Source organism: Pagrus pagrus, assembly GCF_965226575.1.
Source record: "Pagrus pagrus genome assembly, chromosome: 2".
Lineage (NCBI taxonomy): Eukaryota > Metazoa > Chordata > Actinopteri > Spariformes > Sparidae > Pagrus > Pagrus pagrus.
Window position 1 is genome coordinate 34,495,108 of NC_140186.1, and position 144,179 is coordinate 34,639,286.

The 144,179-nt window shown below is 41.6% G+C and overlaps 7 protein-coding genes across 12 annotated transcripts in view; 5 read left to right on the top strand and 2 right to left on the bottom strand.

The window, feature by feature from the left end:
* Window positions 1-729, top strand: part of slc43a1b (solute carrier family 43 member 1b) — a 32,581-nt gene extending 31,852 nt beyond the window's left edge. For both annotated transcript variants that reach the window (XM_084364367.1, XM_084364368.1), the window contains one exon: window positions 1-729. This exon is cut by the window's left edge. The gene's annotated coding sequence lies outside the window, so the exon portion shown is untranslated.
* A 4,027-nt stretch (window positions 730-4,756) lies between these two features.
* zdhhc5a (zDHHC palmitoyltransferase 5a) lies at window positions 4,757-41,156 on the top strand. Its single transcript, XM_084380351.1, has 12 exons — window positions 4,757-5,254; window positions 13,888-16,046; window positions 21,351-21,472; window positions 22,062-22,219; window positions 24,890-25,062; window positions 26,015-26,117; window positions 26,390-26,481; window positions 27,989-28,115; window positions 29,320-29,428; window positions 29,589-29,698; window positions 31,953-33,091; window positions 36,731-41,156. Exons 2-12 carry the CDS (start codon window positions 15,883-15,885, stop codon window positions 36,963-36,965), a joined length of 2,532 nt encoding a protein of 843 aa, XP_084236477.1. The 5' UTR covers window positions 4,757-5,254; window positions 13,888-15,882; the 3' UTR covers window positions 36,966-41,156.
* Window positions 41,157-42,412: 1,256 nt separating this feature from the next.
* tmx2b (thioredoxin-related transmembrane protein 2b) lies at window positions 42,413-53,690 on the bottom strand. The gene is made up of 8 exons (XM_084380364.1): window positions 53,395-53,690; window positions 51,674-51,734; window positions 51,097-51,210; window positions 49,146-49,222; window positions 48,934-49,040; window positions 48,783-48,848; window positions 48,522-48,651; window positions 42,413-45,685 (listed from the first exon to the last, which is right to left on the bottom strand). The coding sequence occupies exons 1-8, from the start codon at window positions 53,581-53,583 to the stop codon at window positions 45,506-45,508; spliced, it is 924 nt and encodes a 307-aa protein (XP_084236490.1). The 5' UTR covers window positions 53,584-53,690; the 3' UTR covers window positions 42,413-45,505.
* Window positions 53,691-60,260: 6,570 nt separating this feature from the next.
* On the top strand, window positions 60,261-82,787 carry tesk1a (testis associated actin remodelling kinase 1a). The gene is made up of 10 exons (XM_084342979.1): window positions 60,261-61,112; window positions 69,000-69,121; window positions 69,439-69,487; window positions 70,738-70,884; window positions 71,481-71,563; window positions 71,791-71,878; window positions 75,460-75,543; window positions 76,658-76,744; window positions 77,040-77,133; window positions 80,035-82,787. The coding sequence occupies exons 1-10, from the start codon at window positions 60,915-60,917 to the stop codon at window positions 81,282-81,284; spliced, it is 2,202 nt and encodes a 733-aa protein (XP_084199105.1). The 5' UTR covers window positions 60,261-60,914; the 3' UTR covers window positions 81,285-82,787.
* Window positions 82,788-85,804: 3,017 nt separating this feature from the next.
* LOC311263959 (GTPase IMAP family member 8-like) lies at window positions 85,805-96,721 on the top strand. The gene is made up of 5 exons (XM_084364401.1): window positions 85,805-85,898; window positions 89,257-90,055; window positions 92,956-93,023; window positions 93,361-93,597; window positions 95,166-96,721. The coding sequence occupies exons 1-5, from the start codon at window positions 85,880-85,882 to the stop codon at window positions 96,278-96,280; spliced, it is 2,238 nt and encodes a 745-aa protein (XP_084220527.1). The 5' UTR covers window positions 85,805-85,879; the 3' UTR covers window positions 96,281-96,721.
* A 1,196-nt stretch (window positions 96,722-97,917) lies between these two features.
* On the top strand, window positions 97,918-109,415 carry LOC311266268 (adipose-secreted signaling protein-like). 3 transcript variants are annotated; one of them, XM_084368555.1, is made up of 7 exons: window positions 97,918-98,073; window positions 99,305-99,554; window positions 101,396-101,461; window positions 103,067-103,203; window positions 103,840-103,993; window positions 107,186-107,311; window positions 109,064-109,415. In XM_084368555.1, exons 3-7 carry the CDS (start codon window positions 101,443-101,445, stop codon window positions 109,162-109,164), a joined length of 537 nt encoding a protein of 178 aa, XP_084224681.1. In that variant the 5' UTR covers window positions 97,918-98,073; window positions 99,305-99,554; window positions 101,396-101,442; the 3' UTR covers window positions 109,165-109,415. The 3 variants fall into 3 exon arrangements, with proteins under 3 accessions (XP_084224681.1, XP_084224680.1, XP_084224682.1); XM_084368554.1 differs by lacking the exon at window positions 99,305-99,554; XM_084368556.1 differs by lacking the exons at window positions 97,918-98,073; window positions 99,305-99,554; window positions 101,396-101,461 and adding an exon at window positions 101,629-101,647.
* Window positions 109,416-121,510: 12,095 nt separating this feature from the next.
* The window catches only part of LOC311250260 (E3 ubiquitin-protein ligase TRIM21-like), a 26,004-nt gene continuing 3,335 nt past the window's right edge, over window positions 121,511-144,179 (bottom strand). For 2 of the 3 annotated variants that reach the window (XM_084341853.1, XM_084341855.1), the window contains exons 2-11: window positions 138,113-138,662; window positions 130,428-130,614; window positions 128,526-128,621; window positions 128,062-128,151; window positions 126,089-126,232; window positions 124,338-124,485; window positions 123,909-123,953; window positions 123,736-123,762; window positions 123,472-123,647; window positions 121,511-122,663 (exon numbers count right to left, since the gene is read on the bottom strand). In XM_084341853.1, coding sequence (XP_084197979.1) covers window positions 122,298-122,663; window positions 123,472-123,647; window positions 123,736-123,762; window positions 123,909-123,953; window positions 124,338-124,485; window positions 126,089-126,232; window positions 128,062-128,151; window positions 128,526-128,621; window positions 130,428-130,614; window positions 138,113-138,662 — 1,829 coding nt within the window. In that variant the 3' untranslated portion in view covers window positions 121,511-122,297. The remainder of the gene's footprint in view (window positions 122,664-123,471; window positions 123,648-123,735; window positions 123,763-123,908; window positions 123,954-124,337; window positions 124,486-126,088; window positions 126,233-128,061; window positions 128,152-128,525; window positions 128,622-130,427; window positions 130,615-138,112; window positions 138,663-144,179) is intronic. The other variant, XM_084341854.1, reaches the window with a different exon arrangement.

Consider the following 144,179-nt stretch of genomic DNA (forward strand, 5'->3'; position numbering starts at 1 on the left):
TGTTGAGAGAGCACAACACGACTTCTCGTAAAATCTGTACAGTGTCAAACGAAAAATGTGACAGTTGGTCAACTATAAGATTTATCCAGTGATTACACAATGATATGTAAGATAGTTGAAATGTGTGTTTGTGTGACATGATGTGCATGCTTTGAAAGTGCCATGGGTTGACCCCTACAAAGTACAATGTGCTGATGTTTAAGCGTCTTGATTTTAAGACAGGAAACGCACAAGTAAATAAAACCCCTTATTTGAAATAGTGTCTTTGACATGCACCTGCTCACCTGATAGCAACCTGTTGACAGAATATACAGCAGCACACCTTTTAATATAATGCAGTCCAATACAGGTATTCTGACAAAGTATATAGGAAATTGGACACAATTGGCTTCAGAAAGAAAGTTTTTATTTCATTGGATCGCGTTACAATGTGTAGGTGTTGCTTTTATTGTACCCATCTACTGCAGGTTATTATTTCATTGTTTATCTGTGGTAATTAAGGTCTGTTGGTCACAGCAGAATCAGCTGTCTCAAATGTAGGACGTATCAGATGTTTAACATCTTTGAATGACCAGGGAGAATATGATTTAAAAGAACTGTTCATTGTAAATAACTTTTCTCAAAAAAGGAAGATATATTTTCTGTTATTTGGTTTCTGACTTGATTTGAAACGGTACTTTGATTTGTTGTAGAGAAATGTAACAACTTAAAAACAATTAAAAACATTAAATGAAATGATTGTGTTTCTGTTCTTGTTCCTATATTTCACATTTAGAAATTTTAAGGAATTTAGGAATTTTACTTACCCCAAATACATTCCTTGCATTCGTCATAATGCAAAATTACAGCATGAGCTTGAGGGAATACAGATTCAATACTGGATGTTTTGTTGTTATGTATATTTGTCAAACTTCAGAGATTCTGATCTAGTTTTGACTGACATTCTTACGTTGCTATTGGTAAAAAAGTTTTTAAAAAATATTTGTTTTCTTCTAATCAATCAATCAATCAATCAATCAATCAATCAATCAATCAATCAATCAATCAATCAATCAAAGCTTTATTGTCATTTAGCTGTACCTACAAAAGCAGTGCAGCAAAAATGAGATTGTGTTTCTCTGGGATCCCAGACACGAACACAGTAAATACACACAATATATTACTACAATAATTTAAAACTAAAACTATGACTAAGGTTCATGAAGTGCAGTAGTGCGCATGCTCCAGTTCAGCAGTTCAGCAATCTAACAGCTTGTGGAAGGAAGCTGTTGATTAGTCTGTTTGTTCAGTGCCCTGCTCCTGCAGCGGCTTAGGAAGAGTTCTTGGACAGAGGGGAGGGAAACTCCGATGACCCTCTCAGCTCCTCTAACTATTCTCTGCAGGGCTTTTTTGTCTGACATACTGCAGCTGGAGTACCATGTTGAGATACAATATGTCAGAACGCTCTCCACCACACCACTATAGAAGGTCCTGAGGATGCTGATGGGGAGAGGCTTGTTTCAGCTTCCTCAGGAAGTACAGTCTCTGCTGGGCCCGTTTCGTGATCCCTGAGGTGTTCTTATTCCAGCTTAGGTCCTGCGGGATCTGCACTCCGAGGAACTTGATGTTCTCCACTCTCTCCACTGTGCGGTCACTGATGCTGAGAGGAGCATGCTCGGGCTGTGACCTCCGGAAGTTGATAATCATCTCCTTCAATTTGTCTGCATTGAGCACCAGATTATTTTCTCTGCACCAACCCTCTAGGTGTTTAACTTCTTCTCTGTACATTGATTCCTCATTTCTATGAATGAGTCCCACCACTGTGGTATCATCCGCAAACTTGATGATGTGGTCCCCTTGTGTCCGGATGCACAGTCGTGTTTTAGCAGTGTAAACAACAATGGACCGAGTACACAGCCTTGAGGAGATCCAGTGCTCAGCGTGATAGAGTTGGAGGTGTTATTTCCGACACAGACAGACTGAGGTCTCTCCGTCAGAAAGTCCCGGATCCAGAGACATGTGGCGGTGTTCAGGCCGAGTAGGAGGAGTTTCTCCATTAGTCTCTGAGGGATGATGGTATTAAATGCTGAGATGAAATCAATGTACAGGATTCTGGCGTAGGTGTCTTTCTGGTCCAGATGGGTGATGACTGAGTGCAAAGTGGTGGATATTGCATCCTCTGTGGAGCTGTTGGGATGATAAGCAAACTGCTGTGGGTCATGTGATGCAGGGAGGCTGGCTTTGATGTGTGGTTTGACAAGCCTCTCAAAACACTTCATCACAGTTGGTGTCAGTGCGACGGGGCGGTAGTCGTTCAGACAGGATACAACTGATTTCTTTGCTACTGGTATTATAGTGGATGTTTCTGGGCATCTGGGGACGATGGCCTGACTGAGGGAGATGTTGAAGATGTCAGTCAGGACATCTGCTAGCTCACCATCGCAGGTTCTGAGCACACGTCCCGGGATGTTATCCGTGCCTCCCGCTTTCCGTGGGTTGACCCTGGTTAGGGCCCTGCGTGTGTCTGCTGCGTTGATGGCTTGGGCTGGCCCAATAGATGGTAGAGAAGGACCAGCCCGACCTCTGGTTGTCAGGTTTGGTGCTTCAAAGCGTGCAAAGAAGTTGTTGAGCCTGTCTGGAAGAGAAGCATCATCGTCGTTGACCCCCTGCCTGGACTTGTAATCCGTCAGCGCTTGGACTCCCTGCCACATCCACCTGGTGTTTCCTGGTGTTTTGATCCAGAATATGTCTGATAAAAAGTTGCAAATGGCACAGGGGATGAGGCAGGGGTGAAACACAAGGAGAAATTCTGCATAAAGAGTGAAATTATGGATACTACAGGCTCAAGGGGCTTCGCCTTTGTTTTTCTGTTTCTCCTCTTGTGCAGCCCTACAGCCCCGCCACTGGCCATAGGTGAGTATGACAGCCAGGTGTGTCCAAGCTCTAAAATTTAAAAGTACTAAAAGTAGTAAAAATTAAAAGTACTCTCTCCTCTTTTCCCCTCCCCTCTCTGTAGTGTTGTGCATCAAGTAAAGTGCATTTCCCCTCCAGCTCCAGGCAGCAGTCAACATTACAGAACATAAACACCTGACAATGGAGTGAAGATAAATCCACTTTTTAATCCCCAAAGTTTGAAATGAATCTCTGAGCTTTCCTCTCGAGCAGAATCAGAAGTGACTCCAAGTGTTTATTCTCCAGAGGGTCTGGCTCTAATCCAGACTCTAGCCGGCTCTAAGCAGTGTGCAGCGGCTCTTGCCCTTAACACTGAACAATTACTGGCTTTAAATACAAAATGATTATTTCACAACACTATGAGAATCTCTTACCCTGGTTTTATTGCAGGTTTAAAATGCTTTTCCAAAATACTATGGCTTGCATGATTCTTTACTGTTGTGTGATTAAAATATGTCTTCCTCACAAACTGGCAAACAAAGACTAACTGGCCAAACAATCACTGACACAGAACGTTATATGTATTAGCTTATTGATTTACTGTCACAAAGTTGATATGTGTTTTCTAATATGTGTTTGGGCGGTTAAATGATTCTGAGATCATGACGGTTAGTGCTTCTGACCTAAAGCAGTCCCTCTACAACCACATCTAGCATCTGATCTTCACCCAGAGAGAAAGAGCCAGATACAGAATGTGGTCTGATGGTTAGGGAAATGGTCAGAACTTCCTATGTGAAGCCAACAGTGATGTTAATGAATTGGCCATGATGAAGGAGAGGATTGAAGATACAGCCAGAGGCCCTGCAGCACTTTTGGCACAACCTGTGTCTCTACCTCTCTTTCCTGGAGGCAGTAGTCAGGCTCCTCTTGCTGCTTCTCCACTATATTTATATGGCTATATTAGCAATGACGAGATCCCCTTCTAATGCCATGATGATTGTTATTATCATTATCATTATTATTATTATTATTATTATTATTATTATTATTAGACTTGACCCATCCTTTTAGCACTCAGATCTTTGCACAGGCACACATTGAAAAACAGTTTTCTTTGTTTGACCCCTATGGGAAATGGGTCATCACAAAATCATCCATTGTTTTGTTTTTTATGCCATGATTGCCCCTTTAGTTTAAGAGCCTTATGAACTCACATGCCAACTGCTAAGGGGCTTCAACACACACACACGCACGCACACACACACACACACACACACACACACACACACACACTTTATGGACCTACAGTGAGTCACAATCCATTTCCATATATGATGTCCTGGTGGCAGGATTTCAGATTAGTTTTTATTTTGGAGTGTGTGTGTGTGTGTGTGTGTGTTGGTGAGGAGCTTGGTTGTGTGGGTTTATCCACATAGCCCCTGCTGTCATTTTAATCTCCCCTTTGTGTAGCCCGAGTGTGTGTGTGTGTGTGTGTGTGTGTTTGTGTTATGTGGGCACTGAGGCACTTACAGTCTCGTGCACGTGCGCGCGCACACGCACGCAAACATACGTTAGTGTGTCAGTGTGTCACATGAGTGGATTAAAACCTCATGTCAGAGACAGCTTATGTGCCAACCATGCTTAGTGACAATAAACATATTACCATGGCTTTATTATCTATTGCATCTCAGTCAACACGCCCGGACAGTGTTCCTCTGTGCTGGGGAACACATTTAATCACGATTTAGTGCCATCATGACGTTCAGTGTGAAGGAGGTGGGGTCACGGCTGGAGAACCAATAGAATGCGCTTACAGCTTGACTGACACTGCTGTTGTCCAGTCAGTGCTGTTTTATTGCGACCATTCTGCTGTAAGACCCTGGCATCAGAGTTTTGTTGTACTGACAAATATGTCGGCCTCTGGGAATCTATTGGTCACCAATATTATGGATATATGAGGAGAGCATATGCTTTGGGATTATTATAACTTGGTTTTCTTCGTTTTTACTTCCGCATTGGCAGAGCGGCCTGCAGACAGATGCTATCTGTTTTAAAGAAGTTAAAAAACATCAGCTACCACCCCTAGCTTACAGTTAGTTAAGCTAAGTGATTGTAGTAAATTAGCGTCAGGCGTTACGGTGGCTGGCTAGCTAGCCAACCATTTAACGTTATGTGTAAATTAGCCCGGCGCTGGGATAGCTAGCCACCAAAGCAGCACGGCAATGATAGAGGCTGCTGGCATCGCCCAATAACTCGTATGGATGATAATGGATGTAACGAGCTGGCTCTATTGATTATAATCACGAGACGAAATAACACGACCAACACTGGCATATCCCATTCACCATCTTTGGACCCAGAACCTTTGTGAGACCCCTCACAGGTGAGGTGTTAGCCTGCTGCTAACGTTAGCCAAGGTTAACCATGAATAGCTAAAGGCTAGCTAATGTTACATGGAAAAGAAACTCATACAGTATGCTGGTCATACTAGTCATACCATTTATCGCCTGACTGTAGGACATTAACGTGTCTGTGTTTGGTATGGTGCTCGTTTTCTCTCTACCCTGTTTGATCATTTCCATTATCGTGCTACCGCTGTGACTCATTAACGTTATTCGTCTCCACCCTACTTTCATCTCATCACTGTGGACTCGCTGTATTCAGAATTGTAATGTTAGACAGCGTCAACGTTACACCGGAATAGAGCAGAAATCGTGGCTTTATTTTGCTCCAGGTCTGCAACTTAGCGTTAGTAACGTTATCGTTCTCATTATGCGTCCCCACCCCGGCTTCCCACAGTCCAATGTGGGCTGATATCTTTCAGCGGTGTGCACTGGACGTTGTGCCAAATTCAATTTCCTGAATTTGGTTGGAAACAGCTGTGCTGCTTATCGATAATCAAACCCAGAGACCAGTGCACGCCGATTTACAGAGTGGATCCACAAGGATCGACACAGGGGTTAGATATTGTGGTGAAACATGTACGTGTGCTTATCACAACCAGCACTCTACATGTTCACTGTAGTTTTGCGTGGCGTTTGTCCGTCTGGACAGAGGATGGTATATCATTGCCGAGCTGAATCGAGTCAACTGAGCTGTCAAACCAAGCCTGCTGGGCCTTGTGACTGAATCAGTCAGGGCTTGCCTGTCACCTACCTGGCTTATCTGTATCTATAATGCATTTTCTGCCTGCATTTGAGATATTCGTCAGCTTTCCCACTCTAAATAGTCAGTTTGCTCAACGCTTCCAAATTTGATTTAACTTGCAATCCAAAATTGGAGACTCGTGGTCAGGAAACAAGGCTGTTGGCATCTATGGCTAAAAGCCATCCTTTTGCCGATTTGGTGCATATTCCGAGGATCCACTGCTGTTGTGAGGCGCTGCCGTGACTGCAGCGGGCCATACACACCCAGGATTTGTGTGTGTGAGTGCTGGAGATGCTGTAGGCTTCTCTGGACATAAGAAGGTGCCATTGTGTCGGAGGATTTTCTAACATTTACAGCATAGGAGGGTAGAGACTCTGCCTGTAAGGATGCACAGTGGTTTAGATCAAGAGGATAATAAATCTGATGGAGAGGACCCTTGGTTGAATGAGGAAATAACCATTATTATTTAATCTTGATGGAGCTTGGAGAAGTGCAAATAAACCTGTGTAGGTTCAGATTTTCACTGCACTATAAATTTGAGTGAATTGAGAACATTAAATAAGGTGAACCATCTCACTCAGTGTGTAGTCCCTGAGTGTGATAGCCTGGGTTTTATTGAATGGTTTGCTTTCATAAATGCAATCCTAGATTTTTACAGCCTGTCAAAACAGATGTATCCCTTATCACACAGTGGTGTGGTAAGTATTGGGCATTGTGTCACTTGATGTTCCATTTGACAGAGTTGCATACCTTGATGCTGGCGTTGACATGTCATAATGGGGCCCTCTATGGCTGCCTGCCACTTAGTTTTCATGACAGGCTGCATGTGTATAGGGTAGTGTTGTCATGATATTGACATTTCTAACTTTGATACAATATATTGAAGTGTATCGATATGCGATACTATGAAGATACCACAGGGAAAAGAAATATAGCAAGGCTTGTGTACTGTGTTATAAGATCAACAGCATTTAAAGCATTGGGCGTGAGGAGGCTGGCCGATATTGGCACTGCAGCAGTGTGTGTGCAGACTTGCTGTCAGGGAGAAGATAGCGCGTGAAAGCACAGCTGCTGTAATACTATAATAAATAAAGTATAAAGTATATTAATGATAAATGAAAATGAGTATTGAAATGCTTTCAAATATTCAGTATTAATATTTATTGATATTTCTATAACATTAATGTAGGGATGGATAGTGTTAAGATTTTATCGATACTGCTACTCTCATTGGTTATTATCGGTTCGTTTTTTTATCTGTTTCCTGTATTCTTATTGGTAATCATTGTCAATAATACAAAAAAAAGTTAATGAATAAATATCTTATTCATAGTTTTAACTATGACTGTATTGTTTCTAGAGCAGCAACAGTAATAAAACTCTATAAAACTCTACAAAATCACTATAACAACAACATCAATATCTCAGTAGAAACAAGCCTACTCTCTACTATATAAACTATATAAAATTCCTTTAATCAAAATACTGAGTTAAGTTTAGAAAGAGTGAGGAACACAGATATCAGTCAGTATTGGTCCTCTTCTGTCTGCCTGCAGGTGCCGCTGGTAGAGGGACGAGGGGCTGCTTTGTGTCAGCTAGCAGCAAAGTTCACAGGAGTTTGCCAAATTATAAGATACCTGCACAGGACAAACTAAGCTAAACAGTTACTAAATACAGACAGCTACGTTGTTTGTAACATTTCGCCATTAGCCGAGCTAGCTCGCTGTGCTTGTGTAAAACAGCTGCAGTGGATGAGAGACAGACTTTATTGTCATCTATAGTTGTATAGTTGTGGCATAATAAAACACCATTAAAATGTTGAGGAAATAGATTATTACATTTATTTTAGAGTGATTTGTTTGTTTTGGTTCAAACCAAATGAAAAGGTATCTGTAAACTGTAAAAAGAGAATAGAAAAGTAAACAGGACACAGAAATTGGGGGAAAAAATGTCTTAGTCCAAGTTGTCTCAGTCTTTGCACTGAGGTCTTTGAGCCCTGAAGCTACTACTCCACCACCACCTGGCTACTGCTTGTATCTGGTTATTGTAATCTCTGTCAGAAGATTGGTAAAATGTACACTGATGTAAAGTGCCTGTAACTCCAAACTCAAAGTACTTTTACCTTGTTTTATTTTGAAAATTGACCAGATGCACTATCCCTTCTGCTGCCTGACTTCCTGTCTGGCTTTGCTCTGCTCTATGCAGCTTGACGCGGCTGCAGTCCGCTGCTGAGTCCGGTCCATCTATCCCCTCAGTCACAAATGCCTTGCTGGCAGAACCTTGCAAATATGTTGTACTAGTTAAACCAAGAGGTCATTGAAAATCCAAATTGATACTGGCAGGGGGAGAGCTAGTTAGCTGTTAGCAGCCAGTGAGTGGCAGAGTCCTGCATTGTGTGTGGCCATAGCACTTTAGTGGCACATAGAGAATCTGTCTCATGTGTTTTTCTGATCTGCTCTTTTTAATTGGACTGAGCAATATGGCCTTAAAATTAGGGCTGGGCGATATGGCCTCAAATCAATATCACGATATATTGAGCAACTCACCTCGATAACGAGCGCCCCCCCCCGACGCCTAAAAAAAAAAGGTAGTGTCACTTGTAAGCAAATAATAAATAATGTAATGAACAAAAATGTCAATAAAACACTGAAAAAAACTATTGCAAATAACACTGCCATGTGACAGGTGACAACTTTAAACTCTTTTAAACAAATAAGAGCACTGATGATTAAGAATAAGAGGGGCTTGAACAGGGCACTTCAAAAAGGAGCAGCAGACTTGGTATCCTGACCTGTTTACTCAGACTAGTGTTGTAGATGTGAATCTGACTCATGGTTGCATGTGATCACTCTACTCTACACACTAGTGTTTACTCCAGGTTCTTGCTAAGAAACACTAGCATGTTTACCATTTCAGGCTTCAGGCAGGATCTGAGGCATGTAACAATGTTTCCTCCAGAACTGAAAAAGCCACTTTTAAGATTCACCGTAGTTTCGTTTCCAGGTCAAACTCAAAGGTTTTTGAACAACTCACGTTAGCATTAGCAGTAGCAGTCCTGCCAGTCGTGATGCGTCGATCCCCGATCCCCGATGTAACATGGAGCTTTCTCCTTCATGTTACGCCGCACTCGGGGATTGACGCATCGCGACTGGCAGGACTGCTACTGCTAATGCTAACGTGAGTCTTTCAAAAACCTTCTTTTTAGCAAACTTTGTGTCCATAAACGATGTTCTCAATGCTCGTGTTCAGGTGAAGGGACCCTGGTGATACTACGAGCAAAGTTTCATGTTGTGTCGAGTCTTCTTAGTGTTTTAAAAATAGCGATTTTGATGCTACAGAAAAGTTGCCCCGTGCACCTCCATTGTAAATGAGTTTGACCTGGAAACGAAACTACGGTGAATCTTAAAAGTGGCTTTTTCGTCGTAATTATGCTTTTACACAAAGGTTTGACTCGTGTTCATTCACAAAATAAGCCGAGTTTGCATTTTGGCAACAGTTACACATGAATATACCAGTAGCCTACCCACACACACACAGCCAAACAAGACAAAAACGACTTTTTTCTTTTTTTTTTACACACCGAATATACCGACATGGGCAAAATGACATCGGTTATCGTCGTAAATTTCGGTATCGGTAAATTTTCGGTTTATCGCCCAGGCCTACTTAAAATTATATCATGATATACATCTCGATATTTTGAAATCTCCTCAACAGCACTTCATAGATGCTAGGACTGGGCAACAAAATCAATTATGACAATATTTTTTACCAAATACCTCAATTAGAGATGTTCCGATACCATTTTTTCCTTCCTGATACCAAGTCCGATACCTGGGCTTTGGGTATTGGCCGATCCCAGTGCGTGTCTTTTAACAGCAGTATATACTACCAACCCTGGATGGATGTGATATGATTGCTATCATTGTTGTGTGGCATACAACATTTCATTTATTATCTATTTTGACAGTCTGAAAAAAAAGAAGAAAAAAGAAATCTAGGAAGAAATAACAAGTGTAGCCACATTTTCAGTGGAAGATTTTTAAAACAGTAATGCAACAGCAACTGAAATAAATCTAGGAATAATTAATTCCCATAAAACTTACTCAGGGAACTGGTTTGCTCGCAGCACCGCACTTTGAAGGCCAAATGTTGACGGTGGTACTGTGTCCACCCTGTGTGCACACTCAGCAAAGACATGTGCACGTTGGAGGTCCAGGTCAGTAGTAAAGCTGATTGCCTGCACGTCTTTCAGCCTACATGAAACGTGTTTCCTCACTGTCTCATAAAGTTTGGGGAGAGCAGTTTTGCCGTGCTAGTTCACGTGATGCGTCTTCAAACGCTTTATGAGGTTGCTGCTGTTGAAATTGGCAACACTCATGCCACCCCTCCAAATTACAGCCCTGCATACTGAACATGTCGCTGTGATAATGGTGGGGTAATCCAGAGTCAAATATTGCCAAATAGCTGACATGTTGCTAGCTCCATCTGACTCATGTGAAGTATACTACTTCTTCGCTGCTCTAAAAACAGTAGTTGCCAGGGGCAGCACAGCGCAACTTCCTGTGTTGACTTTTAGAGCACCGAAGAAGAATTGATTTCCGGTGTGTAAGCAGAGCTGACAGAAGAAGATCTTCAAGCTCATGTGCTGGTCAGCATCTAAAGTAGAACATTACTGGTGATGTCAGTAGCCCCTTTTAGTTAGAAAATGTGGCACATTTGCAGCCAGGTAAAGGCTGCAATCTGCCGTCTTGTCCATGTGAAACGGAGGTGTAATATTCCTCCTTTTCAAAAAATCCGCCACTGGGGTAGGCTAAACATGTGATGTGACGTGAAGCACGAAGTTGGCCGTGAACAGTGACGAGTGATCTGGTTATTGACGATTCTCTCGGCTGTGATGGTTAGCATCTCCCGGATCTCAGCGGCTTTCCAGTTGCTCATCTTGACGTCCGCGGGTGAAGTGATGAACTTACTGCTGTGATCAGCTGTTTCCTGCTTTTAAAACTCCCAGCTGTGGGTCACACAACAGTGCACGTCATCGACACCTCCGTTCATGTCACGCAATTGCTGGCACATCGATGCCTTGGATTTACATAGCAATGGAGGTGGCAAAAAGTGTACCCTCCTAGGCGTCATATTGGCCGACCACAACAGACACCCAATATGCCGAGGTCTGTCTAAATTTGCGGACCTAGCCGCATAAAGGACAGCCAAATTGACGGGTTGCTGTCCAGTATAAAAAAGCTTAGAGCTAACTGGGAAGTAGCAGGGTCCTGTCTCTAAATTATGTGGTATTCGATCGGTGCATAGACTCACATACTCGATACCGAGACCTGCATTTTCTGCGGTATCGGCAGCATTTCGGATACTGGATATCGGAATCGGAACAACTCTAACCTCAATATTGATATTGTAACAATATTGTAGGGATGAAAATTGGTACTAATAAGGCACTGAGATTTTTTAGAAATTATCGTCAGTAATGTGGATATAATGGCTAATTGGATAATGGCAAGTATTAGAACAGTCTGCTAAGTTCAGAAAGTGACATCACTTAACTGCAATGCAGCCTTTAAAACCGGGAAAAGAAAACATTTATGCCATTTATGTCACAGTACAGTGAAATTCAAAATCTAAGATGGTAAAGTAATTATCTCGAAGATTTTCATGTAAATAAATGTCTGTTAAGTCACTAACTATCGCTGAATGAGGTAACACAATGATGATTGAGCCTGTGGCCCACTGATGAAAGCCCTTGCATTTGCTGTAATACCAAAGATGTACACTGGCTGTCAGCCTTCCTGGAAAATATCACAAACGGCGCACAGTTAGTGACGCGTTCACCCAGCAGTGGTTGGTCGGCCAGAGAGAGCAACATCACAGTTTTGTTTGTCCTGGTCTCTGCTAGCGTTGGGAGTAAACAGTTAACGGTACTGTTAACAGTCGTAGCCGAACAAACAAAGAAAAGACCAAAAACAGCGGACGATGAAACTTTTAAAAAAGGTGAAAATGGCTTTCATGTGGTGTTGTTATGGAGGCGTGGCAAAGCTGACAAATGACAACTGACTGACGTCACACAGGCGACACCAGATCTCTTGGAAGCAGTGAGGTCCAAAAATACACATGCAATTGGCGCTTCTGGAAATCTTGGAGATTGCCACTTTAAGTCTCATGTCACGATAACAATGTAATATCAATATATTGCCCATAACAAGCTTTATTAAAAAACAAAATCCATACTGGATAAACATTTACAAAAACTGGTCAGTTCCTTAATTTATTAGTCAGTTATTGTCTTTGAATAATTAAATTAATTCTCAAGAACAGATTATGTAATTGATTATTAATTGCGTCCGTACTAAAGACCCAGTTGTCTGAGCTTAGCTCATGTACCTAAGTGTAGGACACAAGATACAGTAATTGGGCTATAGACCTGCTGTCAGAGGAGATTATATTTATTTTCTTTGACTTTGTAGACTTTGAAAGGGCTGAAACACTAGCAGGAACATGAACACAGGTTGAGGCAGAGAGAAAGAGGGGGAGAGCAATTAATGCTGATGAATGGGGCAGCAATAATAGATTAAGTGTAGGATGACAGGCCCATCCATCATGCCTGGCCTGAACAGGTGCACTCATCTGATTATTGATTGAAAGGTTGAAGTCTTGAGTCCATAAAGTGAACAACTGTGTACAGGGACTTTGTCTCCCTGCCTGTCTTTGTCTCTGCAAACAGCTCTCTGGTTAAGCTGCTGAGCTGTGAGTGCTCTGTGATGAATCAAAGAGGGTGGAGAGTGGCAGCTTATTAGCTGTACTGAGATTTTGGTCCTGCAAAGCAAAGCAAAGCAAAGCAAAATAAAAACACTAAAGAAAATGTAAAAATTAAACTAAACACTAAAAATAACATTGGTTTAAATCAAATAAAACACACCATATCTACACTTTATATACATTTTCTGGTAAATGCTGCTAACACTTGAGAATGTGTTCTAACTGCAAACCAGTGTTCGAGTGGAGTTGAGCCGAGACCTCCCCTCTGCAGGTTATCTCGGCCCAGAGAGTGTGATTGCTGTGTTCACATGTGCCCAAACAACTGTGAATACACCTCAAGTTTCTGCTAGGACTGTTATCAAGCACTTGTGATTGTCAGGGTTTGTTTTCAGGTCTCAATTTGTATTGTGTTAATGAAAGTGAATGTAAATGTAGAAGTACTTCATCTCTGGAAAGATGGCTTTTGCGTAAAACTCATAAACTTATAACTACTACTAACTAGTATGTAGTATGTACCAATGTATTTGCAGTTGGTGCTACATGACCAGAGAAAACGGAGATAACGCACTGTGATATTCCCTTGTCTTCAAAAGGTAAAAAACTTACAAGAACCAGAATGCACTGCACCGGACCGGTAAACGCTGGGTGATGCTTGGGTTTGTCGTCTGTTTTGAAATGGGAAACAGTGAGGCGGCAGAGTGGTAACAAACAGTATGGTATTACAGCGAGAAAAACACTAAAATATGTTTCTGAAAACATTTTAAGAGAGAAATAGACAACAAATGGGGCCATGATTGATAGTTTATCAGCACTGCCTGGTTTTACAGTTTGATTGGTGAGATGTCCCTCACTTGATCCAAGAGAGGGAGAGAGAGAGAGACATTGTGATATACACTGGTTGAAAATCTGCAAAGTTCCTGTTTAAGTGAGTGGATGTGCAGCAGCTCAGAATGAAAACCATGTGTAGAACAGTGTCATACTTGGAAAAAAAAAGAAAATGTCATCACAAACCTTTTTATCATCCAAACTGTGTGGACCGTGTAGACAAAACTGGAGTATCTGTTCTTTAACCAACTCTTTCTTCCTCTTGTTACGTTGTAGGTGCAGAATCCTGATCAACCATCAGACTGGATTCTCTTGTTTTGTGACCCTGGACAACCAATTCAAATAGACAAAACAATCCATATCCCAATCAACGACACCACTGATGCATGGGGAAAATTGCTTTCAGCCTGGTTTCGAGGAGGATACTTCAAACCTGAAAAACCTCAAGACACAAATGGCCTGAGGAGTCTACATCTTTAACACAAAAGCAGTTTTTCTCATTTTTGTTCAGTTCTTTTTTTTTTCTGCTCTGGAGAGGCTGTATTCTTGAAGGGATTGTTGTGGGAGGGTGTTATCCAAGCCTCAGTGCTCTCTGCTGGGGAAGGAAGCAGTGGGAAGGCCCTGGAAGTCCCTGGAGAAGAGGGCAATTAAGAAAACGGCCTGTAGTTGGGAGGCCGGCGGTTACATAACTTACAGGCACGGTTGTCCACTAACACGGTGGAACAAGGAGACCAGTGGGTCTGAGTTGTTCTGTGTTGCTATCACTGGGTGAGATGAGATAATACCCCTATCTATACACGTGTAACCTCCAGTGCTCCAGATCAACACTGTAATTTTAGCTCTGTCTCAAAAATTTCAATTACAAGGATACTAATGGATGTTCTACTGGATTTGCCTTCAGATATTTTGGAAAGAACCACATCATCACTTCTTGCTTTTTGTCTTCCAATCACATCCCTGGTGCAGTTGGAAGGTGAGGTGGTTTAAGACAGCCACCAGCGGGGTTTAGGGATGCCCCGACACAGGAAAACCAGGCTACTCCACTGGCCCGCTTACAGACTGCTTTTTCTAATACGAGTCCTGGACTGAAAGCAAATTGTCTTGTTCTCCAACAGAGAGCAAAGTTGTCATTTTTTATATACAAGACTTTTTCTCACATTTCTACAGCTGCCCAGACATCTGCTTGCTGGCTGCTAAAAACTTTAAAGTGAAAAGGAAAATCCATTGACTTGCTAGCACAGACTTGGATACATCAAGCCCATTTCACATTTTAGGTGTTGGCCTGCAGTTTTTTGTTTTTTTTTAAGAAGAGAAAAGTCAAAGAAAATAGAAAGCCAAGTCAGATTATCAGATCTCTCCTTTCCATTTTCTCTTTCTTTCAGCCTCATTTCATTTCGTGCTGTTGTTCCATCTCTTAAGTCCATATCCTGTCAAAACAGGTCTACCTCTGCCAACTCTTGTACCTCACTGAACTCCCATTTATAGACCAATCAAATCAAACTGGACCAATTCACAGCAGGCGCAAGGTTCGACAGTTTAGCTGAGGTTTTTTATCTTTCAGAATTTGACTGGACAGTAGGGTCCAAATCCTTTTTTGTTTTTTTACAAGTAAATAACAGCCATGCAGTTTCAAACCGTGCTATTATCATGATTTTTACCAAGCATTTATTCACATCGCTATTCACCAAGCAGATTTCTTTTTTTAGACTCATTTTAATCTTGTGAAAACAGACCTGTGAAAATTGTAGTTTTCATTGGCTTGTATTTACAATTGATTAACATTTTAGGTAAAACGGAGTCAAATCGTATCTGCAGCTCTGTAAGTGATTGTCCAGAAACCTCTTCCTCTTTATAATCTGTGGCTTATTTGTTCATCCTCCCTTCCCACCTGGTTTTCTGGCTGACAGCAAAACAAGGCTTTTACTGCAGAGCAACTTGTAAGCCTCTTTTAATCTCTCTCTCTCTCTCTCTCTCACTCACACACACACACACACACACACACACACACAGAGTAGATGTGGATTGACCTAAGAAAACAAGCATTCGCTCCTCCTCCCATCTCAGTGTGGTGATGCAGAGTGTTTTCCTCTTTTCCATGTGAAAGCTCTTCTCAACTATCCCTCCATTTCTTTTTTCCTTTACATCAACTCATCATTTCTACCCTCAACAGACAAATCCACTAACATCTAAATAAACATTTAACTCTAATTGACATATTTCTTGGCATAGCATTGTCTGAACAGACAAACGCACCACCATACACAGGAAGTGATGCCAGGTGGCAGCAGTAAGAGTGGAGGGCGGGGTCCATCCTCATCACCCCTCCCCCACGCTGTGGTCCCGCCCAGCAGACCCCTGCGACCTTCCCGGTATGTCCCAGTGTCAGCGGCCACTTTCTTCCTCGTTGGTTCCACCACGCTCTTTTTCTGCTTCACGTAAGTGGCCACAGTGAATTGTTTCACATGCATACAGGCTTGTTTATAAGCTTTCATCTCGGGCCAAAAAAAAAAGTCACTAATATTTTGTTGGGCCGCCTTTAGCTTTGATTATGGCAATTACAGCATTGTTTTGATAAGCTTATGGAATCTCACAACATTTATTTCCGTCCAGCATTGCATTCATTTTTTTCCAAGATCTTGTATTTATGATGGGAAAGTTGGGGCGCTTCATAAAGTCTTCTCCAGCACATCCCAAAGATTCTCAGTGGGGTTCAGGTCTGGAATCTGTGGTGGCTGATCCATGTGTGAAAATTATGTCTCATGCTCCCTGAACCACTCTTTGACAGTTTGAGCCCGATGAATCATGGCATTGTCATCTTGGAATATGCCCGTGCCATCAGGGAAGGAAAAATCCATTGATGGAAAAACCTGGTCATTCAGTATATTCAGGTAGTCAGCTGACCTCATGTTTTGGGCACATAATGTAGACCTAGACCTGACCAACTGAATCAACCCCAGATCATAACAGTGCCCCCACAGGCTTGCATGGTAGGCACAAGTCATGGGTGCATCACTTCATCTGCCTCTCTTCTTACCCTGAAGGCTACACAGCTGTTTAGTCCCAGTCCCTGGGGTTCTCTTCACATTGTGCGTGTAGAAATGCTCTTACTTTCACTATTAAACATAACCGTGAGTTCTACTGTTGATTTTTTTACGATTTGACGTTACCAAACATTTAAGTGATCTCCAATCATGATCAGGCAAGATTTTTTTCCGACCACATTTCTTCCTTGGAGACGATGGTTCACCACTGTCCTTCCAGGTTTTAACAATGCGTTAGACACTTCTTAACCCAATTTTAGTAGTTTCAGTGATCTTCTTAGTTGTCTTCTTTGCTTGATGCAGGCAAATAATTTGACCCTTCTGAAACAGAGTGACATCTTTTCCACGACCACAGGATATGTCTTCTGACATGGTTGTTTAAGAAATGAGAAGCGACTCCCTGCATCAGCTAGGGTTAAAGGATAAGTACCGTTTTTTACAACCTGGACCTTATTTCTGGCAAAGCATATGGTCATTTACTCACCCAGATAACTTTGGTGTCATTCGGCGTCGTTCGGACGAAATTAGATCCAGTGTAGCGGCGATATATCCATATAATGGGAGAGACGGGGCAGCGACACACAGCCTCTATATAACGCATTATCTGCCACGAAACTAGTTAATTTCATCAATATTTTGTTATGAAATGCTAGCGCTATTCCCCTCTGAGTCCGGGCCCGTCCGTTATCAACATCCGGGGTCAAACTAGCAGTAGCAGCTACAGGTAAACAAGCCGCGCTGTCGCGGGTGCGCGCGCAGCTCAGAGACGACATCTTCCAGGTCAGAGGTAGTAGATCAGCCTACAGACCCCGGATGTTGACAATAGACGAGCCCGGACTCAGAGGCTAATAGCGCTAGCATTTCATAACAAAATATTGGTGAAATGAACTAGTTTCGTGGCAGATAATGCGTTATATAGAGGCTGTGTGTCGCTGCCCCGTCTCTCCCATTATATGGATATATCGCCGCTACACTGGATCTAATTTCGTCCGAATGACGCCGAATGACACCAAAGTTATCTGGGTGAGTAAATGACCATATGTTTTGCCAGAAATAAGGTCCAGGTTGTAAAAAACGGTACTTATCCTTTAAATAACTTGTTGCCAGCTGATACACATTAATCACTGCAGTAATTATCCAACGGAAGGGTCTTACCTATTTGCTTAGTTATATCCAGGTGGTGACTTTTTTTTTTTTCTGACCAGGCAGTATAGAGAAAAAAAAGAACACCACAAGCAGAAAAGCTTCTTGATCTGAATAAAAGAGGAAAACCCTCAGCTCTTTGCAGTATTTTAACATCTTTTAGCTCAGTGTTTTGGGTTTATGTCCTAAAACTGCCCTGTTTTGGTTCAGTGTCATAGCTTAGATTATTTCATCTAGCCAACAGAACAAACATTACACCTGCTAAGATGCAGACGAGTTATATCCATCCAGACTGGACAGCCTGGACAATTTTGTTGGTTAATGTGCTAAATAGTGGCCACTTTGTTACACAGATGTCAGTGGTAGTGTCTGTAATGTAAATTCTAGGATATAAAATAGTCATCTGTGGTTTTCTGTAGTGCTCTTAGTGATATTTGTTCTTAAATTGTACTGAAGTAGTACATCACATGACATGGTTAAGCAGTGTTTGAGTCAAAAAGTCATAGAGGCAGTTGTAAGAACAGTCATTTCCAATCATATCTTAAGATGTTTTGATTAAAAGAGAACTTACAATGAATGAGTTCTCATATAGTATTGAATCTTTGTCTCAGGGTTGTCGGGTGCACTTACACTCATGTTTTTTGTTTGCAGTTTCAGGCCCACTGTGTCCATTAAATGAATCTTGTTTTTTCTTACCGTAGATTTGGTGGATGTGCTGCTGCCATTGTTCAGACCATGTAGTCTTGTTGATGTTTATAGTGTTTGATAAAACCCTCCAAGCCTAATAAAAACTCCACTGGGAGGGTTATCCGTTCTGCGTTAGCCTCAGGAAAAAATCCCCAAATAAAGTCTTTTTGTTTGAATCACTGGAATTCCCTTGTATGACGTCTCGGGGCTCTTGCTGCCTACAGCAGGAAACAGGACACCTTTTCTGCAGTCCAGAAAAAGAGATGGGTTTATAATTTGGGAGTTTGAGTATGGCTGAAGAGCTTTTAAAAAACACAAGAATGTGGATTGAACGGAGTTAATTTTCACATGAAAACAGCGTTTTCTAAGTTATAAAGCTTCACTGTGTCTTTCAGCCTCATGAGTGTTTCCGTCAAGGTGTGTGTGTGTGTGTGTGTGTGTGTGTGTGTGTGTGTGTGTGTGTGTGTGTGTGTGTGTGTGTGTGTGTGTGTGTGTGTGTGTGTGTGTGTGTGTGTGTGTGTACGTGTGTACGTGTGTGTGTGTGTGTGGTCAATGTGGTGGGCAGTCAGCTCTGTGCTTCAGATTAGTGAGGAGAAAATAGGCCAACATCTGTCACCCTGACAAAAGCCCATCATCTAGTCTCTCACTGTTTCTTTCTTCCTGAGTCTGTTGGTGTTTGTATTCCAGCAGTCGCTCTCCCTCCTCTCTTATATTCTCACTTGTGATAACTATCTGAAAAATGAGGGAAGAAACAAATAAAGCTGTTGGAGACCATAAACCAGTAGTATTTTAATCCTAATCCTAACAGAAACCCTAATTAAATTTATTTTAATGTCTTGCATTTTTATTTGGAAAAAATAATCGGCGTGTTTTTGTTTGCGTAAAAAAATAAATAATAAAAATACTAAAACAAAACAACAAAAAAATAAATGTCAGCATACGGGGTAAGCCATTTATTTATCAGCCATTAAAAATCCCTGTTTTGGTAAAACTGAAAAGTTGGACGTTTTAGGAAACGCACTGTGTTGTCGAAGGTTAGCATGCTTAATGACTGCAAGTGAATACTGCCAGCAAAGTCAGAAGTTTCCATCATATTTTTCCACCAAATGTTCTTTCCTACAGCTCCAATGATCATATGAAGTGTGCAGATGCGTAGAAGCAAAACATCTGAATGGTTTGTTTGGCTGTTTTGTGGAGGTTGCCAGGTTGAAGCACCTCTGGATAGTAGTAACTTACTTTACTAGTAACTCATACCTAATAACTAGTAACTTTAGTAACTTACTTGCTAGCTAACAAGATGCAAAGTGCTAACTGGATAGATGGTAGTTGTTGGAAGGCACATTACCTAGCTTTTTTCCCTTTTTCATTTATTTGAGATAAGATTACAAAGTTCTGGAGCAACTGGTTAAATGCCTGGCCTTTGTGTTGTATGGTCCAGTAACTGAAAATCGTATTTAATCCCTCATGCATTAAGGTTGTGAGGCAGGTAATGGTTACCAAAATAAATTTGGGTTGGTATGTACTATATTAAAAAGCTTATTTAATTTATCTATATAAGTATATAATTGTAAACTGTAGTGCATCAGGCACATACACAAAATGCCTACAAAAATCCCACATGTACTATTTTGCAGTTGGAAATACTTACTACAGCACCAAATGTGTTTTAAATCCGCTATTGAAAATAGTCCCCAACAAATGCAATCATCCTGTTTGAATGACGTTTGATTAAAACCTGCAGTGGCCATCTGTTTTTGGAAATCTTCTGCAGCTCACTGTACATTTGTGAGCCATTTTCATACATTTGCCTCATCAGGAGGAACCAATTGACCACAGACAGAGTAGGGGAGTCAGAGTATTGAAAGATGGACTTCATTGTTAGTTTTGTTTTTTATGGGATTTGTTGGTGTTAATAAGAATGGAGAGAACCGCCTGCCCTATCCTGTAAAGGGTTTGACCATATACTGTATAGTAAATAGTGGATGGAGCAACTGTGAAATCACCCATTGGTTGGTAGACTGTCGCTTTAAAGCCTTTTGTTTGACATTATGGCCGTCATCACATTGTTGAGTCAGATGTGACGGTATTTGGACAAGAGAGTGGATTGGTGAAGAGTGCAGTTTGCTACGCTGCCGTCCTGATTTCATTTGACTGAGAACCTGGTCGATCACAAGGAAGCCAAGCCCTAAATCATCCCTGCTTTACTGTCTATTTTACTCTGAATGGAACCATCATTTACAAAATGAACATCATGTGTATTGGAAAAGGCTTGTTACCAATAATTGAGAGCATAAACTCATGAGGAAACTGTTTACTGAAGTCATAGATCAAGTGAGAAGAAGGGTCATTTTCTCATTAGCTTATATACAGTAATTCTTTTTTTGCAGTTAATGGAGTCTCCCCCTGCTGGCCATTAAACAAATGCAGGCTTAAAGCACTTGCACATTGACTTCACTTTGCAAACCAGGAAGCTCTGTCCACTAATTACACTGCCTATGGGCTTAACCAGTGATGCAGCTCACCTTGAAACATCGTACACTTTCACAGGTTTGAGCATACAGTATGTTGTGATAAGGGATAAATCCTGGCTTATGTAACATCAGCCAACTCCCATTTATCCACATAGGGAGAACAGAGTCCTGGATCTCTCTAACAGATGAAACCAATACCATACAAAGAAATTAAACAAACATGTTTCTCAGAATGTCATTGTTGTTTTATTTACAGTGATAGCAATTATCAGCTTGTAAGTGCGTGAACATGTGAGTTTGTCTTATTGGGACCACAAACTCAATTACATTACAACTGAACTGTATAAAGTGACAGAACCTTGGAGTGTAAGTACTGTCGTCTCTGTTCACGTTTCAGCTGCCCGTGGCTCTCGGAGCGATTCTCAGTAGCTGTGCCTATCTACAATGGAGTCATCTTCCTGTTTGTTTTGGCTAACTTCTGTATGGCCACATTCATGGACCCGGGCATCTTCCCTAGAGGTGAGTGCAGGAATGGTTGAATGTACTTTTTCGATTATGATGCTGTTTGCCTGTCATAAAATAGGCTGCTGGATTTTATAATGCTGTTGTTGCAAAAAGTCAAGTTTGCCTCCTGGTTTCATTTTCAAAGTGTGTACATTTCTTGTTATACATAAAGTAGATTCCAGGTTTATAGCCTTAAAAGTCTTCTTTCTATTTTAATAGCTTCAAAAAGATGAAAGACTTCTCCGCTTGGCTCAAACAGGCAGATTCTTGGTGGATCAGTGGGAGAGAAAGGGCAGGAGTTAACAATTCAGAATTAATTTGTTAAGATCTGCTTACATAGTCTCATTGTGGGGACTTTCTTTTCTTTTGGTGGCAAAATACAAGTAGGGATAATGTTAAATATTCAATTCTAGGGTGAAACGCTGGGTTAAGGTTAGGATTAGGGATAGGGATAGGGATAGGCGGTTAGGGTTAGAGTCTTGAGGAAATGAATGTAATGTGTCTCTATGTGTTCTAATGTCAGGGCTCAAATGTTCACTATGCTCAGTTTTAGTGTTGTGTGGTTGTGTGAACATGTGTGTTCCCATCTTTCCCATCTCTGCAGCCGAGGAGGACGAGGACAAGGAGGACGATTTCCGTGCTCCGCTCTACAAGACAGTAGAGATCAGAGGGATCCAGGTCAGGATGAAGTGGTGTTCAACCTGCCGCTTCTACAGGCCGCCACGGTGCTCCCACTGCTCTGTCTGTGACAACTGTGTAGAGGTGTGCTCCCGCTTACTCATTCACTGTTAACATAAAATAACATGATTCATGTTCGTAGTCATTGAATAAATTGAGTTTAAAGTAACTGCACACTTAAAGGATAACTACCGTTTTTTACAACCTGGACCTTTTTTCTAGCAAAATATATGATCATTTACTCACCAAGATAACTTTGGTGTCATTTGAAGTCGTTCGGACGAAATTAGATCCAGTGTAGCGCCGATATATCCATATAATGCGAGTGACGGGGCAGCGACACACAGCCTCTATATAACACATTATCTGCCACGAAACTAGTTCATTTCACCAATATTTTGTTACGATATGCTCGTGCTATTCCCCTCTGAGTCCGGGCTCGTCTGTTGTCAACATCCGGGGTCTGTAGGTTGATCTACTACCTCTGACCTGGAAGATGTCGTCTCTGAGCTGCGCGCGCACCCACGACAGCCGGCTTGTTTACCTGTAGCTGCTACTGCTAGTTTGACCCCGGATATCATATATTTTGCTAGAAAAAAGGTCCAGGTTGTAAAAAACGGTAGTTATCCTTTAAAGTAGACCCACATAAAACCTTGTAACCCAGTCCACTTTGCATACTGTTTGTTTGACAAAACAACACAGCTTGCAGTTTGTAACAAGAACGTTTGAATAGAAGTTGGATAGACTCAGGAGACTTAATTTTTTCCCAAATCACTTGAAGGAGATAGGAGAGGTGGGTGTGAGTTGCACATGCAAGTTACAAGAAAGTCTCAATTCAAAACCTTTAGTTTCCTTGCTACTAACAGGGAATCATTTTTAATATGACAGTGACCATGATGCATTATAAACATAAAGCAGGTCTTGACTGGATGGGGTTTTGCAAAGCTGAATCAATACTGGCAGTAAAGTGATTGTAACAGATTGGGCACACAATTCAAATTAATGGTCTATTAAAGGCACTTAAAACAGTAGAGAAACGTTCAACCTGTAACCACTGAGTCATGAGCACACAGCTGTATTAGTTAGTAACATGCCCACATAGTGGTTATATAGCCCAAATCAGTCCCCCAAATGTCTTTTACATTAACGATATGTATTCTCAATAAAACAGGAATGGGAGGAAATATTAATAATTATTAGGGCTGTCAAACAATTATAATATATAATTACTAATAATTGTGTGATTGTCTGTAGCTAACTCACGATTAATTGCAAATTAATCACACATTTTTTTATCTGTTCTAAATGTACCTTAAAGGGACATATTTTCAACATGGGAGTGGACAAATATGCTTCTTTATGCAAATGTATGTTTATTATTATTACAACAATCCAAAACAATGAAAAATACTGTCCAGAATATTCTCCAGAATAACCTCAAAGGTACTGCATGCTCAAAAAATATGCTGAAAGCATAACATGGCAAACTCAAGCCCAACAAGCAACAACAGATGGGCATACTGACCTGAACGTGACGTTCCTTAGTGAAACTAACACAATGTAGTGTCCAACTTTACACTTGTAAAGGTTAACTAAACAATGTTAATCGGCCTGCATGCTGTAGCCACACATTTAGCTATTGCTGTTGAAAGTTTGTCTCATGTAGAGTTGTCCAGGTGTCTCTGTTGCAAATGATCCAGCGTGGTCTGAGAGGGGGGAGGAGGCTCTCTGCATCAGCTGTGCGCTTGGCCAGCAAGTGGAATTTGAGACTGGACACACTCCGGTTGTAACTCACTTCACATCGTCATAAATGCAAATAACTCTGTTCTTGTGGAGAGAACCATCTGGCAGGACTTTGAGCTGAACTTGCCATTCAAAAGACACTTTAGAAACTTTTAGACACTACAGGGTCTTAACATGCCTTAATCGCGTGTCAAAAAACAGTACGGCATTTTAACGTGTTATCGCGTTAACTTTGATAGCCCTAATAATTATGTTTTCATTATTGTATACCTGAAACTAAGAATCATGTTTTTGTTCTTAGAATGAGCCTTTTGGATCGATAGAGGGAACAGGTTTGCCAAATTAAAAAAAATAATGCGATGAATCCCATAACTGAAGCCTAATCTACGCATCTAAGAAAAGAGTGAACAACGACAGTGATGTTATATTCCATTGGTTCAACATCAGACTCCATCATACTGGCTGCTGCTCTGTCTGATATGTACTGATATTGCGGGCAAATTTTCACCTTGACGAGAAACATCATCATGTTTTAATATCGCATCATTTATTTCGGAAAAACTTTTTATGAAAAGGGAAAACGTGTTTAGCATACTTCTAGTATTCTAGTTCAGCTACAGAAATAACTTGGAAGTTACGCCTATAATTCATGCAATGTATCATTTGGTTGGGACTAGGTGGCTGGAATATAGACGCCTTTATCTGAGCACTTGAAATGAACCTTTTGGAGACATGATTTCAGACTGTTGCACACAGTGAACCATTCAAAGACCAAAAACAGTCTGATAATGTCGGTAGGTTGGTAGGAGCTTAAGTCCTGATTCAAAACAAATTCCTTGTCAGCTGCTCTTGTTATCGAGCCACTTTACGTGGTTCGTAATATAAATGTAAATTGCAGATGCTCTACGATGATGTTAGGAATAGGAGAACATTTTCTGATATCTGTATCCATAATGCAGACACATGTACCAGTTTTTTTTATCACAGTGTCATTTAACCCTCATATTGTAGGACTTTGACCACCACTGTCCATGGGTGAACAACTGCATCGGCAGGAGGAACTACCGTTACTTCTTCCTCTTCCTCCTGTCTCTGACGGCTCACATCATGGCCGTGTTTGGCTTCGGCCTGCTCTTCATCCTCTACCATCGCCAGAATATCGACCGCCTGCACGCCATTGTCACGTATCCTTTAAGGACCTATTTCATATATGTAGTCCTATTTATTGTCGATTGCTAATAACGTTCATTTGCAGTGTTGTCCGTATTGACACTGACTGAGGTTGGCTTTAACAAATTGTTCTGGTTTTATCATGGATTTATTTCAGTGTGTTGGGTTAGAGGGTTACACTCAAAACTCTGACACAAGACATGAAACGTGTGTGTGTGTGTGTGTGTGTGTGTGTGTGTGTGTGTGTGTGTGTGTGTGTGTGTGTGTGTGTGTGTGTGTGTGTGTGTGTGTGTGTGTGTGTGTGTGTGTGTGTGTGTGTGTGTGTGTGTGTGTGTGTCACGTCAGTGATAGAGGGAGGGCAGGGAAAGGAAATGCAGCCAAACGAATACGCTGCGTTTTTAAATAACGTTTAAAAAAACAACAAAACCCGAAACGCAATATATGGCAGTCGTTGATGATTCTGTGGTGCACTGCACGAATTAGTCACTGTGTGGAAAACACTGGTCTTACACCACCAGCAGGCCAGGCAGTCTGTTTATACATGAGACATGTCAAAATCTAATGGGCACATTGCCATGAAATCTGTGGAGGTATTCTCTATGACAATTTTTCAAACTTTTTGTGCCCAAGGCAAACCAAAGGGCAATCCAAAATCTCAAGGCAAATAGTTATTCATATCCGTGCAAAATAGCCTCTATAATGTGTTATCTAATCACTCTGCACACGTTTATTTTTGGTTTTATATCTGAGTGTGTATTAGGAAACGAATGCGTAATATACTTGTTGTATAGTTGTGTATTGCAATTATAATCTTTGGTTGTAACAAAATCCCCAATGGCACACCTGGATTTGGCACTCATTGGCCAGTGTGCCACAGCACACCCACTACTCTGGGAGCCTTCATCAATCTGTTGAATCTGATCTCTTCTGTTCTCTTAAGATATTCCTTGACCCCTGTGCTCTCAGGCTGGCTGTAATGTGTGTTGCAGGCCTGTTCTTCATCCCTGTTGCTGGCCTCACTGGTTTCCACATAGTGCTTGTGGCCAGAGGCAGGACTACCAATGAACAGGTAGGAAACTCAGTAATTGAGAATATGTGCACCAGTGCCTGGTCAAATAACTGTTGAGTCCCAGAAATCCTGTAGTTGAAAATTGAAAATGTATAGTCGGACATCTTACAAATACTAGCATACTAGCAAGATGTCAGTGATGGTGGTCAGGAAGTGGTGACATATTTAACAACCTTTACTAATTTGAACATCCCCCCTCATCTTTGGAATGATGTTTGTGTCTTACTGCTCATTTACTATGTAACTCTGTATGCTGGTTTCTCTCTCTCCAGGTGACAGGGAAGTTCAGAGGAGGTGTTAATCCTTTCACCAATGGCTGTTGGAAGAATGTCTCTCATGTCCTCTGCAGCTCACAAGCACCAAGGTGCATTCTTTCCTTCTAATTTAACCCCCTATCTCTGGAATGGGCTCTTCATTAGCACTGCATAACCATAGAAATGTCTCCACCTGTAATCCATCAACATTCCTCTGAAACAAAACATTTCACATCCCATTTCCTCAGGATACACTGCACAACAAAATACACTGACATAAAACATCAGTGTGTGGATTTTGTGAGACTGTGCTGGGGGGACCCTCTATTCGGGGGGGTCTGGAGGCATTCTCCTACAGAATAAGATTTAGAATGTTTTAAAGTTAAATGTAACAATCTGGTGCCCTTTGAGAGCAAAAACAAGAGGCAAGATCTCTGAAGAACTTTGTGCTCTTGTAAACTTTTTGATACTTGGCAAATAAACTGATAATGTAACAAAGCAGTTTGCTCCATCTGTCGTTCTAAGAACAAGTACACCTATACAGAACAGAATGAGGTTTAAACCAGCCAATTTATTAAAAAGAATATTTTCTATAGAATCTTAGAAGATAAGTGAATATAAAAATAAATAAGAAAATATAAAATATAATATTGAAAAATAACACTGGGTTTAGGATCTGCTTCCTTGTAATTAGTCCAGTCCTAACAATATTATATAATTAGCTTTGGCTATACAATATTGAAGGAGCACTATGTAGTTTTGGAGAAGAAATTCAAAGTCAGAATTGTATTTTTTACAATATTAATGAGGCAATAATGCAAACTTTTTCCACAAGTGAATAAAGAAGCTGTTCTCAGAGGAAAAAAAAGTCCCCAGAACACTGTTTGGAGCTAGAAAGGAGGCAGAGTCCGCCGCATATAAACAAAGTTAAACAGTATGAAATTGTGTTGTCCTTTAAAGTCAGTTTGTTTATTCACTTTATTCATTTGGGCTGTGGTGGAAAATAGGATCTCTGTGTGAGGAGGTGGTATTGAGCTTTATAGAGAGAACACCACTGGGCCCAGGTGCGGCTCATAAGACAATGACAACCCTTCCTCCAACTCAGATCCTGCAACAGATAGAGGAGAGAGCAAAACAGGAACACCCAGTGGTGTGGAGGGGTCATCACAGTTATTAATGGTTGCATTTTTGTCAGGCACAAAGTCACAGAACACAGTCCTGAAAGCAGCTGGCAACACACGAACAGACCAAGAGATGCACTGAACAGCACGGTTAGCAAGACAGACACACTGAAGAGAGATGCAGTGCAAGCTAGCACATCAACTTAACAATACTGATGTTGCTGACATCAAACTTGTAGTGGAGAGAATATGAGCTTACCTGATTGCTGCTCCTGCAGTTCACTCTCATGGAATGTTCTCATGAATGTTTGTCAGAGATCTTATATGCTATGAGAAGTGTAAAAATATTTTTGCGAGAGTAACTGAGAATATTAGGAGTATTTGCAAGTATTAAAGTCTTGACTGCACTGATGATAAACAGCATGTTTGAGCACTCAGAAAGTGTGTCCTTATATTCAAAAGATGTGGACACTCACAGTCTCTGTGCTCTCTGCAGATATCTGGGCAGAAAGAAGTGTGTGCAGAGTGTGTGTGTGCAGCCTCCTTTTCTGCGACCTCAACTGACCGAGGCCCAGCTGGCTGCTAAGATCCTGGATAACGGCATACAGGGAGACCTGCACCGGGTAAGGACAAGAGGACGGGTGCTCATAAGGAAAAACTTTACTGAGGTGCTATAGATACTGTGTGTTATCATCCTGTTGGGTTTTAACATGAGTTAAAGAAAAAAATGATTAGTTTTCGACTGTTGGTACACATGTTGTGTAAAAGTGCTATGCCACTTATTCCAATCAGCACCTGGACAGTTTGCATATAGGCAGGTCCAGATGGCAACAAGAGGTTTAAAAGCTGTTTAAAATTCAAAAGTCAGATATCCTATAAGGCCACATCAGTAAACGCAACACAACTACTGTACATCATTCATCCCAGACAGTCTGTGATACTTCATAAGGAAGGATATAAAAACACTAGGCAGATCATTTGTTCATTCATTGTGTCCTGATGTCAGGAGGCAACATTATGTGTGAAGACCGACCAATACTTGGATTTTAAGGGCCAATACCAATGTTGGGTAGTAATAAATTCCAATATTGATATATTGGCTGATATACACACCTTTTTGCAAGGATCCCTGAAATGTGGTTATCAAACACACTGACATAAACACATATTACAGCTGACAGAGCTAATACCTCGCAGCAGAAACAAACACACAGCAGAACTGACATTTGTGTCCAGAGAGAACATGAGGTGTAAACTGCGGTTAAATGTGACAACACAGCAAGTTTACAGTCAGCAAATGTACTGACGTACTTTAGCTAAGTACATTTTGGAGGCAAAAGTACTTTGAGTTTGGAGTTGCAGACACTTCCTCACATCATTCTACCAAACTTCTGTCAATTGAAAGTAAGACTGTTAGACCGAAACAACTGACTGAGAATAGAATGTGTCCTGTTTATTTTTTCTTAAATCTGATTGATACAGCTTTCATTTTGTTTAAGGCTTACTGTTTCAAATCCATTGAAATAAATCTAATTATTTTCTCAGTATTTCAATTGTGTTTTTATTTTGCCACTGGACAGTAAAGTAAAGAAACACAATGCTGAGCTCTATTCTAAATCCTGATAGAAGCACCCTTAATTTTCATGTGTGGAAGTGTCTGTATTCATTTCTTCTGGTTTTACTGTCACTGGTCTGTGCATACTGTACATATGATAGATATAAAGTGACAACAAGACCAGCTTAACAGCATGGCTATATTTAAGTCAACTTAATGTTATCCTTATATTTCTTTCTCTGAGTGTTATCTGTCTTCTCTATTCTTTCCAGTCGAAGTCTAGTCTGGAGATGATGGAGAGTCAGTCATGTGACGCTGAACCTCCTCCTCCTCCGAAACCAGAGCTCCGCTACCCTGGAATCACTAGAGGAAACACAGAGGGTAATGTTGTCTGACTTCCTTCCACAGCTCAGAGACTTTCAACCAGCCACCTACATGCCAACTCTGTCACAACTTGTTGTTGTGAAGACTAAACATTATCTGATACTATGATGAGTTCACAGTGATGTTTTTCTTTTGGTCTCGTCCCACCCTCCTGCAGAGTGCAGTCTGCTGAACAAAGCCCCTCCCACTCCCACCATGTACAAATACAGGCCTACCTACAGCCCCGGAAAGAACCACACAGCGCTCACACATGCTTATGCTAACCAGGTAATGCACACAAACACACAGGAGTTACAGCCAGGTGATATGCAAGGACAATAACGCACAAGAAAAACAACAGCTGTACACTCATGTTTTTGTTTTGTTTTCTTTTAATTTCCTGTGGGCCATCTTGGTTTGGTTTCTCAGTGGCTTTCTGTTGATCAGTATCAGTAAGTGATTTTTCTGAAAGCATTTTTCCCCTCTTATCTTCACTGTGACTTTGTTTCCTGCCCCTTTCTGTTGGCTCTGGACGTGGGTGAAATACTATTTAAATCCATTTAAATGGTTAATGACTGGATTCATCTGTATTTGCATTACTGTTCTGACAGAATGAGTAATACAGGAGTACAATTTGTTTAGTTTAAATCAAATCTTTGTACCTGACTACATGTGGACTGGTAAAGATGGTTGGTTCTACTCAGTATTTGTGCCCATGTCTGGTCCATATCCTCCCACCTGTCAGCCCACATCCTCTGTATCACTGTTGTTTTGATTCTCCCTCATTTATCTTTAGTTTGATATACCAACTTCAATCTCTTTATTACTTTACTTTATTACTCCTTCCTCTTCATCCTTTCAATTTTGCCTTCAATTACTCTTTAATCTCTAATTTTGATGTTTCTTGCTTTTGTTACCTGAGTTGCTCTCATATAGAAAAACTATTTCCTGATGCCTCAGATAGAGGCTGACTGGGGAGATCAACGTGTTTCTCTCTTTTTCTGTGTTATGGGCTTTTGGAGACATAAGGAGGAAGTGTATATCAAGATTTCATCTCAGTAACAACACTTTTTTGTCATCGCTGCCTATAAGTGCTAACAAAATGAATTCTGTTAATTATTTCTGTTAAATTCAAGTTTGGACGATTGTTTTTTGTCTAATTTAACGGCAATATTATGTCTTCATTTGAATGAATGACTTGGGTGGCCTTGGCATCTACTTGTCAGGGGAGAGAAGAACTTTTTCTATATTTATTATTGTGCAGTTGGATTGTACTATTATGATCAGCAAAGCATTCATAGAACTGTTATTCATATGCTATTGCATTCTACGTTCTTTTGCTTGCTATAGTGACTTTTAAGCCCTCACATCACTATTGAACTAAAAATACTGCAGCAGAAGTTTGAACCTATTAAACATCTAATATGGAGAAAAGAAAACTTGGCATTTACCTATTTGAAAATGAAGACAAGCTTTTGTTCAAGAGACCTTCCTCACAGCAAATGTTTGACGAGGGTCTTAAGTTTACGGTGGCATCAAACAGAGAAGTCCACTTCACAACAGCTGTGCTCTCATGTTGGTGTGATGCTTGTTACATAGTGACAAGGCTGGTTAAACAGAGTGCAGGTAACATGTTCAATCTATACACAGAGGTCAAACACTACATTTGTCAAGGGCCAGAATTTTTCCAAGCAGACACTGTTGGGGGGCAGACTTTCAAATTAAAAAGAAGGAACCAGGCCTAATTAGCTTAATATGGTTTGATAGTTTTGCCTTCTTACAAAATTAATGCTATTTTTATGAGCATATATCAGTGTGAAAAAGACATAGGAAATCCATAATGATAAGTGGATACTTAACTAGAAGCTGCTGTCAGAGCAAGGAATGGATGGCCTGGACACCGGGCGGTTTGATGATGGGTCCACAGAGTAGAGACGTAAAGTGATAATTCGATTCTGTAAATGGGTGAACTATGCCACATTTTGAGATGGTTTGAAAAGTCATGCAAAATATTTTCTAATTGGTAAACCTATATTTCTCATGGCTTGTAGTTCCGTCTGTATTGTACAGTGCTGCTGGTACTTGTCAGTAGTTGTCAGGAAGATTCACAGATAAAATATGTCACAAAAATGAAGAATAAATGAATACAATTTGATATATTTGAATATCTATTTGAGTTGGACCTATGTGGGCAGAGCCTTCATTACTCCATGTTTGAGGTCTTCAGCCTTACTTCATCAAAGCATTGTGTGGAAGTATTCTCAAAGTAAGTGTATTGAATATCCCGAAGAATTGGCTATGAAGCAAAGACTGACAATCTCAGTACTGATGTGTACAGGGACTAGTTCCTGTCTGTCAAAGAAACACTGCCAACAGCAGCAGCTGAGGTGTCATGATGTCTAAGTGCAGCAGAAATGGTTCATGGTTAAACTCCAATGTCCCTCTTTACTCTTATTTGCTCAGCTTCTTGTTTCTTTTCCCTCCTTCTGCCCCCTCTCTCCTTCACCTGCTCTCCTCTTTCTCCTCCCTCTGCCCCCTCCAGTTAAGTCGAGGGGAGAGTGTTGGCAGTGCCAGGGACTCCTCCTCCTCCACCTCCTCCCTCCTCCAGGCCAGCCAGCAGCCTGGTTTCCGCTCCCAGCCCAGCCTGGACCGGAGGGACACTTCATCTGAGAGAGTGGGAGGGGGAGGAGGTGGGGAGAGGAGGGAGGGAGGAAGAGAACTGGGAGGAGGAGGTATCCCTGGCTACTCCCTTGGCGGACGCTCATACCCCTCCTTCTCTGACCCCACCGTCCTATCAGGAGTGGCGTCACGATCTTCCAGCTCCACGCACACTTCAGCAGGGGCTGCCCACGTCTCCGAGGCTACCACCACCTCAGCCAGCTTCAAGAGCTTAGCCAATCAGACAACCCCGCCTCACCACCCATCTCGTAACGGTAGCCTGTCATATGACAGCTTACTGGCAGGTGGTGACGATTTCGACAAAGGGGTAGTGGTGGACTCAGCAGCCCCTGAGGTTCCCTCTGGAAGACCCTGCACGCCGGCAGCAGGCGGCTACAGCTCCCCCTTTCTGTCGTCACAACAAAGAGTTGCTGAGATGCACTCCCAGTCCTCCCAGTCTCCCCATCACCACCACCGCTCCTCCCACCACCACCACCACCCCTTCCTCCATCGCTCCTCCTCCTCTACATCCTCCTCCCCACCTCCTCCTCCAGAGAAGGAGCGTCTGCTGAGCGAGCCCCACCCCGGCTCTCACCCCCCACTTGCCAATCAGGCCTCGGCTCCCCCCTCTTCCTCCGCTCCACCTCCCCCACATCATCACCACCACCACCATCACCACCACCACCACTCCCATCATCACCACCACTCCTCCTCATCTTCATCTACCTCCCGCCCTCCTCGCTTTGCTGTCCCTCACGCACCCCCCCACCATGCTTATCCTTACCGCACCCGCTCTACTGACACCCCTCTGGGCTCCTCTTCCACCTCCACAACCCACCCTCCCCGATCCCCGCACCCCCCACCTCTGGGAAAGTCCCTGTCTTACTCGAGTGCTGCCGCTGCTGAAATGCAGTACCGGCTGGTCCGAAAGGCCTCCGCGTCAGCTGGAGCAAATGCGGCGGGGGTAGGAGGAGGAGGAGGAGGAGGTGGAGGGATGGGAGGAGGAGGAATACAAGCGCCGAAGTGAGTATGAGTTTCGCCTTTTGTCAGGACAATTGGTTTGCTGCTAACCCTGAAAAAACCACCTGCCCGCCTGAAAACCTGACTACCTGATTGACTGCTCCTCCTGCTCCTCCTCCTCTTCCCCTCTCTCCTCTTCCTCCTGCCAGATTTCCTGTGAGTTCCTCCTTCTTTTCCCTTTGCTTGTCTTCCATTTGTCTGTGATGTTTCTCACGGTTTGCTGTTTCTGTGTCTGTTTGTTTGTTCTTTTCCTGTTCTTGCATTTTAACCACCTTCAGTTTGGTCTGGACATTATTTTGTATCAGCCTGCTACAGACAGATCTGTATCCCTATACTCTACATTAAATGTGGCCCACACAGAGGACAAAAATAACAGGTTTTCACCAGAAAAGTTGTCAGGCTTAGCAGCCAGCAGGTGGCAGGCAAGTCATGGGAACGTGGCTTGGGTCTTGAAATGCTGAAGCATAGAGAGGTGGAGTCACTTCTGCGGTGCCCCATGGGACCTGAGTGGGACATGGGGAAAAAATGAACAACAATAACAGAGCCAACATTTTTGCGTTGTAGTTTAGGTTCAGTTAAGCTCATTTTAGTCACAGTGCGGCACGGACAAGCTTTTGCATGTCGACAATCAGACTCTTTCATCCTCTGACATGCTGATGTGTGTGTTTCTGTCCTGTCCAACATCCCTGTTGCTTTTTCCATCCTGCCCCTCGTTTCTGTCACGTACAGTTAGTCCACAGCTGCATGGGTTTAGTTTTACTACTGTGGGTTTTTCTTGAGTGTGATTGTCACGTGTCATAGTTCAGAGCTTAACCAACTATTGCAGTAAAGAATAGTTCATTTCTCCAGCAGAGCAAACATTTTTGATTGACTATTAGTCTAATATGAATGTTCCAACCTTTATACTGAGATACAAGCTTTTTCACCAACAGCCAGGATTTACAGCTGCTGCAGCCTTGTTTGGGTCTGTGACATTCCATTGTTATGTTACTGTCATACAATATTTCTGTGTTGCACATTTCCACCATCACAGAAGCCACAGTCTGTAATTGGTGTAACATCACCCTTAAGTTCACAAATACGACTGTGGACGACAGTGATGGTCATCCCCTTGTAAAGAACATGTTCATCATGGAAGTCTTGAGTTCCAATGATTTCTACAGCTCTCATTTTTCTGTGATGAACGAGTGGAACACAAACTACTTTGTCACAAAAAACATTCTTCTGAAAATGTGACCAAATCTCTAAGAGTATACATACAGTAATTCTAATATTTGGTTAAATGTCTCTTGGTTATTTTCACCTCAGTTAGGTGCTTTTGATCTCCATCAACAAGCTTCTGGTCGTCCTCTGGATGAATTTTTAACCACTCCTCTTGACAGAATCGGTGAAGTTCAACTATATTTGTTTGCTTCCTGGCACAGACTTGTTTCTTCAGCACAGTCCACATGTTCTCGATGGGGTTCAAGTCAGGACTTTGGGAAGGTCATTCCAAAACCTCAGTTCTAGCCTGATTGATCTGTTCCTTTACCACTTTTGATGTATGTTTGGGATCATTGTCCTTCAACCAAGAGCCAGTCTTCTGCTGATAGTTTTAGGTTTTTCCTGAAGAATTTGGAGATATTCCTCCTTCTTCATTATTCCATTTACTTTCTTTAGAGCAGCAGATCCACTGGCAGCAGAACAACCCCCCAGCATAATACTACCAGCACCATGCTGGACAGTAGGTCTGGTGTTCTTGGGGTTAAAGGCCTCACCTTCTCTCCCCAGACATCTTGCTGCTCATTGTGGTCAAACAACTCAGTTTTAGTTTCATGTGACCACAGAGTTTTCCTCCAGAAGGTTTTTTCTTTGTCCATGTGATCATCAGCAAACTTCAGACGAGCTTTAAGGTGCTGCGTCTGGATCAAGAGCTTCCGTCTTCCACAGCAGCCTCTCAGCTCATGTTGATGTAAAACACACCTGCCTGTGGACACTGACACCTGTCCTCCAGCAGCTTCTAATTCATTGCAGACTTGTTTTTTGGTGGTTTTTGGTTGACTCTTGACCATCCTGACCAGTTTTCTCTCAGCAGCAGCTGATAGTTTGTGTTTTCTTGCTGATGGTGGCAGTGACACAACTGTGCCATGAGCTTTATACTTACAAACAGTTGTTTGTACAGTTGATCTTGGAACCTGTAACTGCTTTGAAATGGCTCCAGGTGACTTTCCTGACTTGTTCAAATCAATGATGTGCACTTTCAGATCAATGCTGAGCTCTTTAGACTTTCCCATTGTAGTGTTAGTGGCTGAGTCTAATGGGTGTATCAAACAAGCCCTATTAAAATGGGCCCAGAAAAGTAACCAGCTGTAATCAATCAGAATCACTCAGGAGAGGTTAAGAGGCCATGCTACACAGAACATTTCATTCACACAATGTTCTATAATCACCAGAAATGATCATTCAAGTGACATTCAAGTCACATTTTCAGAAGACCTGTAATAAATTAATTATTGAACCAAACTTTATGAAGGTTTTTGTGCCAAAGTAGTTTGTGTTCCACTCGTTCATCACAGAAAACTGAGAGCTGTAGAAATCATTGGAACTGAAGACTTCCATGATGAACATGTTCTTTACAAGTGGATGTAAACTTTTAACCACTACTGTACAGCCTATGATTCCATGTAGACTGACAGTTGTGGTGGGAAGTGAGCTGTACACCAACTGCAAATGGTGCTTTCACACCTAACTTGTTTGGTTCAGTTAAAATGAACGGTGTATTTGTCAGTTTAGTTTGGTTTGTCTGGGCTTATCTGAAAGCTGTCAGTCAAACACTGAACAGCTGTTTTAAGATGAATCATTTGAGGTGTAAAAGCAAACACAATACCCACAGCACTTTTGATAAAGGATAAGTGATTCCAGTCTGCTTTCTAAAGTTCAACTACTATTACAAACTCTAATCAGTCAGCTGTGTTGAGCTCGTATCTTCTTGGTGTACTTTGGCAGTTTATTAGTTTTTCTTTAAGTCCGTTTGAAGTGTGACATAGGCATCCCACAGTAATGTGCTCCATTGATTCATTATTTATATCATTAGACATTGATATATACAGAAAATATATTTTATTTTATTACAGAAAAAATTATGAATTATGATAATTAAACTCAAGGGCATGTCATACCTTTCTATAATACTTTGATGCTTTGGATGGTATGATGCTGAAACATGTTGCATTCTATGTGGTTTGAAAAGATCTTGAATTGAAATGTGTAAATCTTGCAGAAACCCTGCTTGTTGTTTGTCATTATTTATATCATGTGGTATTAATAATTATTTATTTCTTTATGACACCAGAGAACATTAATAACACACATGAAGCGTTTCAGTGCAGAATGACCTGCTGTCTGATGCCTCTTGGTTTGGTTTGCAAGAACTTAAAGGCAACAATGCATCAATTTATGTATTCTAGATCAAACCAACTGAACTGACCTGCAGGTGTGAAAGTGCCTGTAGTGCAGTTTGTTTCATGTGTTGTAGGAGTGACTCAGCTGTTAAAATCCTTACGGTTAATGTCTCTGAGATGTCCGTCTATTCTTCAGATGGACTCTGGGCTTCCTGTCCTGAACCGTCACACTCATTGTTTCTTTGTGTTCTTCCAAAATCAGGGATGAGCTCATCCAGATGAAACCTCTGTGTCGGACCAACGGCGGCCAGCCCTACCCCTCCACCTCCTCCTGCTCCGCCCCTTCCTCTCCCTCTCACCCAGTCAGCGTGTCTGCCCGGCCCGGAGTGGCCTATCCCAGCTCGGCATTGATGCAGAGTCCCGCTCATAGGCCTCAGGGTGGCGGGGTGAAGAAGGTAACGGGTGTCGGGGGCACCACCTATGAGATTTCTGTCTGAGTGGACACCTCCAGCTTGACGACCAATGAGACAAAGAGGAGATCCAGCTGTCTCTTTCTGCCATTGAGAGATTTGGATTTTTCATAAAACAAGAAACTACTGACACATTGTAGACGTGGACGTCTGAGGATGAGCTTAACTATTTTGTCGCGATCTCACTCCTCATTGGCTGAGGCACTGAACTGTACTCAACTGTCCTGCCTTCAGATACCCACCTTAATAACTACTGGTAAAGTGACAGTAAGACCTGGACTGATGTAAGCCAGGAGTTGGTGAAACTGGCCGATGAAAGACTATGTTTTTGGATCTGACGGGACCAAACAGGAACCAGGATTTGGCTCTTATTGTGGGTTTTATCCTCACAGTGGCTCAGTAGGTAGCACGAGTTACTAGCATGGTCAGGTCTGAGTGTTTAAGAATATACAAGTATAGTAGTGCAAGGCATTACCACTGCCAAGGTGAGGAGTTGAATCCCCACTGGGGCCACCAACGAGCTCTGGATAAGGTTTGACCACCGCAGGTTAATGAAGGCTCATATCAGCACTTTCTGACTGATGCTGCGTTTAGGTAAAAATTGGCATAGATGTTATCATATTTTAACATTTAACCAATCATGCTCACTTAAACACAAACTCCTTGATGATGGTGATGATGATGATAGTAATAATGAACCTGATCAAAAAGTAGAATCCATTCACATTGACGACCAGTTTAGTGTGAACTACATGTGCGATCAGTCATACACAAGTCATATCAGATGTAGTCAAAGACCTTTCTTGATACAAGTCAAGGCCCCAGTTAAAGGTCAGTTAAACCTAACGTTTAGTAACAGCATTCACCAAATGCAGTGTGGTGTGATTGCAATGGACCAAGAACACAGGTGGAGTCAGCGATGCAGCCCGGGCAGAATCCCTGTTACCTGTTGTCACTTTCCTCGAGGCCGTCGTCTGGGTCACAGCCTTCCAGTCAGTCATGGAAATGCACAACACGACCTGACAGGAGGTCAATAATCAAGCGATTAGTAGGATCTATTCAGAACTTGTGACAATCTACTAGTGGCTGGAAGGGACGTCACCCATGAACTTGCCGATCGATGTTGCTATGTGAATTGACTTGCCTTTTGATGTAGGGATGAAAAATGTGACGTTGAAAAAAAACAAAACAAAATGCTGATTCCCCGTTTGTGTGATTCATCTGTTGATTTATTCCTAGACGTGAATATGATTCCATGTTTGTACAGGATGATGTGATTTTAAATGTGGATTTCTTTTTTTAAAAAGTGGCGTTCATACTGGACTGCAGCATGCACTACTATTACTACTAGCCACTATAGGCCACTGTGTTTGGCTGTAGACCATGTTGTCTGTTTGAACAAACAGGAAGTGAGGAAACTAAAGTGAACAAGGAAATTATGTTTTGGCCTTTTGTTGTTAATGGGGTCCTTAAGACAAGGTAGATTTTTCTAGAAAACTAATTCCTTGAGCAATTGCCTTGAAAAATTCAAGTGTTTTTTTATGTCACCTATTTAATTTAAAATTGTTTTGTATGAATTTCTATGGAAATATAGCTATTGATAAATGAAGAGTTTTTAATATTGACTCAGAGGAGAGGTTGTGTTGTCAGTTTCAGAATCATCATAAAAAAGAGCCCTTCTGATTGGTTTTGATTGAAGCTGTTTCCTCTGACACAATCTGAGTTGCAATGTCCTAAATGTCCTTTTTCCCAAGATCACATCTGAAATGAAAAAAACAGGCCTGGAATCTGTCAAACCAGACGCGTTATGTACAAGATGATCAGAGTGCATCTTCAGTAATGACTTTAGTATTCAGCTTTAAAAGCTTGAGTATAATGCAGGGCCACAGTTAAGAGATTTTGTGATATATAGAGAAAAAATTTAATTTTATGAGAATAAAGTCACAATTTTACAAAAAAAGTCATCAAAACATTAACTCAAACATTTATGAGAACAAGAATCATATTCAGAAATGAAGCTAGAATGTTATGGCTAATATTTGAAAGGTCAAGTTATAAAAAGTCATGATGAGAATAAAGTATTAAAAGATAAAGGTTCAGGCCATCAAAATGTACGTCATCAGGTTGAGTCGATGCAATTACATATCCATGTTTAATCATCTCTTGGCTGCCCATTTCCACTAAACAGTTATTTTTCCTTGCAAAACATTCTGTGTTTACAGTGGGGTCCAAAAGTCTGAGACCACTAGTCAAAATACTTTTCGCATTTGTTTTGAATGCAGTAATGTTGTTTCATTACAAATGATAATCACAGCTTGACAATTTAAAAAGTTGAATCTTTGAAAAATGTCCATGAATATCAGAATAAGTCAGTACTTAGTTTGTCCCCCTTTGCTTTAATGACCGCATGTTCTCCCAGCATGATCTGACACTGTTCCACAAAGCTGCTTGTGATGTTACAGAGTGCTCTCTCAGTCTTCACTGCCCCCACAAATGTCCAATGGGGTCGAGGTCAGGTGACTGTGGAGGAACGTCCATGTCAGTCCGGAGGAGTCTGAAAACAGTCCCAGACTTCAATCTTCCTCTAACCCACCACCAGGTTTCACTGTGGCTTTTAAAACACTGTGGTATCGTTCTCTCTCCTGTCCGTCTGACACTAATCTGTCACTTGTATTCATCAGTAAATTGGATTTTTTTTCATCGTCCACTGTGAAATTTTGGTATTTCTTAGCCTTGTTTGTCCTTGTTTCCCTCCTGAGAAGTGGTTTAGAAACTGCTGCTCGTCCTCTGAGACTCTACAGGACAGCTTCTTCTGACAGGACGACTGCTGATTGGACTCTTGTGTTGATCATTTAGTCAATTCTGTATCTGTGATGAAGTTGCTCCTATATCTGTCAGTGAACTAAGCGTTATGTACTGATCTTCTGATGGTGTGATCACACTTTGGATACAACTGATCCAGTGTCTGTAAAGAGTGTTCCATGCACTGCCCCCGTAGAAACCTTTAGTCTCGCCATGATTTGACTATGAGAAAGACCCTTTCTGATTAGAATAACAATTTGACTGCTGACACCTTCATTTACTGTCTTAATCCTCAAACATTTGGATTATTTCCAGGTTTAAATGATGAATTTAAGAGATTTTTGAATGTGGTCTCAGAGTTTGGACCCCATGAATGAATGAATGAATGAAGGTGCTCGAAATGCAATTAAAAGAAGCTTACACAAACATACTTTTTTGCATTTTTTAATTAAACTTTAGTGTGCCAAGGGAAATGATCCTCGGGACAGATGAAAGATCTGGAGACGAGGCTCCTGGTCTGAGAAATAACAAAAGTTGCTACAGTCATGATGGTGTAGTGGACACTTGGAAAACAGAGCTCTAAGTCTTCCTTGCAAAAGATTTGACGTTGAAAAGACTGTCCGCTGTCTTTGGGGTTTGGTGCACCAGTTAAACTTTGATTGAGCTGTGCAGTGTCTGCTAAATCTAACCCATATTTGGTATTTCTCTCTGAGCCAAAACACTAAATGACTTGTCCCAGTCCTATCTAAGAAAGACAACATGCATTAAACAGCTGTTGGTGACAGTACTTTGTAACTACTGTATGTTATGGCTTTGTAATTAACAGATTCGCTGGCCTTAACATCTGTATGACTTAATACTTGAGTCTCTGGAGTGTCACCTTTAGGTTTCCATCAGTGTCCATGTTGTCTTAAACCAGTCTGGGTCACACAGAAAAACAACGACACAGGGCCACATAACTTGATGCTGCAAGCAGTTATGGTAACATAAATGAAGCACTATGAGAGAACTGAACAGGAAGTGAATCCTGTATGTGAATTCTGTTTCTGCTCAATGACATCACAAGAAAAAGTGTGTTTCATTTCAGCTTTGTCTTTTAATTGCTGCAATTTGAGCCCACTTCTTTGTTTGAGCAACATGGATGATGATGATGATGATGATGATGATGGTAGATGAAGACAGTGGGCTGTAGGTGTATGTTAGAAAGCACAGTTTTGGCTGACTTCTGTTCCAGTGTGTGATTAGCACAGGGCTGGGAAACACAAGTTCAAATCAAAGAAATGACAAAAATGTGTACTGTACAGCTAAGTGTGTGTGTGTGTGTGTGAGAGAGAGAGAGCGAGTGTGATTGAGGATGTGTGTGTGTGTGTGTGGTGCGGGGCTGGGGGGGTTGATAATAAATTTAAAACAAAGCGGTGGAATGTAGTCGTTCTTCTCACTTTAGATGGACCAGTATTTATGGAGCTCTTCTGGAATACTGACTGCTCAAAGTGCTGAAAAACTCAGTTTAATCTGCTGTGATCAGGTTTTGATGAATCCTGTGTGAAGAAAATCATGTTAATGTTGTAAAGGGACAGTATTATGTACTTGTGTGAGAAATCTCCAACATTTTTTAAAAATACCCACTGGAAAGTCCCAGAAATAATGGGGATCAGAGGTTGATATGCCCAGACATGACACCATTAGAAAGTCCCTAAAATCCCAGGCTAGGTAATACACAATAGAAACACGTCTCAGTAGGAGTGTTTTAAGAAAATAGGTGGAGACTCCTCGAGATCTCCAAGAGTATAAAACCAGGAGCTCTGAGAGCTCCAGTTCCAGGTCAGCGTGAGTGTATTGAGGTTGCTGTCTGGGAGAACACAGTAAAGTCTTTTGCAACAGACTCTGAACAGCTCCAGTGGGTTTCTTTGAGCATCTTAAATGACTGATTGACTGTGAAGAAGGAAATTATGGTAAAGTGATGGAGCAGGATCCAGGCTCTTCTGGCCCAATTTCTGGCCTTCTGAGACCCGACAGCACTTTACATTAGTCAAGTTTAACCATTCACACACACATTCATACACTGACGGCAAGGCAACTGTGACTGACAGAACTGTCTTGTCATTTTCTGTTAGTACAGTACATCATTCCTGACCCCCAACACATTAATGGTGTTAATATTAAAGAGTGCAACCTCCATGTACAATGTAATCCTTCCTTGTGAGGATGATATTGACACTGTTAGAACAGAGGGCAGCTATTGTTGTGGTTTCATTGTATTCCACTACACAGCATTAGGAAGTTTTTCAATTATTTAGATATCTTACATTGTATTAGGGGTTTCTGTTTTGCTTTTCCGGTCTCTCACTGTAAAAGACAACAGCCACCCAGCCACAGTCTGTTCACCCTGCTGCCGTCTGACTACAGATACAGAAGTATCTGCTGCTGTACCACCAGACTACAGAGCAGCTTCTTTCTCCAGGCTGTGAGGCTCCTGAACTCATCCTCAGCACTCCACCATGAATACTTTATTTGTCTTGTGTAGCATAAAGGGATTACAATTTACATGTTGTTGTGTTGTAGAACAGCACTAAAATTAACCTTGATAGATGCACTGAAAGTGTCAGAGGAAGACTGATGAGCAGCTCAGCAGAGACACAATTCTGTCTGAGGAAAGAATGCAGCAGAGATGCTTCATGTGCATGATGTTTTATTGCATGAATAACAAAAACAGGCTAGACAACTGCGATGTTTTCAGCAGACTTTTCCATTCATGTACAGCAGATATACATACAAGCCTTGGAGTGCAGCTCAAATGAAATGCAACATGACAAAAGGTCAAATCAATTTCAAAACAAGTGTACAATAAACAACAAAAACAGTTTTAGTCATAAAATCATGATTAAGGAACAAATTCACAGTCTGTTCAAAAAGCAAAGTCTGTACAGTTTGTGTGTGCATATGTTTACCAGTGTACTGCAATGGGCAAAAACTCAAATACTGATGAAGACTTATCAAGAATCAGAATAAAGCAGGAAACAGTGCTGGGAAATTCTATCAAATGCCTCAAAACTTATTTTATCTGATCCCAAAAGACCAGAAGAAGCAGCTCACCAGGAAACACAGCCTGTCTGACCATTAATAATGTAAAGGCAATGTATTAAACAAATATTAAAAATACATACATAACAAATGTGGATGTGTGGATGCCTCAGACAATCATGGAATGTGATGCTGTCTCATTAGGACCAGACCTCAGTTTGAAGCTGAAAACATGCTCTCAGTTCATTATCATGCTAATGACACATTTATCAAATAAAGTTGGTCCAGTACTCAGAAACAATGTGCAGGACAGGTGACAGGTGACATCATTTGTCGACTGGCTGACATGACATTAAAAACTGAGTGGAAATGCAAAACTGGTATTTAGCTTCCCTGATCACACAGTACGAGTCTCACAGATCCAGTTAATGACAGTCTCCTGTACCATTATCATGCTACTGTCTCATAATAGAACTATCTGTCAACACTGAGGAGGTCTGACAACACAAGTCAAACCACATCCAGTAAACCTACAGTGTGTTCAGCACTGTTATACAGTTTCTCAACCCCAGGCTCAAGACCCAGTTAGCATGAAATTGGGGTCATTGTTGATTTCTCACTTGATTATTTGTTTGACATCATCTGTAGTAAAAAAAAGATTGAAGCAATACTAATAGTTTTGGGTGAAGCAGTGATTTTAAATTAAACGTCAGGGTGCTAACATGCTCAAGATGACAATGACATCATGCTAATGTTTAGCAGATATTTAACATGTTGACCATCTTAGTTTAATGTTAGCATGCTAACATGCTAATTAGCACTAAACAGAAGAGTACAGCTGAGGCTGATGGGAATGTCATTAATTATTCAGTTATTTGGTCAAAAACAGAAGTATTCAAATTCAGATCTGATAATGGCACCACATGAAAAGTCTGGACCAAAACAACTTTGCCTCCAGCCACACTACAAATGAAACATATCACCATTCAATAGACCTTTTCTATTTTTATAAGAATTTCCAAAAGATAATAGACAAAACTAACTGTTGCAGAATTGCTTTGCTAGGAAACAGCTTGGGTCCAAAGTAACAGCAGCTGTTGCTATAAGCAGTGCTGCAACGAGATATGTATATGTATCTGACACTGTGAGATTGTATAAAGCCGGGCAGACACTGGACACACTGCATTCAACTTTACCCTGTAGTTCGCCGCCCTCGCCTACTTCTAGAATCAGGCATGATTTCTCCCAGTTGGGTTGTTGTATGACGTGCAGTTTGATGGGGCCATGACGGCTGTTTAACTGCCTGCACGATCAACGCTGTTCCACGACTACATGCTGCTACTTGTTACTTTGATCATGAAGGTGACACTACTCTACAGAGTATAAAGGCTACAATTTAGTAAAGAATTGAGTAGTTATAGTCTACAGTTTGGAGAATATAATAGCCCAGCTTAAAGAATCAATATTAAGACTCCTCCATGTTCAGGAGAACAGAATATGAAAAACTGCCATCTTTAAATTCATAGAATATTGAACAATTTGGGTGCCTGTCTGGCCAGAACAGGTTGACAAACTGTAAAATACAGAGTGCCAGAAGATGCTGAAGCTCAAGCACTGCTTGCTTTAGAAAAAAAATGGTTATTTTATTGGTAACAGACAAATTTAGGTAGTCAAAAAAATGCAGCCCAATTACTATAAGACCTGAAGGTGTTTCCAAGTAAGAAAGGTCTTGCAAGTTAGCTATGAAACCGTAGCATGAATGTAGGCAACATGACATGTTAGCACAAAAGCTGAGGACAGACAGGTTCATCTCTGTTGGAGAGGCAAAGACCGTGTAGACAAAACAATAAAATACAAAGGAGAGTTACAACCTGTAAAAAAAAATGCAATTAAATGAATGGAATGTTGGGTCGGAGAAGCTTGAATGACAGAGTTGAGGGTGGTCTGTCCACAACAGCACAAATTCACAGGGATGAACAGGAACGCTGTCCAACTATTATTAAACTTGAGGAACATCAGCGGACTCATGCTGACGTGTTGATGTGTCCCTCACTTCAACCAAAACCACAAACCTGAATGTACTGTTTAACACCACAAATTAATTGTATGTCAGAACAGCCAACCACTGCGCTGTAACTTAGTTTACATGAATATACAGTTAGTCATAGAGTTATTTAAAAAAAACTAGTATCACATTCACTGCTCCCTTACTGTTCATTAGTAGGAACTCAACTGCCTCTCCTCAATCAGCAGTCTTCACAGCTGTAACCATCAGAAATGTGTTCTGCTGACTTTAATAGCCATGTGAATGTGGCAGATCTGCACAACACATTTCCAGGCCTTACACTCATATACTGGACCAGGTCTTAACATGACGACCCCCCTTAAAAGCTGGTTTACTGTATCCCAGTTAGCTCCTTCTTTAAAGTGTACACTCATTCTATTAGTTCTCTAAAGAAGGGGAAACAGACAGAAGTCACTGCACCTCTGTCAAATTATTGGGTTTAAAGGAGGTTTGGTGTTAAATGGTGCTGGAGAAAGGCAGAAGTACTCTGGCAACTTAAATTCTCAGAAAAAAAAACAACAGGTCCACGCAAGGTTGGGGAGGGGATAGCATGATCCACAGCGAACACCAGTCCTGCTCACTCTGATTCACCAGTGAACAGACTGAACACTTTGAAGAGGAGAGGGAAGAAGAGCCACAAGTTCCGTCCAGAAGTCCCAGCTGAGTGATACAAACCATCTTATTTGTCCTTCTTGGATTCAGACTCGAGCCCCTGTTCATCGGCTCCCTGCTGCTCTAGCTCCTCCTCCTCGGGGACCGGTGGGAACTGTGATTGGCCGACCTTGTCTCCTTTGGTCTTGTTGAGCTTCTTGGATTTCTGGTAGAGTTCGTTCAGGTTGAACTCTCGGATGATGTTCTCCTGGTGGGGAGTAGCAGAGGCCGTGAGTTTATTTGAATTTGACAAAATTATTTGCTGTGGACTAAAGCAGAAAATAGAGCACGACCTATGTATCTATCAACTAATTTTATTGGTCAATATGGCCCTTCACTGGGCCAATCACAGACATATCATTATTGTGTGTATGTATGCTCCAATGTGAAAACGCTGCTTTCCAAACTATATGATGCAGAAAACGATGGTTGAGTTTTATTTTCAAATTGTGTCATCACATACTTTGTCCAGCAGAGCGCACTCCGACTCCATTATTAACACTCTCAGGGCTCTATCTAATGTACAGCACAAAGTGGTACACAAGGCAGCGCAAGTGCCACTACTTGTTTCAGACCGACACAGTTGTCATTTTCATGCCCAGCGCCCACGTTGTGTAAATAACAAATGTCCTTGCTCCCACCTGTGCACCCCTGGGCGGGTTGGTTTTAAAGTGAGGTGTGGTCAGGCGCACTGATGATGGATTGCTGTGTTGAGGCAGTGGAAAGCGACAGCACCATAGACCAACAAAAAGCTGGTCTAAAGTTAAAAGTCTGTTAACAGTCTGTTTTCTGATATTTAAAGGACACATTAGAGGCTCCTACACAGGCGGGTTCACACCGTTCATACACTCTGATTTTATGATTTGAGAGGCTGCTTTCAGTTATTTTAAACATTTCCATTCACAGTAATGTCGCTGTAATAAATATCATGGCACATTTAATCAGTGAAACTAAAAGCTGTAGTTTTAAACTCTCCAAGAGTCAGGAGTTTTAAATAATCAATAAAGTTGCACAAATGCGCATGTTAATGTAGAGAAACACATTGTTTCTGCTGCTGGAGGATCGCTGCAGGTCATTAATATTTTCCTCATTTGGAAAATAGGATGTATTTCACCCTCTCATCCCACCGTAATTGATCAGGATGATACTTTTTATGACCCGTCCCGCTTGATCCACGGACTGAGATCCGCACACACAGAGGGACGCAGCAACAGCGCTCCTCCTCCTCCTCCTCCTCCACCTTAGTTTAATATCAGTTTATTTTTTCATATGCAGTCAAACTGTTGTTGATGAACAGGTGGTTGTGAAACAGCAGGGCAGATCCCTTTCCCTTGGTGAAGACAAGTGCTACTGTGTAATATGTAATATGTGCCAGGTCCTGGTGTACCTGGCTCTTAAAGGGAATGGGAGACGACACTCAGATCGGTTTGATTTATGTTCCGCCCATAACTAATGACTAATTCATAGTTTAAATACAACCTCTTTGCGCCATGTGCCGCACTTTGTGCCCAGATTATCCACCATTTAACCAGCAAAATGGACTTGGACACGCCCTAAATGCACTGGCGCTTTAGACCGTCTAAATAGGGCCCTCAGACTCAGCAGGGCAAGTGGCATCAGTAGCACAGTGCGTCACAGCTGAGTGGAAATCAATAGTGGCAAAAATTCTCCTCCTGCTCACTTCCATTCTATTTGAGTGAAGGGGCTAATACTGTAAAACATTCTTATCCACTGACTAAGCTAATCTGCATCTCGGCTTTGCCTGAAGGTCAACATCGGCCAACTCTGACTGGTGAAGTAGCAGCCTCAACCAATAGCAAAGACGTGTGTGTTGACACTAACAGAATATAAGCCAGCACACTGAGGTCTGTGTGCCCACATTCAGCACCAAAAGGTGATGGTCCTTTGCCTGCATTCACATATGTATGACTGTGCCCTGACTCTACAATCCTCTGGTTTATCAGCTAAGTATCAGAACTGCAAGAATAACGCAGGCTGAATTGGTAGGTCCACCTCATACAGGATACATCTCATGGGTAGAGTAACAAACATGTAGTGCAGCAACAACAACTGCACATGTATTGAGGAAGTGGATCAGATGGTTGAGAGCAAAATGTTTTGTATCATTTCATGACTTTTTTTTGTCCTGTGGAAGCAAAGATTGTTCTGTGGCGGCCCATGTTGACTAATACCAGTGGAAATTGATAATATATTGTTAATATATAAACAACGCCATTTATGACAACTCACAATAATGAGGGTAAAAATATTATTGTAACAGTGTTTCCCACACATTAATTTATCTGTGGCGGTCTGCCACAATATCAACATTGGCACATATTGATTTTCTATTTTTGGAGCCGCGCATCCCGTTCTCACTCACTCAAGACAGCGCACCCGTCAGTGAATAGCATGATGTTATATACTCCGATACAGTGGATGGCGGTGTGGTTTTTAGTCCGCCGGTAAAACCAACGAAGAAGAGGAGGACTATATAACGGGTTAGACCGTAACTTCCTCTGCAGAGAAGACGGCTGGCCTCAACGTCGAGATCAAGCCACCACAAAGAGCTCCAGGCCTTGAAGACATGTTGTGGCCAAGCCGTGTAATTACATCGTCATGTGATGCTCTGGGGACTATTTCCCATGAACTAACATTGTGAAAGTCACGTCTGTAAAATGGTAATAAAAGCCACACAACCCCCGCGAAATCTGGTGAGTCTAGAAGAGCCACCCGATTACATTTCATCCCCATCCAAGTTAGCTCGGCACTAAACCGGAAGTTAGCTGACTCGGTCGGTGGAAGTCTCGAATGCGCATGCTCTATGGCACCCCAGCTGGACAGCCACCGCCACTTGTAGAGTCTGATTCTGTGGGAAACACCGATTGTAATATAGATCAAAGTGAAGCTGAATGTTATAAAGCTGTTCCTATTTCTAAATCAATATGGTTTGAATGATTACACTGAGGTTTGTTGTTTTTTGACTACATGAAGAATGTATTCTCTGGTTAGTCACAGATGTGGAGTGCACTGTCCAGTCTGACCTCAGTGAAGCTCCAGGACACAGCTCTACCCTTCTTGTCCACCTGGGGGCGTCGCATCACCTCCTTCCCTCCCTGAAACAAGACGAGGGAGGGAAGCTGCTTGGACAGTGGAGACGCGGACACCTTGTACCTACAGAACAAAGCCATTTGAGACAACGTGTTCACATTTCTAGTTAGTTCTTTCCAACAAAAAAAATCAGTTGAAGACAAGTTTTTTAGAATGACAGAGAATACAAAAACAAGAGAAATAAAATGTCTAACCTTTTGGAAACCTCTCCATAACGTCCTATGTCCACTTTGCCAAACTTGAGGCCAGCACAGTTATACCTGCAACACAAAACACAAGAGTAGCTGCAGTTAGTGCCACTGAGTTCACTTAATGTTTTTACTGAGTGGATGGACGGAGTCTTACTTGAGAGACAGATCAGCATAGACAGAAGCAAAGGACTGGCACTCTGGAGACCAGTTGGCAAAGAATTCAACGATCCACGTTACACGGCTGTCTCTGTCCAGCTCATCCTGCAAACGCACACACACAGTATTTATTTAAGATTAAAAACCAATTGTACTGATCCATTGATTAATGGACAACCTCTTGCTATAAATTCTACCACTTTTACTCACATCAATGGTTTTGTCACTGAAGTATTTGATGTACTCTGGTCCCATGTAGAGAGGAGGCTTACAGGTCATCAAAAACACTGAAACACACAAAGACCAACAGCAGAAAGGAGAGAAGATATCAAATATTAAAATTTTACATGTATCCACTGAGACACTACAGGACAGCCTTCTTCTGACAGGACGACTGCTGATTGGACTCTTGTGTTTATTTAGTCAAATATCTTTTTTAGTTAAATATTCTGTTTTTAATGCTTTTTAAAAATGCTTTGTGTGTTTTGCTAATGTTTCTTATTTGCTGTTTTTATTATATGTACAGCCCTTTGAGACATACTTTGTGATATTGGGCTATGATAAAGTTTGACTTTGACACATTCATTGATGGTTTCTGTCTATTAGGGTTGGGCGGTAATACGGTAATAAGGTATACCACGGGGTCTTAAAAAAAGCAACGGTATCAGTTTCAATACCATCATTAAAAAAAATGCTAACGAGAAGGGAGAGGCGGTAAATACTGACGAGGCAATTTGTAAATTGTGCAATAAGGAGATCTCCGAAACAACAACACAGCACGCCCTTTTCACACAGAGTCGCCGCATTATCACCGCAGCACGGTTCTCCAATTCTCCGTCACTGGTTGTTCACACAGAGCCGAGCAGCTCCGACATAAAAGACGAACCAGAGTATAATTCACACAGAAAGCCGGCTCCAACAGAGGCGTGATGGTACACGTCTTGATGGTGACGTGTGTTTTTTTTCAAGGTGTTTCCCCGGTGTTTACCTGTTAATTTAAACATGTAGCCTACACACTGACAGTTTACAAGCATATGATGCTGTTATAATGTGATTGAAATCCTGACCCACCAAACATCCTGGAAAGTGACAAAGTTAAGTTTTTCTCTGAATTACATAATCGCCATCAGTAAACTGGACGCTGTCTGACTATTTCACTCGTGGGGAGAGAGTGAAACTGAAAAATCACCGCGACAAACACTTGGTGAGTTAAAGTTTTCTGCAGGGGACAGACGCTGTTTTTCGGGCAGAAATGTGACGAAGAGTCGGTAGCACCGACAGGCTGACTGACACATTATTTTCCTCATATAAGTTACCAAAGACACGATCAGTTACTACGTTACTGTTGTTTGGTAATGTAACATTGCTTTGTGGGACATTTCTCTATATTTTGTTGAGTGAAGGACCTGTTTAGTTTAGTTTCTCCGCGCCGCCAGCTTATCTGTTCACACTGGTTCGGGTCGCCAATACTGCGCCTCTGATACCTCTGGAGGCGCATCAGAGGCGAGTGGCCCGAAAGTACCTGTGCGTCTGTGCCACAAGCTCACCATCGGAGCGGGTTTTCAGCACCGCAGGTAAAGTTGTCAGTCCACAACGCGCCCTGTTAAAGCTGGAAAAGGTGCTGCTCTTTGTTGTTATTAAAAGTTGTTCGGGCAGTGATTTAATTTAATTGATTTGTGTGCGCGAAAACTGTTCTGGATGTTTATGTTAATTTAATTCTGTTTGACTGTTGTATTTGCACTTTTTTATAAGCTGCTATTTGTAAAAGTTGTTAATATTGTGCATGTTATGTTGTTATTGTTTCAGTATTAGTGTTTGGTATTCAGTTTCTGAACGGTGTAGGCACAAGCCAACAGTTTGGTGACGCGTCTGAGCCTTACGTCATAATTTTTAATTAGTCACGGTAATACCGTATACCCTGGTAAAATAGGGAGGAGGTTTGACGGTATCAAAATTTGGATACTGCCCAACTCTACTGTCTATAAAATGGATTTGCTGACAACAAGAATAAAATACAGCATCACCAGACTTTTAGCCAACTCTGACAAACCAGACCCTGTTTTTTGACTTTTGGATTCATAAGACAGGAAACGGAAGAGTCAGCTGATGTTTGTGTATGTGTGTGTGTGTGTGTGTGTGTGTGTAGTAAAGTTGGACTGACCTATGCAGAGTGTCAGGTAGAGCAGTCCCATCCTGATGTCCAGTCTGAAGAACAGGATGACATTGGCCACTTTGCTGAACAGGATGATGTTGCCCACATGCTGCTCCACAGTTACTGACATGAACACATGAGATTTAAAATTAGCAGAAGATAATTGTTATTTTCTGAGCAGTGCTGTCTGCTGTGTTTGAGAGGAGACCGAATGACAATAACTGGTATTCAGTAAAATGTACTATTATAAAGCAGAAAACAAAGGAAGGAAATTCAGCTCATTGAATGCATTTCTTCAATAATTTAATTCAGTGGAAAAACATGAAACAATACAGTTTTCCACTTAAAAGCCAGATATTATAAAAGACGATGTGACATTGAATGACATGTACAGTCAAAGAAGAACTTTGGTCCTGTGCATTTGGTTTAATCTTACTTTTAACATTACATTTCCCAACTAACTTTATGTGGGTCATGGTTTGGGGATATACAATCATCATCCATAAATCAGATTATATAATGAAGTCCTCATATTCTGTTCAGGAAAAACATTGAGAACTAAACAGGAAAAAAGACATTTACTTACTCGCTCGTCTGTTCTTCATCATGACGATGGCACTGAGGAACATGAGGATCTCCACCTCTCTCTGTGAACACAAACATGACATAAATGTGGCCATCCATGTTTACCAGTCTGTTCATGCTGGTTTCATCAATCAAGACTTGTACCAACATGTTTTGATCCGAGATGTTGACAGACAACATTTAACATATCTCGTCAGTGTCGAGCTGAAAAACAAGGCAGATTGCTGGGATATGGACAGAGAGGAGTAACAACTTTGAGAGCATTTAGATCACAGTGGGACACCTTGATGTCGGACTATGTGGTCATTTTAAATATGATGCACATGGACGTCCAATAAACCCAGACCTGTGGACGCCTTTTGACATAATAGCTGTATAATGTGCCTGTAGAAGATAGAGGTTCTTGACTGCATATGAATTCTGTAGAGCCTGACCGATATATCAGTCGGCCTGTCACAGATTGTGATGTGAATGCACTGCAGAACTGACGGAATGACTAACAACAGATGTGTCTGATAGAAGTAAGCAGAGCGCCTTATTGCAGTGGTTCAGCACTAGGACAATCAGACCTCCTGAAAACTTTGGGACAGTCCTAAATTATGAGTTGAACTACAAGCAAATCCTCAAATCCTGTCCCAAAAATGTGTAGTAATAGATAATAAGAACAAGCCATAAGAGGAATGTGTGTATGCTGTGAGACTTGACTTGAAGGCAACAATGCCGAGGACTTGGTGACACAGTAAAACTGAAAAGTGCTGCTCTGGGCACATCTTTTATTTGGAAGTGCTGCCAAATTGTCATGAATAATTAATAACATAGGCCCAAACAAGCTGCTGCTGTCACCAGAATACAGAAAATTCTAAATTATAATGAGGGAGCCCTTCCATTGAATTATCAATTGATTTGAATGGAATAGTCGATCAATAGTTTTATCCCCCTCTTTAAGTAAATTTAACCTCTACAATATGTCTAATTATTCTACCTTCCGATGAGATTACAGGAATGCCTGGGTGCCCATTATGTCATGTCCTGCTCAATACAGGCACAATTCTGCCTTCTATATCACATAGTGCTCATCACCAATGTCACCACCTTACTTTGCTTTAAAGGGAACACTGTATATTATAATAAATATTTATGGAAAATAAGAAACAAATTAAGCGCCACCATAGTTTCACAAAATACCCCCCGCCCCGCCCCCAACAAGATTTTACATAGGGCCCCCCAAAAATGGAGAAACGGCCCTGAGTCAATACAGGCTCGGTTTAGGTTCGTATGAAACCTTGACTCGGTAACTTTCATGCATCGATTCTCCTTTTAATAATTAAAGTTAATGTCGTTAAAGGACGCCCGGAATTTTGCTCACGTTAGCAAGCTAAACCACTATACTGAATGGCGTTTCTGCATTTAAATATACGCTGATTTACAGACTCCATCTTAGCCGTATATAACATCATAGCTCAATTATTTGTAGTAAGTTATCAATTAAGTTTTGTGACTGGAATATATCTGCCAATAAGTAAAACAGTTTGAATTTCCAGTGACCGTAGTTTGTCCCGTCATTCTCTCCCTATAGCTAAGAGCAGCTAATGTCACCTGGCCCTTGCTGTCAGCCTGTCCAACGATCCTCACTGCGCTCCTCCACTGACCAGCTAGCTAACTATCGCTGGTAATACAGATTCTTGAAAAGCAATTTGTGACATTCTAGCAGTTTCCACGGACCCAGTCAAAGTCGCAGGAGTTGCCGTCCTCTCGCTGTGTAGCCAGATGGTCGCAGATGCCAGGCGTTTTGCGAACAGCTAGGAAGGCTATGGACATGAAGAGAGAAGCTACATAATACGGCTTCAGCAGCCACTTGTACACCTGCGGGAGGTGGTACAGGAAAGCGAATAACGGCGTTAGTAGAGCCATTTTCTATTTAGTTGTCTTGCCCCGACTTAAACACGAATTAAACCCCGAACAGGCCGAGGTACCCGGTGATGGAGCCGTTAGCTTAATGTGACCGCTCGACGCTGACATGAACGTAACCGGAGATACAGCTTCCGGTTTAGATGTTAAAATAAAATCATTTATGATTACATGTCGCTCACTGCGCGACCTTTTAAATGTATTTCATTGTACTGTAAAATGTATTTTTAGTCAGTAAAATATGTTTGAATTTTATTTTTTATAGGTCTATGTGGTCTTCACACCGACAAGGGCATTTTCTAACACATATTAACACGTAGTCTGCCTGCTTTAAACATGAAGGTAGAAGACCTAACTTCCTGTACAACTGCGGTTAACTCTTGGACGCTTGATTCAGCTCTGTAGTTTGCAGTCGGCAAAATTGTAAAGAAATCCTCATTTAAAGGGGCGGAGAGAAGAGCGGAGGTCAACCAGGACGAATGTGTTACAACAGGCGCTGATTGGTCAGGGCAGACAACACTGGTGATTGGTTCATTGCAGCATAATAAATACAAATGCCTGTCCCACTGGAAGGGTATTTCTTAATTTACATCAATGGCTGGTAGTGATGTGCGATACTGCAAGATTTGGTATTGATCCAATACCAAGTAAATACAGGGCCAGTATCGCTGATACTGATACCGATACTGATACTTTTTAATAATTAAGGTGGATGCATCATCAAATTGCTAAATCTGAATGAATTTTCATGACCATTAAGTGTTTTTGTGATTTTTCCTTTGGATTATTGATTAGTTAAAACCCAGGACAGAATTTGGGTAAAGTTATCATAATAAAAGTTTTTGTTCAGAAAAAATAGAACAGTAACAAAACAATTTTTCCCCATACATTGTCAAAGTCAAAGTGCACAAAATGATCACTCGAGAACAAATTAAAACAAATTCTTTTTTTCAGGTAGAGTGTTCAGAAACTACAATACAATAATTTAATAACATTTCTCACTTCATTGCACTTCTTTTCTGGATTTTTTTCTTAAATAGACAAAGTGTACACGATTATCACTCCACAACGAATGTAATAAAACATTTTACAAATTATACAGCTTGCCGTTGTTTCATTTTCGGCCTGAAAATACAGCCACACAGCTCCTCTTCCTCTCTGACATTCTTCTGCTCCGTCTCTGTGCTACTTGTGTGTGTGCAGCTGGCTGGGCCTGGCTGGCTGAGTCACGTGACAGTACGGTGGGTGGCTGTGGTTCAGGGGTAGAGCCAGCGTCTTGTTATCGGAAAGTCGCTGGTTCGATTACCCTGGTCTGGTCATGTCTAAGTGTCCCCTGGTCATGTCTAAGTGTCCTTGGGCAAGATACTGAACCCCAAACTGCTCCTGATGTGCTGGTCGGCATCTTATATGGCAGCCACCGCCATCAGTGTATGAATGTATGTATGAATTACTGTAAGTCGCTTTGGACAAAAGCATCTGCTAAATGTAATGGTACAACATCAAAACACAGGAGCGGCACTTAGACAGACAGCCAGCTTGCCAGCCCACCACTAATGGCTAGTAAACTAGGATGTATTAATTATTCACTTATTTGTCTACCAGTGCTTCGAGGTCCAGCATTTACTCAGGGGGGGATTTGTAAAAAAAAAAGGAAGAGGAAAATATTTGGCACCTTTTACCCACAACAAGAATTAGGCCTATGCAACTCACAGATAAACACGCGAGGAATGGAAAGTGAAAATGTTTTGTTATATTTGTAGAAACATTGCTGCAGCAACCAATAAATCAAATGCTGACAAATGAAAGAAAAGAATCCAGAATCTGTGGCTGTTGCAGGCCTCAAATAAGTTCATCTTATCACTGATTCAGCCTGCATGAAATGATTGGACAGGCTACCTGTCTCTTTTCTTACGTACCTGCCTGCCTGCCCATGTACTTCTTTGGATATGACCAGTCTTCCACAAGGCTACATGGATATAACAAACATAAAGCTATCAGTGAGCTAGTGCCACAAGAACGGCAGAGAAAGCGAAGCCAAAATGTCCCAATACTAACGTACAAGCTCGACAGTGGTGGAGTACCAACAATAACCATGTTCATTGTTTCCATGCATTATGATAATATGTTTTCTTACATGTGAGTGAGACATGAATTTGCCTAGTTAGATATGGTTTGCAATGACAACAATGTGCTGCATTCACAGTACACAGCCACTGAGTCTGCTGTTCAGTAGCTACCTAACTCAGTAGCACAAAGCACACGGCCTTGAGCCCAATAAAGGAGCTGCTACAGCAACAACACACTCCTTAAGCTGCTTACGCCCTTCTTTAGCGGCTAACGCACACCTTTAGCTTCTAACGTTAGCACAAAGCACACAGCCCCTGGGGCTAATAAAAGAGCTACTGCAGCAGCAACACTTGTCTTAGGCAACTAACGTTAGCAGTCATCGTTGGTGTAGTTGAGCAGTGCACATTCATGTATTTCAGAGGAGTAGCGATAAAGGGAAGAGGTGGAATTTTTTTTGGTCAGATACTTTCCAAATTTAGCTTGCTCTTGCTGGTTTCTACAGTCTCAACTTGAATTCATCTCATCAGAGCGAAGACAGAGTGGTTTGTATTAAACTGCAGCCTTTTTCACAGCAGACTTGATTTATCATAATAGGAAAAGTTCAGGTGTCACTAACATTAATTGTGTCGCTTTAATCAATGTGTCCCTGTAAACCACAAGAAGTGAGCCAACATTCATAAATCTAGGACTCTGAAACTAAAGCAGCTAAATGGAATTCAGCATCTCAAATTGTCTTCATTTATAGAAGAAGAAGAGAAGGAAAAGTTTAGTGCCCATTTTTTTTGTGGTTCACTGTGACTTTAGAAACTGTATGTTAGTAGGTAAAAGTAGGTCAAATGTTTTTTAGTGGACTGAGATAAACTACAGCGGTTCATTCCTCTGAACATGTGATTGTGAAACATATTGAGTCTGGATGCTGTGTAGTCAAGGTAATTATTTCCTGTCTGTAACGGTGTTGTGTAACTAGTGCTGCCTCCTCCTGTTTTTGTTGCTTTGTGGTTTATTCTCATAATGGTAAGGTGGTGGGAATTCGTTTAAAAAAAAAAACACTGAGAGCAAGCTGGGGGTAAGTTAACAAAAAACATTCTTTCTCAGTAACCTAAGTAGAATGTAGCCATGTGGAGAGCTTCAGTCATTTTTGCTGAGGTTTTCAGATATTGACTTGTAAAGCTCTACTGTCACCCCAGTATCTGTCATTGGACAGTGGGGTCAGATCAGTGTTGTCCTTTGAAGATTGGAGTAAAGAGTTTTTCTTTGGGCAGTTTTAACAGCAACACTCAAAGTTGTTGTTAAATGTCATATGTCTGTTTGAACATCTGACAGTACCACTGATCCAGTGACGTACAGCCCAGAACCAAAAATGAATCAGCTGAGGAAGGGGGCCTCATTGCAAATCTGTTCAAACCTCAGGTAAATCTACCTGCCCTGCAGCATTCCTCACATATCTCACATCATCTGTTTTTACCATTCAGGCCTAAACCTCCTCTATCATGGAGCACTGGTGCCTCCAAGAATCCTCCACCCCGGACAAACAGGACACCACAAAACTATGGAGGACTTCCATGAGCTCCTGCTTCCTTCCATTACACTAGATAAACAATTTAAACTGTTGTTGTCAAACAACACATCTTGTTATCTGATTTGAAGGCATTTCTGCCAGAACCGCCCCCCCCCCCCCCAAAAAAAAAAAACAGAAATGTAAGACGGGAGAAGATAGAAAACTCATTATATGAATTTTGATACATTAAGTCAAAAATTATGAAACGGTCAGACTCAGAATTCTTCAACTCCAACTGCCTCTCGTCTCAAAATGACTCACTTAGTCAAAGTCAAAATTATGACACAAATTATTAAAAAAATATATTTTGTAATAATTTTGAATGATCCACTTTATCAACCACTTCATTGTTGTTTATTTTTGTTTGTTTGTAGCTTTATTCCTCGTGGTAATACAGTAAGCTTCCACACACAGATGATGTCTTTACATATAATTGGAACAATATTATTTATGAAATGTGAGTAAGAAATTTACTTCAGCTGAAGTGGAAAATAGCTGAAGATTTCCCACCTGTTTGTATGGAGCAGAGAAATCTCTACTATTTACTTTGGAGTGACATCATCCCATGTGACTCATCAGGAGGCTGTGTTGATTTGGGTTGAATGAGCTCATCACCTGTACATTCATGGATTTGACAAAGAAGGTTGTTGTTGATGTTTTTGTTGTCGATGAATTTGAGCATGTACTAAAGTGGAGAAATCCACTAAAAAATCTTTAAATCTGATATCATAAGAGTAAAATCCAACACCACATAGTTATCAGTAAAAGGAATAAAAGAATCCTTTTGATTCAAACAGCATCTGTAAATACTTTCTTCATTTTAGATTTGATTTTTGATCTTTTCTGTGTGCACTTGTGACTGAACGATTATATCCATCTCCATGCTTGTGTTTATATAAATTGCAGGTGACATAAATATTTACTTTATTTCTTGTCGCTTTCTGTTTCTAAAAATGTCCATTTTTTTAATCATGGATCCTGAGTTTCAGTCACCTGTCACTTCTAAGTTATTATGTTCATAAAAGTGTAACTACATGATGCTCTCATCATGATCAGCATTATGGCATGTATACAAAGTGAGGTCATAAAAATGGGGATGTATTGCTCCTCCAGATGAAACCAAACTATGACATCATCCTCACTGTCAAACAACAGCGACCTCACGTTTAACCCTTGACTATTTTTTACAGAAAAAAATAAAATTGTTTATTGGGATTATTTGAATTGTGGTATTTTTCTCTGATATCCCTGCACTGTATCAAACATATTCAATATATTTTATGTGCTAAAGCTAGATGAGAATAATCATTTATCTGATTGTGCTGCAGCATTGTTCCATTGTTCAAAGAGAAGCTTGGCTACATCCATGCCTCACTCATTTTCTGTTGCTGCAGTGTATGCAGTGCTGTCCTGTGGGCCTGTGCACAGTTCCCTCATCACTTCCTCCAACGTGAACAGGAAAACCATGTCAGTAGCACACAGCAGGAGGAGGAAGAGGAGTGGGAGGAGGTAGAATCCTCATTTCACTTTCTATTTTCTTTTGAAATTATTTTGAAATCTATTTTTTGTTATTGCTATCATAACAGTGCTTTATTATCATTATTATTATTATTATTATTATGATCATATTTTTTAAAAATAGAATTCTTGTCATTAATGTATTTTTGGATCAAAATGTATGTCATTGTCAATGCTCGACTTCCGGCTCAGCAGCAGGTCTAGGATCCTTTTTAGTTGTAAATCTCTTGCCTGTCAACACTGCGGTTGGACAGAAACAACTGATCCCAGATCAGCTGTCAGGGCTTGACTCTGCCTTCTCATCTGCTCCAATCAGAGCCGCCCAGTCGGTCCTGGTGTATGTGTGCCAAGTGTCAATTGGTCTGAGTGAGGCAACAACACACAGGAAGTTCGGCTTGTCTTCGAAATAAGAGTCTTGTTGTGTCCGATAAATGAAAACGATGCTAAACTAGCCACTCCCAATAATCTGAAACGAATAACCAATTACAAAGAAAAAAAACACCTTATTTTTCTGATAAGTGTTCTTACAGCATGATAGAATTGACCGATATTAGTGTCCTTGTTCATAACATACTTGTTCATATTACAAAGTGTGTTTTGGTGCAGTAGTAGATGATAAAAACAGCATTGTTTCTTTACACAATTAACCACAATTGTAACTATTAACATAGATATGTTGCGAGTTGAAATTTCAAATAGCCATAATCCGATTTGGCAAATAAAATAATAAAATAAAATAAAGCGCAATGAAGTAAAATAATAATTTTGACTTGCACAAAAGCTTTTTCCTCAGATTTCTTGTTCAGATGCGTTTGTGGATTGAGTGGTTTTTTGTAATGTGGATAATCTTTACATTGACTTTTATTTAGACATTTCTAACAGGAAGTCGTGTGTGTCCCGGCCGCTAGCTTCACTCCGGGCTCTTTCATTATGGTAGTCGTCTGAACGAGCGGCTCGTGAAGCAGGAATCCAGACAGGATTATCAGCCGCAGACACCGCCGAGCTGCACAGCGATATTTCTGGCTCCAGTTCACCTCCAACTCTCGGACCGCACCGACATTTCCATCCGGACCGACGGGAGGTGGAAGGTAAGCCGTCGTCTCCTCCTCTCCTGCCGCTTGTCACTGACAGCTCCCGTTAACAGCAGCTCTGATTCTTTATTGGCCAGGAGAAATATTCTCTGCTTTATTTAGCGTCGGCTCAATTCATTTTTACATTACGCAGTTGTGAAAAAATAAATAAAATACGGTTGAGTGGGGCCTGTCATTATCTGTAAGCCCAACAGTCCGGCTGAGCTGTGCAGGTCCATGTTATCCAGTGGACGTTATGGCTTATCGCCCCTGCGGCTACTAGCCCCATGGCTACCGTAGTGTCCCCGGTGCAGGCGGACCGGGACGGACCGGGCTGCCTGCAGAGGACCGAATGAGCGCATGTGTGTCACGGTATTGCACAGTGTGATATGAGATGAGATGTATGACCACACCGCTTCCTGTGTGTTCTCTACAGCACTCTGGACACGGTGGCTGATAGCTGGTAGCTGACTGCTCGGCCCTCCTACCCGCTGCTGGTGCCGTGCAGCTGCAGCATCCATCACATTAACGGGATGACGGAGGGAACCGAGCCTCCTCACGTACCGGCACGGTGAGGCGACGTTCACGGGCTGCAGGAATTCTTACAACCCCTGTGGCAGCGTCTTGGAAATTTAAAGTGACTTCCCTTTTCATCAGTGAGACCTCTCCATCTGTCCTGGGACGTCAGAGCTCAGGGTGAACCACAAAGAAACACACCTGGAGCAGGTGGGGGCGAGTCTTTGGAAGCATGGATGGATGAATGTGCTGCACTCTGTAGCTCAGCTGAGTTAATGAGAGGATGCTGAACTCATGATAAAAGCGGCTCACTAAAGTGGCAGGCTAATGTAGATTTGATGTTTTCTGTAGTAACCCGAGGTCGACTGCAGCCTTCACACAGGTGGAGCCGGGAAAGCAGGTTAAGTCAGAGTTGCAGTGTTGTGTTAAACACATTTATCATCAGGTGCTCCATATAACCCACAGCAGAGGCTCTGATCATTATGACACCATGATGGTGGGAGCCACCATGACCTCGTGCCTCAGGACTATTGTGGTCTAACAGACGGTTTGGTTCCCCTGTGGGAGAGAACGGAGCCTCTATAGCGTGGTGGTCCACTAGCACCATGGACTACCACGCTGAGTGCTGTTTCTGTGATCCCGAGGACGGCCTAGATGAGCCACCACTCCACAGTATCCACGCACCCAACCGGATCCGGCCGTCCTCTTACCGAGCCCTGAGGAGCGCCGTGTCCAGTCTGGCCCGCATCGATGACTTCTTCTGTGAGAAGATCGGTTCAGGCTTCTTCTCTGAGGTCTTCAAGGTATGTGACCTCATCTACTGGTTATGATAGCTCTCTTATGATATGAAGCTCTCAGTGGTTGAAATAAACCTTTTGATCATCACTGGTCAAAATATCAAATGACAACAATCTAGTTACAGCACTGTTCATCCTAGCAGTGCTGTAACTAGAGCCTGGACATGATGGTGATGAAAACCATATGAAAACTTTGATTTATGGAGATCATAATCCAGAAAAAGATGCTTGGGGTCATTTATAATTATTAAATTCCCTGAAGCAAAGTTTACTCTCTCAGTGCACTGATGTCATTTTAGTGCTTGATAGCCAGATTTGAGGGCTCATTACAAAGAATGTGTGTGTATCAGCCGATGTATTGATATTATAATTAATTACTTCCTCATGTCATCATCAGCACTGGGCAGGCACCAGTCTCTGTCTGTCTGTAACACAGTAGTTAGAGGCATCATTACCATAAGTTTCATCAAAGTCTGATGATCATTAGCATCTGAGAACACATTTGCCATTTATAAACCCACCAAAGCCAGTTGACATGCAGTGTGAATCAGGGCCTCTGGGGCTCAGTTGTGGTTGGTCATGCAGCCTTTACCCACCAGCATCTAACAGCACAAAATATTGACCAACCTTGATCAGCAGACATATAATGTCCCAGGAGATATCCAACAATGGAAATGAAATATATACACACATAAATAATAAATAATATGCAGTCTATAATACACACCAGTATGAGGCTTTTATCTCTCATGAGCGATTTCTCTTCACCTTTTCCAGGCTTCTTTGGGATTACATTATAGAAAACACTGGACAAACAATCTCACCTGGACCTGGAGCAACACATCTCCACCAATGTCTTGCTCGCATTTCTTTCATTCTACACACTGCTTTTTTTATCTGACACCCCAGTGGGCAGGAAGGTGGTAATCTATATCTATACTAGTTCATGCCCCCCATCTGCATCACTTCCCCTGGAGTGGTGCAGCTCAATCCCATTAAGTAAAGCTACAGTATGGCTATAGTGAAGAGCCTTGTATCTGAGTGTTTCATTGCTGCTGCTTGTTGTCTTGTCTTGTTGTCCCTAGAGTAAGGCTGAGTTAATATAGCAAGAAGATATATGTTTTGGGCCCCAGGTTATTGCTGACAGTGGAAAGCCTCTGGAACAGCAGGTGGATGTTGTGTGATGTTGGGTAAAATCCGAAAATAATGATTAAAAATAATAGGCCTAATTGTCGTCGTCATCATCATAGAGAGAGGAACATCATCACTGGATGACTGGAAACACCAGGTGGAAACAGAACAGTGCAGGTAGAGACTGTGTGGACAGAAATGTCCGTGTTGCAGGGAGACACGTCTGCAGGTACAAGCATTCGTTGCTGTGAGTAGAAACGTCATGGAAATGTCATGGTGTGCCTGATGTAATCTTCAGGTTTACGACCCAGACGCACAAAGCCAACATCAAAGAACTTGTGGCAATGAAGGCTAAGTGTTACATAACCGCACGTTGCCTGTGTCTCCACCAAAAAGCTGCATGTGAACACTCCGCAAAGACTGCAGCTAACGGCCTACTAGCTCGTATATTCTTAGAGGAAATAACTCTCCATACCACCAGGTGGCAGTAGTCTGCATTCGTCTTTCAAAAAGGGAAATCGGAAGACTCAGAACTGGGCATATACAAGCTGTTAGTATGATAAAGCAGCATTTTTTGACATTACTCTTGCAAATATAGCTACTTCTAATCAAGAATATGTCTGATAAAAAGTGGCAAATGTCCCTGGTGAAGAGGAGAAGGCAAAAAAAATAAGTGGAAACCACACTGAATGGGTAAAATCATGGATACTACAGCAATCACAGTGATTTCCCTCACCAACAGGCTGAACCGAAGATTCTCCACACTCAATCTTCCTGGTGCCAACAGTATGGAACACATCACAGAAATGGCTAATGGCTGACTGTTGGCCTGGTGTGTCGGGCCTGTAGATATGTCATCATCAGCGCTGGTGGAAACATTTACAGAGTAACATTAAGTTTAGGCGCTGTCTGCTTCTTCCAGATGCAAACATTGAGAGAGACCATTCCAAAATTAACAGAAAGCAAATCTCAGTACACAATGATGTTACCATTTCTTGTCTGATATTTACTGGTATTGTAAATGAATGTAGTCCAGAGATCTGTTATATTTTCTTTCCGATGAGTGGTAACGTTAGCTACTGGCAGAGACATTTCCTTACTGAAATGTAAGATGCTGCTAGTTAGTGTGAAGGTGTGTGAATATCTGCTTGTAAGAATCAATCTAACTCAAGTGGATGGCTGAGTCAGTAACACAACTATAATGCCAGTGGCCAACGATATCGATATCTCTGAGCAACAGTGATGCATAATGCACAGGCCTTTACAGCACGGCATAAAGAACTGCGTCCTGATGGGTCCTGCCTGTAGCTTTTTAATGCATCATACTAGTGTTTATTTCATGCAAACTGTATACATATACAGCACATATGGTACATAACATTTGTCTGTTGCATCTGTGGCATGTTTGTCGTAAATGTAGATAATGGTGTGTGTGTGTGTTTGTTGGTGCATATTTTGTGTGTGTTTTTGCACAGACTAACAGACAGTTTTGACAGTGTGTGTGTGTGTGTTGCCTACTTGTGTGTGTGAGGTGACAGGCTGATTGGAGGACAGGTCCCACTTTCCAGACTAAGTAGATTACTCACACACACACTGTGTGTGTGTGTGCATGTGTGTGTGTGTGTGTGTGTGTGTGTGTGTGTGTACATCTTACTTTTTCCTCTGAGGTAATCTGTATGTACGTATTTAATACCCCATTCTAACATGCAGTCTATCCCAGAAATGTCCTGGAAACGGATCCTGCATGGTGTCATGTGTGAATGGAGCAGAAATTGATACTCAGGGACAAACTGTTGAACCAATTTCCCTCCTCAAGAACTGGTAACATTTTAGGGAAAATGCCTGTGTGGCTAAAGTGTGAACTAGAGGCCTAGATGTTTGACTCAAACTGTAAGTCACACAGTAGCTCTGGTAACGTCTGTTTTCTGGTGATTTTTGAGCTGTAGTTCTGCCGGTGAACACACCAACCTGTTTGGCCTCTCTCCCGGTCTTCTGCTGCTCCCGTCACTCATTGTCTAAAGCAGCTCTTCAATGCAAGGGTGTGCTGCCTCGCCACTGCTCCGCTGCCCGGCCTGTCTCTACCCAATGAGCCCAGAGACACAGCAGCCAAAGTGACTGCGTGTTTACCGGTGGGGCAGCTAAGGCTCACAGTCCGCTGTATCAGCTCCCCCACTGGCTCTTTGTTTTTACAAACCAGCTGCGAGAAAAACATAACGTCAACCCATTAACACCAGACAGCCACTGAGCATAACAAAAATGGTAACATGTCAGTTGAGGAAAGTTCAAGAAATATAGAGATATTTTATTTTTATATGAATACTTGTTTCTCTTTTCTGTTAAATTCTGACATATCGCATAATGATTATAGACCAATATCAGCGGAAAATATCGGCCAACCAGCACAAGCAGGAAATGTTCCTGAATGTAGCTCCATGTGTGAACAGTAAAAACCACTAGGTTATCCCAGTAATGTACAGGGAACTATGTGTGATGGAGGCTTTAAGTCTCACCTCCTGACCTCATAGTCAACACTCAATCCTCACGTAGCAGTCAGGACCATGTCCAGTAAAAACATGTAATGCAGTGGTTGGAGTTATTTGTTCAGGGTGAGGGTTTATGCAAAGTAGATTCCATGCCGCATTCCTGCACTCTTATCTGAAATAGCCAAAGTTTTACACACTCACACCCAGAGAGTGGTGCTTGATGAAGAATATGACTGTTATAGGCTTTAGGAACATCTCAAGCGTTTAAAAGTTTATTCAGTACCTCATATGATTTAAATTGTATGAATACTTCAGATAATATAGAAGTATTCATATAATTTAAAACATGAGAAGTGTTTTACCAGTTAAGTGCTTCAGAACGTCAGAGGAAGGTTGCAGAGGAAGCAATAAAATCCCAAATTACATATCCATATACAGTTTATATAAGAACAACACATGACACTGTATTGAAAAATCAGCTGTAAACATTCTTGAAAAAATAACTTATTTAAACACAATAAAGTTACAACATACATATGTAAAATACCTGACAAATACTGACTTTTATCTGTCATGCTGCTTCCTCCTGCCTCATCTCATCATCACTGGGCTGAATACTCAGAGCAAAATAAAACATTAAAATACACGCAGACAGAGGTGAAATCAAATCTTGCAAACTTGACAGTGGATTACTGAAGCACACAGTGGCATAGTCCTCCTCTATATACACAGTGATCAATTGATCAAATCCTATATAAGTTTACTCTCTAAATTTGACTTAAAGTGGAAACAGACGAAGTGACACCAGCTACCAACAACACAGGACAAAACATGAGGTAATTCAACAAGTGCACAATTAATCAAATTATAATCAAATTTTCAACATGCCAAAATGCAATATTCAATTTGCAAAATCTGCATTTTTTTGGTAAAGGAAAAATGGGTGTCACACAGCATTGCAGAGATGTCCGCACCTACCTAAGTCTTACTTTTTAATATTTTTTCAGCAAAAATGAAAATTGTAATGCAAAAATGATCATACCCACTAATATCCATCAGCACTACTTTCTCACTCTGCTGTTAGTGGGTTGTGCTTGAGTTTTCGGCCAGCGGAGCTGGTGCTGCAGATTGTGAGCCACAGTTGCCCCGGTGGTTGTGTCAACCACTTTGGCTGTCACAGCTGCAGTGTCTCCAGGCTTGTAGGTAGAGCAGACAGGCCGGGTGGCAGAGCAGCAGCAGCCAGAGCCAGCCTGTCCCCTCTACCTAATGAGCCCGGAGAACCTCCAGCAGCGAAGAGTGGCTCCCGAGGAAGTGTGACACCGAGAGGAGCAGCAGAAGCAGGGACAGAGGCTGGTAGGCCGCCGTATCACACCAGCTGGTCTTGTGAGAACCATAGTAAGGCCTCTGACACGCTCTTCTGTTGTTCTCAGTCACACATGTTGGTGCAACCGGACTACACACCTGATAAACGATTGGCCGATCGTGTGTCACTTGTAGCATGCTCCATTATCAAGGGATATGATAGGCTAAGCCAAGACCATGTTTGCTATGTGCTATCAAGTTGGTTGTATGTAACGTCCTTGATGCATACGAACATTTTATTGAACTATTTTGTTATTGCTATTGATGATGTGTCTATCGCCTGGTGGGAGAAAGAATAGCATGGTGATAGCAAGGTTTCCAGGGAACCAAAAACACCTATGGTGTCATTGCTCTATATCCATTACTGGTGCGATGTGTGAGATATTTTAAAACAAAAAACTTGTCTTCTGACAGTTTTATTTATTTTGATCTAATTTATTTGACAGAGTGGAGCAGCACAGCTCCTGATGAAATGACCTTTAGTCTATTTAAAATGTAACAATGGAATCATACCCATTCATTGACTCTTTTAGCACTCGTGCTTGTACTGGCCAGCGGCAGGAACATACCTGCTATTTTAGTTCATTTGCAGTGTGTCTTTGGCCTTGTCCTGTGGTTTAGGAGCAGAAATAACAATAATGATTATTTATAATAATTTAGGTGTGACTCATGTTTTGGGAACACCTCAATAAACTGTCTAGAGCTGGTGACATATTCTAATATTACTGCATTGTTCATAGAGCTCAAAAAGGAAAAAAAACTGATGCAGCATGTGTACATCCTCAACAGTGAGTGTGGAACTTCTGCCGGTAGACTGTGGGGTTGTCCGGCTCTGCAGGTTGATGATAGTGACTGAAGTAATCAGGCCATTTTGAACAGGCACTGCAGTCGTTACTGTTAAACTCAGCTGACTGATTTCCTGTTAACGCTGCTTTATGTGTGTGTATGTTCCCTACTGTACACTGCTGGGTGAGGCCTCAGTAATGGCCCAGTGGATTTGTGAAGATCAGGTGGAGTGATGGGAAATCCAGAAAGCCTATTAGTGCTACGCTATTATTACACACACACACACACACACACACACACACGCACACACACACACACACACACACACACACACACACACACGCACACACATGCACACACACACACACACACACACACACACACACACACACACACACACACACACAAACACAGACACAGATGTATGCACTTGCTGGATTTTGCAGGTCCAAATTACCAGTCCATGACCCATCCAGTCACGCATGACTGTAAACCCACTGTACCTGCATCTTCACTTGTTCATGAACTGTGACACTGTTATTCTCTATTGTACAGTATAAATGTGTAAACCCTTTTAACAAGTGAAAACCAGCATGGTGTTTCCAGACTTGGCAAATAGTCAAAAGAAATCAACAACAGCTGACCTACAACTTCACTGATGTCATTGTCAAATACATTAACATTGCCTATGGTTTTATAATAGGTATAAGCATATTTCCTTTTCTTTATTTTGTTTATTTATTGGAGATAAAAGCTCAAAGAGGGTTCGAAACCAAGCAAAACCTTCCAGCTGAAACTACGAGGGCTATCACCTCTTGTGATACAAAGTGTTATAGAGTCCAGCAGGGAAGTCTTTTTGTAGGCTAACCCAGAAGTTAGCATCGCCTTGGTTCCCTCGATAAAATTTTTATTTTGAAACATCGCTGAAAATAAGCTCTGTGACAAACACAAGTTATGATACTGACACGTTTTGTTCAGCAAGATAATCTCCACAGATGAAGACTATTTCTCCGACCGCAGACAACACTGTGGCCACATGTATTAAACGTCACCACCACTAAGCGTCTTACTACACAATTACTATACAGGTTTTCTGATCAATGTACAAGTTGTAAAGTCAGAGTTAGAATAGTTAGTAACTAAAGTGGACCTGTAAAGACGGACTAGTGAGTAGATGAGTCTCCGTGTTCGCTGTGATGATGTTTAATGTCCCCGACAACCTCTGTAGTCTCATTTAGACACTTGTTAGCAACCACTAACCGTTTTTAACACACGGAAGAGCTTTATAATTAAACACTGGGACATTTAATGATGGATTTTATGTGGTAGAACAAAACTAAATATAAATATGTTCAGCCTGTGGTAACCACAGATCATATTTCAGCAAATCACTGTAAATTTGGACAGCTAACTTTATGGGATCCACTTGCTGTACATGAAGCTGTGACTTAAAAACTGCCATTTGTGATCTGGTGTTTCAGGAGAAGTGAATCATATTTTTAGTGAAAAGTCTTTGAGCTGTGGCTCAGGAGGTAGAGTGGCCATCTACTAATCAGAAGGTCTGTGGCTTGATCCATAGTCTACATACATACCCAGTTTGCTCCTGGTGGCTCTTCTATCAGTGTGTGAGTGTGTGTGAATACTTATTGCTCCTGATGAGCAGGTGGAGCCTTGCACGGTTGCATGGTAGCCTCTGCCACCAGTGTATGAACGCATGTGTGAATTGGTGAATGATGACATGTGTTGTAAAGCACTTTAAGTGGTCAATAAGATGAGAAAAGGGCTCTATAAACACAGTCCATTTACCATCTCTGTCAAATAATCCTGCTTTTGCAAGATAAATGTAATGTACAATAAACCACATGTACTGTAGTCAGAGAGAACAGGTGATCTGTGAACACGTTTCTTGCTGTCCTGTATGTGTCATACAAAACCAAAGCTGAAATGACAACAGGAATCAAAAAGGTGTTCAGACAGGCTTGGTTGAACTGTATTTATCTTTGCTATGTCAGTTAGATAGCAGGTGAAGCTAACTGTATCCTCTGACTGTTCTGTGGTGGTGAAACACCACATCTCAGTCTCCCTCTGTGTGACTTACTTTCTCACTGTAAACCTTCTGATTGTTTTCCAGGTGCAGCATCGGATCACAGGGCAGGTGATGGCACTCAAAATGAACACGCTGGCTAGCAACAAAGCTAACATGCTGAGAGAAGTACAGCTCATGAACAGGCTTTGCCACCCCAACATACTCAGGTTGGTAATGTTATGTAATATAATATATAAGAACACACTCCAATGTAGAGGCTGACCCACTGTATGTGATACCTGTATTGCTGAGTCAGTGTAGATCAATATAATGTCTATGTATTAAAAACACAGACAGGATCAGGGTCAGGGTCAGGATCAGGCAGTGCTGTGCCCTCTGATATCAGAGACTGTGCACTGCTGGAAGTCAAAATGCTTTTCTAATTCAGCCTCTATCATTCAGTGTGATGATGGAGGTTTTTTCTCAGACACCTTAGGATGTCCAGTCAGTATTATTTAAATCATATTTCTTCACCTCTCCTCAGGTTTCTTGGCGTTTGTGTGCACGAAGGTCAACTCCACGCTCTGACTGAGGTAGAACCCTCCCTCTTCCTTTACTGTTGTCAGATTCTTGAAATGTCACAACTGTAGCATCTCTTTTTCTCATACTGTACATATGGTTGTATGCAAACAACACCACTGTGTTGGTGGTGTTTGTACATCTGTGGTTACACTGCCAGTAATGGATAAATAACTGAAACGCCACACAGCAAAATAACATGCTGAAATAGTTCAAATACAATCACAACTGCAGCTGTGTGTATCTGTGTTAAATGATGGTGTACCAGGCAGGCTATGATGTTTGCATGGTGTGCAGTGGTAACCATGGCTACCATTGAGGCATGGCTGAACATACCTGTCCTTGCCACTAGAGGACTGTCCTGAACAGCTTATCTCTCTCAGTATAACCAGTGAGCCTATGAGATCTGACATAGTCTCATTATAAACCATGAAGGGCATAAAAGTTCTGCACTGAAAATGTTACCAAAGTGAAAGGACGTAAGTATGATCAGGAAAATATGATTAAAGTATTAAAAGGAGAAGTAAGCAAAGCAGAAACTGTTTTGTACAGGACTGACTGCAATTGTTTTGTTTCATCCTGGATTAATCTACTGATTATTCTCTCCATTAATCCATGGATTGTTGGTTTGTAAAAATTCTAAAAATAGTAAGAAATGTCTCACAACTACCCAGGGTCCAAAGTGACACCTTCACAACCAATAGAACAAGAGTCAAAATGATTAAAAACAAATTAAAATTTCAAATTTGGCACATTTGTGAAGCTGGAACAACTAAATGTTTTTGCATGAAAAATGACTTACACCATTATCAAAATAGTCAACTCTTCAAAACATCCTGTGAGGTTTGGGTGTAAAATCTTCATCTGTAAAGTGACTTATAACTGAAGCTGTCAGATAATTATGGTCAATATGAAATACAATACTTACATCTAGGAAGTAGTGGAGTAGAAGTAAAAGAAGTACCATGAAAAGAAAGGAAAAGTACAAGTACCTCAAAATACAATACTTAAGTAGATGCAGTTCCACCACTGGATCACAGGACAGTAATATCCACACAAGAAGAATACAACAAACAATACATCATGGGCTAGATTAATAAACAAACCAAGGCTGACAAATCCACTGTTGAGCAAATCAGTGTCTCTTAGAGAGAGAAGAGAAGAACATTCAGTTCACAGAAGGTCTGTGTCTGGTGTGATTCAGCCTTCATAACATCTGCCTTCCCTTAATGTGCACTCTGTCTTTTGTCGTCCCTCTCTGCAGTATATAAATGGAGGTAACCTGGAGCAGCTGTTGGACAGTGATCTGTACCTGTCGTGGGGGGTCAGGATCCGTCTGTCTCTGGATATCGCCCGAGGGCTGCAGTACCTGCATAGCAAGGGCATATTTCACAGAGACCTCACATCCAAGGTACAGCATGCAGATACAAAGTGTGTGACAAAACACAGCTTTTTATTAGAAAATGTAGCAGTAAAAATTTGGAAACATTTTACAGTCTGCTGCCTGTACGAGAACATTGAAATGAAAATGTCAAAAACAAGTCTGTCTCTGTGTGCTGGAGTAAAGAAGGGAAAAAACAAAGGCAGCACTCTGCTGGTCTGGTTTAATGTGTTGGTCAGCCATCTCATTCTGTGTTTGGTGCCATGCTCCATTAACGGGCTCTGACTGACTGGAATGAAGTATTCATAAAAACACTTTACCTTCCTCTTGCAAAGCTGATTATTACTCATTCATTCAGTCCAGCAGCACAGTGGGGGTACCAAGGCAGGGGGCTCCACCAAAAAAGTTGAATCATGCACTGTCTACTGACCAACAGTTTAGAACAGAAGATTCATGTTACAGAGGCATTATAGATTACAACCTGAACAAATCAACCTAAACTATCTGCGTGGCTAGACTAGTGAGGGCAATGAGAACGTACTTTTTGCTCTATGTATATGATGTGTTTATACATTTCTAGTAGTTGTAGTTATTTGTAGATCTGACCTGACTGTTCACCTGTGCAGAACTGTCTGGTGCGCTGTGATAACGGCATGTTCACTGCTGTGGTGGGAGACTTCGGCCTGGCAGAGAAGATCCCTGATTACAGGTCAGTGGGGCAGAATCTAACATCTCTTCCTCTTCTGCGGTCTTATATAAAGTCCCTCATGAGAGAATTGTATCCAGCAGGAAAGTCTGTCATTCTAACTACACAGAGTCCATGGAATATAAAGAATGTTCAAGTTTAAATTATAGCAGTAGCTCACAGCAAATTCAGCCGAGTGTAGTGTCTCTGAATGAACACCTGACTTCAAGGGAAACCTGGTGTCTTTGCAGTGATGGTATGAAGCAGCCTCTGGCCATTGTAGGCTCCCCCTACTGGATGGCTCCTGAAGTTCTCAGAGGGGAGCTGTACGATGAGAAGGTAAACCTGCTTTATCTGCTACACTAATGGAGAACAGTACATAAAGCAACACTTTGTACTTTTTGACAGAAGGACTAACACACTTACTCCTACAGCTGTAAGGTAAAACAAGAACTAAACACACAATACTGTAGAATGATTGCCAAATGATCATGACATTGAAAGGGGCTCTATGTAAGATTTTGTAGAAATGTACAGTACAGACAAAAAGTTTGGACACACCTTCTCATTCAATGAGTTTCCTTTCTTTTCATGACTATTGACATTGTAGATTCACACTGAAGGCATCAAAACTATGAATTAACACATGTGGAAATATGTACTTAACAAAAAAGTGTAAAACAACTGAAAATACGCCTTATATTCTAGTTTCTTCAAAGTGGCCACCTTTTGCTCTGATTACTGCTTTGCACACACTCTGCATTCTCTTGATGAGCTTCAAGAGGTAGTCACCTGAAATGGTTTTCACTTCACAGGTGTGCCCTGTCAGGTTTAATAAGTGGGATTTCTTGCCTTATAAATGGGGTTGGGACCATCAGTTGTGTTGTGCAGAAGTCAGGTGGATACACAGCTGATAGTCCTACTGAATAAACTGTTAGAATGTGTATTATGGCAAGAAAAAAGCAGCTAAGTAAAGAAAAACGAGTGGCCATCATTACTTTAAGAAATGAAGGTCAGTCAGTCCGAAAAATTGGGAAAACTTTGAAAGTGTCCCCAAGTGCAGTCGCAAAAACCATCAAGCGCTACAAAGAAACTGGATCACATGAGGACCGCCCCAGGAAAGGAAGACCAAGAGTCACCTCTGCTGCGGAGGATAAGTTCATCCGAGTCACCAGCCTCAGAAATCGCAGGTTAACAGCAGCTCAGATTAGAGACCAGGTCAATGCCACACAGAGTTCTAGCAGCAGACACATCTCTAGAACAACTGTTAAGAGGAGACTGTGTGAATCAGGCCTTCATGGTAGAATAGCTGCTAGGAAACCACTGCTAAGGACAGGCAACAAGCAGAAGAGACTTGTTTGGGCTAAAGAACACAATGAATGGACATTAGACCAGTGGAAATCTGTGCTTTGGTCTGATGAGTCCAAATTTGAGATCTTTGGTTCCAACCACCGTGTCTTTGTGCGACGCAGAAAAGGTGAACGGATGGACTCTACATGCCTGGTTCCCACCGTGAAGCATGGAGGAGGAGGTGTGATGGTGTGGGGGTGCTTTGCTGGTGACACTGTTGGGGATTTATTCAAAATTGAAGGCATACTGAACCGGCATGGCTACCACAGCATCTTGCAGCGGGATGCTATTCCATCCGGTTTGCGTTTAGTTGGACCATCATTTATTTTTCAACAGGACAATGACCCCAAACACACCTCCAGGCTGTGTAAGGGCTATTTGACCAAGAAGGAGAGTGATGGGGTGCTGCGCCAGATGACCTGGCCTCCACAGTCACCGGACCTGAACCCAATCGAGATGGTTTGGGGTGAGCTGGACCGCAGAGTGAAGGCAAAAGGGCCAACAAGTGCTAAGCATCTCTGGGAACTCCTTCAAGACTGTTGGAAGACCATTTCAGGTGACTACCTCTTGAAGCTCATCAAGAGAATGCCAAGAGTGTGCGAAGCAGTAATCAAAGCAAAAGGTGGCTACTTTGAAGAACCTAGAATATAAGACATATTTTCAGTTGTTTCACACTTTTTTGTTAAGTATATAATTCCACATGTGTTAATTCATAGTTTTGATGCCTTCAGTGTGAATCTACAATTTTCATAGTCATGAAAATAAAGAAAACTCTTTGAATGAGAAGGTGTGTCCAAACTTTTGGTCTGTACTGTTGATGTATGAGTCACTTTTTAATGGGCCATATGTGAGTGGATTGTAACATGACGTGAAAAATCTTCCAGGCTCTCTCGGTTGCCGAAACAAGCCTGTGTAAGATTTTTTTTTTTTTTTTTTAGCCTTTGTATGGCTTTATTGTTAGGACAGCCTCAGAGATGACATGCAGCAGGGGGCCCAAGGCCATGGTACGCCCACTCTACCAACTGAGCTAATGGGCGCCCCTTGTTGTAGTTGTTTAATGCGTAGTACTGTGGACTTTTTCTGCAACAGTCCAAAGAATGTGACTTGAGAATGTTCTCGAATGCCTCATCTCAGTGCCTCTCTCCGCCCCACTAACAGAGAGCAACAGTAGCTAATGTTAGTTTAGAAAAGGAGTCTGCTAACATAGACATAGAAGTGCCACAGAGCGCCTTTAAGCAACTGATTCTAGGGAATTTTGGGAGATGCTCAAAGATAGACAGAAAGTTAGACATCGGTGATGAGGTAGACAAAGACAAAAAAGCTTTATTTTATAAGCAAACAAACACACAATCACAGTCTGACATACTGCTGTGTTAGCGGTGGACAGTAGGTCAGTTATTTTACACTTTTACCCACAAATTCTAAATTCTGTTTCAAAAATGCAGCACAGAAACACACAGAAAGTGTGTGTGTACTTATAGTTGCAATGAAGTGGCATTTGAAAGCATAGCAATTCATTATTATCATATATTATTGCTGGTTGTTGCAGGGCAATGGTTTTGGAGGTGATGCATTAATTAGTATCATCCAAAGAAATAAGAAGTTATGGATACAAAATCATCATTATGCAGTACAAGATTGTATAATGACATTTCTGTGTGTAATTGTCTAAGCAACACACTCACAAAACAAACTATACAGTCTAATAGATAAATAATTATCAGCATGAGTTCAGCAGTCTCAGCCTGGAGAAAGAAGCTGCTCTGTAGTCTGGTGGTACAGCAGCAGATACTTCTGTATCTTTGGGTGAACAGACTGTGTCTGGGTGGGTGTTGTCTTTTAGTATCTTTGGGCTCTGTGCAGACATCTCACTTCACTGATGTCACTGATGCTCTGTAGATGGTACCAGTGATGTTCTGGTGGTTTGAAGCACCCGCTGTAGAGCCTTCATGTCCTGGGCCGTGATGAACCATGCCAGTTTGTGATGTTTCCAGTCAGGAGGCTTTGCATGCTCCTCTTCAAAAGTTAGCAAATGTATTGCATTTTTAAATCATGTAAAGTCCAGTGTGTAGGATTTAGGGGCAGAAATGGAAATGTTTTCATTAGTGTATAATCACCTGAAACTAGGAATCGTGCTTTTTTTTTACCTTAGAATGAGCCTTTTATATCTACAGACAGAGCAGGTTCTCTTCCAAGGAGTCCACCATTTCTACAGTAGCCCAGAATGGACAAACCAAACACTGACTCTAGAGACTCTTCATCATGTTTTTAGTGGCCACTGTAGGGGAGAGTGAGATAAGGGATGCTCAGTACCACTAGATGCCACTAAATCCTACAAACTGGTCTCTTACCTTTTGTTTCAAAGTTTAAGTGAGCTTTGGTGAGATTTGGACGTAGTATCGGGCACTCACTACAAAACTGTTCGTACTGGTACCAATCTTCTGCTAAACATAAGGGTTGCAGCGTACTACTGTGTGAAATCTAGTTTGAGCCCTAACCTGTGTGTGCATGATCAGAGCTAACACCCAGGACAGAGCTGACATGAACACCCTCTCCTCTCCTCTGCTCAGGTGGATGTGTTTGCTTACGGCATTATCTTGTGTGAGATCATCGCCCGCATTGAAGCTGATCCTGACTTCTTACCCAGGACAGAGGTAGGACTCTGCAGTGCTCACTGTGTGTGTGTGTGTGTGTGTGTGTGTTTGTGTGTGTGTGATGTGTCTCACCCTCACTGACAGAAACATGTTGCTTTGTGGTGAAACAGTAATATATGTTCCAAACTGCTCTTTAGGACATGTTGAAAATAAAAACTTTGAAATAGAGGGTCATGGACGCGAGCTCCAGTTTGTTGATTCAGATTAAACTAGTCTTCAGTCTGCAGTGGGAGGACCTGAATAGCTCAACACTGAAGAGGAGTAAGCCTGTGCACATATTGTCTGTGTAAGGTGTCATTGTAATGTTAATAATACTGTTTCATGTAACATTTATTAATGGCCTCTATGATTATACATACTTAATATGCAATGATTTTTATTTAACATTCATACAGCCCTGATTCTAAAAAAGCTGGGATGCTATTTGAAACAAATAAAACAGAATGTGAAGATTTGCTAATCCTGTTTTACATATACTCAATAAAACAGTACAAGGACAATGCAGTTTTATGTTTGCCTTAAAAACTTAATTGATTTTTATAAATAGGGCTTGTGCTTAGGGCTTGTGTCCACATAGTGTTTTTTTCCTGAGCAGTAGTGTCTTTGTTACATTGTTTCTAATGAGGAGTGAGCGTCTGCGGCAGCCAATGTGCAGTGTTTTTCTCTCAGAGCCCCACAGTCCTGAGCATACCGCCAGTGCTTTTCTGAACACTAAAGAAAAACTCTATGTGGACACAGGCCCAAATTCAGAATACCTGTATGATGGCAGCAACACATTTCAAGGAAGTTAGGACTGCAGAGTGTGAAAGTTGTGGAATGCTCCAAAAAAACCTGTTTGGAACATTCCACAGGTAAACAGGTTCATTGGTAACAGGTGATAGTATCATGATTGGATATGAAAGGAGCGTCCTCAAAGGGCTCAGCCGTTCACTTAGGAACACTTTGTAACACTGTTGTCAATAAACAGCTTTTGTAAATGATTGCATTTTCAACATGGTTTATGTTTTGCATGAGTCCCAAGCTTTTTTGGAATCTGGGTTGTAACGCATCAACAGGTCAGTATTATTGAAACTAATTGAGACTGAAATAGTTGTGTGCCCGTGTGTGTGTGCAGAACTTTGGTCTGGACGTGGATGCATTTGAAAACATGGTTGGGGATTGTCCACGTTCATTCTTTAGCCTTGCTGTCACCTGCTGTAATGTAAGTACACACACAGACACACACACACACACACACACACACACACACACACACACACACACACACACACACACACACACACACACACACACACAGTGATTTGTCATAAGCTATGAATAAGATTGTGAAGCTGACTAATGTTTTCAGTTTTGTTTTCACCCATGTCTCACCCTATCATAGACTGATGGACCTCTCTGAGAGTGAACAAGTTCTGTAAATGAAAGACAAAGTTTTATTGATGTGATGATAAAATAACTGTATATGTGGATCTTTTTTTGATCTTTCTTGTTTTCAGATGATTGCAGAGAGGCGTCCTTCATTCTCGGACATTGTCTTCACATTGGAGGGTATGGATGGAGAAGAAGAGGGAGAGAAGCCCATTGCACTTGGTAAAAGGATCAAATTAATGATTGTTCTTAAAAGAGGCCTTCATTTAAAGTTAAAGACACATTTGTTACAGCACTGTTGATACGTGTGCTCACACAAGGCTACTGACTTTTTGCCTACACATGGAGAAATGAAAACACATGACTGCCACAACTGTCAGAGAAGGGTTTCCCCTCTCAGGTTTTCCCCCACAAGCCTACTTCAGGGCTGCAAATACTGAAACAAACTGAAACCATCTCCAAACCTCATTATCAGTACCACACAACTGAAATCATATTTCTCCTCTGCTTTTTTGACTTTAATGTAAATGGGTACAATCAGCATTCACTCCTGCGTCAAATGACTCTGCAGTAGTCACATAGTCGTAGTCAGTAGTTAACATCCGATTGTAAAGAACATGTATATCATGGGAGTCTTCAGTTCCAATGATTCTACAGCTCTCGTGTTTCTGTGATGGAATGAATGGATCACATACTAATTTGTCACAAAAACATTCATGAAGTTTGTTTCAGTAATGAATTTATTATAGGTCTTCTGCAAATGTGACCAAATCTGCTGGCTCAAGAGTATACATACAGTAATTATAATATTTGGTTGAATGTCTCTCAGCCATTTTCACCTCAGTTAGCCACTTTTGATAGCCATCCACAAGCTTCTGGTCATCCTCTAGATGAATTTTAACCTCTCTTGACAGAATGGTTGAAGTTCAACTGTATTAGTTTGCTTCCTGGCACAGACTTGTTTCTTTAGCTCAGTCCACATGTTCTGATGAGGTTCAAGTCATGACTGCGGGCCTAATGCAGGCCTAATGCAGCACCATTCTCTTAAATTTCTCTTATATTTTCTATTACTTTTTTGTCAAGAGAAAAAATAATGAGAAGTCACTCCAGCTGCACCAAACGTTCTAACCATCCAAATCTGCTCTAACCCAGGTGTGCTGAATGATGAATCCCACTTGATCGTAAATCCGAGGCGCCTGGCCGATTGTACTTAGCATAGGTAATATATAAGGGCAGGCGTTGTGCTGTGTGCAAATAGCAGAGGGATTGTTGAGATGCCAGAGGTAACCTTGACGTACAGTATAAACACAGTATCAGGCCACATCCAGCTCGCCTTCAGCCCAATTGTGCGCTCTACCACGGAGCGGGTGTTGTAAGAGCTCTCCTGTCTGGTCTGGGGGTTTACCAGGGGGGTCAACAGCCATGGAGTGAGGGCATAACCTTGGTCACCTATGTTACATTTTTTATGAAATTGAGTTTCATAAAAGTAAAACTGGATGGTGGTTTTATAATTACAAATCATTTACCAGTCAGCCACCCCTCTCCACCAGCTCCTTGAGCCGGATGCATCCCCACCAAACTATTCTGCAGCACAAAGGAGTCGTGTGCCCCCCTGGTCAAAGCGCCACGACATTCAGAGGGTGGCAGTTTGCATCTGATATTATTTGGACGTTAATAGAGCGATGCAGCTTTTGTTTGAGGAATGGGAATGGATCTGGAGAGGGTGCTTTGATCCATATATGTGGCCAGTCTACAGCACCAATGATACTTGGCGATACAGCAAAAAAAGCGTTGTTGATCTCTACCTGCTGGTTAGCAGTGTCTGGGAATGATATGTACTGGGGCACGAATGATATAAATCACTTTCAGTACTCTCAGAAGCGCACGGCTCAAAGAGGACTGTGAAAAGCCTGACCTGTCTCCTGTCTCTCTCTCTGAAATGATCCTGTGGCCAAAACTCTGAGTACTTGGAGGTGTGGAGGCACAGGGTTTGTGTTTCGCCTAAACTGAGGCTCCAGGTTAGTGCAGCAGAACAACCCCCCAGCATAATACTACCAGCACCATGCTGGACAGTAGGTCTGGTGTTCTTGGGGTTAAAGGCCTCACCTTCTCTCCTCCAGACATATTGCTGCTCATTGTGGTCAAACAACTCAGTTTTAGTTTCATGTGACCACAGAGTTTTCCTCCAGAAGGTTTTTTCTTTGTCCATGTGATCATCAGCAAACTTCAGACGAGCTTTAAGGTGCTGCGTCTGGATCAAGAGCTTCCGTCTTCCACAGCAGCCTCTCAGCTCATGTTGATGTAAAACACACCTGCCTGTGGACACTGACACCTGTCCTCCAGCAGCTTCTAATTCATTGCAGACTTGTTTTTTGGTGGTTTTTGGTTGACTCTTGACCATCCTGACCAGTTTTCTCTCAGCAGCAGCTGATAGTTTGTGTTTTCTTGCTGATGGTGGCAGTGACACAACTGTGCCATGAGCTTTATACTTCCAAACAGTTGTTTGTACAGCTGATCTTGGAACCTGTAACTGCTTTGAAATGGCTCCAGGTGACTTTCCTGACTTGTTCAAATGAATGATGTGCACTTTCAGATCAATGCTGAGCTCTTTAGACTTTCCCACTGTAGTGTTAGTGGCTGAGTCTAATGGGTGTATCAAACAAGCCCTATTAAAATGGGCCCAGAAAAGTAACCAGCTGTAATCAATCAGAATCACTCAGGAGAGGTTAAGAGGCCATGCTACACAGAACATTTCATTCACACAATGTTCTATAATCACCAGAAATGATTATTCAAGTGACATTCAAGTCACATTTCCAGAAGACCTGTAATAAATTAATTATTGAACCAAACTTCATGAAGGTTTTTGTGCCAAAGTAGTTTGTGTTCCACTTGTTCATCACAGAAAACTGAGAGCTGTAGAAATCATTGGAACTGAAGACTTCCATGATGAACATGTTCTTTCCAGTGGATGTAAACTTTTGACCACTACTGTATGTTAATTGATCATCCAATGCAGCACTATTGGCAGCATGTGCGGAACAGTTATTTGTATTTTCTGCCTTTTTCTGTCTGTCATGTTCTCATAATCTTGTTCATTTTCTCCCTCCTTCCTTTGTTCAGAGCCAGTGATGGTAGATGTAAGCCCACACCGGCGCTGCAGCTCTCCCTGTCACTTTAGTGACCACAGCCAGCAACGGCAAGGCTTGGCAAGGAGCCAGTCGGACATGTTACCACCGGCAACGCTGACCCCTCCTTTCCTCGGGACCCCTGCACGGGTCAACCCCTTCTCTCTCAGACAGGACCTGAATGGTGGGCGGTGTAAACTCTTAGACACACCCAGCAAGTCCGTTATCTCCCTGACCTTCACCCTTCCAGCGCTTCGCGATCCATGTGCCTCCCCCCACCTTCTCAGAGGGATGCCAGGGACGCGAGCATTGCCGAGGAGATGTCAGTCGCTTCCCTGTACCCCAGAGCTCAGCCGGACTTTGGCCTTGTCTAGAGACATGGAGGGGAAGGAGGAGGAGAAGGATGAGGACGTCAGAGTGGCGGCAGTTAAAGGAGAGAGAGGGGAAGATATGGAGGATGACGTGAGGAATAAGACAGGTGTGTTAGAAAAGGTGGATGAAAGGTTGCATGACAAGCATATGGAGGTAACTGAGAAGAGAGAGTTGTTGAAGGAGGAGGATGGGATGGGGGAGGATTCAGGTCTTCCTGTCGATCTGGAGATGGTGTCTCTGGAGCGGTTGGAGGAGGAGGAGGAGGAGGAGGAGGAGGAGGAGGAGTTTGTGTGCCTAACAGAACCCATGGACTGCACCAAGTCTCCAGAGGCTGCAGATAGAGTCTTGGACTCCACACCTATAAGACCCCTGCTCACCTCTACTTCCTCCTCCTTACGGACCAATGGATGGCGACTTCCCATCTCCAACGGACCACCCTCCTTGCCTCCTCTGCCACGACTGGACAACAACAACAGCTCAGCCCTTGTAATTGGCCAGCAGGTCCAGTGGGGTGGGGGAGGGCGGTCTAATGGTTACAACGGAGCCCAGGTCCTGTCCTCTGATCCTAACGGCACCTCTGAACAGGATGAGGTCATTTCCTGTCCAGGCTGTTGCCTGGTGGGTCTGAGTTTCCCCTCGGTGTGCCTCCGTGGCTCAGCATCCGTGTCTGCCCCCCGCCGAAGGGCTTCGTTACCACGGCAGCGACCCTACCGGAACCTCAACGGTCCCATAACTAGTGGCAGCGCTTCCTCGTCAACAACAGCCGCCACAGCAACCAAAGCTCTACTGTGCCGCAGTACAAACGGACTAGTCGTGGCTGGACCCTCAGTGCCGTGTGAGCCTGGCCGGTCCCTGCCAGAGGCCCAGACATAAGCTGGCTCAGAGGGGATTTGGTTTTGAACTTGTGATATCCACCAGCACTAAATGTCAGCAGACAAACACAGCAACACTAAATGTTGCTTTGCTAATACTGAGAACCCAACATTGACCCCAGCATCTGAGATGTGTTGTTAATTCTAGTAACAGCAAACTGTAGTAGTTAGTGATTAGAGCGCCACCTGGTGGGCTGGAGGATTAATCACAACAAATCACCGTGACAGTGAAGACATGGTGGTCTAACGTAGGACAGGCAGAAGACAGCTGAAACAGACAGGCTTCAGACAAAGTGGGCTGAGCTGGGCTATAAACTTAACACTGAACAGTCAGGGTCAACCTCACGTTACTGCCGCTGGAATGGTGCTGATCCACACAGAGCAGCTAGTCTGACTTACACTGATGCATGCTCCATCCATACTCCAAACCAAATCAAACTGAACTCAGTCTGCACTCATCTGTGCTGCCTTCATGTCTGGAGGCTCTTACGGTATAAAAAGTGTGTGGCTGCCTAAACAAGCTAAGTATACTTGGAATTTATTACCATAGTTATGGCCATCATTTCTATCAGTGATAATAACATTGTACTCAATTAACCCTCAAATTAATTGCTGGTATGTGTGAACACGGAGACATGATTCAAAAGTATGATGTGGCAAACATCCGTCACAGTTTACAGACAGACTTCCTGCTTCAATTTCAACCCTCTTCTTCTGTTTTGCATAGCAGCCCTGGCACTGCACTGCACTGTTAAGGCCAGGTCCTATATGGAGTGAAAATGACGGATGTGAATGGGGTTTACTACGGCCAGCCCGGTGTGGCTGCAGGTACATAAACGTAAGATAAAACACTGTTTTTGATTCTGTTTACTGATTAACAGTAGCTAAACCCTGGGAATATTTATAAAATTAATAAAGATGATTTACTTTGTACATTTTTATCGCAGTTGCCCTTAGTGTGTGTGTGTGCGTATGTGTGTGTGTGAGTGTGAGTGAGAGAGAGAGATACAGACTGATATCTGTTGCTAAAGGAAGGAACTTCCTCCGCTCGTCATGTAAATTCTTTATTTTTGCACACAGTTTGGAGCACCTTGCAGTAAGACACCAGGCTTTTACTAGACGGTGCTTTATTTAAATATGTGTTACTGGTGTTTTATGTGTGTGTGCTTCTGGCCCAACGAACTACAGAGCTCTCACCCTTTGACATCTACTCCCCCTCACATGTATCTTGTGTATTTACATATACATTTTGATTACACTGTTGTTGTAACTTAAAAAGTGGCATGTGAAACAGGTATGAATATTTATTGTACAGATCATTCCACACACTGTGTGTGTACAGTATGTGCTGCGAAAGGTAGAGTGATGGATACTAACAGGATACATTTTATCCTATCATTTCTGATGTTAAACCATGGTTCTTGCTTAATTTCTATTTTTGTTCTGTTCTTCCATACAGCTAGAAACCTGCGTGCAATAATCTGGTAATAAAAAACATGTTTGTGCATAACCCTCTGTGCTGTTTTTTATTTCTTCTTTTTAAATTGGGTAAGTAGCTGAAAGTGAAAAAGTAATGTTTAATTGAAAAAGGGCAGGTTTAAAGTTGCGAAGATTACAATTAAAATTATTCATTAAATACTTGCAGATGGAGGAGTTTATAAGTGCTCATGAATCAGTCTCAATTTAAAACTGGTAGTGACTGTAGTCCAGTGGTACGGCACAAACCCTGTTTACTGTGTTTCACCATTGTCGTATCTATGATATATTTATATTACATAGCCACAAATAGATTCATTATGTCGTCGGCATGCATCCTGTAAACAGCTGTGTTTAAAAAAGAAAAGAAGCCGAGTATTAAAAATGTGTGTTCTTTCATTTGCTTTCTAAACAAATGCAATGCATTTGTGCATACAATGGTGTATGATAGGTGGATAGTGATCAGTCCAATATATAGACATATATATAGATTTACATAATCTCTTTCTCCCCCTCCTCCCTGCCTGCGTGTGGAGGTCCAAACCTGATCCTACTCATCACATAGGCCTGGTGATATAAGGTGCTGCTGGTGCCAGTGGGCCCGATGGCAGCTTCCTCTTTGAAGAAGCGTGTTTTTGTTAATCAGTTTTGTGAATAGATATATCTTTTGTGTTTAAACTCCTACATTCAGCTCCCCGTTATTCTTTTACCCCCGGTAAACATTTTACTATGTTACTCCCCTCACTACAGAATTTCAAACAAATGTATTTTCACTTTCACTCTGTGGAGGGAGCAGTGTGCAGTACTCCCTGCAGTTTGAAAGAACTGCTGCCATTTCTTGTAAATGGTGGAGGGAGGGGTGAGCAGCAGCCGCAGTGTGGAGGCATGAATAATCCTGACTGAATATTAACTGTTGCCTGAACAAGAGTTCAGTACACAGCTGAACCTACATATGAAAGTGTTCCATTATAATAATACAATAATTAATATTTGGGTATGTTTAAATGGAGCGGTACTTTCAAGTGGATAAACAGAAACATAGTTATTTACAGGACACTTCCCAGGAAGTGATGAGGAAGTGTAAATTAAAGTGCATTACGACTAAAACAAGCTGGATAAGATGACTCTTGTCCCTGGCTGCTCAGACATTAACCATACGTTATGTACAGTGCTTTTGAAATGACTGTAAAGCAATTTCATAGCAATCCCTGCTGATTTACCCATAAATAATATTTGAGCTAGCCTTAGCTCACATGGCTATTGTTCACCTGGACACCCTAGCCAGACTAATCTATGATAAAAATTTAGAGCCAACCAACCAAATAATATTTTTCATCATTTTTGGCAAGTTTAATTCATTAATAGAATCTGTATACACATTACAAATAATAAAATGTTTTCAAAACAGAAAAAATACTTTGCTACAGTATCAGTTAGCGTAAATGTAATTTATTACTTATACCCCTGGGTGTTACCATGACAAGTTTCACCAGCGTTCTGACAAACACTGACACTTTGGGTTTCCCAACCTGTCAAAAACTGATGCATTTGGGTGGTGGTCGGTCTGACCAACAATCCCGGTGTGTCAGTATTTGACGAGCTGGGAAAAAGACTCAACAATCAACTTTTCTTACAAATAGGACCTTTAACCTTCACCTTATTCGTGAACTTATAGACAATACATATTTATAATCATAATAATCATTAGCTCTGCAGCAACTGTGATTTCTACTGTCATAGGGGCAGATATCACATACACCTTTTTCTCAGACATGAACTGTCAGTGATCTCTTCTAACCTCAGCTAACACCAGCTCTGCTACAAGATGATGTATTTCTTTGTGCACTGCAACTCCCACAGGAAACTGAAAGTAGTGTAGATCCGGCACCCGCATTAATCTTGGGACCAAAGACTGTCCCCATTGGAAATAGATCTTACAGAAGTTAGGATGAACCCCACTCTAGTCAAGAGCCCATTCATGAACCCAAATCAATATGTAGCACTAAGGTTGGTCACACTCAACAGCTCACTGTCTGGACACAACACTGTCACTTAACAGTATGTTCTGTTTATAGTACTACAGAACATTTCAAACAAATGTATTTTCACTTTCACTCTGTGGAGGGAGCAGTGTGCAGTACTCCCTGCAGTTTGAAAGAACTGCTGCCATTTCTTGTAAATGGTGGAGGGAGGGGTGAGCAGCAGCCGCAGTGTAGATATATCAGAAGGACCTGAATAGTGTTGAAGTGTTGAACCCACATATGAAAAATAAGCTTTTGGATTATAATATAGAAATAATTAATGCCTAAGTATGTTTAAATGGAGCTATATAGTGTTTTGTTTTTATGTTTAGTTGACTGATTATATAACTTTATAGAAGTTATAAATTCTGGTCATAAAAAATTTAACCCTGGTAATGGAAAAATCACAAATCAACACTTATCATTTATTTATTTTTTCTTTCTCCATTCTACCTTTTTCACTCGTGTACTTATCTGCTTCTGAACAAGTCAGATTGTGTCCTCCATACGGTTAAAGTACATTGAGGAAGGAACCCACCCAGCACATTCTAGGAAACTGTTTATGGATAAAAAACTTAAACAGGAAATCCTTACTGCATGACGTTATCATCCTCCACTGCAGTTAAAAATACAAAACAGACAGAGCAAATGCTCACTGAACTGTGACTGCCATTGCAGGTAACAATATTACATTTGTTACTATAAAAATCTTTGTGTGTGTATGTTTGTACCTATATGAATATATTTGTCTATATTCAGTTTTGGGTATTGTATGACTGATGACAGTAATATGTTAATTATAGCTGAACTGATGTCTCTGAGGCAATGAAATATAGAAAACAGTTGTAGTTCAAAGTCTGTTCCAAAGTCATCACAGATGACAGATAACAGATGGAGATAAATTGTGAAAATAGCTATACATGTCTGCACATTCCTATTTAGACACTAATAAACCCTGCTTGAACTGAACCAGCCAAGTTTCAGTTTCACTGCTCAAGTAGTTCTAGGTGTGGATTGCTGAATGGGGCCATCTGATGAAGAGGACAAGCAGCAGAAAGGCTCTGAACTGTGAACTGCACCTGCTCTCTGTCAGCCAAACATGACCAGCAAATACTACGGTAAGTCATGATGATATGTGCTCATGCTGTTAGTTACACTCTAATGTGTTATACATAGTATCCTTCAGCAACCCTAAAACCTCTCAGCTCACTGCTAACAATGTTCATGAATTGTATAAAGCCAGTCACAAGAATAACAGTGAATGTTGAAAAAATGTACTAATAACATATATTTCTGTTTTTTATGGCATTCAATCAGAACTATTTCAACGATGACAGTCTGGAGTGAAGGCAGATGGTTAGCTTTATTTGAAAGCTAAAGTTCAAGTTTAAAAGTTGTAAAGATAACATTAGAAGAGTATCAGTGGATAAAGTATGGATAAGATAACATATTGCTCACTGCCACACAAGGTAAATGCAACCTCATCTCTAGAATAAATGTTGGCAATGCACATTTCTGCAAACTAATGATATGTTGAACCTTTACAATTTATGTAGGTTTAATTTAAATGTTATGGTGTGACCACACTGAGCCGGTCTGGTTAGGTTTAGGCAACACAAAACGTTTGTTATAGGTTTGGAAAATGTCAATTTTTTTCTTTCTTAAAATGCCTGTTTTCATCTAAATTGTCCAGATTGTCTCCTGAAAAATATCCAGTGGTGTCACACTTACAAATGTTGGAGCGGAGGCTCGCTCTGCCGTCATTGGCTTGACAGCCTTGCTGCCTGGCTTAACTCCATCACCATCCCCTCTACCTTGTGATAATACAGTCTGGTCATAAATATATAATGTGAACATTATATGACACGTATTGTAGGAATGTCAATATGGTATATATGACACAAATGTAAACACATCAGTCATTTGCAGAATGGTTAAATGTCAACATTTTATTCTGGGGACTGAACTGTAGTACAACTATTGGTTTTTATGCAATAGGAAATGAACCATTGTTTAAAGGATAACTACCATTTTTTACAACCTGGACCTTATTTCTAGCAAAAAATATGATCATTTACTCACCCAGATAACTTTGGTGTCATTTGAAGTCGTTCGGACGACATTAGATCCAGTGTAGCGCCGCTATATCCATATAATGCGAGTGACGGGGCAGCGACACACAGCCTCTATATAACACATTATCTGCCACGAAACTAGTTCATTTCACCAATATTTTGTTAGGATACGCTAGTGCTATTCCCCTCTGAGTCCGGGCTCGTCTGTTATCAACATCTGGGGTCAAACTAGCAGTAGCAGCTACAGGTAAACAAGCCGGCTGCGCGCGCAGCTCAGAGACGACATCTTCCAGGTCAGAGGTAGTAGGTCAGCCTACAGACCCCGGATGTTGACAACAGACGAGCCCGGACTCAGAGGGGAATAGCACTAGCGTATCCTAACAAAATATTGGTGAAATGAACTAGTTTCGTGGCAGATAATGCTCATATAAGCCGCGCTTCGGTGCCCGGATCACTCGCATTATATGGATATACGCGGCGCTACACTGGATCTAATTTTGTCCAAACGACGCCAAATGACACCAAAGTTATCTGGGTGAGTAAAGCATCGTATTTTATGCTAGAAATAAGGTCCAGGTTGTAAAAAACGGTGGTTATCCTTTAAGTTGAGTTTAGTTAACTTAACTAATTGTTCCAATTCTAATAGCAGTTGCTGTAGTGGATTTGGATAGTGAACCACAAGGATGTGTCACTTTTTCTGAAAGGCCAATTTAAGAAATTGAGATTGCATTGAGTCAAAGACGCTACAAAAACGGGCATAATGATTTTGTATCAAACACGAGCTATAGTTTAGTTTTTGTGACTAACCAGCAAGATATTCCTTTTCTACACAGAAAAATACAACCGTATGTCGTCTGAATTCAAGTTTCTCTTTCACACATTATTCAAACTGGAGAGAAACTAAATCAAAGTCACCACAACAGTGTTGATTTGTCTTTCTACAACCACCTCTCGTTTGGTCCAAATAAATCCTCAGTTCACAGAGTAAGATGTGAAAATATTCCATTTTCACCCACTGCTGACTCTTTCTCTTTCCTCTCCTGTCCCCCATCTGCTGTGTCTTCTTGTCCCCAGAGTCATAGTCCTGGCCAGAGCTGCAGTAAATCGCCTTTGTACTGGATCCCCTATCTTCAAACTAGCATTCGTATGTCTCAGGGATAATTATGGAGCCCCCCTAGGGTCACATGGTAGAAAAACTGGATGTGGAAATCTGTGGGCACAGATTCGTAAACCACTTGAACGGATTCATAAACCGTGTGTGCAGATTTTGCCCTCTTCTCATTGATCAGCTGGAGGCACCATGGATACAAGCAACCCAGCACAGCTACTGACAGTCCTACCTTTCTACATGGAGTTTGGCTTGGATAGTGATCAATAATCAAAAAGATGGTGTCAAGTCTGTTTGACTTTTTATGAGCAAAATGCTCTGTTTAAGGAGGAGGAGGAGTGTGTCTCTATGTGCTTAATGTGGTCCTTGGATCTCTGTCCTCTGATCGGACAGGACAGGTCATAAGAACTATTATTCTGATCAATGGGGGATGAGGTGTGGCTGGGTGAAATACTTCATCCAAATACTTCATCAACATATTAATAACATAACCTGCAGCCATCCTCCAGCATCAGGGCCCATCTTTTTGCTGGCTGAAGTGGTGCACAGCGCAGCGCAAGTGTCGTTGCTAGTTTTAGACCAACGGTCTTAAAATGAGGTGAGATCAGGTGCTTTGCTGGTGCATCTCGGAGCAGCAGAGAGTGTTTGCAGTAATAAGATGGGCCCTTGATCTAAAGTCAATGTCGCAGTGATTTACCTGCTATATAGAGGGCAGCAAAACTAAAATCTGTAGGTATAAACAGGACAGTACAGAGGATACTCTCCGGAGGTAAATACGCGAATCGTCTCTCTTACGGTCCTCTTAAGTCCTAGACTGACTGAGTCATCATCTTTCTGGGGACACCCCAGTGTTTGTGTCAGTGTTTTGTTATCAGATGTGGGATTTCATTAGTTTTTTATTTGTTACATTTTCAGATACATTTTCAACACATGAATAGAAACATGATTAGAACCATATTACATTAAACATGAGTTTACCACTACAGTTTGTCAGAACTCACAAATTTTATCAGGGAGCCACTGAATTTCCTGGCACCCACTCAAATGACCACCTGTGGGTCCCTGGAACTCACTATATCAAAAACCTATCAATATCACTGAGCCCCAAAAAGCTGATCAGAACTTTTCTAATAGCCCTAAGCTGTAAATTAAAATATTTCACTATAGCTCCATGATGAATCATGGACCTAAAGTCTTGACTAGAGTTCTACACAGACTGTAAACACTTGCATGATGTTGATGCAGTTGAATCCAGATCCAGTCTTATCTAATGGTATTTATTCTCCCATACAGGACAGAATAATGTGGAGCTGAGGATGGTGATGGTGGGAAAGACTGGTAATGGGAAGAGTGCCACTGGAAACACCATTCTGGGACGACTGTGCTTTGAATCCAGGTTCAGTGCAGTGTCTATGACTGTGGACTGTTCTAAGGGCAAAGCTACGGTGGATGGGCAACAGGTTGCTGTGATTGACACCCCGGGCCTGTTTGACACCAGGTTTGGCATGGACAAAACAGCTAAAGATATATGCCAGTGCATCTCTTACGCCCTTCCTGGACCCCATGTATTCCTGGTGGTCATCAGGCTGGGCAGATACACTGATGAAGAAAAGCAGACGGTGCAAAGGACTCAAGAAATCTTTGGCCAGGCAGCAGACAAATACAGCATGGTTCTCTTTACTGGTGGGGACCTTCTGGAAGGCACCACTATCGAGGAGTTCTTGAATGAAAGCCCAGACCTGCAGCAACTTGTGTCCAGATGTAACGGCCAGTACCATGTCTTCAATAATAAGATAAAAGATCGCTCTCAGGTCAGTGAGCTGCTCCAAAAGATTAGTAATATAGTCCAGAGGAACGGAGGAAGCCACTACACCAACGAGATGTTCCAAGAGGCCGAGAGGGCAATCGAAGAGGAGAAACAACGCATCCTGAAAGAGAAAGAAGAACAAATACGGAGAGAAAGAGAGGAACTGGAGAGAAAAATTCAGAAAGAGCATCAAGAACAGCTGAGGAAAATTCAAGAGCAACGCCTGGCTGAGAGAGAGAGAGAGAGAATAAGGAGAGAGGAAGAAATGAGGAGGGAAAGGAGAAGGTGGGAATGGGAGAGGGAGATGGAAAGGATTAGGGAGAGGGAGGAAAGAGAAGCAGAGAGGAAGAGAGAGGAAGAGGAAAGACAAAGAATGATGGCAGATATGAGGAGACGTCTAGAGGAACAACGTGAAAGAGAACTAGAAGAGGAAAGAGAACAGTTGAGAAGGCAAGCACAAAGACAGGCTGAGAGTGATGATGACTGTACGATTCTCTGATTTGGTTTTCCTGTCTTTTCTCTGTGTGCCACTGTTCTGAAGTGAAGTAACCTAACTAGTTAATGTGTGAGAGGAAGAAACTTTAAGTACATGTACACTATGGCTACCATTGATAAGTTGACAAATGACTATGATTCACAGATATTAGATTAGTCATGAAACTTCAGACTAACACAGAAGGAATTTGTTCAACATGATAAACTTTGGTGCTAGGGACTACAGAATTTGGGGGAAAAGGTGCAGTATTTTAAGATGCATACATGAAATTATTAAATGATATTTCATATAAAAGCAGAATATATTAAATGTTTGTCTACTAGGAAAAGTCTGGTATCATCAGACTAATGTGCATTTGCAAATGAATCTGGCTACACCAGGAACTATTAGTTTAGTCATGAATTGCTACCGTCACAACAATCAATCTGGATTTGTAATCTGTCTTATTGATTTTACTGATTGTGTTATTGACTATATTAATAAAATATCTGTTCATGTCAAAATGTGTATATCTGACCACACAATGCAGTGAATAATATATATAGTATTTTGTATTCTTCAAGTGGACAAATATTGTGACGTATCGTTGGATGGTTGTGGTGCAATGTATTGATTATCGCAGAATCTATATTGTGATACTATCACTATCATGGGCAGCGTATCGTAAATTGTATCGTATCATGAGATACTCTTTGATTCCCATCCCTAATTCCGACTTGAAACCACTGAATAGAAATTCTGTTTTGCTGAGGACCAGTGTATAAAAACAACAAAATGTATAATCATCAGGACAAAACACAAAACAACTTTGCAAGGGCATGTGTGCATCAAAAAGCAAAACACAATAAAAGGCCAGTCCAGTCTTAAGGCCAGGAACTATTTTCAACAGGCACCTCTCAGGCAACTTTAGCTTTTTCGGAGTTCTATCTAAGACACAGAAAACTGAACACATCACACCAATTCTCTGGTCCAAGCACTATCACAAAACATAGTGCTGGTTCTCTGCATTTATCCCACCCGGAGGAGCAGTAGGCAGCCATCATACAGTACCCGGCACCAAGTTCAGATCTAAGCCAGGGCCTTGGTTAAAGACACTGACCAGAGAATTAACCTAATACACATGTTAATCCATACATACATACATACAAACAGTACAGCTGTTTGTAAATCCCTCAACATACATCTCTGACAGTCTTTAATCCAGGGGTCTCAAACTCAAATCAGCTTGGGGCCACTACAGGTATTGTCACCTTGTAGTAGTTACAACGTGCCACAAGAAGGTGCAATATATGTAAAAAAAATAAATAAATAAATAAAAAAATTCCATTACGAACATGATAACAAAAATGCAAACAGCAGTTTTGTATACATTTTTATATTACTTGTTAATAGTTTGTGCAAAAAATGTTTCATTTTGAAATCCACAATGAACGACTTCATCTGTGGATCGCACACTTATATATCTATTATGATTATAAAAATAATCACTATTTAGCTTTTTTTTTACATTAATAATAATATCATAATGATAGCTTTATTTATGTAGCACCTATCGTGTGAGAACATAGCTGCAAGTAGAAGCAATCGCCCATAATTGTCTTGGAAACTTTTGGGGGAAGTTTCCTGGCATATTATCATTAGGTTTTTTGCCCGTACTTGCACTGACAATTTGGTTGGGGGTCAAGTGAACCCCAAAGGGGGGATTATATCATATGAGAACATAGCTGGAGCAACATTTACATGAAGATCTGAATTTGGTGATCTCAGAAGTCATAACGATGGAAGAGGAGAACTACAAACAACCTGGGTGGCTGTGATCAACAGGGCCGTTATGTGGGCAGATATGTGGAGGATGCCCTAAGCAAGGCTAGCTTCCTGATCAGGGCGACATATGACACCCTTTCCAGTCCCCAAAGCCTACACCTCTGGTATGGCTCAGAGGAAACATTCAAACTCTGTAAATCTCAAAACCTGAGCCTGCAGCACATACTCTCTGGCTGCAAGGCAGCGTTGATGCAGGGTTGATATGGATTGCACAAAGACCAAGTCCTGCGCAAGCTAACAGAAAAGCTTCTGAAATATTTCATAATTTCTAATAATGTTATATCCTGAATTCTGTTTACTCAAATACAATCATTTAATTCATGTCAGATTTATTTATCTAATTTTTGCTCTTTTTAAGTTCCATATGATTCTCTGAGGATAAAAAAAACATTAGGTTTTATCTTATCAGTCAAAAGAAATGTTCATGTTCCAAAAATGACATTTCCGTATTCTATAGAAATGGGCTCTTACATGCTCATTAAAGCAAATTACTATGATTGATAAATAATTGGTTAACATATGTGACTTTTATCTTGGTGGATTACATTCAAATATATGAGTTAACCATCTTATAAATGAAACTGCATAAAACTGGATGAGTACCTTGAAAACTTTCAACGACACATTTTAAGATTAAGATTAAGATTGTATTTATTTATCCCACAACAGGGAAATTCACATGTTACAACAGCTCGAGTTGCAACAGTACAAGTAGAATCAGAAAAATATGCATAGAAATATTAAATATTAAATAGAAAATAAATAGAAAAACACAAGATATTTACAAAAAACAATAAGATAGTTTAAAAAAGCAAACAAGTGGGTGGAAAGTGACTAACAATGCCCTTCTGTCTTTATTTGATAGGAGGATAGCAGTGCACAGTGGAGTGCAGAACTTAAAAGAACTGCTGCCATTTCTTGGAAATACTAAGGGTAGGAACAGGAGGGGCAGCTTTATGGAGCTGCTTCGTGCAGCAGTGTCTGCTGTGCTGTTTCCTGTAAATGGTGAGAGAACTGAGAGCAAGGTTTGAGTTTTAGCTGTTATAAATGGTGGACACAGAAGATAAACTTCAGATAACAATGATCATAACTGTATGCACAGTTAATTATTGAGTTCTTGTCAGCAGTAAATACAGTTATACCCCATCTAATAAAAAGTCATTCTGTAAGTGAAACAACTGTGGCAGGTGGAGCCAGTTGCGGGTGTGGTTTGTTGCATAGGGCCATGTTAAAAGAGCTGCAGCAGACACACTCTAAACTCTCACTTCAGCTGCTGTGTCAACTCTGTACTCAGACCCAGACATGGAAGGCAACTTTTACAACCCGAATATGCCCGGCAACTTCAACAACCCGAATATGCCCGGCAACTTCAACAACCCGAATATGCCCGGCAACTTCAACAACCCGAATATGCCCGGCAACTTTTACAACCCGAATATGCCCGGCAACTTTTACAACCCGAATATGCCCGGCAACTTTCACAACCCGAACATGGCAAGCAATTTAGGTAAGTTTTTATGTAAGGGATGATGTAGCCTATAGTTCGGAGGTTGTTATGGAGAAATAAACTCCGACAGGTTCCTTGTCGCTGCTGAATCATTGTGGGTGATTATTTATTATTTAAAGTAGGCTACAGTTATTGACTTAGTATAACAGTGATCACTGCTGAAGCAAATTCTATTTGGCACGACTGTACCACTGTACCTGTGTATAGACCTGTGCTGAGTAGAACTGCAAAGACATGCTTATTATTTTGCAATTTTTAAATTTTTGCAACCTAACCTTTCATTCCAAAAATCATAATCTGACATTACATTCAGATTACTTTAGTCTGTTCACGAGATTTTTCAGGTAAATGTCAGGATTTGTTGGTCACTAGGAACAAGATATGGCACTTTTAAGTCAAATAAATGCCATTTTGTTTTAAAGAATCTGAGCCCTCTTTAGGTGTTAGTTTCAGAAAATGTGCTTTGAAATTGAGCTCAACCTTTTCACATTTGCTGGTCTACTGAGTGGTGTCACATAATGTGAGAAATTAAATAGTCTTCCATTCAGTAAGAAATATACTGTAAACACCAGATCAGGATGTGAGAACAAAAGGGAAGAAACCCCTTGGTGTAAGAGTCAGACGAGAGGCAATTGCCTCTCCTCTGAGGTGTTACAGGAAGATAGATGGTAGACGACATTTACATTCTAATGAAGTAGCAAAAGGGTCACCGTCCTGGGAAAGAGACGATCCACCAAACATCAAAAGGTCATTGTTCTGGAAAGAAATGTTGTAAACCCCCACTCTGTTTGTATTTAAGTCAGAAACATTTGGAAGACGAGAGAGAACACTTCAGGTCTTCTCTCCATGCTGCATGTATTAAAGAGATCTGATTCATGATACTGATTCTGAAGTTCTTCAGAGAATTAGCAACTCTCTACTTCAACAAGGAGAATTTCCCTTACAATTGACAAACAGTTATATTATTGTTAACTATTATTACTCTATTATTACACGGGTCTATTGAATGCTGCTCTCTCGGGCCGGCCTTGAGAGTGAAAGTGAAAACTTTACCGAGCAATCCTTGTCGCTGCTGAATCATTGTGGATGATTATTTATTATTTATTTCACTCGTAAGCCGTGTAATAAGCGGGATAATGTATAGTTAGTCGGTTGTTATGTAGAAATAAACCCCTTCAGGTTGTTCCATACAACCTGTCGGGGTTTATTTCTCCATAACAACCTCCGAACTATACATTATCCCTTACTTGTTTTCCTAAGGAAAAGGTAACTTAAAAAATGGAGAAATCTTCAGTTTAAAAAGACTGCAGCCATGTCCCACTATTGGTGATCTGAGCAGTATACTGAATGGATATCTGATCATGGAAAGAAAACAGTGCATGAATAAATCAGTTTGTCCCAAGTGACAGGTCTGAAAGAGAAATATAGTACATTTCCTTAGTCCAGACTCCCCTTTATGGCTCTCTCAAAGCAGCTGAATAGGCGTTTCTTTTCTCCCATGTTTGTAGACATTGCATTGAGTAGAATATACCTGATGAAGATTTGTTGTCACTCATTCTTCTACACAGGAAATAGCCGCACAAATAATGTGGAGCTGAGGATGGTGATGGTGGGGAAGACAGGAATTGGGAAGAGTGCCACTGGAAACACCATTCTGGGACGACAGTGCTTTGAATCCAAGTTCAGTGCAGCGTCTATGACTGTGGACTGTTCTAAGGGCAAAGCTACGGTGGATGGGCAACAGGTTGCTGTGATTGACACCCCGGGCCTGTTTGACACCAGGTTTGGCATGGACAAAACAGCTAAAGATATATGCCAGTGCATCTCTTATGTTGCTCCTGGACCCCATGTATTCCTGGTGGTCATCAGGCTGGGCAGATACACTGATGAAGAAAAGCAGACGGTGCAAAGGATTCAAGAAATCTTTGGCCAGGCAGCAGACAAATACAGCATGGTTCTCTTTACTGGTGGGGACCTTCTGGAAGGCACCACTATCGAGGAGTTCTTGAATGATAGCCCAGACCTGCAGCAACTTGTGTCCAGATGTAACGGCCAGTACCATGTCTTCAATAATAAGATAAAAGATCGCTCTCAGGTCAGTGAGCTGCTCCAAAAGATTAGAAATATAGTCCAGAGGAACGGAGGAAGCCACTACACCAACGAGATGTTCCAAGAGGCCGAGAGGGCAATCGAAGAGGAGAAACAACGCATCCTGAAAGAGAAAGAAGAACAAATACGGAGAGAAAGAGAGGAACTGGAGAGAAAAATTCAGGAAAAATATGAAAAGGAGGTGAACAAAATTCAGGAGCAACTCCTGGCTGAGAGAGAGAGGGAGAAGAAGGAGAGAGAGGAGGAGAGGAAGAGGGAGAAGGAGGAGATGAATGAGGAGAAAAGAAGAGAGAGGGAAGAGAGAGAAGCAGAGAGAAAGAGAGAGAGAGAGGAGAAAGAAAGGCAGATGACAGACATGGTGAATAGAATACAGGAACAGCATGAGAGAGAACTGAAAGAAGAAAGGACAAAGTTACAGTCCAGGTATGAGGATGAGGCCAGAGAGGAGGCTGAGGAGTTTAATCCATTGTATCCTCTGGTAAAAGCAGGTGAACTAGCAGTTGACGCTGGCAGGAAAGTAGTTGCAGGAGTTAAACAACTGGGAAGGGCAATTGGGAGCTTGTTCAAATTTTGATTGGCCATGGCAGTGTAACCACAGCAGAAGGTTCCAGAGGCTTCGGCACACAGGAACATATGAAAAACAAAGAAAATGCAATTCATTCACACAACTGTTTTTTTCATCAGAGTCAATGATAAAGCTGATTTTATTTGTTGAGGACCTCCTACAGGAGGTTAGTAAGGCTGAGTCACTTGTATCATGGACCCACATTTTCATCTAGGTGTCTTTTCCCTGCATTTGTCTCTTTCCTGAATATTGCAGAGGGCGTATTTAGTGTGTACGTGTTATTTTTGACAGTATAAAATGTTGCATATCATAAACATGTTAAGATTATATCATTACTCAATGAAATGATTCTTTTAATATTGTTTGGCTTTTCATTTAACCACTGCTCTTTGATTTTGCATTATTTTCAAGGGTTTTATTGATGATGCTGATTAATGATGATGTTCTTGTGTGCTGAACTGAACTTGAAATAAAGATTTGATGTTAAGACTAATCCTTTGTCAAAGTAATAATTAACTGTCAAAGGTCACATGCCAATACTCTCTCAGGAACTTAGAGTCATACACTAAAGTAGTTGTAGATAACACTCTTATTCATTTCACATTTTGAATGATAACCCAACAATATCAAACATATTTAATAAAATGCAGCTTTTTTCTTACAAGTTACCTGGATTAGGCCTGGAATGGCATCACCCCTCCCTCTCCACCCTGTATTGTTCCTACTCTTCATCCTGAGTTTGACACACTACTACACAACATCATTTAAGAAGCTATACAATTCTTTTGGAATTTATTTGGAGCGATAAAAGGCCCAGACTACCAACAATATTTATTTAGGCCCACTGGATGGTGGTCTGGGTCCTCTAAAATGTAAAGATAAATAGGCAGCTAAAGCTGATGTGCTGGCATACTGGCATCATGAACCACTCAATTCTGCCCCCTCTGGCTCAAACTGGAGCTTAGGACTTTACAACTATATGCCTCAGTGTCCAGCCTACACATCCTCCATCCACACTAAATCAGTAAGTCGTAGTTTTTTTTGTCAGAAATTCACAGAAGAAAAAAAGGTCCCTAATGTCCCAATAAACACCACTTTGCCATAACTATGCCTCTATCCTGGCATCAATCAATCAATCAATCAATCAATCAATCAATCAATCAATCAAAAAAATGTGTGTAAGGAAAAGACATACTGTAATTCTGCACCTTTCTACAAGCTCAGTGGATGTACTATTTTAACAAAAGAGAATTTCCCCATTGTGGGATTAGAAGGGAAATAAAAATAAAAAATAAAAAATGATTTGACTACATGGAAACATTGGTTATGGTGTTAATCACCTCTCACAGATCATGGTTCCATAAGGACAAGTCACTTGGCACAGCTGCCTCTGACCTCTGACCTCTGCTGGAAGCTTCTTCATTTAGGACATTCTGCTTTCCTCTCAGAGACTGGACAGTCAAACACGTGTCCTGAGCCGCAGAGGGAGCTGTCTCCCCGTCCATGGTGTCCCCCTGTCCTCCACACACACACACACACACACACACACACACACACACACATCAGCTGCTGGTTGGAGCGACGACGCGCGTGTGTGCAGTGAAGGCGCGTGCCCGCGCGCATGAAGCGCGATGCCATGAGTGAGCGTCCTGTGTGTCTGCACAGCGTCACAGCGTCGCAGCGTCCTGCTGGCAGCCTCCCAGGGACAGATGCGAGGACCCTGCTCACAAGTGAACGACGACGTGTCGCCACCGGTGTCGGCTCAGAAACACACTGACAGGTGCAGCACATCCACACGAGCGGTACGTAGCCTGCGCGACCGATTCCCTGCTGATGGGCTCCAGTGGCTGAAGGCGGGAGGGCTGCTGTGGCAGGCTGGACAGATGGGTGTGTGTCTGTGTTTTGTCCGGTGTGACAGTCCGCCCCTGCCTTCAGTGCTGTGGTACAAGGTGATGTGTACGGTAGATAGGGGAATGTGGTCGGTCCAGTTCTGTTCGTACAGTGGAGAGACAGGTACTGATCCACTGAGGGCAGGGGTGTTGCCTCTCTCTCAGTTCAGTCCACAAATGAGACATCATCCTCACCGAACTCAAAGCAAACTGTCTGTGGGCCCCTACTGTAACCGAAGTAAATCCAAAGTGTTGTAATCAACATTGTCTTCAAAAATACAGTTGACAGGGAACATGTCTCTCTGTTTCCTCTCTGTATTGACGGAGTGCAGACATCTGTACTGTATGATGCTGCATCTCAGTATTTCGGACAGGGTCACTGTAAGAGAATAAAACTAAAGGCACTATTTAAAGATTCTGTCAGGTAGCTTTATATCCAAAAACTGTACTCACAAAGAAAACTGAAACAGTTTTCCCATGTGGTATTTTCAAAATGTGAGGACAAAAAGGGGTTTTCAAGAGTGTAATGCAACTGTTTCTGCACATTACAATGTATCCTGTTTGATTTTAATATTTTCTTAGCAAAAAAATAATGTCTTTACCACAATTTACTAATGACACCTGCTAAATGTCGTTCAGTGCGACAACAGTAACAGCAACAAAGAATCCTTTGCCAGTATCCTTCTAACCAAGGTTTTACCCACACGTCAGCAAGACGTTTTTATAAGGAAGCAAATGTAATTTAAAAAACAATTATATTAAGTTGGTTCACATATTATTTTATATATTGTATAAAGTACAGGTGTTATTGTATATTGTTTCATTTTTACATAAACATATCTGTTACACTGAATGTTTTGTTCCCTTTATTGCAATGATTCTAGTATTTTAGTTTGGATCCATAAATGATTTTAGTAGTAGCAGGTTTGAAAACAAATGTTGTTTTTTTTATTTAAAAAATACAAAAGTCCATTCAAATAGTAAAATATATCAAACAGTGATCTTTACACAATAATGGTATTTACAGTTATTCACAACATATATTTATTTTTCTAAAAATCTAGCAATGAAAATATTTTTGGAATATGTCACTGAATGAAATGCAAATATGTAACATAAATCCCATTCACACTGCATTTTTCAGGTGGGAATATTGCACCAATATTCCGGCTCACCGGGAGGGACAGTTTTGTTCCGCCTCTGATCCGCTACCGGAGGTAGTGACGAGACAACGTGAGGGTGAGCCGGTAGCATGGGACAGGAGTGTGACGGTCTGATGGTGTGCACAGTCTGAAAGTGTGGGAAACATCCAACACCCACACCCACAAAACAAAGTTACAAGACCAAACAACAGTAATGTGGTAGCAGGTATTGTCTTCGGCAACTTATATGAGGTAATAATTCCAGAATTTATACGTGGAAGAGTCGCTGTCATCCTGTCTGTCCTACCGGCTCTTTGTCATCTCCCTACCTCAGCAGTGAGAGCGAGGCAGCTCCTGTGGTTTACTGATGGCGATAATGTCATGTTATTTATAGCAAGAACCTCTCTTTGTCACTTTCCACGATGCATGGTGGGTCAGGCTCTCAATCACAACACTTTGTACCAGCATAGATATGATTACAAGCAGTTTGCCAAAACAGTGTCAATCTACATAGTATTTATCTGCTGATCATTCAATATTGCAGGGAAATATATTAAAATAGAAATACATAGTTAAGGCCTCAGTATGCCTCAAACAAAAGAGATAGTCTGATGTGCCATCCAACCACTTACTCATTTCATAATCATAAATTATATCTGTTCCAAAGGGACACACAGGCAGGTCTTTAAACCTGCTGTCATAGCCTCCTCCTGAACGCACCCACCAAACTACCCCAACATTTTTCTTCAAAATGTCTCTGTCTTGAATGGCTCTGCCATCTTCACTCCACAAATTGTCCAAATGGTGCATACTTTAGGAGAGTCTCTCCTCAAGGGTGTTCATGGCATGACACTCTGCTTTACACACATCAAAAGTGATAGAAGTGTGAGGAATTAAAAAGACCAATTCTGTGGTTGGAAACAGGGATCCAGAGACTGTCAGGTGATCAACAGGGACTTTGTTTGAAGCTAACTTCCTTGCTAACACTACTGTGTTAGCAAGGAAGTGACTCAGGGTATGTCATGGCTTCCGTGATATTTAGAAGTGTCTTTAGTGCATATGTCCTATTTTCTAAATGGCAGATATACAGTATAGTTTTAGTTTTTTTTTTGAGAACCCAACCGATATACCGGTTAGCTGGTGTTGGCTAATCACAGATATATCCTGTCCGGGTCTATGTTGTCTGATACACACTGGTATGAAATCTTATTGATTTTAACATATAATGTGGAAAAAGATGCTTGAGGTCATTTATAATTAGTCCATTTCAAGGGATGTTTACTGTTGGTGCACTGATATCATTTTATACAATACATTTTATCTATTTATCTGTAAAATCCCGCCTCAATTTCGAAATCTTTGTTAAAAGATAACCACATTTATATAACCACATAACCACATTTGACAGGTCATTGCAAAGAAATTGTTCACGGGGCACTTGTCAGCTCAGTTGGTAGAGTGCGTGTCCCGTGTACAGAGGCTTTGTCCTCGCTGCAGCGGCCCAGGGTTTGAGTCTGACCTGCGGCCCTTTGCTGTGTGTCGTCCCCCCACTCTCTCATCCCATTTCTTGTCCCCACTCTCAGCTGCCCTATCAATAAAGGCCAAAAAATGTGTTTATATCTGCTGATAACTTGTTATCAGAATTTTTTTTCCTCCCTAATATCAGTAATGGCATCGGCTCAAAAATTTAGTATTTGTCAGGCTGTGATTCATTGTATGTTTTCATCAGGAGTGTTTGTGATGGAGGGGCAAGTGCTGCTTTTTTACTTAACTTACCAAGATTTATCCTGTCAGTCTGGGGATTGGACTGACAACCTTCTAGTTGCTAACTGGCTTCTCTAACAAAGCTGATCCTCAGCATCTTTTTCCTTATGGATAGAATAGATTAGACAGCAAAGTGTGGGACAGAGAAAGACATGTGCTCTGTACCTTTATGTCCTATAAAGCCCAGGACAGAAGAGACATCTCAAACGTGAAGACTTTTTTTATTTAATAATTTATGCAACACAAAGCCGACATTGTCAGACCTAACAAGTTTGAACATATAACACAGTGCTGTCTCTGTTTCCCTCTGTGTCATTGTCTGTCCTCAGGAGGTCAGTGATGACATCAAGACTTCCTAGGTCCTAACCACATTACCATGGCAACAGGGAGAAAAGGTATGTTTGGCAGTTGATGTGTGTGTTGCGTGTGCATGTGTGTGCTTGGGTGTGTGTGTGTGTGAGTAGGTGCTACTGTTGACTGGCTGTATTTTGGCCTTTATACAGTTATGTCTGGCTGTTATCACCAGGGGGCAGTGTGTATCCAGGAGTCTGGTAAACTGTGGAGAAATGCTTCCAAAATGGGTCAGTGACATACACAGGGGAGTACAGTGCAAAACATTATAAGACATTCTCACTTTTCTGACAGCTCCCCTCCTTTGTAGTTTAGACATTGACATAGCCATGCACTGACAATGAACATTTGTATGAGATATGATTCAGTTTTTATGACCTGGGTGTAATTTGTGTTTTAACTTTGTCATTACTTGAGGCTTTGTGTTGACCAATAACACCACAAGAGTGTCAGAGGGCACACTGTACTTTACTATATTGGACTTCCACCACTGGGCAACAGCTGCTTTAAAAATGTTCTAATGCTGTTTCAGCTCCCAATATTTCTACAACCTTACAAAACGTTTTCAGCTCACTTGTTACGTTTAGAAATTCAACAGTTTGCAGTGAAAATTCAGAGATGCATGTCTCCTAATAAAACCATGGAATGTGTTTTTAATGTCCAACTCATCTGCCTTCATCACTACATTACATGTCTGTGCTGCTTTTGAATGTGAATCTCCTACTTCAGCACTCAGTCGGTTGCAATCACTTTAGATGTTTGTTGCATTAGACCTGTTACAGTTGTGTTGTCCAAAAGGCATAGTGTCAGCTTATCAAGATGTTTTATCTAATCTTTCCAATCTTTGTTTGCATCTTCAGTTTATTGCTTTAAAATTCAAGATATAATATGTATAATATGGACAGCACTAAAGGACAGCACTCCCATCAAACTGTTTATTCTTGCCATATAAGACGACCTTCTTCAGCGTGTATTCTAGCAAAATCACAGTAAAAAGACAGAAGTGTAATAATTAAAGGTTATCCAAAACTGCACAACAGGTATACCCCAATAGGGGGAGCTGTATCCTTTTGAAGGAGAGCAAAGGACCACGCAGGGTCTCATACAAACAAAACAAAACCTCACAACAGAAGAGCACCTAACTGTATCACAGAAACAGCAGGACTAGAGAATCCACCAGTTTACTCAAGGTAACGTTTCAGGACTAAACCTAACATGACGACAAATCAGCAAGTGTGACTGTTTAATGGTGTGTTCACCTCCAGCCATGCATACTTGCACAAGTTTGACCACATGGGATCATTTGTGATTGTTAAGCACTCCTGAGAGTGTCTATTCGCCCCAAACAGTCAGACTGCTTTACTTCTTTTAATCCCAAAAGTAAAACAGTAATCTCTGAGCCCCTCTTGCGTCTGTAAATGGCTCTGGATCAGAGTTTATTCCTCCAGAAGGTCTGGCTCTGCAGCCGACTCTCTTTTCCAGAGCTTGTATTAAAAACATTCTGTTCTGTTTTTGCTTTGTTGCAGCTTTGTGTGTCATATACACACATTTTTACATTTAACCATCATAATTCACCATATTTCCATTATTGGTACTGATACCTTGATTGCTAGATGATTTAAAACCTGTGTTTGTCTGTCTGTTACCAGGCTCCACCTCCAAGGCAGGTGGGGTGCGTTTCCCTGATGACGATGAGCCCCCCGGCTCTCCAACACGGAGAGACGACCATTCAAACCTCTCTACTCTCATTGCTATCCTAGAAAAGGATGGCAGCTACTTGGTCAAGGTGTGTGCCTGTGGATGGACAAAGAACCCAGAGGGGTCACAAGAATGATCGGGGATCAGCAAGAACTGTAGCAGTGTGAATATTCACAGCAAATCTCACAGCACCCTGACCTGTAGGTGTTAGATGTACTGGTGTTGACCACAGTGGTGGACAAACAGCTCAGCCAATATCAGCACACAGGAAACACAGAGGTTAAATAGCCCTCAAGCTTTACCTTTAACCACTGTGTCACTTCTCTGCATGGAAGGAGCCTTCAGATATTTCACTAAAATAGAAGTAGCAACGTCACAGTGTTGAAATACTCTTTAATCAGCATTAAAAATACGTTGGTTATCAGTTATATATATATAAATATATATATAAAATGCTATATATACATATACATTATTGTATTGTAATTATTCTTTAATGTTGCAGCTGGATAGCTTAACCTATGCTAATATATCATAATTTACTGAATGATTTATATTTTGTTAATAATTTAAATCTGTAAAGTTACTAATAATTAAGGTTATTATTATTATTATTATTATTGATGAAAATATAACAACAGCTACACCCCCTCTTCATTCCCCTCCTTGTTTTCCCGACTTTGTCCATTACTCTTTGTCTCTACTCTATCGTACCTCTCTTCAGGCTGGTTTCCTGAAGAGCCACCACTGTTATGAAATTGTCTTCACTGTCCCTGATGTCCCCACACTGGGCAAAGAGCTCTCCTGTCTTCCTTCCTCTTCTCCAACCAGGAGGTCCTCCAGCCTCCGGGTCCATCGTATTAACTCCACAATGGAGGGTGAGTTCAAACAATGCAAACAAACAAGTGCATTTCCATAACTATAACTATTGGTCCCTTACTTCATTATTGAAACAGACCGACACAGTTGTCATTTTCATGCCCAGCGCCCACGTTGTGTAAATACTTGCTCCCACCTGTGCACCCCTGGGAGGGTTCATACACTCTGATTTTATGATTTGAGAGGCTGCTTTCAGTTATTTTAAACATTTCCATTCACAGTCATGGCACTGTAATAAATATCATGGCACATTTAGTCAGTGAAACCAAAAGCTGAAGTTTTAAACTCTCCAAAGGAAACAAAATTAAACATTTATCTTCTAAAATAAATATGAATCTCAGGATTTATCAGGACAGCTGCTTCACTCCAAACTATTTTACTGTATGAATCCGGACTGTGTGTGACCTGTTGATGTGTAGAAGAACACAGAACATTAATTGACATGAAATACTAACCGATCCTGTCAGGAGTTTCAAATTATCAGTGAAGGTTATCAGCTGTTCCTCGTGCGCAAATGCGCATGTTAATGTTCAGATACACATATTGTTTCTCGAGGATCGATGCAGGTAATGTCATTCATATTTTCCTCATTAAGGACGTATTTCACATGAACGTAGACGCCTGATCCAGGGAATGAGATCCACGCACACACAGAGGGATGCACAGTAGCGCTCCTAGTCCTCAGTATAATATCAGTTTATTTTTTCATATGCAGTCAAACAGAGTTGTTGATGGGACAGGTGATTGTGAAACGGCAGAGGCAGAGGATCCAGCAGCAGAGGATCACATCCCTGTCCCTAAGTAGAGACCAGTGTCAGGACCTGGCGCTCTCAAAGGGAGTAGGAGATGACACTCTGATGGGTACACACCCATAACTAATTCAGAGTATAAATACAACCCCTTGCATGACGTGCACTGCACTTTACCGGATTATCTGCTGTTTAACTAGCAAAATGGACTTGGACCTATACACACCTGCGCCATGTGCTTAAGACAAAGTGCCATAGACCCTTTGAATTTCAAACATCCTGTGTATATTATAGTGCCACCTTAGTGTGTGTTTCTTTCATCATTCTATCATTGGCAACATCATATCCCATGGATCTTTTGTTCTAGTACAACAGCAGTTATCCATTTCAGTCTCTCAGGAAGGTGAACCAATGTCTGTATGAGACCACCCTCTGCGTTACAGAGGATAGTGGAGCAGAGCTGAGGTAGGACTTTAAGCATCTTTGGAACACTGGCCAGAGAGTCAATGAAGCCTTCAAATCAATTATGTACCATGCAGCTCAGGGACTGACACTGCTTTGATTTACAGCTGAGTGAGCAAATTCCCGCACAGCAAAATCATGTTTCAAAGTGCATTTGAAGCACAAGTACAAAATAGACTGCACTGTCAATGTCAGCACTGTGTGTGTCTGATGATTATCCACAGTGAATGAAGAAAGCAACTGTCACTTTCTCATCCTACAGTATCTCTTCTTATTTATCTGTCTGTAGGTACAAAAGTAACTGTTCATGTTGTTTCTTTTTTATTTTATTTAATATTGTAATTATTATTAGCATGATGAGGCTTCAAACAGCCACCCCGTTTATACCTTCATCACTTCCCTCGCTCCTCTCCCTCGACATCAAAACAAAGTTATTGGCTTGATAAGACTCATGCAACTGAATTTATGAGATAGTGTAAATAAATACAACGATCAGGCATAACATTATGACCACCTGCCTAATATTGTGAAGGTTCCCCTTGTGCAGCCAAAACAGCTCTGATCTGTCAAGACATGGACTTAAAGGAATAGTTCACTCTAGAACGAAATTCAGTCATTATCGACTCACCCTCATGCTGATGAGAAGTCCGGTGTAGTTTTTTATTCCTCAAAGGAATAAAAAACCCGCGGGGTACCCTCCTGCAGCAAAAATCCATATAACGGGTGTCAATGGTGCCTGAAACGAAAAGGTCCATAAAACTACACAAACACTTTGTAATATTCCTCCATACTGCTCATCCGCTGCAATCCAAGTGTCCTGAAGTGGCCACATCCAGAGTTTACTCGAAACAACGTCATGTAGTACATTTTTCTAGCCTTAACAGTCACTATGCTATATCTGCCTGGAGGCACGCTCCGCGTTCACGCGAGTCTCCCTCCCGCCCGCTTGCACTATGGAAGCCGTAGTCCGAAGCCGAAGTCCTCGCACATTTTTCTTTTTTCTTTCAAAGTTTCAAATCACTAGTGCAGGCAGATCCCTCTTGTGTTTGTGTGTTGCACTGTCGCTCACAGCTGGAAGTAAATACCGGTGTGTATCTATCACGAGTTCTGTTGATCTTGTCCGGCGCAGCTTCCGTAGTGCGAGCGGGTTTGAGGGAGACTCGCGTGAACGTGGAGCGTGCCTCCAGGCAGATATAGCATAGTGACTGTTTAGGCTATAAAAATGTACTAAATGACGTAGTTTCGAGTAAACTCTGGATGTCGCCACTTCAGGACACTTGGATCGCAGCGGATGAGCAGTATGGAGGAATATTACAAAGTTTTTGTGTAGTTTTATGGACCTTTTCGTCTCAGGCACCATTGTTATATGGATTTTTGCTGCAGGAGGGTACCCCCGCGGGTCTCCAGCTGCACTTTGAGGAATAAGAAACTACACCGGACGTCTCATCAGCATGAGGGTGAGTCGATAATGACTGAATTTTGTTCTAGAGTGAACTATTCCTTAAAGACCTCTAAGGGTGTCCGGTGGTGTCTGGCACCAGGGCGTTTTATAGTGGCTCCTCTGGGTCCTGTACGTTGGGGGGTGGGGTCTCCATGGATCAGACCTGCTCCAGCACATCTTGCAGATGCTCGATCAGATTGGGATCTGGGGAATTTGGAGGCCCGGTCAACACCTTGGGCCCTTTATTGTGTTCCTCGAGCTGTTCCTGAGCAGTGTTTGTGGTGTGTCAGGGCACATTGTCCTGCTGGGGGGCCACTGCCATCAGGTAGTGTCGTTGTGATGAGGGGGTGTACTTGGTCCACAACAGTGTTTGGATGGGTGGTGCGTGTCAAGTGGCAGCAGCCAAGGTTTCCCAGCAGAACATCGCATTGTGATGAGATGATCAATGTTATTCACGTCACCTGTCAGTGGTTTTAATGTTGTGGCTGATCGGTGTATATATGTAGAGATTGACAAACCCTCTCCCTCCCCCTCTGTAGGAGGAGTAAAAGTAACCTGTGAGTACAGGACTCACCAGGAGGGGGTGCTGCAGGAGGAGATCACTCTGATAACCAGGGGGAGGAAGAACAGTAGTCTGAAGATCAGACTGCAGGCCAGGGTCATTGGTATGTGCTAATACACAGACACACACACACACACACACACACACACACACACACACTGAATTTCTTACTCATTCAGAGTAGATTGTTAGTACAGTGTGTCGTGTGTTCACCAGTCAACTTCTGAATGCCACTGCCAGATTAACTTCACAAACATTGTTTTTTCCAAAGATATGTGTGTGATTTTTATTTTGTGAGATCTTTCTGAAGCTGTTTCACCACCAACCACAATTCAGTCAGAGACACTTCAAGGAAATGATCATTTATAGTAAATGGTTCTGCAGTTTGTTTTTGTGAATTAGATGAAGCTCTCAAAGAATCAAAGCTGCTCTGAGGATTCTGGTGAAAGACCTAATCTGCCCTAATAAACACATTCTGTGAATGAAAATGAAGTCTGAAAATAGTCTGACTCACCGGATGTAGACTGTTGGTATAAAGCCTGTCATAGGCCACCTATTTCAGGCGGCAATCCCTCTTCCTGCCACTATCTGTGTGTAACTAGTTTTTTTGCTACATGAAACAACAACCAGCAGGCCAGCAGGGTCACACTAACACTAACCTGGTCGCTAACATTACAAACCTAAACAAGCTAGCAGCTCTTTACGTTTCTTTTGTGGGGGTTTTGCCATATAAATGCCATGGTTCACCTCCACACGTGCAAAACAAGTTTCCCCCTACACTATTCTGCAGGCAGGGATACTGTCGATGCATCCTGGGTATAAAGCTGCCCAAGATGATTATGATTAGTCTAAAGATTTGAATACATGACAAAGCATTTTCCTGGCAGAATGATAATTAGTGCAGCCAGACCTTTCTCTTCAGCCCTGACAGAGTAAAACACCAATTATGTGAGGTGGAGCTTGGGGTGGCGATGGAAGCAGAGTGATGGATCATTTTCACAGAAGACATGATGACATGTCAAAGTGGAAATAGCACAGGTGTAAATGATAAAATGAATGATGAATTCCCTTTAGCTGCCTCAGTTTCAGGCTCCTTGTGCCTGATGGCTCACTGTCACACCGTTATTGCCACTCCCTCTTACAAACAGGCTGGACATGGAGAGCCTTGCAAATTTGCATTAATGAATCATTAATTTGCATTAATGAATCAGTAATGAATCTATGCTCTATTTGATTAAACAATTTCCTGTTTAATTAAATAGAGCTCCTGTGTGTCCTTTAAGCATTGCATTGTGTTACAGATGCACCGAGCAACATCACACTCAAAACCCACACATATGCAGCACGCACTACACACTTAAAACCTGACTAGAATTTGTATTTGGTATGGAATGGGACACAGGTACTGCTGAAATACGGTAATAGCTCCTCTAACTGTAAATAAAAGTAAAGCAGTTCAAGTAAGATCTCAGAAAAATCAACTAGAGACCAGCATGTGATGGGATCATACAGGTCTTCTGTCAATGCTGATAATCACTGTAGGACTGGCATACTAAATTAAAATCCTCCTTTTGTGAAGATAGGACCAGCAGATCAGTGGCATATGAGAACGGGTCAGTCACAGGGCATGTCCTGGTTGTTTACTGTTTTTTTTTTTAATCCATCGATGCAGATGAACAATAACTCATAGGACCCGCATTTTGATCACAAAATTCAGCTGCAATTGATGATTCTATGAGAATGAGCCTGACACCTGACAAGTGTAATGCCAGGAGTGAACAGCAAACTGATGAACAATAATCTGTCTGCACTTCTCTATCCCCCTCACACTCGTCCCCTCCCTCCCTCTGCCCAGACCCACATCACGGGACGCCCATGCTGCTTGAGGGGGTGAGATGCCTGGGTGCTCAGAAAGATGCCTACACAAAGCACAGCAGCGACCGTAAGAGGATATGATAAAAAGATACACACAAATAATGTGTATCTGCACAACAGTGCTGTTCACTGACTGGGTCAGGGCCCAGAGTGGTAGTATGAAAACACTAGATTGTGTTTCATCCAAAACTGCTTTATTTGACTGGAGTCAGTGATACTATGGTTTGCTAGTGTTATATTCCAAAATACACTACCAGTCAAAAGTTTGGTTTTCAATGTTTTTTCTTTATTTGTATTATTTTCTACTGAAGACATCCCAACTATGAACGAACACATGGAATTATGTAGTAAACAACAAAGTGTTGAAAGAACCAGAATATGATTTATATTTTATATTCTTCAGAGTAGCCACCTTTTGCTTTGATGACAGCTTTGTACACTTCTGCCATTCTCTCAATCAGATTCATGAGGTAGTCACCTGGAATGGTTTTCCAACAGTCTTGAAGGAGCTCAGAGGTGCTGAGCACTTATCGGCTGCTTTGCCTTCACTCTGCGGTCCAACTCATCCCAAACCATCTCAGTTGGGTTTAGGTTGGGTGATTGTGGAGGCCAGGTCATCTGACGCAGCACTCCATCACTCTCCTTCTTGGTCAGATGGTCATTACAAAGCCTGGAGGTGTGTTTGGGCTCATTGTCCTGTTGAAAAACAAATGATGGTCCCACTAAGCGCAAACCAGATGGGATGGCATGTCGCTGCAGAATGCTGTGGTAGCCATGCTGGTTAACTGTGCCTTGAATTTTGAAAAGGTCACCAACAGTGTCATTAGCAAAGCATCACACCTCCTCCTCCATGCTTCATGGTGGGAACCACACATGTAGAAACCATCCACTCGCCTTTTCTGCGTCCCACAATGACACGGTGGATGGAACCAAAAATCTCAAATTTGGACTCATCAGACCAAAGTACAGATTTCCACTGTTCTAATGTCAAATCCTTGTGTTTCTGGCCCAAGCACTTCTCTTCTTCTTGTTCTTCTTGTTCTTCCTCAGTAGTGGCTTCTTTGCAGCAATTCGACCATGAAGGCCTGATTCACGCAGTCTCCTCTGAACAGTTGATGTTGAGATGGGTCTGCTACTTGAACTCTGTGAAGCATTTATGTGGGCTCTAATCTGAGGTGCTGTTGATTTGTGGTTTCTGAGTCTGGTGACTCTAATGAACTTATCCTCTGCAGAGGTAACTCTTGGTCTTCCTTTCCTGGGGCGGTCCTCATGAGAGCCAGTTTCATCATGTGTTTGATGGTTTTCACGACTGCACTTGAGGATACATTCAAAGTTCTGGATATTTTCCGGATTGACTGACCTTCATGTCTTAAAGTAATGATGGACTGTTGTTCCTCTTTACTTAGCTGAGGTGTTCCTACCATAATATGGATTAGAACAGTAGTCAAATAGGGCTATTCACTGTATTGAACTGTGTACCAACACTAGCTCTGCACAACACAACTGATGGTCTCAAACACATTAAGAAGGCAAGAAATTACACAAATTAACTCTTGACAAGGCGCAGCTGTTAATTAAAACCATTCCAGGTGACTACCTCATGAATCTGACTGAGAGAATGGCAGAAGTGTGCAAAGCTGTCATCAAAGCAAAAGGTGGCTACTTTGAAGAATATAAAATATAAAACATATTCTGGTTTGTTCAACACTTTTTTGTTTACTACATACTTCCATATGTGTTCCTTCATAGTTTGGATGTCTTCAGTATTGATCTACAATGTAGAAAATAATACAAGTAAAAACATTGAATGAGAAGGTGTGTCCAAACTTTAGGTAGTTTATATGTTGGAAAATAACAGGTCAGTCAAATAATGAAATAAAAATGGATGCTTTTTCAAAAGACTCAAAAGTCTAGAGCCATATAAAAATAGTTGCTTGACAGTGAGTCTTGCTAACAAGACAGCTTGAAAACCACCAGGTTGCAGCTGTGGATGTCAACTGCTGTTTAATTTAGATAGCCACGAAGCCTCCGTTGATGGAGTACAGTAAACCAGCACTCAACGCTTATACCAGCTCACACACGCACACACACACACACGCACGCACACACACACACACACACGCACACACACACACACAAAGCCACTGCTTGTTATGATCAGCAACAAACATGTAGTAATGGACTTTAAAGTCACAGCAGCCAACCAAGGAAAGTTTTTGACTTTTGACTCATACTGTCCTGTTGCTTTACTTGAATTTCCCTCAGCATAAATAAAGTATCTATCTATCTATCTATCTATCTATCTATCTATGTCCACCACCTACCATAAAGAACACTGTTCAAAGCATAGTACAGTGAATTGATTGTGGTTCACATTAAAATAAAGTAGACTTGCATAATGGCAATCGTAATAATTAATGTCATTCCTCTGTTAACTTTAAAGGCATCAAAAACAGAACCTGCTGGAGTATCTTGCATGTTTTAGCTCTTCTCTTAATTTGACTGCATATCTCAATATAGAATTAGATTAACTGATCAGGATTTGTGCAGGATTACACACATTTACTGCTGTCCTTGTAGTTTTACCCTGGCAGCGTTGGCACTGTTTGCAGCTTTCTGAACAGACACACTTTACTGTAGGAGCTGGACTATTCCTGTATTTCCTGTAGCCATAAGTATAAAAAGATGACATTATGAGGATTTCCCATATAACCACACTGTTGTATTTTTAACTGTAGCCAGCAATTAAAACTGCATTGCGTTGCAAAGTATTATATGGCACGATACTATTAGAATATGTTTAAATATGTTGGCATCCTAAAAAGCAGAATTGTTGTGCAATACATCCTTAACGGAAAATTCTGGTATTTTTAAACCTGGGCCCTATATTCACATGTTCTGGTGTGTAAATTATTCATAATTACCAAACGTTTTGGAATCGGTCCAGTAGATCGCCTCAGCTGAAAGGCTGCAAAGTAATCCTTTGGGCCTTATCCAGGCGTCAAGTGTTTTTTTATCACTGAAGGCTGTGGTTGTTATTCAACACTACAGAAATGATTCCCACAGACAAAGAGCTTTTTGTTGAAGTGGCAAAAACAAGCACTTTTTGTGAGTTGCCCCAATGTTACAGCCATTGCTGCCAGCTGAGGCAATCTACGGGACCAATTTCAAACTTTTGGGAGGTATGAATCATTTAACGCACCAAAGCCTGTAAATACCTATATTTACTATAGGATTAAAAATACTGGAAATCCCCTTTAGGACCATGAAGTCTGTTTTTTTTTTTTTCCATTTGTGGTGCAGAACACAATCTGAACTGGAAAAAAAAAACTGTCTTTGATTGAACAAGAAATGCTGTTCTTCTTCTTCTTCTTCTTCTTTTTCTTCTTCTTATTATTATCCATGTTACAATGAATCATTTCTATGTATGTATGTATGTATCATTGTCTGTTTTGGAAATTTTATCTGCCTTAAGCATGTTCTCTGTTGACATCAGTGTAGCCTTCTTCATGTGTATTATGAGACTTTACATTAGCAAATGATATGTCATTTCTAGTCTGAGTTGCTGTAAACGTACTGGTAATGCTGAAACACAAAAAGAGATTGGGGAGTTTTTCTCTTCTATTTGCATGATTGATACTGTATCTCATGAAATGTAACCAAATTGACTATCTTGATTCCAGGTGAATGACAGACCTGTGTGACAGCAGAAATGTGTCAAATCTTTGTTTGTTTGTTACCACACTATATTTATTGACTTCAGTAAAAGGTAGCTTCGGCCTCACTTGTTACAGTTACTTATTACAGGAATAGCAAGTTTTTGGTAAATTGTCTGATTTGAACTAAGATAACCAGGGTACTCCTGGTAGATTATCAGCCCCATGAAAACATTTTAGCATACCCTCCATTTAGTAATTGAGTCTATGCTAACCCTTTAGCACACAGTACATTAAAGTGATAGTTGGGTCTTGGTGTATGGATGTTGTTCGGTTGAGGGATTGTAGTGCCAAAGGAACAGGCTGTCTGACAGCAATGTAAAAATAACAAAAATGTTCAAGAGCGTACACTTCAACAACTACACATATTTTTTAGGTTACTAGATCCCATTTCACAGTTTCACTGGAAATACTTAGTAGTTCCGTAGGTGTCCATTTATCAGAATTAATCGACACCCTGCAGCTAATCAGAATTGAGTTTTCACTCAGACCATGGTGTAAAAATAATACCATCACCTTTGAACATCAGTGATTTTGAAAAATGTTGCTTAGTTGAGGCTAGTATGCCTCAGTAACACTTCCTCATACCAGTGACCTATTACTTAACATGACTATTAGTGTTGGAATGGCCTGTGATCTACCAAAGTCTCACTAATGACCAAACATGTTGATTCTGAATTTATTTTCTGTTCATTAAAACATTGTTGATCGTGGATGTGTGACCTGCAGTGTGTGTTCATATGTGGAGCTTCATTGTCTGAATTGTGACCTGCCACCACAGTGTGTGTTCTTATGCGCTTCTGTCTATCAGGACTGTACCATTTTCAGCTGAATGTAAATAAAGTATTACCTCACATGTACGCTGTACAAGGTAATGCACTTTTCTGTTTATTTGAAATCATACTACATATGTGTCTCTCTGATCCTCCCTGTGAATGTTTTGGACATGATATATGGGTAAAAAAAAAGTACATTTACTGCTTTAAATTTAGCGCTGCCCTTTAAGTCTGTTTCTTTCAGCTTATGATCACATAGACTCTGATGTTGATGAAGGTTCTCTGTCATCCAGGTCATGGTTAATCTAGGTGCTGTATCATAGGCAACTGGACTTGTTTCAGATTCTGTAAGACGTTTCCACTCTCATCCAAGAGGCTTCTTCAGCTCTAACTAACTGGAGGGAAGTTGCAGGCTTTTAAACTCTGTGTGGGAGTGTCCTTACAGAGTTGTTAAGGACACATGAGAGCTCTGAGTTTCAGAGTCGTTAGGGCCACTTGTGGGTCGTTGACCCAACCGACCTTCATGTGGGATGTTAGGGCTAGGTGAGCCCAGGTGTGAATGGTTGTTAAGCTGTCTGGGGAGAGAACTCAGTACAGCATTGTAGGTGGGTGATAGGTAATGTCTTAGGCCACCCCGCTGTTCAAAGACGGTTGTTCCAGATGGACATAGAGGGATTCTGTTACTCCTCTTTCAAACCATCTTAAAAGCCTACTCCCCTCCTGTTAGTTAGAGCTGAAGAAGCCTCTTGGATGAGAGGTGAAACGTCTTCAAGAAACTGAAACAAGTCCAGCTGCCTACAATACAGCACTTAGACTTACCATGACCTGGATGACTGAGAACCTTCATCAACATAAAGCATAAAGAGAAACATAAAGAGTTTTGAGCATGAAATGTCAGCTGAGCTGGCATTTGATTTATGCTTCTTAGTGTCTGAATATTTGGCATATGATGTAAACCCCACAAGTAAGTGGGCGTTGGTGTTATGATATGATAAAATGAGTAGGTGCAAATCTGCTACGCTGTCCACAGTTCAACCGATCAAACAGAGAGACGGACAGAACATGTCAGTTTGGTTTCTTAGCCTGCTCCTTTTTGCAGTTGGTAGTTGATCTTCGCCCCTAATTCCATTTCCCCCCAATCTAGCCATCCACAAACAGAGAGGGGAAAAGTCAACAGGGAGGTGAAGGGACAGCCAAGGAGAGAGAGAAAAAGAGGGAGCGAGCATCTGCAAACAGTAATGCTCATCAGCTGTTACTGAGTACCTCTTCCTGCTGATTTTGAGAGATTAATGTCAATGCTCTGATTAAAAAATGTAAATAAATAATGCTCAGTTTGTAACGACAGTTTCAGTTTTGTTAACTGCTAGCCCCCAGGCGTAGAATGTGCTGCAGATTTTGATGCGTTCCTTGACTTTTTTTTCTCCCCCTGACCTGCCAGCACTGGTTGCAGCTAACACACAGTACAAATGCTGCCATATGGCCCACTGGCACTGGTGTGAGCCTCTCTTCAGGCTTAAAAGCCCCAGGCCTAGATTGGGGAGGGGGCTCAGCTGTGATCCACCACTCACTCTGTAGGAACCTGGCATTAACATGTGTCTCAACATTTATCTCGAGTGACCTTCTTCTTCTTGTTGTTCTTCTTGTTTGACAGAGCACATCAGTGGAGTAGGCGGTCACAGGACATGTTTGTACACGCCGCTAAAAGAATGTGGTCGATACCAAACGATACCAAAAACTCATGGTACGATATTTATCACGATACAAAAAGAAAGAAAGAAAGAAAAAATGACTTGAACAATGTCCTTTAATAATAAATCTGATGTGTACATCATTTTTTATACATGTACAATTAGATTGTACAATGATTTTTTAATTGTAAAAACAGGTCATTCCTCATTTCCTTCTATAGTTTAATAAAAGTAGCTGGCCATGACCCTACTTTTTGTACAGTGGTACTACCAGGGCACCCAGGGGAGTGGGACACAGGGAACAGGCACTCGGCCGCAGGTCCCACCTATCTTCCCTCTTGTTGTCCAGAAGACGATGTTATTATTTCTTAACTGTATGTTCAGTGTTTGTCGGGTGGTAATGACATTTTTCTTGCAGTTGGCTTGTAAAAAGAGCCAGCAGCTGATTGGGAGCTGTAGTTTCCCCGCTGGTAAACACACCGCTTGGCTGTCCCAGCTGCAGTGTGTTTGGGCTCGTTAGGTGAAGCAGACACTCTTGCAGTGAAAAGCTGGTCCGGAGAATGAGTGAAGAAGTTGGGTTGGTTCTACAGCTCAAACACAGCCGAAAACAGACATCGCCCTAACCCTAACCTGTCTATGTGAGCTAACAGTTTAAGCCAAGCATTGAGAACAAAACCACCAAAGCCAAACAATCAATCTGCTTCTTATTAGAATGAGTCTGTTCTTGAGCAACATGACTGGGCCCTCTGCTGTTCAAACAACAGTACAATGACAAGGTGACAGGAGAATGCATTCACACTGATTTCCCTTGTTACATCCATGAACTTCAGGAGCAAAAATAATGTTACAGGTTGGTATAGATATAGTCACAGTCCCCCGACGGCATAACAAAATTTGGTATATCATTACATCCCTAGTATCTTGCTTAACTCTTACCTCACAGTCCACTTAGTAGATTTTTCTGTAGCTTTCATTGTAGTTTATCAATGACTTTGATCTCTTCCCAGTCGATGCTGTGACTGACTTTGCTCAGGTGTTCACAGACATTCCCAGTCTGGCTGCTCCAATGTGGGAGTTATGGTAGGAATAGGGGAATGGAATTCATGATTTGGTGAGAAAGAGTGGGTCTTGAGACATACCTTGAGCATTACGTGGAAGTATTTGGTCAGCAGCTCATGTGAGACTGAAAATATAGGTGGCTAATGAAGCTCAGCTGGTTGGTTTTACTTCTCTGAAGATTGAATATTAGAGAATCGCAGATTCCACTGGATACGGTACGGCTGCGTTATCCGTAGCACTTTACCCGCAGATTCTACTGGATACGGTACGGCTGCGTTACGGCTCCGCCACGGCGGCGGAGCTGATCCGTAGCACTTTAGTCTATGTGTTAACTCCCACCAGGTCCGCTGCGCTGCGTGTCTGCTGCGTGCCAGCTCCGGCAGTCCGCAGCCCTGCGGAGCAGATAGGCAGGACTTCTATTCTGGCAGACGCCGCAACACAACGCAGCAATTCAGCCGGATTTAGCACAGAGCAGACAGGAAGTCAGACACGAAACAACAACAAGAAATCCGGTTGATTTTCAAAATAAAACACTCCGTGTTGATACAAACACAAAAACCTCAAAAAAGAGACAAATACAAGCTCTTCTTCTAATCCGTCAGTCGGGAACACTTCGTGTTGTTGTGTTTATAACACATACATATAACTGCGTTCGTGTGTGATAATGTAATTATCGCGGGAATTCCTCGGTTTCGTTTCTCCAGCTGATCGGCGGAGCTGCGCCGTGGCGGACTCAAAACGCAACTGGTGGGGGTTGCCGGACGAGGACGACGGAGCACAATCGTACCGGAGCCGTAACGCAGCCGTACCGTAGCTGCACCGTATCCAGTGGAATCTGCGTGGTTTTGTCAGATAGACTGGGATGAAAAAAAGGGTTACAGGAAGGTGAAGTTTGGGTGAAGTCCCCAGTAAGTTGAAATAAGGTAGCAAGAACATGGATTCCAGAGTTCAGTCAATCGTGGTTGATCACAAACCTGATCGTAGCCTGTCTGCTTTGCTGTCTCCCGCATTTGGGTCCCCTGTTCAGCTCTCTTTGTGAACAACCATTTTTTGTCTTTGCCTTCTTTATTTTGCTTTACTGTTTATTGTCAAGTTTGCCTCTTCGACTTATTGTTCTGTTCAGCAGCTAACATGGCTTCTATTGCCCACATGCTGGAGTATATCATATTGAGGAACACAGTTGAAAGAAATCGTGGTATGTTAACCCTGATTTGCAGCCAATTACAAAAAACTACATCAGAAGGTTAGAAGCCAGAAACTGTTTTGTTATTTTGCTTTTTGTGGAACTTAATATTGCGACACAAGCTATAGATAGATATGCTCCATGATAAATGGACTATTCTGCCTATACTGTATAATACCCCTGGTGTTACTCTTGAGAATAAATCACATTACATTTACTAATTAACCTACATTAACAGGCAGACCCTTAGCTCATTTTTATTCCGATTTGGATCCAATAAACACATTTGTTTAATCATTTCTGAAGATATGTTTCCTCACTTGCCGATAGAATGAAAAGAAGCAGAATCATGGGTTGAGTGGACTATCCCTTTTGTTTTTGCAATACCGTGATATAAATTTTAGCTTGCCACCCCCTTCCCAAGACATTTGTATGTGTTGTTGAGATAGAGGAAAGGGAATGGTTAGAAGATTGGACAGGAATGTATATTATATTATATGCATGTCATAACTGAGTCGGCCAAGAAAGGCTAGTTAGCTGGAGTTTAGTGCATCTGTCTGCTCGGAGATAGTTTGATATAAGCAGAGCAATGTGCTGTATTTTCTCAGTGATGCCTGAGAACTCTATGGAGGTGGAACACCTTAAGGTTTTCTTTTTTTGAAAGAGGAACATGAGTTTAAAAGAAGTGTGAGAGTAGTCAGCCCGAGGCATCGAGGAGAGGATGGAGGGATGACAATGAGAAAAATTGGTGAATGTTACAGTTTGTCTTTGCTAGTAAGGATTAAACATATGGCTTCTGAAGGGGAGCAAAAAATCTTAGGAGTCCCTCTGTAGCCAAACGTGAGGGTGTAATGAAGGTCCTTTCATTACCACTTTGTGTAGCTAAGCCAGAAGATTTAATTGTTTTATTGAAATTGTTACATTTCCTGATGCTGGATCAGGAAATGTCCCCACTCTCATTGATCTTGTGCACCACACAGAAAATGGCAAACCTATTGTACTGAACCCAGCAACAAGTTAGGTTAAGAGCCCAGGGCAAGAAGATAGGGAGGCCCCATTAGCAGAACCTGCAGTGGTCCTAGTCATAGGGCCATCTACACCATGTGTTATGGTGACCACTAGGGCTCAGAGTTCAGGGGAAGTGCTGTAGGAGTTGCCATTCTTTGGGGTTGAGTTGGAGGCAGGTAACATTAGGCTGTCTAAGTCTAAAGCAGAGAGGAGGAGAGAAAAATGGAGGGGCATAGCTAGGAAAGGGACAGATGAGCTAATTAAACCAAGCCATCCATTAGATTTTGATATTCCACCAGATGTAGACACTGCAGAAAGAAGACCCTACTTTAAAGCCTTGGTTTGAGAAAGTGACGGAGGTTGAAGGGATCAAGCAGGGCAGCCCAGGCTGTCTAGAATCAGCTACTTATGTGGTAAAAGGGGGAATCCTTTATCAGGACAAGGGTAATGTTCAGGCGTTAGCATTACCACAGCAGTTCAGACACAAAGTGATGGATTTAGGGCATTCAGTACCGTGGGCAGGACACATGGCATTTCATAAAACTTTGTGTAGGATTGCCAGTCGTGTGGCCAGGAGTGTACAGTCAGGTGTCTCAGTTTTGTAGTTCTTGTGAGACGTGTCAACTGGCATCAGGGAGGTTGCACAGGCCCAGCTACAGCCATTACCAAGTATTGAGTCACCTTTTGAGTGAATTGGCATGGATGTAGTGGGACCCTTAGAGAGGAGCTCCTCTGGCAATAGCTACATTTTAGTAATCTGTGATTATGCAACCCGCTATCCTGAAGCGTTCCCCCTTAGGTCAGTGAAAGCCAGAAATGTTGCTAATTGTCTTTTACAACTGTTCTCCAGAGTAGGCATACCTCATGAGGTACTGACAGACTGTGGGGCCAATTTTATGTCAAAGTTACTACAACAGGTTTATCAGCTGTTAGGAGTGAAGGGAATTAGGACCACCCCTTATCACCCCCAAAGGGACGGGCTGGTTGAAAGACACAATCAGTAACTAAAAAAAATGCTGTGCAAGTTTGTGTCCCACACAGGAGCTGACTGGGACCAACGGTTGCCTTATTTGCTCTTTGCCTACCGGAAGGTGCTACAGGCCTCAACAGGCTTCTCACCATTTGAACTGCTGTATGGATGCCAGGTGAGAGGACCATTGGACTTCCTGAAGGACTATTGGGAAAGTCCTACAGCAATGGTTGAGAACGTTGTGGCATATGTGGTAAAGATGAAAGAGAGGTTGGAGGAAATGTCAGCACTGGCCCAGAAGACCATGAGGATGGCGCAACAGAACCAAAAGAAATGGTATGACCAAAAAGCAAGGGAGAGGGTCTTTGGACCTGGTCAACAGGTGCTGTTGCTGCTTCCGACGTCCGACAGCAAGCTGCTGACTAAGTGGCATGGACCTTATGAAGTCACTCGACGGGTCGGTAAGGTCACATATGAAGTTCATATGCCAGAGAGAGTCAAGAAATATCAGACATTTCATGTTAACTTGTTGGAGTTCCAGGTGCACCAAGAGCCAGTGCATCAGCTGTTGGTTTGTGCAGTCCAGCAGGAGCAGGAGGTGGATGAGAAGTTCTTTCCTGCCAGCATAGTGGATTCCAGTCCACTAGAGCTGTCTCATCTGTTGGCCTCCCAGCAGGAGGAGGTTGTACCTCTTCTGGACCCAGGGCTCTTCAGAGCGACGCCAGGTTTCACCACCCTGGTCCGGCACAAGATTCGACTCAAGGAAGATGCTGCATACAACGTATTAGTTTAATGATTTGTGGCTGACTGTGTAATGTTTGAATGCAAGTTCACTCACCTGTTGTGTCTCCTCTTTAGGGTGTTCTGGCAAAAGAGTCCCCAGGGAAACGAAGCACAAATTTAAAGGTTCCAGGAGATACGACCTGTTGATTGGTCTAGGGGTATCTGGGACTTTAGTTTGTATGTCAGGATTGCTAGGATTGACTGGTATGGTGTTAGATAAAATAAGATCAGGTAGAATACTTTATATTAGTATAATCTAGATGTATTCTGAAGCCTTTATATTAAAATTGCAATACTGAAGACAATCTGAATGGGTTCTTGAACATGAGAAGATCCTTTACCATGATAAAATATTACCAGTATCTCAAACTTTTACCATCCAAAATTCTATATGTTTATATACTATATGTGGTTGTAGGTGGCTGAAGCATAGCTGGGGTGGGTAGGTATAAGCTTGTGCCTCAATTCTACTGCATGGTCATGGGTGTTACTCACAGGGGGCCAGCAGGGACATGACCCCCCAATCCTGTGAGAAATGTGATTTGTCCCCCGCAATATATAACTGTAAACACAACTATGTAAATTTAGCCATGTAATCTTTATGTTAGCTGATGGTTTGCTGATGCTTAGCTGATGCTTGCTAGCAAGCCACAGTAAAGTTAACCACTGTTTGCAGTAGCAAATGTGGCAATGAAGTGTTTTTCATCTGACGCAGATACATGTTTTGTCTGTCAGCAGCCTTACAGCACTACTTTTGGTGCCCCTTCAGGAATTGCTCTTGAAAACATCCATGCAGTTGTCAAAATAATTCATATGAGATTATTGCCCAAGTATATGGAATGTCCTGAATATTACATTAATGTTATGTTTACAATAATGTACATTTACTGTATTCAATACAATACAAAGTTAGCAACTCAGACTCTTAAAGTGCTAGATGTTCGACTTTCTTCTCCAGATTTCTTTCTCAGGTATGGAGAACAAACACCAGCTAGAAGGAGAATGAATATTGGACTTACAATAATGTTAAAATACTGTGGCCCAGTGTCTGTATCAATGTGCCAATTAAATGCTGTTTAGATACCCAGCATTTTGAATTTGGCTTGGATAGTGAGGTGTAAGAAATTTTAGGGGCTCTTTTAATGTCACCCTCACAGCTGATCAGTAGATTTCAAATACAAAAACCATTGCATTACAGTTAAAGACTATTGTATACAAGCAAAAAATAAAACAGACAATTGTTGATTCAATAGTTTTTACAGCAGAATCAAGTTAAAAATATGACATGGTTCTGACAGAATTCTCCATAATTTTTATCATTGTCCAACAACACACAGGGACTGGTTTTAGAACTGATCACATCTAGCTTCTTCAAGGCGCGTTACATCAGGCATCGCCTAACTGTTTCACAAGTGTGTATTAGTCTGGAAACTTTCTCAAATTACAGCTATACAGTAGATTAAAATGTCTTTCTGAAAACATTTGAGATGGGAATTAGACATAGACAATGCAGAAACAGAATCTTGATTCATATTTGATCAGCACTACAGCCTACTACTCTCTATCACAAACACAGCTGGCTATGCAAGTCTGAGTAAATACTGCGTTGCGCTGGATGGACCTCCAGACTGGCTGTAATTGGATGGACCTACAATCAATCAGAGCAGCAATACTTGTGATGTGACAGATTTGGAATAGTGACACTCCAATTTTCCTCATAGATTTCCATTACACATGAGATATATCTAAATCCGTACTTACATTGAGCCAACAGGAAGTCAAACAGCTCAACTGGAGAATGCATGCTTTAAAACCAGCTCATCCAGAGAAGGCATTGACATTAGCCCATAATAGAGGCACAATCACTGACACCCTTGACAACAAATGATCTGCCTTTTATCTACTCTATTGTAATGAAGGGATGAATGTGTTTTAGAGGTACTTATGTTTGCATCTCAGTCTTCATCCAACATACACAGAAGCATGCAGAAGTTATTAGTGAAGATTTCCTTAAACTGCTGGCTCATATCATTATGTCATTGAAACAGGGCAAATGATTAGAGGAGCCTCATTCCTTCCTGATTTATTAGTACAGGGGCTGAAGAATGGATGGATGGTTCCAGAGAAAGTATCTGTGAATGTGTGGATGAGCACCCTGGCCTCCATGTTGTAGAAGGACACCAGTCCCTTGTCACAGTCCACATAGATTCCGATCCGGGATGGTCTGAGGTTCACTGTCAGGTTGGTGGAGGGCTCTGTCCGGAAGGCGTAGTCAGTCCGATCCCGCAGGCTGAGGAACCAGTAGCCATGGGCAGGGCTTACCGTGATTTTGCCCTTCCGATTGACAGACCAGCGTGCCACTCCCAGGTCCCAGTCAGTCTTTCCTCCCACCTCCACCTGGAAGAGGGTACAGTTTATTGCAAAGAGTGCAGACTTCCACCTAAGGGTAACCTAGGGTAAGGTCAATATGTTGATTTATAATAATAATGATGATAATAATAATAATAATAATAATAATAATGTTTTAACTAAAGGAACAGTAGAAGAAATACCATATGTCTGTGTTGTATTTCACTCTCTCATCATTTTTAACTACATACATATTTTCCCAGTCTGACAGCAGATGGTAAACCTTTCACAACTACCAAGTCAGCTACAGTGCCTCCCCTCCTGATAAATCAACACAGTGAACACTAATAAACATATGCTGATTACAAATGAAAATTTAAAAAAACTGTAAACAAACAGCAAAATGTACCAAATGTTAGTATGATGTTTTTTTAAGCCTGAAATCATATTGATAGCAAATGTTGAACCTGCACGTGACGTAAAACCATACAAGCCTGTACTTCCTTGAAAACAAAGAATCATAGCAGTTTCACTCTAACTCTTGCACAGCTACTCTCCAATGGTGGCTGGGGATTATTTGGGGCCACAGGCACTGAGAGCTGTTCAGCAACATTACGGTCAATATAAAAATGATTTGTGAGGTCTAAGTGTTTGTTGTAAACTTGTTGTAACAGCCCGAATGCTTCAAAAAGCATATTGACAGACAAATGTGTGAGTATTCCACTGATGAATATCACTCATGAATAACGTTTTTTAATTGCCTCTTTCTTCTGCAACCTTCTTACTACTATTCTATTCTAGTGATCAGCAGACACTGTCGTTGACGTGCACACAGCTCACATTGTTTCCCTCTTACCTCCCAGTAATGGCGCCCTGAGCTGAGGCCCTGATGGGCCAGCAGACACACCACCCGATCAAAGCGCTTGGGGTTGTCTGGCACCAGCTGATGGCGGTCACCACAGTGCACCTGCTTCCCATCTGCTGAGATGATGAGACGTGGGTGGGCTGTGTTGGGATCTAAAGTGATGTCGACTGACAGATTGAGAGAGAGTGATTCAACCAGCAGTTAACCAATGAAAATCACAACAAACCATAAAGGCAGATTTTTTTGAAGCTTTACCTGCATATTCTTGAACCCTCCTGATCTCTGCAACAACAGAAGAATATAAATACTTTTTTATCTATTTAATTATTATTATTATTTCTTTGATTCATTCAATTCAATAGGATCAGAAAGCATATAATAACAAACAATAAACAACATTTTGTGCTGTTAGCTGATCCGAATCTTACTTGGGTTAGGTCTGGGTACTGATTGTTCAGGTAAGGATCGCTGGCCTGTTAATTAGGAAAAAGAACATTATGATTTTCACTACACTTTAGGCTTTGTAAGGGAACAAACAACCATCAAAATTCTGAATCAGATAGGCAGAAGACAAATTAGAGCTTCCAGAACATAAACACATGGGGTGTTTTTTTGTCCTTTCCCAAAGTAACAAGAGTGAAGATACTGTATACTGCTGTATTACAGTTGGTGCATATGGTTGTAAATGCTCAGCAGAAAAGGTTGTTATTACACAAAATGTAAGTATCCATCTTTGTCTCTTGATCATAGATCAAGATGGAGTTGCAGTTGATTCTTTAGTTTTTAGATGGTTTTCTCTTAAATTCAGCATCTTTACTTGACTTCCAGCTCCATGCCAGGTGTGAATTAGGACTTACAGACTTCTGGCAGTTTCCGCATGTCTTCCTGAAAACGCTCCATCATGTGACTGACAGTCTTGAGAATCACCCCTGATGTCAGCTCAGACACCACAGAGACACCCAACCAGTCCTTAGTTTGTGGAGGGGTGGACAGTGCAGGGAACGTCTGTACATAAACAAGGATATAAATAATGGACTCTAGAACGTGATCATGCTCTGGAATTCTAGCTGGTTTTTGGTCAGCAAATATGTAAGGAGCAGGTCAGGGAGAGTGCCCAGGTAACTGGTCTATAAATTGAACACAAAACAAGCAAATAATGATTTAAAATGATATTACAAGCAAAACAATAGATATATTTCAGCCCCTTAACAGTATAGCAATAACCTATAAGTCAGTATCCAGTTGTAGAATAGTAAAAGCCTGTTCTGAATTTTCTTGTTTGCATATCCATTACTTCCTGAGAATCTTGCCCACAATAAACCCTCATTGTGACGGTGTGACATTTGAAAGTAGAGCCCTGCATATGATTGGGATCTCTCCAAAACAATAAAATAACAACAAAGTAGATGTCAAAATGTGAAAACCGTTATTTTTTTACATTATGTAGATCATTTTGTTAATTTTTTGAATGTTTAACCAGAAGTCTTAATATTTCACCTTCAACATTTTTGGAAATTTATATATCAACATTTAAAAAAAGACCTGGCAAAAATACAGAGGTCATGACCCCGGTATCCTCAATGGTAGCTATGAGCCTGAGTTTCTTCTGAGGAATAGGGGTAGATATATAACATACAAAAATCTGACTTTTATTACTTTGACTGCGGTGTCATGACCTTACAATGTAGTCAATGTAAAAATGAGCTCACACTTTATTTGAAGGGGTGTGCAGAAGACTGATAACCATGACATGACACCTGTCATGAACATGAAGGAGTCTTTAAGAATGTTTATGACTGTTTTCATTAAGTGTCATTTGGTCAGTTATGTCACTTTAATGCAAAGTTGACATTGTTTGAGATGTCTTTGTTACGACAACTTGACATTAACCAACAAAAATATTACCTGTCATAAACATGGCCGAATGAACAAACTTAAAGAAAACATTAAACTGTCATTTATGGTTGGTTCAGTGTAATTGTGTACAGTGGTACAATCTAGATTGGCAGTTTGACGACAGGGAACAGAACCAAGAGGATTTATGGAGAGTTAACTGTTTTCATTACATAAGCTAACCGCCAACTCCTGCTAATGTAGCTAGCTGCCATTAGCTAATTAGCCACGGAGCAAGTGCCATTAGCTAGTTTCTTTAAGTTTGATAATAAGACTTGCTATGACATGTTTATGACAAGTTATGTTGTCTTAGTTAATGTCAAGTTGTTATAAGACCGACATGTCAAACAGTTTGAACTTTTATAAGTGACATAACTGACTGACAAATGACACTTCATGACAACCAGCATAAACATTCTTGAAGACTCCTTCATGGTCATGACAGGTGTCATGGCATGAACATGTCACGCCATCACAGACCAATGTGAAAATATTTACTGGTGAACAGAAGGAGGAATTAGCTGCATGTGAAAACGTGTGTGATTACACTATACTAAGGAAATATTTGAGCATTTCACTTTTACTAGGGCAAAAATGTTAAGGACAAGGACGATCTTGTCCTTGGTCTAATTCCTAACGAGAATACAGTGTGCATCTGCATATTTATCACTTCTGTATTTTTTGTATGCTCCTGTTTCATTCCATTCATCCATACCCTGAGAAAGTGTATGTAGTCTTCAGACAGAGCCAGCTGGCTCAGTGCAGTGCTCCTCTTGTTAAGCACAGATATCTCCTCCTCCAGCTCTCTCAGCAGGCTCTGAGCTCTATGCTCAGCCGCTCGCCGAGTCATCTCGATCACCTAGGGGTAATAGGAAAAATGTATGTCATGTAGCTTAGGTAATAATGCACAAAAATTCCATTAATAATCAGATGACATGCCACCATATTTTAGTGAAAATGAAGCAGCCTCAAAATGAACTGCCAAATACAAAAGCACACAGTAACCCTTTACATTTTACAGGCTGTTGATTATGTAGTAATGTGAAGAAACTGCCAAGAAATAACAAAAGTAAAAGCAGGTAAATCAATATAATGTCAAGTTGTGAAGTACTGGGTAATTGCAGAGTAAAATTAAAGCAGAATAAAAATGCTTGGTCAGTAATTATACAAGAATAAAGCTTACACACTACACCGGTAGTTACTGAGTATTTGTATCCCTTAATGCATCGTAAAGACAGGCTGTTAGCAGGTACGCAAATACAAAGTTGTGTGGCCTCGTATTTTAACTGTCACCATAATTAACCCATAATTACCTTTCCAGAGCCTGTAAAGTGTAGTATGCATTGTTTCTTTGAAACACATGGGTAGCACTCAGTAGAGCACATACCTCCGCCAACATTCCCCTTTATTTCAATCAAGCCTAATTCAGGATCAAACTTGATAGCCCTGTATCACTCTAAATTTTAAACCACCCTTAACTGTTTAACCATAATTTAAGCTCATAAAATTGATTCCTGGATCTGTCCCTTTTCCGGATTAGCACCAAATGTTAGTGAGATCTGTTCTGAGACTCATCCTCTATCCAAGTTTAGTGGAAATTCATTCAGTAGTTTTTGGATAGCTAATGCCCAGTTGATAGATTATGACACGGTATCAAGATAATTACATTCAAGTGTCCAGTTTTCCCTTGAAATAGCTTCATAGTTCCCATATAATCAAGATTTTGTACATACCAGAGAAATTCACCTTAATCAAGCCTGATCGTACCTTAAAATGGCCCAATAGATTCCAAGTATTTGAATTAAATGCTGGGTTGGTATCATCATAACTTAATTTCACATTCATGTCCCCATGACTGGGAAGAAAAAAATATCTATCATTGTAATAATGCCCCTGCTTGTATTATATTTCCAGCTGTAGCCAAATCATTTGCTTTTGGGAAACAACTTATTGCTTGGCAATCTTCTTGGCTTATCGGAAGGTAAAACTTTGGAAATTACAAACACATTAGGTTTATTATAGTGAAAGTACTCGACTTAATGGTGGAAACTGGCTGCTGCAACAAAAATGTTAAACTATGAGACCACACAACCTGGTGTTACTTGTTAACAGACTGTTGTTACGATGCAGTAATGGGTACAAATGCTAAATAATCAATACGATACTACTGAAGTATTGCATAAGCTTTATTCCCATGTAATTACCCACCACCCCTCTTCATCCTGCGTTACTCTGTAATTACCCCGTACTTCCAGTAATTCCCAGCTCCTCCACTACTACAACTTGTCATTGTGCTGTTTTGACTTCTGTTATTTCTTGGGAATTTCTTCACTATTATACATAATTAACAGCCTGTAACTTAAAGGTTAGGAGGCACAGTTTTCCTTCAGCCTAAAAACAGAATGTCTGTCTGGTTCTCTTAATGGGACAACAATTAAAACAAATACATGTTTTTTATTCACCGCAAATAGGTATTCATGTAAGTAATATTTTGTACGTTTAGCATTTAGTATATTAGTGTATTTTAACCTTGTAATAGTAAAAATCAGCATTTACTTAAAGTAAAGTAAATTAATTTAACTGGGCACATTGATACTATAAAATGAACAAGAAAAACTAATTAGCTGTTTCACTGTGCTACAAAAATAGAAAGAGCCTTGGCTTTTAACCTGTGTCAGTGTTTTTTACCTCCAAGACTTCAGTTTGACAGCGCTCCACACTCGAGATCAGCTTGGAAAACACACAAACAGCTCCCTCTGTCTCTTTTTCAGCAGCAGCCTGGATACAAGATGAAGGGCAAACAATGTGAGCTGTTTGACGGCACCAACTGCAAATTTGAGGTGGGCTACTTTGATGAGCCCTTGGCAGGTGTGAGGATATTTAACTGGACTGGTTGGGGCAAACCACTGATAGAGAGAGCTTAATCTTGCAGAGTAAACGAGTCAACAATGTGACATTGGACACATGCTATAATGGACAAAGTAACTGTTTTTTAGTTTAAACTTTTTTCATGTACTGTGGTTTTGAAGAATTGTATGAATGCTGGTAATATGCACATTCAGCACTTTCAAAGGGTTTTAAAAGAAACTAAAGGTAGGCTTGTGTTATTATCTTTAAAGCAACATCTAACTTGTTATAGACTAATAACTCACCTGTATCTCTCGTAAGGACTTTTGTATTTCCTCCACTTTCCTCTTCTTCTCACAGATGAGATCCTTCAGCTCCACCTCTGAAATACCTAACTGGGACTGGAGACGACAGAAAACATGTTTTCTTAGGATTAACGGTGTCTATAACTGATGACCACTACAAGCCTTATCCTAGCCCTGAAGCCCATCACTTGTTCTACACCATGTGCACACACAGGTAATCTATGTGTGATTATGAGCTTCATCTTGTCACTACCCAGTATGAGTAGCTGTCTGATGTTAGTGTTGCATGCCATTGATTTATATAGAAAAACTAGATACCAGATGGAAAGAAGGCACAAATTTAAACCAATGAAAAATTTTCACCTATTACATACGGCAAAAAAGTTTCCTGGCTTCACCATTTACTTCCTGATTGCGGCCCACTGAATATGTGCAGCAGTATTTCCCCTGCAAGCTCACATTCAGCAAAGAAAATCAGAAAATGCTTGGGAGCCCAGTGCATCACATGACGATGTAATTACCCAGTGAGCAAAAAGTGGTCTCGATCACATCTTTTAGACATCATTTATGGACATCCAAGACGTCTAAAAGACATCCTCTGGGGAGCCAGAATGAAAGTTTTTTATATGTCTTTTCTGGACGTTGTATAGACGTTTATATGTTGTTTATGGACTAATTCTGGCTGTCAGTGGATGTCCAGATTATGGCCTGACTGGACGTCTTTTCTCAACGTCATTTATCGACTAATTCTGTCTGTCAGTGGACGTCCAGATCATAGCCAGTATGAACGTCTATTCTCAACTAATTCTGGATGTCAGTGGATGTCTAGATTATGGCCTGACTATTGACATGGACAGGCCATGATCTGGACGTCCACTGACAGCCAGAATTAGTCGATAAACGATATATAAACGCCTATACAACGTCCAGAAAAGACGTATAAAAAACTTTCATTCTGGCTCCCCAGAGGACGTCTTTTAGACGTCTTGGATGTCCATAAATGATGTCTAAAAGACGTGATCGAGACCACTCTTTGCTCACTGGGTACATGGTTTGGCCTCTACGAAAACTGGCTTCAAAGCAGGGCGCTCTTCCTGGAGGCTTGTCTGGTGAATGCACAAGTTTCTTGGACAGCCATGACTTGCCATGACATGACAGCCAGCAGACATTATAATGATAACACTTGTGAGTAATGAATATTTCAGCATGCATGGTTACTTGTGGTAGCATAGTATATTTTTCAATGTTCATATTGCTGTTATTGTGGACTGACCAAATATTTAGAGAAAATATACGTCTATGCTTTGGCAAGCTGCTGACTTACGCTGAATCGAAAAATGTTATTTCATGACAGGCAACTACGCACTGACATCCATTTAAAAAAAAAAATCTTTATTTGTTAACTTTCCAGCGTTATATTAATTATTCATAGAAATATACAGACTAATTCAATAATTACAGCGAAAAATGATTATTTTACAGCTCATACACATACAACAGTACAATAAATCAGTAGTCTATTATATCAAATTTGTATGAGGGTAACAGAAAAATAAAAATATAGTAAATACTTATTTATCTATATTAGACACTATTTTCTGAAGTATTTGAGAGGTCTTAAACTCGGTCTTGTTCTTTGAAAAAATCTTGGTGTGGCATGCGCCACTCACATCAGGCAGCCACTCACATTTCGTAGTGACACACCTCCATGGCTGCAAAAAAATGTTGTAAGTATAAGATGGTGAACAAGCATTTTCTTGTTTCAGTTTATTTGTTAAAAAAGAGAAGACAAGAAGCTTCATCAGTCCACATTTCGCAAAGGCACAATCTGTTGTGTTGCTCTTACTCCAACCTTAAATCATATATATACAGCATATTCATGTGGTTATAAATCACACACACCTTCTTGATGTTCCACTCTCTCTTAGCAGGGATGACGTTGTGTCCTCGGTGCTCTGCTGTCTCCAAACAGACGCTGCAGACACAGGTGTTGTCAGTACGACAGAAGAACTCCAGACCTCTCAGATGGATGGGACACAGAGGCAGACTAAGGGAAGAGTCACTGGGTGTACCGCTCACAGTGTACCTGCTAGAACAGTACAAATCAAGTTATGATAGACACTGAAGTTGCTGTCAGTTTTGCAGCTATCATAGCTTCAGCCATGAACATGAGGATATCACAAAGACACTTGGAACTAGACGTGGGATATAGTTGTGCTGTTCGGCCTGGCTTCCAATGTTGCCCAGTGGCCAGTTGCGTTATTGCAGCAATTTTCCCCATACAGAAGAAATATTTTGTATATGCCTTGTGTAAGTATATATATCAGAGGTGGCTGGACCATTGAGGCAGACGAGGTTGCTCCTCCTTGCATTTTCCATTTTTGAGAGGCTAGAGGAAGATCGCAATATAAAATGGAGCAATTGGTTGAAAAAAATTTTTTTTTTTAAATGTCAGTATCATGAAAAAATATTTTTTCTCTCTTCTTTGAAAAATTCCATGATTAATTCTTGAAAGGCAGAGGAGGACAGGCTCCTGTTGTTGTTGAAACCTCATATCAATTTAATGTACTTCATTTTTACATGTCAATCTGTTATTTTTCACAATGACTTCACGGTAAAGTGACAGATTCATACAGAAGCATATTAGGAAAGAAATTATGATACATTGTAAGTTATTTTTGTGCCAATTGCAACCACAACACTGAAAATTACATCTTATTTAAGTTGTTTCAGAGTCCAAATGTTATTTTGTTAATATTCATATTGACGCTTCATCAAGCAGTAGAAAGCTACTTGTGTTGGCCAACACAATGGATAGCCTGTTGTATCCCCGGAGACTGTAACAGGCTGGCCACACTGGCTGCTTGTGTAGTGCGTGGCAGCTGCGTTGCTGAGCTGCTGCTGCTCACTTGTGTCGGTGTGTCCACACACCTGCCTGCCCTATCTGTTTACATGGAGTTTGACTTTGATATGATATGATGACGTGATTTTCCTTTACCCTGATGAAAAAAGCAAGAAAGCAGGAGGGACAAAGAGAGGGAGGGAGGGAGAGAAAGAAAAAGAGAGTGCACAGGAAAAAAACTGCCCTTCAGAATCAAGATCAGAATGACTTTATTGTCATTGTAAGCTCAGCATGCAACGAAATTAAGAGTGCAACTCCATTTGGTGCAACATCACAGGATATAGAATAAAAACAATACAAAAATAATAAATAACATATGAAATGCAAATTTTCAAACGTAGTATAAAAGTGAGCAATCAGTATTGCACATGAAGGTTGTGTAAGGTGCGAGTAGACAGCAGCATGTTTGAGATAAAAGAGTCCTTGTGTTATTTTGTGTTTAGTATAGATATGGCCTTGGGAAAGAATCTTGAGGTGTGTGTTTTGGCTGTACTGTAGTGCCTGCCAAAGGGCAACAGTTCAAAAAGGTGGTGACCGAGGTGTGCAGGGTCTTTGATGATGATGGTAGCTCTGCTGATATCTGGTAGAAGGCTACCAGCAGTTTACTCTCAGTGTTGCTCCTCCTGAGCACCCTCAGGAAGTGGAGCCTCTGCTGTGCTTTTTTCACCGTTGCAGTGTGTTGGCCGACCAGGAGAGGTCCTCTGATATGGAACTCCCAGGAATCTAAAGGTCTGTACCCTTCTAACAGATGACCCATTTATACACAGCCGGGCCGGGTTTTTGGGACATTTCCTCTTCAAGTCCAGTATGAGTTCTTTTGTCTTCGAGGTGTACAGTGTAAGGTTGTTCAGTGAACACCACACTGACTCTTCTCCCCCTGAGATGAGCCCTATGACTGTGTCTTCGGCAAATGTAATGATGGTGTTGGAGGAGTGAGCAGGTGTACAGTTGTAGGTGTACAGTAGGGGTGGGAATCTCTTGGCACACCTCAGAGCAGGCAACTTGAGCGCTCGCTGACAAGCCAGATTTAAGGTGTGGGCGTAATATCTCACATGCACAAAGGTGTACAGTCGTAGGTGTACAGTAGGGGTGGGAATCTCTTGGCACCTCACGATTCGATTCGATTCTGATTCTGATTCAGAGGTCAACGATTCGATTCTAAACCGATTATCGATGCATTTTTTTGTGTATATTTCCATGCATGATTTGAAAAATTAAAAGTTTAATTAAAAAGTTTGCTACTCAGAGTTTGCTAATCACTTCCTACTTTTGTGATGATCATTAAAGAAAATCAACAGATTAATTACTTTATCTAATATCCTCGTCAGAAAGGAAAGGCAGTCCCTTGAATCTTGGGTCGAGAGCAGAAGCTGAACGAAGTGTGCTTCTCTCTAGGTCAGAGGTGTACCTTTTGCTGAGGTCCTCGTTGATGGCCTGCTTTATCTAGCGGGTAATTGATGACTGGCGGAGTTGAGCATGCAGTGGGGCACTACATCCTCTGAGACATCTGTCTCACTGAGAGTACAGAGGTCAGCTTCTCCTCTCCTCACCTGGGGAGAGAGTGAAGCCGGCAGAAAGCAGGCTGCTGTTCCAAGAAACGATCCACCATCTTGTACGCACTGTTCCACCTGGTGCTGACATTTGTTATCAGTTTGTGACACGGCAGACCTAGTAGCTTCTGCTTCTCCTCTAGCTGGTACGCCCCGATGGTGCTGCGGTGGAAAAAAGAAACGATGTGTCTGATCCTCGCCAGGAGCCTGGACAGAGCAGGCAACTTGAGCACTCGCTGACAAGCCAGATTTAAGGTGTGGGCGTAATATCTCACATGCACAAATGCCCCAAGTTGGGTAGCAACGACCATATTAGCAGCATTGTCATGACATGTGCGCCCGTGTGACTCTCGTACATTGCTCTTGCTTGGACGTGACACTAGCTGCCAATCATCGTTGATGAAATGCGCGGTGGCGGTAATGTAGGACACCGTGGCAAGTGATGTCCATGCGTCGCATGTGATCGCTACCCTACCCGCTTTCATCAAAGTGTTCAAAACTTCTGTTTTAGTTTCACTGTAGAGCGTCGGTATGGCTGTGTCAGTGAAGTAACGTCGAGATGGTATTTTGTATCTTGGCTCTAGAGTGAACACCATCGCCCGAAAACCCACATTCTCCACAACGGAATACAGTCTTAAATCCAATGCAATAAAACTTGCAATGGATTTGGTAATCTGCTTCGCTCTCTCAGAGTTCAGTGGAAGCTGTGCCACCACCTGCTCGATCGTTCTCTGGCTGGCATCTGGAACAGGTCGCTGCTTCTCTCCCAACTCTGGGTGGTACCGCGCAAGGTGGACTTCATGGAACCCAAAATGCTGCCATACAGTAGCTTTCAAAGAAGTCGATGCCGGTCTTATAGGCTTGGTGCTAGCCATTGCAGCCATTTTGTCGCCGCTCAAACATTTGTATATAAACAACGCACATGTGTGTTTTGTGCGCATGCATGTACAGCAGAGAATCAGCAGGCGCTTTCTGTAGTGCTCTGCAGCAGGCGAACTGAATGTTGCAGCAGGCAAACTCATTTCAGTTTTAACATTCCAATTATTAACTTATCTGCATCAAGACATTATCATTCTAGAGAGAATCGTGATGCATGGAAGAATCTAATATTTTTCCCACCCCTAGTGTACAGGGAGTAGAGGAGTGGATTCCACACACAGCCTTAATATGAATCAGAATCAGAAACAATTTATTGATCGCCGAGGGGAAATTGCTTGCATTGCAGCTGCTCCGGCCCGAACAGTCTCATAACAGTCTCATAGCCCTCGATGGAAATGTTGTTGTCAGGAATGTCCTGGTTCAGCCATGTCTCCGTAAAGCATATTAAACTACACTCCCGGTACTCCCTCTGACTCCTGGCTAGCGCCGTTAGCTCCTCCATTTTGTTAGCTAGCGATCTCACGTTACCCATGATGAGAGAGGGGACACTTAAATCTTATCTTCTCCGTAAGCCTCCGTTGTCTCAACATTGGCCTTGCGCTGCTTTATTCCTCCCCTGCAGCCTCTGTGTGTCCTTCTCCAGGTCTCTTCGAGGATGTCTGTTGATCTGGACACCGTGCCGGCCGGCTACATAGCGAACAGCTGATCCCTCATGTAAACAATGTGGCCGTGTAGTTGCTGTGCAACCATGGCTCCGCTGAGTGAAATATGTACTTTTACTGCAAAAACAAAGGCCAAAACTCACGCCACCAGCATGTTTGGAGAGGGCACGGCTTAAGTAAGAGCTAATACAAAAAAGTCAAAACAATGTATTAAATAAGAAGCTAAAAAGTAGTAAAGTATAAAAACAAACAGGAGCAACCGCAACAGACTGCATGCACAGTGGTGCATTCACAGTGCTATTAAGGTGCACCATTGCTCAGTGTGGTGGAGGAGGAGATGTGGGGGCAAAGTTTGACACACTGTGAGCAATGAGTAAGGAAGTTCTTTATCCAAATGGGGGAGGAGAGGCCTAAGTCGAGCAGCTTGCTGACTAAACTGTCCGGATTATAGTATTGAAGGCTGTGCTGAAGTCTATGAAGAGCATCCTCTCTTAGCTCTTCTGGTGTTCCAGCTGTCTCAGCGCTGTGTGAGTTGCAATGGCGATGGCATCCTCAATCGATCTGTTAGCTCTGTATGCAAACTGACGTGGTTCGAAGGCGGGGGGGAAGGCTGGCTCTTATGTGACGCAGCACCAGTTTCTTGAAGCACATCGTTATCACTATTGTTAGTGCAACTGGTCTGTAGCTGTTTAGGTCCTCAGGCCAACTTTTTCAGTACAGAGATGATGGTGGCTGACCTTAAACAATGCGGTACGATGGCTTGTGACAGGGAGATGTTGAAGATCTTCGTAAAGACCCGAGCAGGTACCTTGATCGGTACACCATCAGGTCCGGCAGCCTTGCTCAAATTAACTGCCCGCAGCTATGCCTCACAGTATGTGTGTGTTGGAGGTGGGTGTGGAAAGCCTGTTAACCTCAAATCTGGCAAAGAAACAGTTCAGCTCCTCAGCCAGTGTGGTACCAGCATTTACAGTTCCATTGATGGTTAAGGTACTTGTATGCAGGAAACAGAAGCAGTGAGAAGTGGTCAGACTGGCCAAGGTGAGGGAGAATTACTGTTCTCTAAGCATGCTTGATGTTTGAATAAACATGATCCAGTGTATTTTTCCCCTTGCTGGACAGTTAACATGCTGATAGAAGTTGGGGAGTACTGTTTTTAAACATGATTGGTTAAAGTCCCCTGCTATGATGTGTACACCATCAGGGTGGGCATGCTGCTGTTTGTTCAAACTGCCCATTAAATGGCTGAGAGCAATGCTAACGTTAGCATCGGGAGGGAGGTAGGCAGCATGACAGTGACATGTGACACTCAGCTCTCAGGGTATGTAAAACGGTCTGCCTAAAACAGTAAGTGCTTTGAGACCGGGGCGACAATGTCCGGCAACAATCCTGCTGTTGGTACACCAGTCATTAGTGAGGTAGATGCAGTGCCTCCCTCCTCTGCACTTACCCGAGTCATCTGTCCTGCCGGTAGGTAGTGCAGCCTGCTAGCTGCACTGCGCCGTTGGGGATGAGCGGGTGTAGCCAGCTTTCGGTTATAATCATCACACAGCAGGTCCTGACAAAGCAGTTGGAAGCAATCAGCAGCTCCAGTTCATCCATTTTATGGGTAGCGGATCTGGCGTTTGTAAGGAAGATGCTGGGTAGCGGAGGTTTGTGTGGTAGCTTTCTTAGCCTGTTCAAAAGACGGTTAAAAAATGACCGGCATCCTTGCTTCTGCTTCTGCTTTCTCCTCCGTATACGTTGCCTGCTGGGCCAGCTGACAATCCATGGCGACTCTGGTAGTCTTGCTATGTCCTCCCGTCCATCCTTCCTTTAGGGCAGGAAGGATGCGACGGGAAGCAGACCGACGCCGCCACATGTTCACGGAACAGCAGCTGTTATTGCCTTTGAGGGTGAGTGGTTACAGTAAACTAATGAAGCTCTAGTGAAAGTTCTGACAGGAAGACTACTCTTCTGCATGCTCAGTGTTTAGTTTATTTCTCATACCATACTTTCGTTCACTCCTCTCACACATCCTCACTCTTAAATTCCTGTTGCTATCTAGGACCATCTGCTGCTCACATCAGCTGGGCACATCTATCCAACAGCACAGTGACACACCTTCATTGTTAGCCTATCATCTTGCTGCTTTCTTTTTAAATATGATTGTCTCTTAAGAGTCATCAGCCACCACCAACAGTGTCTTGACTCCATGGGGGTATTCTTCTTACTGCTGCTAAGGGCAGACATCCTTCGATCATGAAATCTCCCTGTAGATATTAAGTGCCAGAGACTGTCTGTCAAGACTCATTGTCACATATCATCTGTTGTAATGAACACTTTCTTTACTTCATTCACTTGTCTCTCCTGATTGAAATGAGTTTGAACAGTTTCTGGGATGTGACTTCTTTCGGCTGAACAAAGTGCTAGTGTCTGTTACTCAGTTTCCTGTTTATAGCTGTTTATAACTTACACCTAGCTAAATATTATGCAGCATAATAGAACAGCTGTGCAATAAATCCTAGCTGCTGTCTGGATTATATATATTTAAGTGTAAATTGTTTATAATCTGGGAGCAAATTTTGCCCCCTAAATTTATCCCCCAGATATGTCATATATTCTGGTCACGCAGAAAAAATTTAATGCATTTCATATTCATGGTAGTTCAATAAAATGTTTGATAGTTTCACGTGTCTGCATTAAATGAAAACCAACTTGAAAGCACATGGCGAACCTGGTTTGTAAACAGCCTGTAATATCTCCTGATAATGGAGCGTGCTACCAGTGACACGTGACCAGCCAATCATTTAATCATTGTAAGGTGTGAAGTTCAGTTGCACCATCACCATGTCACTGACAACAACAGAAGAGCTTGTCAGAGACCTTACCATGTACCACAGTTCTCACAAGACCAGCCGCGCTCGTCACGTTTCACGTCACGAATGTGCTGGAAACAGTTGTAACAGAAGAGAAAACGATAGACCCCTTTGTGAAAGAAGCATCTGTAAAATTGTGGATAAATTCTTTTAAGCATCACAACCCATGCACCATTTGGTCCAGCAACATTTGGGAGGTCTAGAAGAGCCGCACGATTAAATTACTTTATCTTCATTTAAGTTAGCCGGATGCTAAACCGGAAGTTTGCCGGCTTGGTCTGCGATCCAGGTAATTTCCCAGCCGGAAAGTCCAGCTTTATTTACTTCAAAACACCACTGAGCAGCTTTCATAGGAATGAACGGGCTCCACCTCAAACACTGTCTCCAGTGATAAAACGTCCTTAATTAACTGCATCCCAAATTCTTTCCTTATTTATGCTCCACCACCGGATGTTGATAACGCCTCACCACTTTGCGAGGTGATTAAAATCCTGGGTCTACTGCAGAGTCAATTGACCCTTGTGTAATTGCAGAGTTTACCCATACCCATTGCACAAAAAGCCTGATTTTAGTGGGTTTAAGTGGGATTATCAAGGGGAATCAGTTTAGCAACTTGAGGTGATTATAATGGACACATGCTGCAGCAGATGTGTCGTGCCACAATTGTGCCATGTAATTTGGCTGTAAGATTAAATCGAATCCCTTTTTATGTAGTCTAAGGAGTTTAGTTTGGTACCTGTGAGGAGGTGAGTAGGGTGGAGGTGGGTCCTGGTGCTCATTGTTCTGTGTCTGAAAGGACAGGTGAGCATCGACTGGGCTTGGGCTTTGTGGGTGAGGGTTACTGGGAATAGGGAGGGTTGTGTTAGGCTCCCCAGGAGTCGGCAGCTGCTGAAAACGAGTCATCATCTCAGCAAATACGCTCTCTGGCAGGGCTGGGTGATGATGATGGCAGGGATTCGAGTTGGGATCCTCCACCTCACCTCGGACATCTTCAGTGTTGGCTATAATCTTGAACCGTTCAGTGATTTCCTTCAGGGTTCGGTTGATTTGGAGCTCTGGTCGCTTGCAGAAGGACTCCTTGCAGAGGGGACACTGATAGATCTTGGCGCCCCCTCCTTCTCCTCCTCCTCTTCTTCTGTCCCAGTAGGAGGAGATGCAGTCCTGGCAGAAGCTGTGGCCACATGGTGTTGAGACTGGATTGTTGAACATGTCCAGACAGATGGAGCAGGTAAACTGGTCCTCAGACAGAAAGGCAGCAGCCAGCGCCATAGCAATCCAATATGATGCTGTATGAGAGATAGTGTTGTTGTTAGAAAGAAATATGTAGTTCAGAATATATAACACCACAGTGATTAGCATAATATACTCTTGATGTCTGATCCAATGTCCAATTCACTAATTTTTGTGTTTTGGTTGTGGAAAATATTGATCTGTATTGACCTGTTGCATAAAAGGTTTTTTTTTTCTGTTGCTGCAGTTGCAACTTGCAGACATCGTAGCAAACAACTCAAACAGTTTTTGTATGGTCATGTGAAATACTGTAGGGCCAGATTTACACTCATAGAAAGGCCTTACTTTTACTCACAATCTGCATGTATTTGGATTTACTAAGGCTGCAGCATTGTTACTCCTTCTTCTGTTGTAGAAGCCCCCAAAACACACACAGCAGCATTATTAGAAGCATTGTATTCCTGTCAGTGTGCAGGTAAGATGCCATTCTAGAATAGTTGCGCAAGATCAGGAAATTCAGGCTTGGTTGGAACATTTATCTTCCGTCTGTTGACCAAGGTTATTATTATTGTTGAATAACAATAGACTTAAAACTTGCAAGTCATTTATCTCTTTGTTCCCACATTCACCGTCCTGCTGACGGAAACACTCATTGGAGCACCAAATGTTAATTAATCCCCTGCTGAAAATGGTCCCCAATATATGCACCATTTCCTCCTGTATGAGTGTATAATGTTTGTTAAAAGCTACAGTGACCAACTGTTTAAGAAGTTACTGTATCCATATGAAACTACATTGTCACTGATTGATGAAAAAATGACAATATTCACGTATTGATTGGTCTCCTTTAAGTCTTCCAATATGCTATTTGGCATTCAGCACAAAGGAAGCACACCTGCTATTGCACAGGGAGAGGTATTGTTTTCCTCAGGTGCTATGAGGTAAAGGTGGAATAAGTATAGAAACAAAAGTGATGGAAACCAAGGTAAAACCAGAGTGAACAGATGGGCATTCACTCGTTGGGGAGAGCTCCTGTGTTGTGTCGATGTCTGTCTCCATTAACATGTGTTCAGTAACAAAACCTGCCTACTTATTAATACATCTGGCAGTTTTTCTCTGCCGGTTGTATTCTGGATGTATTCTGGATGTACTCATTAGATGGTCTCATGCTATGTCTTTCAGATATTATGATTAAATTCAAAACTAAAAGTAAAACAGTGCTCCACCACAAGCACGGAGAAAACTTGATTCTGATTGGCAAGAGGGTGTTCTGTAAATTTGACTCAGATGAGCACTAGGCCCTCACATAGTGTCATCATCAGTGTTGCATACTAAATTTCATAGCTACAGGACAGCTGGTTTCAAGTGTTAATATGCTTCAACTTCATGCTAGTGTCAGAAGAGAAAAGTCAAATTAGCTCTAAATCCTTCTACATCCTGAACTTACATACAAAGACAGATTGGCTCATTATGACGAGTACTGCACAGCCTGTAAAAACAGTTGAATGATGTCACCTGCGTCTCTGCTTCTTCAAGAAAATAACCTTGCTGATGTCACAGTGATGTCACCGGGGTCATCTTAGTTTGGGTTTGGAGTCTACAATTTGTTTACTGAAAGCCTGCCTGACAGATGAGATATGGATTTTGATGGATGATTGATAGATCTGTTTTTTTTTTCATGTTGCATTATGGGAAATGTACAACTCAGTCCCACTCTGGGGGACAAAAAGTCAGGTTTTGCTGCTTCACTTTTAACCTTTTCTTTTTTATTCGTATTCCTTTAACATACTAAATTACTGCAGTGCCTCTGTAATTATTTGATAATTAGTATATATTATTCTTTACCACCATCATCAGCTGCATTATAAACAAAGATGAGATTTCACATCAGGAGGAAATCAACAATCTTACAGAGTGGTGCACAGAGAACAACGCCAGCTGAACCAAGGAGCTGATTGTTGGCTTCAGAAAGAAGGAGGCAAAGACACACACCCCTGTCTGCATCAGTGGAGCTGAGGTGGAGCAGGTGAACAGTTTTAGGTTCCTTAGAATTATCATCACTGAGAACCTAGCTTGGTCATCACACATCACCCCCCTGGTTAAGACGCACAGAAAAGGCTCTACTTCCTACACAAACTAAAGAGGCTCAATTCTGAAGCCAGATTCTGGTCAACTTTTACAGAGGAGCAACAGAAAGCCTCCTGACTGGAAACATCACAAACTGGCATGGTTCATCACGGCCCAGGACATGAAGGCTCTACAGCGGGTGACTCAAACCACCAGAACATCACTGGTACCATCAACAGAGCATCAGTGACATCAGTGAAGTGAGATGTCTGCACAGAGCCCAAAGATACTAACAGACAACACCCACCCAGACACAGTGTGTTCACCCAAAGATACAGAAGTATCTGCTGCTGTACCACCAGACTACAGAGCAGCTTCTTTCTTTTATCATCAACACTCATTTTTTCTAAAATAGATGTAGCACAAAGATTGTGAAACGTTTTTCTTAAATGCTTGTGATTTAAAAAATGACAACACACTTACCTTGTAACTTCAGTGATTAACAATGACCATTTTTCACTGCGGTTTTTTTTTTATTACTCAACATTGTAATGTTTGGGGAGGCTAAATGACTTATAAGATACATATAATTTGCAAGCCACAGTGTCTGCATCCTCAGCTGTATATTTAGCAGCTTACCTGCTGAGAAGTTGATGCACTTGGTAAGCAATCCTATTGCTAAATTGGGTTAATTATGTTTGTCCCTCTCATTGTCTGCTGTATGTTTGTAGCCACCACACACACATCCATACACACACATTCATCTATTTTTTAGTGCTTCCTGCAAATGACCCTATACGATATATATGGGTATTTGTCCCTGAACTTTAATCTCAAACTAATCTCAACCACTGCCCAAAGCTGATCCTTGTTCAGAACCAAACTATTTCAGAACTAAGCATGTATGGATCTGAAGTAAGAATATAGCTGTGCTGTGGGACATTTTCCTTTGCCTTCTATTCTGAGGATCTATTAATGTCACAGTGCATGCACAAGCAGCTGCGTTACAGGTAGTGGGCAGTTTCCCAAAATTAAAGAGGTTAGGTGTGAAGCCTGAGCACAATGTACAGAGCTGGGGTAGATGAAATGAAACTGTATCAATTGTGTGTTACTTTTGTGACATTTGGACGTATTTAAAGTTTTGGAGCTGGTTGTGTAAATTTCTCATGCTCGTGTTTTTTCCCTTCATGTGCAGAACCTCCAGCGCCTCTCCGTTCTGCTTTCTGCTTGATTGGCCTACCTGAGATCCCGCCACCAGACAAGCCCGTCTGCCTGCCTGCCTGCCCTCCTTGTCAGCTACTCGCTCAAAGAACTCTGTTTAAAAAAACCCAAAAACCTTTAACCTGATTTCCAGCCTCTGGCCTCTGCATTTTGGGTTCAAACAAAACCCCACCTTGATAATTCTACCGATTCTCCAACAAGCATGTGACTTGAGTCATGTAGTCGAGGTCAAATCAAGTTAAGTCAAGTCGAGTCCTTAGTTAAGGTAAGTCAATTTTCCCCCTAAGATACTGCAGTCTTACCTGCAGCAAAGGAAGTCAGGTGAGGCAGTATAAGTCCACATAGGGAGGAGGCTGGGGGTAGATGGTTGGGTCAAGCAAGCGCAGAACTTTCTCCCAGGAGACTGTTGTTTGTGTCCAGTGTGAAAATGAAAACCAATGGTAAGTTATTATCAGTTATGTCCCGTATGTTACATAACTTAAGTTACATAGGTAACCAAGTGTGGGAGGGTAGATGTCACATGACAAGATCCAGTCATGTGACCACCCGCAGTCAGGAAGTGATAAAATGCAGCGGGCAGTTGTAGAGAGCCCTTTTGCTCTGGCGGAAGCGGCTGGGCATCTCGGCTCACACAGCGTGATGGCCAGATTTCACGTCGAGGGGTGACCGCGAGAGCGACTGTGGCTAAAGAGAGTCTCATAAATTGGGACCTGCCCTCTGCCCAAGCAGAAAAATCGCCACGTGAACAAGGGTGTGTGAATTTATGGATGGCAAAGTAGACTTATATGTTATTAATCTTTAGTGTTTTTATTAAGTATGGTGCCTGGAATGTGTACTAATAGATTTTATGTTTCCCTTTTTAAGGACCAGCCCAGCCACTGTTTTCTACAGTTAAATCTCATTTTTGTGTGTTCATTTATGGGTTTAGTTCCTGTGTAGGTGTTTTCTTAAAGCATAGGTGTAGGTTTGAGGCCAATTACTTTTTGGTTATGAAATGTGTGTTATTTTCCTGGATGGTGATTTGAGAGTTTAATTTTTGTCTCCCCTCTTTGTCTGCAGTGTGATTGTTCAAGGCCGGGTCCGCACCGACACACTGCTCCTGTCTGTGGTGGGCCTGCACTGGGTGACACATTGTAGTGGTGTGTATACACATATATATATATATATATAAATTGCCTAGTGACACTGCATGATATCTTCTTAAAGTAATTAGATGTAGAGTTTGTAGTGCATGTTTGTGGTGCTAGACTTGTTGTCCCCTCTTTCTGTCTTCCACAGCCTCTACTTTCAGCTGGTGAGCACAGCAGGCCCGACCTTTTGAGCATAAGGAGACGTAGTCTGTCGCCATCCAGATTTTGTTTATTATTTTGCCTCACTCCTATACTCTATTGCATTTTTTAACATAGACCGATCAGAGTGTAATAAAGGACTATTTTCATACAGTACCCACTTCTTAAGTCGTTCCTGTTCTGGGGAAGTATGGGCTACACAACACGAAGAGAAATCTATTACTAGTCAAGGGTTCCTCCTGTCCTTTAATAGGAGGTGGCGTTGTCGAAATGTTTTAGTAACTTTTAGTGCCAGGCACTACACAAGGTAAATCTAAAGTCATATAAGTAACATAAGCCCCATTCACACTGGCTTTTCAAGGTGGGAATATTGCACTGATATTCCGCCTTACTGTCCGTATGAAAGTTACAGAGGCGAAGAGGGAGGACAGTTTCGTTCCACCTCTAATCCACCACCGGAGGTACTATCAGAGCCACAACAGAGGTGAGATGACATCTGTGTGAAAGGATAAGCCGGCATGCGGATCAGATGCGTCTGGTCGGTCTGATGGAGTTCTCAGTCTGATAGCTAAACAGATCCTTCACTCATCCAATAAAAGAGAAATGTCCCACACTTCAACCCACAAAGCAACGTTACAGGACAGTAATATGAGGACTTATATGAGGAAAAAAATACCACATCCATACTGCGCCTCTGTCATCTTGTCTGTCCTACAGACTCTTCGTCACACCCAAAAACAGTGCCTGTCCCCAGCAGAGAGAGCCAGGCAGCTGCTGCAGGTCGCTGGCTATGATTATGTGAAGGGATTTAGAGCAAAAAACTTTAACCCACCATGTCTTTGTCCCCTTCCACTATTGTGTTGTTGTAGTTACTGTCTCTGACAACTTATACAGAAAAAGGAAGAGGAAAAGTCACCGTGATGGTCAGCCCTTGAGTTCACCGAGTCTTCGATTATGTGATGTCATTTAGCGCGAAACATGTAACTTTGTCACTTT

Coding starts and splice junctions, on each gene's coding strand:
- zdhhc5a (XM_084380351.1), top strand. CDS start 15,883: ATGCCAGGTGGCAGCAGTAAGAGTGGAGGGCGGGGTCCATCCTCATCA. Junction 16,047..21,350: donor ACGCTCTTTTTCTGCTTCAC/GTAAGTGGCCAC, acceptor TTCACGTTTCAG/CTGCCCGTGGCTCTCGGAGC. Junction 33,092..36,730: donor GGAGGAATACAAGCGCCGAA/GTGAGTATGAGT, acceptor TTCCAAAATCAG/GGATGAGCTCATCCAGATGA.
- tmx2b (XM_084380364.1), bottom strand. CDS start 53,583: ATGGCTCTACTAACGCCGTTATTCGCTTTCCTGTACCACCTCCCGCAG. Junction 51,735..53,394: donor ACTCCTGCGACTTTGACTGG/GTCCGTGGAAAC, acceptor TTGTGTTCACAG/AGAGAGGTGGAGATCCTCAT. Junction 45,686..48,521: donor TGTCCTGGAGCTTCACTGAG/GTCAGACTGGAC, acceptor ACTCCCCACCAG/GAGAACATCATCCGAGAGTT.
- tesk1a (XM_084342979.1), top strand. CDS start 60,915: ATGGACTACCACGCTGAGTGCTGTTTCTGTGATCCCGAGGACGGCCTA. Junction 71,564..71,790: donor GAGAAGATCCCTGATTACAG/GTCAGTGGGGCA, acceptor GTGTCTTTGCAG/TGATGGTATGAAGCAGCCTC. Junction 76,745..77,039: donor TTGCTGTCACCTGCTGTAAT/GTAAGTACACAC, acceptor TCTTGTTTTCAG/ATGATTGCAGAGAGGCGTCC.
- LOC311263959 (XM_084364401.1), top strand. Junction 90,056..92,955: donor ATGAGGAGGGAAAGGAGAAG/GTGGGAATGGGA, acceptor TTTATTTGATAG/GAGGATAGCAGTGCACAGTG. Junction 93,024..93,360: donor ATTTCTTGGAAATACTAAGG/GTAGGAACAGGA, acceptor CTCTCACTTCAG/CTGCTGTGTCAACTCTGTAC.
- LOC311266268 (XM_084368555.1), top strand. Junction 103,994..107,185: donor TATTAACTCCACAATGGAGG/GTGAGTTCAAAC, acceptor CCCCCTCTGTAG/GAGGAGTAAAAGTAACCTGT. Junction 107,312..109,063: donor ACTGCAGGCCAGGGTCATTG/GTATGTGCTAAT, acceptor CCCTCTGCCCAG/ACCCACATCACGGGACGCCC.